The 144,179-nt window shown below is 47.6% G+C and overlaps 1 protein-coding gene across 2 annotated transcripts; it reads left to right on the top strand.

Annotated features, from left to right (window-relative positions):
• Positions 1-57,831: 57,831 nt before the first annotated feature.
• Positions 57,832-124,240, top strand: PLPP5 (phospholipid phosphatase 5). 2 transcript variants are annotated; one of them, XM_075346385.1, is made up of 7 exons: positions 57,832-57,917; positions 68,789-68,897; positions 101,639-101,729; positions 106,933-106,996; positions 114,103-114,227; positions 114,656-114,826; positions 122,637-124,240. In XM_075346385.1, exons 1-7 carry the CDS (start codon positions 57,847-57,849, stop codon positions 122,804-122,806), a joined length of 801 nt encoding a protein of 266 aa, XP_075202500.1. In that variant the 5' UTR covers positions 57,832-57,846; the 3' UTR covers positions 122,807-124,240. The 2 variants fall into 2 exon arrangements, with proteins under 2 accessions (XP_075202500.1, XP_075202501.1); XM_075346386.1 differs by lacking the exon at positions 57,832-57,917 and adding an exon at positions 68,225-68,280.
• Positions 124,241-144,179: the final 19,939 nt, after the last annotated feature.

The following is a 144,179-nucleotide window of genomic DNA, read 5'->3' as shown; positions in this document are numbered from 1 at the left end:
CCCTATATTTGGAATTACCCAGGGCCCTGGAGATCACTACCTGTGGAAGGCTGCAGTCTGAGAGAGTAGTAGTCAGGCAGGGTCAAACCAGGAATTGCGGAACAGGGACAGAATCGGCAGGCAAGGACGTAATCAGAAACAAGCAAAGGTCAAAACCGGATCGGGCAGCGAGGTACAAAAACAGCAGGCAGGAGGGTAGTCAGGAAACCAGCGGTAATCAGCACACAAAATCACAGAACAGAACGAAACAGGAGCCAGAATTTTCAGAACTATCTCTGGCAGAGGTCAGGAGACAGGAGGGGCATTAAAAAGGATGTTGTGTCTTCCCATAGGCTGTAGCTGAATGCTGGTACTTCGGCTGGGAGACACTCGCCACCTACAGTCAGCCAGTGGCACTGCAGATCCCCAGGAAACCCAGACCAGTGGATGAGCGGAGCCTGCGCCCACCGGCGCCGCTGGCATCGACTCCTCTCCCATCACCAGCACTATCCACGGCAGGAACACAGGCGATTGGAGTAGAAGTCGATGGAGCAGACTCCGGTGGTGACGTAACACCACTAACAAAATTTCTTCATTTACATGAGCTATATGACATATGGAGATTGCAAAATCCAACAACAAGGGACTATACGTTCTTTTCTCATCCCCACAACATATTCACAAGAATTGACTACTTGGTAGATAAGGCAATGATCACAAAAGTGTTGAATACAAAAATAGCAAACATAACATGGAGTGATCATGCTCCTGTCACACTAGATATAGAAGAAAGCTTTACAACCGCCTCATCCCCGATTGGCACCTAAACACTTATATATTAAACCATCCTTCATATACGACTCAATCACAACAAGCCATTCAAGATTACTTTGAAATAAATGATAATGGAGAAGTTTCAGACACGACATTGTGGTGTGCCCATAAGGCCTTATAAAGCAGGCCTCACATTTAAAAAAGTTTCTCAAAAAATGATTACTGACATACAAAGTAAGCTGGCAAACCTACACAGGCTAAATAAACAGACATATTTTCCCAAAAGGGCGTTGGAGATCTCAGCCCTGCATAACCAGCTACACGAATTGAACTTACACAAATATGAACAAGCCCTTAAAAAGCTCAAACTGTCGTAATATTGTCAAGGTAATAAGCCGGGGGCCTTATTGGCCAGACAGATTAAAGTACAAGCAGCAAAATTTCGCATACCTTAATTGAAAGCACCAAATGCAGGAAAAATAATGGATCCTCAGCAAATTGCTAATGAATTCGCTAAATATTATGCCACTCTGTGTAATTTAAAAGAGGACACCCAAACCCATCAACCAAACAGAAATGAGATTTTGGCTTTTTTAAAAACAGTGAACCTTCCAAAACTATCTGTTATACAAAAGGAATTCCTTTCCCAAAAATTCACAGTGATGGAAATAAACAATCTCCGGGCCCAGACGGCATTCCCAACGATTACTATAAGAAATATAAGAAGTTGATCTCCCCATATCTTGAAAAAATGTTTAATGAGGCATCAAGGGAAAGCGCATTTCCTGCTGAGTTGCTCAGGGCTTACATTATCACGTTACCCAAACCGGGAAAAATCCCAGATACGCCGGCCAATTTTAGGCCAATTTCTTTACTAAACACAGATATTAAACTGTACGCCAAAGTAATATCCTTGAGGCGTTTTAATATCCTGCCTGAACTCATTCAGGTCGGATTTGTAAAAAAACAGACTGGTGATGGAACCCGGCGCCTTATTGATGTTATTGCTGAGATGGAGTTGAGTCGAACGCCTTCTCTGCTCCTATCTCTGGACGCGGAGAAGGTGTTTGGTAGGATTCAGTGGGGCTATATGAAGGAGGTACTTGAGCACTTTGGATTTGTGGGACCAATTTTGTCATCTATTTTGGCTCTATACTCTCTTCCCTCAGCCCAGGTATACTCATCTAGACATCTGTCTTCAGGATTTGGTATAACCAATGGAACGAGACAAGGATGCCCTATTTCCCCCCTGATATTTGTTCTACTGATGGAGCCATTTTCCCAGGCAATAAGAGAAAAGAGAGGAATTTCGAGGATGATGTCATTTTATGTGTCACAAACCCCAAGGTATTGTTACAACACATCTTTAGGTCCATTGCCCAGTTCGGTCAAGTCAGTTACTATAAAGTTAACATGAGCAAATCTTTGATACTTAATATGGGAATTTCGGAAGACATTAAAAAGAACTTGGAGGCTGAGGCTGAATTCCCACTGACCTGGGTAACAGATAAAATCCCCTACCTGGGTATTCACCTGACTTTCCCGATCAAAAATTTAGTAAACGTTAATTACTCAAACCTAATGCAAAATATAACAAAAGAGATGCAAGCATACTCTAAAACATTAGTCTCCTGGATAGGCCGTGTCTCCATAGTTAAAATGATGATCTTGCCCCAGGTTTTATACTACTTTCGTAACTTACCTATTAAAATTTCATCATGCACTCTAAACAGGATCCAGTCGGCCCTAACCAGCTTTATATGGAACCATCAAAAAGCGAGAATCTCTGCAAAACTTCTCTTTATGCCAATAGCAGCGGGAGGTTTGGGGTGCCATTGTGTTAGAGCATATTACCAGGCTGCACTGGTAGACCAGCTTAGATATTGGTGGAGGGGAGACTTAACTAAAGCCTGGGTACAACTGGAAACACAACTAGTGAAGTATCCCTCTATGCCTTCTTTATGTGGCATCTCCGCCTCACGAAAAAGGTGAGAATTCCAGACTATCCAACAGTACGGGCGGGTACAAATATGTGGCTCTCTCGAACAGTTGGGCACAGGCTGATTCCCACGAGGATCAATAAGATTCCGATGTCAGCTATCAGTAGAGTAATTACTTTTGCCAATCTAGACGAGTGGATATCAAAAGGCATATCTACGACGGGTTGTATTATGACAGTGGGGGTCCTAATAAATTTCTCAGATATTGACAAATATGAAGTACAAAGTAGGGATTTTTATAATATCTCCAAATCAGGCACCTAATAGCTGGCATATCATAATCATAAGGATACCCTTATAGCCAAATATGAACATTTCTTTACAGTTAATAAAGATTCGGCTAAAGGGATCTCAGTAGCATACGAGGCCCTGAACTCGGTGCAGCCCCCACACTCTCTACCATATGTGAAAAAATGGGAAAAAACATTTAGACACTTGTTACTTGAGGAGCAATGGCTGCATGCGTTCCAATTGCATAAAAAGATGTTGCATTGCATTAATCATCTAGAGACCTCCAGAAAGCTTCTTTATAGTGTTAAAGACGGGACCCAAACGGTCCCTCTTGATCTGACTGCTGTTTTAAATTATATTGTCGTGTGTGCACAACGAGAAAGAATAACAATTAGTTGAATCAATTATGACTCTCTCTCTCACGACAGACGCTGGGCAAACTGAACTTTATTCTTAGACAAAGCCCCTATAGGACCAAGAAGTAAAGGGTGTGAACGAAAGTACAATCCAATCAAGTATCGTAGGTCAGGGCTTCAAAACGTATAGAAATTAGCATAATCTCTTCTTGATTGGTCAGTCCAGGCTTAGGAATTTCTTTGTTCATCATCCCGGGTGTAGACAGGATATGGCAGCCATCTTCAAGTTACATATACTGATATATACTGTGTTAAGGAAAATACACTGAATATGCAATATACATATATACGTATTAGTAAAAAGAACAAAGACATGCATAAATATATGCGTTAGTTTATATCTACTAAACTATATACCTGAGTCTATGAAATAGCTGAATTAAGTATTTTTGGATACTCAATTCTTATCCTCAACAATAGGTGGTATTATACACCAGTAAGATTAAACAAAATCTTCCCGCATTCCTCAGATACATGCTGGAGGTGTGAGAACTCGCCAGGCTCGTTAATTCATGTGTGGTGGGAATGTGGAATAATCCAACAAATTGGAGAGAGGTACAACAATTACTGAGTAAAGTTTTGGGCTATGCCTTTGATTTGGGTCCGGGAACAGCTCTGCTGTTTTTAGGATTAGAAACTATGACCTATGATGATGCAGTTATTACCGCCCATCTCTTGACAGTAGCTAGAGCTAGCATTGGAAATAAATGGGAACAACAGTCTGTACCGTCCATTGAAGAAATTATAACGAAAATGCAGCACAACTGTATTATGGAACATATGATGGCCAGCAAGAAGAATAAAGGTTTCCAGTTTGAAGTGTCCTGGGGGAAATGGTTAGACTTTTCTAGACTATTGTGCCATTAACAGCTGTTAAGATGAGTAATTTCTAAACTAGATTAATGTTTAGTGTGATGCATATTAAAATGGAAGAGTGGCTCCAGAAGAATTGGGGACCAGGTATAAGAGAATGGGACATCAAGTGTAGATGAGGGGGAGTTATTCACATATAATGCGTTTTCGAATGTGAATAAACCATGTTCATGGTGTTTGTGGGGTCCGGGTGCACACGTTCATTCATCCAGTTAGGTGCAATTCAATGTATTGGTTATACTTGTTTATACCTGTTAAATCTTACCATATATATTGGTTTCTTTAATCATTATAAATATTCAAAACAAGCGTGTAAAAAGAAATATTACAGCATGTACTTACTAATGTTTGAAAAATACCAATAGGGACTTCCTGTTCCGGTCCTGGCTGAGGAGGCAGCATAGAGGAGAAGCTCCCGACACCCCTCTGAGAAACCGACGATAAACAGCATACCCGGGCAAGTGAGCGAGCAGAGAGCAGCACGTCTGGTAGCAGGAAGCACACAGCTATGGAGCGGTACTTACTGAGGAGTGCTGGTGGTGGTGAGGGGACCTGCAGGAGTGGAGATCCTGACTGCCGGCGGGGAAAAGAGGAGACTGACATGGCACCTACAAGCCTGATGGAGGAGGAGCCAGAGTCCCCAGTGCAAGATGTGGTAATGGAAGCCAGGAGAGGGAGAAGTGAAGGAGATGAGAGCAGGGGGTCGGGGGAGGATGGAGCAGGAGAGAAATCGCTGCAGGGGATTGCAGAGGGAGAAACACAATGGATAGAGGAAGGGGACATGGAGGAACAAGAAAGAGAGGAGGAGGAGGAGTGCAGCAAGCAAAGAGTGGCCAGAGACGCAGGAGACCGGACTGATCACTTAGACATGCAATATAAGGTGTCTAATCATGATAAATGCCAGCAGAAGCTGCATGTCAGAAACAGTAACATTCCTTCTAAAGCAAACAAGAAACTGCCGGCCACACCATTATCTAAATACTGTAAACAAATGGGGGAGGGTGGAAAATCCCCAGCTCAGAATAAGAGAACTAAGAAACCAGCACCACCTGCAGGCCAAGACAAGCATGCACAAGAGCTCAATGTTGATTATAAAAAATTGGCTGCCGAAGTGACATCACAGCTGTCAAAAGAGATTAAAGTGGCCATTGAAACAGCCATACAAACATCCCTAGCAGCTATGCAAAAGCAGATTAGTGGACATGCATCTAGACTGGCAGAAACAGAGCAGAGAATATCTGACTCAGAGGAGAAAATAATGGCTATGCAAGAGCAAATAGCAGCTCTAGTGAAATCTAACGATTATTTGAGAGATAAAGCGGAAGACTTAGAGAACCGATCGAGGCGAAATAATCTGCGCATTGTGGGGCTGCCAGAATCGGTATCTTTGGGACAGCTGGATAACATATGTGAACAGGAGTTACCTCAGGCCCTGGGCATTAAGGCTAAATTCAGAGTGGAAAGAGCGCACAGAGTGGGACCACTGAGACAACAAGAAGCGAATAGGGGAGAGGATCCAAACCCAAACAAGAAAGCCCCGCTGAGGGCAAGACAAGTGATAGTCAAATATCTTGATTATAAACATAAAGAGGAAATACTGAAGGCCTTTAGAGACAGACAGCGACCATTGCATTACCAAGGCAACAGACTGCTAATGTTCGGCGATTATTCAGCAGAAGTCTCCAGAAAGAGAAAAGAATTCAGCAAAGTATGTTCATTCCTGTATAACAAAAAAGTCAAGTGCCAACTGCTATACCCTGCCACACTGAAAGTCAGAAATCTTAATGGCTCGTTTGCATATTACAAAGACTTTAAAGAAGCAGAGCGTACTCTCATGGCAGAACAAGATAAGAATCGGGCTGATGGACAAAAAAGAGGAAACAATGGAGAAGGGACCAGCAGAGGAGGATCTCCAAGAGGCCCAGGGAAAGACTCGAGAAGCTTTGAGGAGCAATCGCAGGTGGAGAGTAGAGAGGAAAGGAGATTGAGCCCAAAACAACAAAATAATCCTCGCTCGGAACACAGAGACTAACTGTTGGAAATGGTTCATGATAACTGAACTGAACTAGATATTGCTGGTCCTGTTCTCGCACTCTCTCACTCTCTTGATTTCACTCTCTCATGTTCAGTTTTGCTTTCACGCTTGCTATCAGTTTCACTTTCAGTCTTACTCCTAACGTTCAGTCTCACACTCTCACACTCACTCTCAGTCTCACACTTTTTTTTTTTTTTTTTTTTTTTTCTCCCTCCCTCACATATTCAGTCTCATTTTCAGTTTCACGCTTACTTTCAGTTTCACACTCACTCTCATACTCAGTTTCATTTTCAGTCTCACGCTCACTTTCAGTACCTCACGCGCTCTGTCTCACTCTTTTTCTCTCGCATATTCAGTCTCACGCTTACTTTCAGTTCCACTTCCAGATTCACTTTCATTCTTACTTTCACCCGCCTTTGTCCAGGAACGACTTCCAGGCGTAAATGAAGTGGATCTGTCTGCTCTGAGTGCGGGGATGACCACCAGAAAATAGAGCTAAGTTGGACTTGAAGTCCTTATAGAGTTTTTGTCATACTGTACTATTTTTGCCATTATTTAAGGCTTGTTCATGTGACTCATGTGAATCCGGGGCTAGAACGTATACTCTAAGGGGGGTGACTAGGGAGCTCAACAGTTTGGCTAGGAAAAGGGGAAGTCATCAGCATGGCGAAAAGAGCCAAAAATTTCCCAGAAGGGAAAACGTGTTCTACAGTTACTTGTTTATTGTTATATTTGTTATACATACAAGGTGGGGAAAAGATATATCAAGCCTGGGGGGCAAATTCTATACCTGGTAATAATTGTCTCGTCTCTTGTGAGTTCAGGGCCCACAGGGGAGGAAGTAGTAAGAGCAAAATACAAAGGCAAATATGGTACAAATAACTACATGGAATGTGAAAGGCTTGAGATCTCCTAACAAACGAGCAATGATACTAAGACATCTCAAAAGACTAAAAACAGATATTGCATTATTACAGGAAACGCATTTGAGGAAGGAGGACTTTTTCCGCATGAAGAAATACTGGGTGGGTACTGTATATGGGGCAGAGGCACAAGGTAGGAAAGCGGGGACAATGATTCTAATACATAAACAGCTCAGCCATGAAGTAGTGACACACGAGGCAGACGACCAGGGACGGTGGCAGCATTTAACAATCATTAGTCCAGCGGGTAAATTAAGTATCTATAATGTTTACGGTCCAAACTCCCAACAGAGCATATTTCATGATGGCATAAAGGCCAGCATACTAGCAGATGGGGAGACCAACATCATAGTAGGAGGTGATTTTAACACAGTTCCAGACTCAGCTGAAGACAGGAGGAGGGGGAAGGAGAGGACAGGGGATGTGGACAAAAGGCCGGACCATAGGGATGTGACATTAGAAGACGTGGGTTTGAAGGACATCTGGAGATTAGCTCACCCGCATGATAGAGAATATACACACTTCTCGCATCCTCATGATAGCTGGTCGCGTATTGATCAATTTTGGATTTCTCAAGGCCTAGTTAATCGGGCACAAGAATGTGTGATAGAAAACATGGTGATATCTGATCATAGTCCGTTGAGATTGGGTATCAGAGAGCAGTTCAAGAGAGGTACAGATATCATATGGAGATTTCCATCATTTCTTCTCAGACAAGATAATTTCCACAGGGTATTACGAGAGTGGTGGGGAGAATTCACAGAGGAAAACAAGGAACACAAAGGGAACCCAGTGCTATACTGGGAAACGGCAAAAGCGGTCTTGAGGGGTCGCCTGATTGGATATGCGGCCATGATCAAAAGGAAGACCAATGAGAATTATAATGCCCAGAGTGAAGCAGTGCGGGTAGCATACACAAAGTATTTGGCTAATAGATCTCCCACGACGAAAGACAGATGGTTGGAGGCAAAAAGGGGGTTCGACGAATGGGCAAAAAAAAAGGAACAATTATTTTGGTCGCACAGGGAAGCAGAGCTACATAGATTTGGCAACAAGGCGGGGAGGATGCTGGCAAATTTGGCAAGGGGTAGCAGGAAAATGACAGTGATTTCCAAACTAAAGAGAAAGGGGGGGGAGGTGACCACAGATCCTAAGGAAATTAATAAATTGCTGGGACATTTTTATAGAAAACTATATGGGCCAGGAAACAATGACATGACTGACGAGGCAGAGTGGTTAAGACAAGCGCACTTGCCTAGCGTAACAGAGGAAGATCTGAGTGACCTAAATGCAGATATCACAGTTGAGGAGGTGACTAGAACAATCGGGGAGCTTAACACCAACAAGGCACCAGGCCCCGACGGTTTTAACAGCGAGTTTTATAAGGCTATGAGGGATCTGATCTCGCCAGATTTAACTGCGGTATTTAATGCATTTTTGGAAGGAGAGGAAATTCCTAAAAATTCAAACGTAGCATATATCAAATTACTCCCTAAGGGAACTAAAGACCTGGATGATCCCTCTAGTTATAGACCCATATCACTTATAAACCAGGATTTAAAAATAATATCTAAGATTATGGCTAATAGATTGGCCATGATTCTTCCAAGGATCATTACAGAGCATCAGGTAGGGTTTATTAAAGGGAGAAATGCTGTCACTAATATCCGGAAGACAATACTAGTGGTGGATGCGGTGAGATTGGATCAGATAGAGAGGGGGGCAAGACCCGCTCTAGTTACACTCGACGCAGAAAAAGCGTTTGACAATGTAAATTGGAGCTGGCTGGACAAAGTACTAGAGGCCACAGGGATTGTAGGCAAAATGAGGCTATACATTAGGAATCTTTACGCTAACTCGGGAGCTAGGGTACACACTCCAGGTTTTTTATCAGACGTGTTCCCTTTGATGAAGGGAACAAGACAAGGCTGCCCGCTATCTCCCCTCCTATTCGACTTGGCCATTGAACCATTGTCAAGAATATTGCAGGGCCCGAATAGTTTTAAAGGGATTAAGGTAAGGGGAACTGAAATAAAGACAGCACTTTTTGCCGATGATGTCATACTATATATGGGGGACCCTAGCGTGGATTTGCCACAGACTCTAGCCCTAATTGAAAAATTTGGATTAGTCTCAGGATTCAAATTGAATAAAAAAAAAGTGTGAGATCCTGTTCCTAAAAGGGGGGAATGTAAGGGATGGTTGTATATGTGGCATTCCTATAGCACAGACATCACTTAAATATCTGGGAATTCATATAGGAAGAACGGTGGAATCAATTTACGAGATGAATTATGGCCCACTAATTAGGAAAATTATAGCACAACTAAAGGGTTGGAAGGGTCTGCCTCTACCACTACTGGCAAGGTGCCACCTGATAAAAATGATGAGCTTTCCTAGACTGTTGTACCCATTCCAGACGATCCCGATATTGCTAAAACTGAGGGACGTAAATAGGCTCAACTCAGCGTATGCGGATTTTATATGGCGGGGAAGGAAACCTAGAATAAAGTTACGAACATTGATGAAGTCAACGGAGGAAGGAGGTCTTAGTTTCCCGGATGTTCGGGGTTATAACCTGGTGTGTATAATGAGACATGTGTTTGATTGGTTGAGAGGAACAAGCAGGCACTCAGACTATGGCATGGAAGCCAAGTATGCATCACCGTGGGATTTGGCGTCCATTTTACACTCCCCATTGTCCAGGGCGGATGGGCATATAAGGAACTCAATCTTATTCCGAGACACTATGCTAACATGGAAACTGGTAAGAAAGAAATTGGGACTGTCATGGAAAGTATCTAAGTACTTAAATCCCTGGGCATCTCCGAACTTTCCCATGGGACGGGAAAATAAGCTATTTACTAGATGGAAAGAGAAGGGCGTCGAGAGAATGAAGGATGTCATGAATGTGGAGGAGAGAAGGTGGCTGACAGGACGGGAAGTGCTTGACAAGTATGAACTTAATAGCTCACATATCATCCAGTATGAACAACTGAAGCATGGAGTATTTGTAGATTTGGGGGAGCTTGGAAAGGAATTGAATAAGAGTTTGATTGATGAGCTTATGGAAAGTGATGTAGCAAGTGTAAATGTTTCCAAAATTTTCCGAACATTTCGGGGAATGCTTATATCTGGGGAGGATAGCCGTACTCTAACAGCGTGGGGGAAACAATTGAAAGGGCAGGAAGTTGTAGGGGATATATTGAAGGGATGGGTACAGATGCGGAAACATGTTACCAATGAGAGATGGAGAGACACCCAATTTAGAATTTTACACAGGGCTATTATGGGCTTCAACATTCCGGGAAGAGATATGCGGTGTCCTAAATGTCAAAGAGAAAAAACAGATATGCTACATGGACTATGGGAGTGTAAGGAAATTCACAGGTTCTGGAATCAAGTTAGATTATTTGTCCAGGCAACATGGGGAATTTCTGGAAATCTAGAGCTAATGGTGTGGATTTTCCATTCCTTTGAGGGAGGAGTAAGAGGGGGATCGGACATGCCGGGAAAGAAGAAATATACAATAGTACATGACATAGCCATGATAGCCAAACGGTCCATATTAAAGCATTGGATACAAAGGGAGGGACCATCCATAAAAGAGGTCATCGGGGAATTACATAATTTATTGAGGCTGGAGAAAGTGGAAGCGGAAACGGACAAAGACAGGTTGACACCCAAGTTCTTTGGGAAATGGAGAAATTTCATTGAAAGTCAATTTACTCAGGGAGAAATAAATAATCTGATGACACCTTTTATACAATCGGAATGGTACCTTCTGAATGATATCCAGGACAAACTGGGTAAATTGAAAATCACGGAGGTGTGGGTTCCGGAGGAAAGGGAGACGAGACGCTAAGGTAGCCACAAGACGTGCCAGAAAATTTGGAAGCATTCGGGGTTGGCTTAGGGGCTTAATGACTCTAATTGACTTGTATCGTGTCTGTTATTTCTTAGTACTTTTGCCTTGGTTTAATAGAGACCATATCAATCAGATAATCAGTTTAAAATATCAAGTTGGGGCATTGCACCCTATTATGTCACATATTGTCAGACAAATGTTTTTCCTTGCGTAACCTTGAATATCTTGTTATGTTTATAAAAAATTGGAAAATTAATAAAAAGTTTTGGAAAAAAAAAAAAAATACCAATAAAAAATTTGTTACAAAAAAATGTTATTTCCCTTAAATAATTCTGATCCTTGCAGTCCTGAGGAAGATCGGAGAAAACAGGGAAAAAAAATCATGCTGAAAGCACCATTCTAGCCAAAAAGACCGTGGTTTTCCTGGTTGAGGAGGAGGTCGGTCACCGAACCATGAATGCGGCTGGGGGTCCCAGACCTACTTTCCCAAGAACCGATTCACCATCCTCAAGCAGCCAGCTTGCCTTTGACAGCATGGAATTTGAGAGTTCATTACTAAAAATTAGAGGGTTTTCTCCCAATTTAATTTCTACACTTCTTTGGTGTAGGAAACCAGTTACCACTAAGATATATGGTAAAACTTGGAGAAAGTTTTTGTCCTCTTTCTGGACAAATTTGGAAAGTGGAGTGCCGATCAATTTCATTCTGCCGTTCCTTCAAAAGGGGCTAGAACAAAGTATTTCGTTTAGTACTCTCAAAGTTCAGGTTTCAGCTCTTGGGGCCCTATATAATTATGATTTGGCAGGTGATTATTGGATTTCTCGGGTCATCAAGGCCTGCCCTAGACTGATGCCTATTCATAATATAGGTTTGGCTCCTTGGGACCTCAATCTGGTTCTGACAGCCCTAACAGATCCTCCATTCCAACCTTTAAGTTTAATATCAGTTATAGAGTGGGTCCGGAAAGTATTCAGAGCCCTTTAAATTTTTCACTCTTTGTTTCATTGCAGCCATTTGGTAAATTCAAAAAAGTTCTTTTTTTTCTCATTAATGTACACTCTGCACCCCATCTTGACAGAAAAAAAACAGAAAGACATTTTTGCAAATTTTTTAAACAAGAAAAACTGAAATATCACATGGTCATAAGTACATGCTGTCCATTTCCTTGTGATTCTTGAGATTGTTCTACTCCTTCATTGGAGTCCAGCTGTGTTTAATTAAACTGGTATGACTTGATTTGGAAAGGCACACACCTGTCTATATAAGACTTCACAGCTCACAGTGCATGTCACACCAAATGAGAATCATGAGGTCAAAGGAACTACCCAAGGAGCTCAGAGAAAGAATCGTGGCAAATCACAGATCTGGCCAAGGTTACAAAAGAATTTCAGCAGTACTCAAGGTTCCTAAGAGCACAGTGGCCTCCATAATCCTTAAATGGAAGAAGTTTGGGGCCACTAGAATTCTTCCTAGACCTGGTCGCCCAGCCAAACTGAGCAATCGTGGGAGAAGAGCCTTGGTGAGAGAGGTAAAGAAGAACCCCAAAATCACTGTAGCTGAGCTCCAGACATGCAGTGAGGAGATGAGAGAAAGTTCCACAAAGTCAACTATCACTGCAGCCCTCCACCAGTCAGGCCTTTATGACAGAGTGTCCCAACAGAAACCTCTCCTCAGTGCAAGACATATGAAAGCACACATAGAGTTTGCAAAATAACACATGAAAGACTCTCAGACTATCAGAAATAAGATTCTCTGCTCTGATGAGACGAAGATATAACTTTTTGGTGTTAATTCTAAGCGGTATGTGTGGAGAAAACCAGACACTGCTCATCATCTGCCCAATACAATCCCAACAGGGAAACATGGTGGTGGCAACATCATGCGATGGGGATGTTTTTTAGCTGCAGGGACATGACGACTGGTTGCAATTGAAAGAAGGATGAATGTGGCCAAGTACAAAAATAACCTGGAAGAAAACCTCTTCCAGAGTGCTCTGGACCTCAGACTTGGCCAAAGGTTCACCTTCCAACAAGACAATGACCCTAAGCACACATCTAAAATAACAAAGGAGTGACTTCAGCACAACTCTGTGACCATTCTTGACTGGCCCAGACAGAGCTCTGACCTAAACCCAATTAAGCATCTCTGGAGAGACGTGAAAATGGCTCTCTTGCAATACTCTTTTGCAAGGAAGAATAGCAGAGGATCCCCAAATCCAGGTGTGAAAAACTTGTTGCATCATTCCCAAGAAGACTCATGGCTGTACTAGTCAAAAAGGGTGCTACTACTCAATACTGAGCAAAGGGTCTGAATACTTATGACCATGTGATATTTCAGTTTTTCGTGCAGAGTGTACATAAATGAGAAAAAAAGAAGGGAATTTTGTTTACTTACCGTAAATTCCTTTTCTTCTAGCTCCAATTGGGAGACCCAGACAATTGGGTGTATAGCTATGCCTCCGGAGGCCACACAAAGTATTACACTAAAAGTGTAAAGCCCCTCCCCTTCAGCCTATACACCCCCCGTACTGCTACGGGCTCATCAGTTTTGGTGCAAAAGCCAGAAGGAGGAAAAAATTATAAACTGGTTTAAAGTAAATTCAATCCGAAGGAATATCGGAGAACTGAAACCATTTAACATGAACAACATGTGTATACAAAAAACAGGGGCGGGTGCTGGGTCTCCCAATTGGAGCTAGAAGAAAAGGAATTTACGGTAAGTAAACAAAATTCCCTTCTTCTTTGTCGCTCCTCATTGGGAGACCCAGACAATTGGGACGTCCAAAAGCAGTCCCTGGGTGGGTAAATAATACCTAACGGCTCCGTCCTACAGGTGGGCAACTGCCGCCTGAAGGACTCGCCTACCTAGGCTGGCATCTGCCGAAGCATAGGTATGCATCTGATAGTGTTTCGTGAAAGTGTGCAGGCTCGACCAGGTAGCTGCCTGACACATCTGCTGAGCCGTAGCCTGGTGTCGCAAGGCCCAGGACGCCCCCACGGCCCTGGTAGAATGGGCCTTCAGTCCTGAGGGAACCGGAAGCCCCGAGGAACGGTAAGCTTCGAGAATTGGTTCCTTGATCCACCGAGCCAGGGTTGATTTGGAAGCTTGTGTCCCTTTACGCTGGCCAGCGACAAGGACAAAGAGAGCATCGGAGCGGCGCAGGGGCGCTGTACGAGAAATGTAGAGTCTGAGTGCTCTCACCAGATCTAACAAGTGCAAATCCTTTTCACATTGGTGAACTGGATGAGGACAAAACGAGGGTAAGGAGATGTCCTGATTGAGATGAAAAGTGGGCAAGGCAAATGGCCAGGGAGAAAACGCCTGAGCAGAGCACCACGACAGGAATATTTTCCACGTCCTGTGGTAGATCTTGGCGGACGTTGGTTTCCTAGCCTGTCTCATAGTGGCAATGACCTCTTGAGATAATCCTGAAGACGCTAGGATCCAGGACTCAATGGCCACACAGTCAGGTTGAGGGCCGCAGAATTCAGATGGAAAAACGGCCCTTGAGACAGCAAATCTGGTCGGTCTGGCAGTGCCCACGGTTGGCCGACCGTGAGATGCCACAGATCCGGGTACCACGACCTCCTCGGCCAGTCTGGAGCGACGAGGATGGCGCGGCGGCAGTCGGCCCTTATCTTGCGTAACACTCTGGGCAACAGAGCCAGAGGAAGAAACACATAAGGAAGCTGAAACTGCGACCAATCCTGAACTAAGGCGTCTGCCGCCAGAGCTCTGTGATCTTGAGATCGAGCCATGAATGTTGGGACTTTGTTGTTGTGCCGTGACGCCATTAGGTCGACGTCCGGCATCCCCCAGCGGCAACAGATCTCCTGAAACACGTCCGGGTGAAGGGACCATTCCCCTGCGTCCATGCCCTGGCGACTGAGAAAGTCTGCTTCCCAGTTTTCTACGCCCGGGATGTGACCTGCGGATATGGTGGATGCTGTGGCTTCCACCCACAGCAGAATCCTCCGGACTTCCTGGAAGGCTTGCCGACTGCGTGTCCCACCTTGGTGGTTGATGTAAGCCACCGCTGTGGAGTTGTCCGACTGAATTCGGATCTGCTTGCCTTCCAGCCACTGCTGGAACGCTTTTAGGGCAAGATACACTGCCCTGATCTCCAGAACTTTGATCTGAAGTGAGGACTCTTGCTGAGTCCACGTACCCTGAGCCCTGTGGTGGAGAAAAACTGCTCCCCACCCTGACAGGCTCGCGTCCGTCGTGACCACCGCCCAGGATGGGGGTAGGAAGGATTTCCCTTTCGATAATGAGGTGGGAAGAAGCCACCACCGAAGGGAAGCTTTGGTTGCTTGAGAGAGGGAGACGTTCCTGTCTAGGGACGTCGGCCTCCTGTCCCACTTGCGTAGGATGTCCCATTGAAGAGGACGCAGGTGAAACTGCGCGAAAGGGACTGCTTCCATTGCTGCCACCATCTTCCCCAGGAAGTGCATGAGGTGCCTCAAGGGGTGTGACCGACCTTGAAGGAGAGATTGTACCCCTGTGTGTAGTGAACGCTGTTTGTCCAGCGGAAGCTTCACTATCGCTGGAAGAGTATGAAACTCCATGCCAAGATATGTCAGTGATTGGACCGGTGTCAGATTTGACTTTGGAAAATTGATGATCCACCCGAAACTCTGGAGAATCTCCAGAGTAACGTTGATGCTGTGTTGGCATGCCTCTTGAGAGGGTGCCTTGACCAGCAGATCGTCTAAGTAAGGTATCACTGAGTGACCCTGAGAGTGGAGGACCGCAACTACTGTAGCCATGACCTTGGTGAAAACCCTTGGGGCTGTCGCCAGGCCGAACGGCAGTGCCGCGAACTGAAGGTGTTCGTCTCCTATGGCGAAGCGCAAGAAGCGCTGATGCTCTGGAGCAATTGGTACGTGGAGATAAGCATCCTTGATATCGATCGATGCTAGGAAATCTCCTTGGGACATTGAGGCGATGACGGAGCGGAGGGATTCCATCCGGAACCGCCTGGTCCTTACGTGTTTGTTGAGCAGTTTTAGGTCCAAAACAGGACGGAAGGACCCGTCCTTCTTTGGAACCACAAACAGGTTGGAGTAGAAACCGTGACCCTGTTGCTGAAGAGGAACCGGGACCACCACTCCTTCTGCCTTCAGAATGCCCACCGCCTGCAGAAGAGCCTCGGCTCGCTCGGGAGGCGGAGATGTTCTGAAGAATCGAGTCGGAGGACGAGAGCTGAACTCTATCCTGTAACCGTGAGACAAAATGTCTCTCACCCAACGGTCTTTTACTTGTGGCAGCCAGGTGTCGCAAAAGCGGGAGAGCCTGCCACCGACCGAGGATGCGGTGTGAGGAGGCCGTAAGTCATGAGGAAGCCGCCTTGGTAGCGGCACCTCCGGCGGTCTTTTTAGGGCGTGATTTAGACCGCCATGCGTCGGCGTTCCTCTGATCCTTCTGAGGCCTTTTGGACGAGGAGAATTGTGACCTGCCCGCACCCCGAAAGGACCGAAACCTCGACTGTCCCCTCCTCTGTTGGGGTGTTTTTGGTTTGGCTTGGGGTAAGGATGTTTCCTTTCCCTTGGATTGTTTGATGATTTCATCCAATCTCTCACCAAACAAACGGTCGCCAGAAAATGGCAATCCAGTTAAGCACTTTTTGGAAGCCGAATCTGCCTTCCATTCCCGCAGCCACAAGGCCCTGCGTATTACCACCGAATTGGCGGCTGCAACCGCCGTACGGCTCGCAGAGTCCAGGACAGCATTAATAGCGTAGGACGCAAATGCCGACGTTTGAGAGGTTATGGACGCCACCTGCGGCGCAGACGTACGTGAGTGCGTCAATTTGCGCCTGACCAGCTGAGATAGCTTGGAGTGCCCATACGGCTGCGAATGCTGGAGCAAAAGACGCGTCGATAGCTTCATAGATGGATTTCAACCAGAGCTCCATCTGTCTGTCAGTGGCATCCTTGAGTGAAGCTCCATCTTCCACTGCAACTATGGATCTAGCCGCCAGTCTGGAGATTGGAGGATCCACCTTGGGACACTGAGTCCAGCCCTTGACCACGTCAGGGGGAAAAGGGTAACGTGTATCCTTAAGGCGCTTGGAAAAATGCTTATCTGGATAAGCTCGGTGTTTCTGGACTGCCTCTCTGAAGTCAGAGTGGTCCAGAAACATACTCTTTGTACGCTTGGGAAACCTGAAACGGAATTTCTCCTGCTGAGAAGCTGACTCCTCCACTGGAGGAGCTGAGGGAGAAATATTCAACATTTCATTGATGGACGCAATAAGATCATTCACTATGGCGTCCCCATCAGGAGTATCAAGGTTGAGAGCGGCTTCAGGATCAGAATCCTGATCAGCTACCTCCGCTTCATCATACAGAGAGTCCTCTCGCTGAGACCCTGAACATTGTGATGATGTCGAGGGAATTTCATAGCGAGCTCGCTTAGTCGGTCTGGGGCTGCGGTCCGTGTCAGAGACCTCACCCTGGGATCCATGAGACACCCCGGGAAGACATTGCTGTTCCAACTGAGGGGAACCAGGGGACAATGATACCACAGTGCCCCTGGCTTGAGATGCCGGCCTGGACTGCAAGGCTTCTAATATCTTAGCCATAGTCTCAGAAAGTCTTTCAGTAAAAACTGCAAATTCCGTCCCTGTCACCTGGACAGTGTTAACATGTGGTTCTCCCTGGGCCACCCCTAGCAGAGGCTCCGGCTGAGAAAGTGCCACAGGGGCCGAGCATTGCACACAATGAGGGTCAGTGGAACCTGCCGGCAGTATAGCCGTACATGCTGCACAGGCAGCATAGTAAGTCTATGTCATGGCACCCTTGCTATTTGTGGACGACATGCTGTTGTCTCCTCTGAGCAATACAGGAGGGTAAATAGCCACAAATCAACAGTGCACCCTACAGTGTAAAGTATAGACTATAATCATATAAACTATAAATACACTTCTGCACTAGTGGGGCCAGCACCACAGGTGCTGCTTACCGCCTGCGCAAAGCGTTTGTGTGGGCACCAGAATTCCTGCCTGGGTCTCTTTGAGCTTGTCTCTCCTCTCCAGCGTTAGCAGAGCTGAGAGGAATGGCTGCCAGCGTCCTGGGGAGAGGAGGGAGCCGTGGGCGTGACCCAGAAAAGTGCGGGAACTGGTGCCCCACTGTGCAGAGTGAGGGGGGTGGAGTATGCAAAGCATGCTCCACCCCTCAGTGCTGCTGACCTGTACAGCGTCCCGCCCTTCCCCTGACTGGCAGGGCTGGGGGCGGGAAAAGAATGAGACTAGGCCGCAGAAGCCGGGGACTATAGTTATAAGCGAGGCCGCCGTATAAGCGCGGTCGGCGCGAAAGTCCCCGGCGCACTAACAGTCCCAGCCGCGCCGCAGGGATAACCATGGCATCGGCGGTCAGCGCGGCAGTCCCCCTACACAAATACACTCAGCGACGCTGAAGTGTATAGTGGCACAAATGCAGCCAGCGCTGCTGTCCCCGGTGCACTAGCACACCCAGCAATGCTGGAGTGTTGCTGTGCGCGGTCCCCACGGGGACACAGAGTACCTCCAAGTAGCAGGGCCATGTCCCTGAACGATACTCGGCTCCTATCCAGCAGGGTCCTCAGGAGCTGTGGATGGAGCACGGTCTCCTGTGCCTGGAGACCGATGGGATCCCACTTCACCCAGAGCCCTAATTGAGGGATGGGGAAGGAAAGCAGCATGTGGGCTCCAGCCTCCGTACCCGCAATGGATACCTCAACCTTAACAACACCGCCGACAAGAGTGGGGTGAGAAGGGAGCATGCTGGGGGCCCTGTTATGGGCCCTCTTTTCTTCCATCCGACATAGTCAGCAGCTGCTGCTGACTAAGCTGTGGAGCTATGCGTGGATGTCTGACCTCCTTCGCACAAAGCATAAAAACTGATGAGCCCGTAGCAGTACGGGGGGTGTATAGGCTGAAGGGGAGGGGCTTTACACTTTTAGTGTAATACTTTGTGTGGCCTCCGGAGGCATAGCTATACACCCAATTGTCTGGGTCTCCCAATTAGGAGCGACAAAGAAAGAACTTTTTTGAATTTACCAAATGGCTGCAATGAAACAAAGAGTGAAGAATTTAAAGGGGTCTGAATACTTTCCGTACCCACTGTATGCTTATCGCTAAAAACGGTAATTTTGGTAGCCTTAACATCAGCCTGTAGAGTTAGTGATATTCGGGCCCTGTGAATAAACCTTGTTTTTACACAATTCTTGCAGAATAGAGTTATCTTAGGACTAGATATAAGCAAACTCGAGGTTCAATTTTCGAAAAAAAACAGGGATCATGTTTGGAATTTGAATGCTTTACTTGCAAACTTACCTTACATGAGCAACACTCTGCGCAGATATGCTTGGTGCTCAGCCCTGTGTGACCCGTTTGCAATGTTTGAACGGCTCGCTCTGGGGGTAACAACAGCGTGATTGGATGCAGTGTGTAACAAATAAAAAATTGAAAAAGCCACCCCACCCTCCCTCGGAAGTGATCTGCTTATGGCTGGCTGTATGTGGGTGGAGACTCAAACTGCCAATCAGTGATTCCGTACCTCCTTGGGCCAAGTTCGGACCAGTGGAGGTTTGGATCGTTTGCTGCCGGCGAACCGAACCTCCAAAGGTTCACTCATCTTTACTTGAGACCAGATCCAGCGTATCTCCCTAAAGTTGTTTCAAAGTTCCATAGAACTCTGGAGATTATCCTTCCATCATTTTGTGATAATCCTAAGAATCATAAAGAACAGAAGCTACAGTTGAAACCAGAAGTTTACATACACTATCTAAAAAGACATATGCATCTTTTTGTCACTATTTGACATGAAATCAGAATAAGCCTTTCCCAGTTTAGGTCAATTAGGAACCAAAATTATTTATATTTGCCAAATACCAGAACTAATGAGAGAGAGAGAAGATATTTTAAGGCATTTTTATTACTTTCCTCAAAGTCAAAAGTTTACATACAATAAGAGTACTATGCTTTTAAACAATATGTGACAGCCCATATGATGATGTCATGTCTTCGGAGGCTTCTGAGGTTTATTGGCAAGATCTAAGTTAATTAGAGACATACCTGTGGATGCACAGTATTTTAATGCACACTTGAAACACACGGCTTCTTTGTGTAGCATCATAGGAAAGTCAAAAGAAATCAGCCAAGATCTCAGGAAGAGAATTCTGGACTTGCACAAGTCTGGTTCATTAATGGGTGCATTTTCCAGATACCTGACTGTGCCTCATTCATCTGTACAAACAATTATACGCAAGTACAAACAAGATGGGAATGTGCAGCCATCATACCGCTCAGGAAGGAGACGGGTTCTGTGTACCAGAGATGAACGTGGCCAGACATGTGCATATCAACCCAAGAACAAAAGATTATGTGGCAATACTAAAGCAACATCTCATGACATAATCCAGGAACTTATAGCATAGGCGGAAATGGGTCTTCCAAATGGACCATGACCTGAAGCATACTTTCAAACTGGTTACAAATAGAGATGAGCGAACCTAAGGTTCGGTTTTCGAACAGAACACCGACTAAAAAACACAGGACTCGGGTTCGGAGTTTGAATGCTTTACGTGCAAGCTTAACTTGCACGAGCAACGCTGTGCTCAGGTACTCTTGGTGCTCAGCTCTGTGCGACCCTCTTGCAGTGTTTGAACGGCTGGCACTGGGGGTGACAACAACGTGCTCAGATGTAGTGTGCCACAATAAAAAAAAGTTTGAAAAAGCCCTCCCCTGGAAGTGATCTATCATGGCTGGCTGTATGTGGGCAGAGACTCAAACTGCCAATCAGTGTTTCTGAACCTCATTGTGCAAGGTTCAGTCACAAAGAGGTTCGGCCACAAAGAGATTCGTTCGTTTGCGGCCAGCGAACCAAACCTCCATAGGTTCACTCATCTTTAGTTACAAGTGGCTTAAGGATGGCAAAGTCAATGTTTTGAAGTGGCCCTGATCTCAATCCTATTGGACAATTTATGGGCAAAACTGAAAAGGCAGGTGCGAGCAACGGGACCTACAAAACTACAAACATGACCTACAAAAATGGCTAAGTTACACCACTTCTGTCAGGACCAAATTCCTACTAACTATTGTGAGAAGCTTGTGGAAGGAGATCCAAAACGTTTGACCCAAGTCATACAGTTTAAGGGCAATGGCACCAAATACTAATGAAATGCATGTAAACTTTTGATTTGGCAGAAAGTTATATAAATGCCTTAAATATCCTCTCTCTCATTATTCTGGCATTTGGCAAATATAAATAATTTTGGTTCCTAATTGACCTAAATGGGAAAGGTTTATTCTGATTTCACTTCAGTTACGAAGAAAAACATGCAGATGTGTCTTCTTAGATAGTGTATGTAAACTTCTGGTTTGAACTGTACATTCTTTAGATGTTAGAATATGCATAAAAGAATAAACATCTGTTACAAACCCTTGGATGAAAGATAAAGTGTTATTTGTGTCCTTTCAGGGTCATAGGAAGTGGCTTAGGGCATCTAGATACACTCTAGGTAGATGGATTAGGGAGGCCATCAGCTTAGCCTGTTCTGTAAGTGGCAGACAGGTGCCAGAACATCTAAACACTCACTCCACGAGAGCGGTGTCATCTTCCTGGGTAAAGAGATAAGAGGTTTCCGTCGAACAACTTTGTAAGGTAGCAACAAGGTCCTCACCATCTACTTTCTATAGACACTATAGATTGGACCTTTCAGCCTCCAACCTCACCTTTGGAAAAGGGTTCTGCAGGCTGTGATCCCTCTGTCATGGTAGTGATAAAGGGAAGAGAAGGATGTGGGTTTATTGTTCCCAGAAGCAGGCTTACCTTGAGATGGGTGTGACTAAGTGCCTACCCAGTCTTCACCAGACCCTCTGATTTTCACGGGTGTGTCATGATTGACAGACAGTCTTGTGGTGTCCGGCTGAACATCTCAGCATTTGGCTACACAAACTGCTGGCTGACATTCTAGTCTTCCTGCTGTGGTGTAAATGGTATCCTACGTATCTTCTCTGCTTAGGGTTAATCCCTTTCCTTTTAGGACCCTGCGGAAATCCAGACCTTTCAGCTGCTAATCATCATCACTTCCTCTTGTGTCCTTAAATGCTCACATTTTCCCTGGGTGTTTGCTAGTGATACTTATATTCCTTTATAGGCCTTGAATGCAAGCAGTTGGCTTGCAATCATCTGTAGAAACATTGTCGTTTCTTGCTGTTTCTCTCTCTGAGTCTTCTTGGAGATAAGGTATTTGTTTTGTTCACTTCCCCCTGTTTGTGCTCCCTGTGTATTCTTTAGAGCAGGGGTGGGGAACCTCCGGCCCGCGGGCTCTATGTGGCCCTCGATTACTTTTTATGTGACCCCTGGGCACATTCCCGGGGAGCTCAGTACTCGGGCGGCAGCCGCGGTTGTCGGCCCTTTAAATCCTAATGCGTGGCCTGTGTCAGCGTGCTGGTACGTACTTGTGGGCGGGTTAAGTATGAGATGTGCTGCATTCCCGTCCCACAGAAGAGGAGCGGCAGGTTTACTGGCCTCCCAGCTGTACAAGCTGTGTAACTCCTGCCTCCCTGCTGTGAGCCTCCTGCCTGTTGTGAGCTACCTGCCTCCCTACTGCAAGTCTCCTGCCTCCCTGCTGTGCAAGACCTCCTGTTGTGCAAGCCCCCCTGCTGTGCAAGCCTCCCTGCTGTGCAAGCCTCCCTGCTGTGCAAGCCTCCCTGCTGTACCTTTTCTCCCGCTGCCGTGAGCCTTCTGCCTCCCTGCTGTGAGCCTCCTTGCTGTGCATGCATCCCTGCTATACCTGCTGCCTCCTGCTGTGCAAGCCTCCCTGCTGTGAGCCTCTTGCCTCCCAGCTGTGCACCTCCTGCCTCCCACTGCTGTGAGCCTCCTGTCTCTCTGCTGTGCATGACTCCCTGTTGTGCATGCCTCCTGCCTCCCACTGCTGTGCATGCCTCCCACTGTGAGCCTCCTGCCTCCCACTGCTGTGAGCCTCCTGCCTCTCTGCTGTGCATTCATCTCTGCTGTGTGCCTGCCTCCCAGTGCTGTGTGCCACCCTCCCTCCAGTGCTGTGTGCCACGCCCCCCAGTGTTGTCTGTGCTCCCTCAGTCCTGTTCATGTCCTCCAGTCCTCTTTGTGCCCCTCTAGTGTTGTCCGTGCCACTGCCAGTGCTGTCCGAGTCCCAGCCCCTCCTGTGATGTGTATATGCCCCCGGTCCCTCCTGCTGTGATGTGTTCATATATCCCCAGCCCCTCTTGTGATGTGTTTATATGTCCCCATCTCCTCCTGTGATGTATATATATGTCTCCAACACACTGTGTGTGTGTGTGTATATATATATATATATATATATGTTATTATTATTTATAGAGCACCATTGATTCTATGGTGCTGTACATGAGAGGGGGTTACATACAGAGTACATCTACAAGTTATAATAGACAGACTAGTACAGAGGGAAGAGGGCCCTGCCCTTGCTGGCTTACATTCTAAAGGGTTTTGGGGAGGAGACAGTAGGTGGGGTGTAGGTAGGCTGGCGGCTCCACACGGTGGTGGGGCGGCAGCTCCGCACGGTGGTGGGGCGGCAGCTCCGCAGGGTGGTGGGGTCATTGAAGATTATAGGCAGTTCTGAACAGATGAGTTTTCAAGTCCCGTTTGAAGTTTGAAAGTGTGTGTATATATATATATATATATATATATATATATATATAATCTCTGCCCCCAGCCCTGCCTGATGTATGTGCCTTCAGTGTCTCCTACATGATGTATATGATTTACCAATCTGTTGACTGTGCTCCAGACCGAGACAAATCTAGAAAAGCAGTTGTGAGAAGCCACATGATCTATATCACCGAACATCACAGCTGCACTAAAGAGAAGCAGCTCCAGCCACCACAGTAAGGGTTAATTAATTAATTGACCAAATATATTAGAGTAATTTTCAAGCTAATAATTTTTTGCGGCCCCCGAAGGTTGGTAGAAATTTGAAAATGGCCCCCAGCAGAATAAAGGTTCCCCACCCCTGCTTTAGAGCTTAAGGGGGCTTTACACGCTGCGCCCTCGTCGGTTGTGCGTCATGGGCAAATCGCTGCCCGTGGCGCACAACATCGCTAGGACCCGTCACACTATACTTACCTTCCTAGTGACGTTGCTGTGGCCGGCGAACCGCCTCCTTTCTAAGGCGGCGGTTCGTGCGGCGTCACAGCGATGTCACACGGCAGCCGTCCAATAGAAGCGGATGGGCGGAGAGCAGCCGAAAGAAAGTGACGCCCTCCTTGTTGCCGGAGGACGCAGGTACGGTATTGTTCGTCGTTCCTGGGGTGTCACACGTAGCGATGTGTGCTGCCTCAGGAACGACGAACAACCTGCGTCCTGCAACAGCAACGATATTTGGGATTAGAACGACGTGTCAACGATCAACGATTAGGTGAGTATTTTTGATTGTTATCGGTTGTTCGTACGTTTCACGCGCAACGACGTCGCTAACAAGGCCGGATGTGCATCACGAATTCCGTGACCCCAACGATATCTCGTTAGCGATGTCGTTGCATGTAAAGCCCCCTTTATTGGGGCTGACTAAGTGCTCATCCCATCCACTTCCTACCTAGGGGCCCAGGTATCCGACTCAGTGCATCGGTGCGGGACCTATCTAGGGTGGTCAGGGGAGCCAGGGGCAAGCAGCAGGTTTGGTCAGGGGTAACCATCTCCCCCTTCCCTAAATACAGGGTTTCCCTTCTCTTCTCTGTACGAATGGTACTTCCCCATACTTAGCGTGATATTGATGCTGATAATGCAGTTGTCTAACGATAGGCGCAAGGCGAGATGGGGTAAGGGATACACTGAACTAGGGAAGGATATGGAGGGGCAACTCCTGACATTCTCAGCAGCCGAGCTTTCCGACATCCCTAGAGGGATTAGGGTTATTTCGCCCCGTGCGGAAATCACATGCCTATCCCTGTCTTTCCCTAAACACAGCCCTGTCTAGTGCGTAGGGCAAAGGAACACTAATCCCACTCTAGGTTAAAGACACAGAGAGGATAAAGCAGACAGGGGTAAAGCAAATAGCAATCGCACCAAACTCGCCAAACTACATGAAGGAGGAAAGGGGAATTGACCAGTGAGGCAAAGTGAAAAGGGATTAATAGGAAGGGCAAACACACACTACTTCCACATAGCAAACTACAACTGCGGCTCCCAAAATTACTTCCCGATGCACAGGTTCCCTCTAGAGGATAGCATTGATAGAGCTATCACTGGCAACTCCCTGAGCTGAGAGAGGAGTCTGTATAGCAGAGATAATTGGTAACACAGAACAGCTGATTCCAGCCTTTTATCCACAGTTTAGGAGACCAGACGAACAACTTAACCCTTGCAGCACTGGATCAAGTAGAATCTGCACAGCCATCAATTTTAACCTGTGCAAGTGTGCGTGTAGTCCTGTGCTGTGGTCTCCTGACACCAGAAATAGGAGGGAGCACTCGCCATCGTGGTACCCTCGTGACATCCTCCCTTTTGTAGTGCGGTCATGGGTGATTGGAAAATTTATAATTATTTACCATCAATATGTTTTTTTCTGAACTAATGACAGCGCCTTTATATTCCCTCCTATCACTTGTGGGGTGTTGCACCATTCTGCTTTTACTCACATTTAGATATAGTGTATACAGTTGTGTATAAGGTTAATAATGTTTCTTGGAGATCCTTTCATGCTCTGTAATCCAACTGAAGCAAGGATAGGTACCGTCTTTTTATCCCTAGGTTTCTTGTCCTTGAGCGACGGAGCCCTCTATCTCATGGAGCTGTCATGGGTTCCAAACAAAAACATTACCAGTAAGTAATTATGTATTGTTTTATTGTTAGGGGGCTTACTGTGCTATATGTTTGCAACTATAATAATGGAGAGCGCAAGGGTCTTATATGGTTAAAAAGTGAGGTACATTCTGAAAAGACACTCACCTGTCAGGATTGTGAATGGCACAACCCCTCTGTAAGACCGAAGAGATAATGGTGGCTGCTGCAGTACCCACGTGGAAATTCTTAATACAGTAGAACCTTGGTTAACGAGAACAATCCGTTCTGGGACTGTGCTTGTTAACCAAGTTACTCATCTAGCAAAGCAAAATTTCCCATAGGAAATCATTGCAATGCAGACAATTTGTTCCACAACTTGTTAAATGTCCCATCCTGGTCCCCTATTCTATCATTCCACACACGTAGAAACACACACAAACACACACAAACATGCACAAACACGCACGCACTCACACATATTATACTCACCTTACCTTCCGTTCCATCGCCGGCCTCCTGGTTCTTGTAGGTTGTGTATCGGGTAACAAGATGTGTATCGGGTAACCATTGCGACCGATGCCGGAATAACCGCTGCCAGAGTGCTGACGTCAAAGACAGGAGCCGCTTGCCTCTGACTGGTCAGCGCGCTGCCTTAGAGTAGCGGTTGACAGCGGACGTTCCTCTCTCGTCACGATGGTTACCGATACACATCCTGTTCCGGCGAACTAGAAGAACTGGGAGGCCGGCGATGGAACGGAAGGTAAGGTGAGCATAATATGTGTGTGTGCGTGAGTTTTTGTGTGTGTTTGTGTGTGTTTGTGTGGACTGCAAGAGCGGGTTAGAGCGCGGTGGATGTACGGAACCAGAAGTGTGTGCGGTGAGTATTTTGCTCGTACTGTGCTTGCTCGTAAAGTGAGTTACAAATTTACAGCAAGTTTTGCTCGTTAAGCAAAATACTCGCAAACTGGGTTACTCGTTAACCGTGGTTCCACTGTATGGATAAAGTGAACGGGTATAATACCGCGCTGCCACCAGAATTGATAAATTAATGTTGAGTTTATTTCTTACAGGTCGACGTGTTTCTGAGAGCTACAGCCCCTTCATCAGGACCAAACAAATACAACATATCATATCATTGATATGTTGTATTTCTTTGGTCCTGATGAAGGGGACGTAGCTCTCAGAAACGCGTCGACCTGTAAGAAATAAACTCAACATTAATGTATCAATTCTGGTGGCAGCGCGGTATTACATATACCCGTTCACTTTATATGTTTGCAACAGGTGTGTTTGGACATTTAAAAAAATATGGTCATTAGGCCTTAAAACAGGGTAACTACAAGCTCAGATGCACAATACATGACAAATTACAATGTGTTATCATTTATTTACCAAAAACTAGGCCTAATTGCAGACGCAGAGGTAAGTAGCAGGCAGGGGCTAAGCTCTGATCAGCACAAGAGATCAGACTGTGCAGTGATAAAGTCCACTAGGAGGAGGAGTAAAATCAGTAAAAAAAAAAAAGATACAAAAACCCCCAAAAGTTCAAAGCACCCCCTTTTGTCCCCATTGAATATAAAACAATAATAATAAAAAAATATATACACATTTGGTATCTCCACATTCATAAACGCCCGATCTATCAAAATATAAAATCAATTAATCTGATCAGTACACGGTGTAGCGAGAAAAAAATTCCATGCGCTTTAATTGTTTTTTTTTTTTTTTTAAATGCAATAACAGGCGATCAAAACATCGCATCTACCCAGTAATGGTATAATTAAAAACGCCGGCTCAAGACGCAAAAAATAAGTCTTCGCTGAGCCCCAGATCCCGAAAAATGAGAACGTTACGTGTCTCAGCAAATAGCGAAAAAAAAAACGCAGGGTTTTTTTTCTTTTTACAAACTTCTAAAAAACAGTTTCACCACTTGGATAAAAGTAAAATTATACATGTCTGGTATCTACAAACTCGTACCGACCTCGGGAATCATAACGCCAGGTCAGGCCTGGAAAACAGTAAACACTGTAAATTTGAAAAAAAAAACAAAAACAACAACAATCATGCCAATGCACTTTTTCTGCAATTTCACCGCTCTTGGAATTTTTTTTCCCATTTTCCAGTACAATAAGGGGCAAAATAAATGGTATTGTTCAAAAGTATAACTCGTCCTGCAAAAAAACAAGCCCTCAAATGGGTAAATTGATGTAAAAAGAAAAAAGATAAAATACCTCATGGTACCAGCGGGGGGTCATTGGAGGGCACAACCCATTATAAAGATCTAGGTTTGGAGAGAGGACACGCAGAGGTGGAGTGGGGGGAGGTCGGGAGGGGGGTTGGGATTCGAGGAGATACATTATCTGTAATTTTGTAGTTTAACATAATCATAATGTATTGTATTATATATGATGATTATCTGTTTTTGTTATTAAAAACTAATAAAAAGAAGGTAAAAAAAAAAAAAAAAAAAAAAAAAGATTACGGCTCCTGGAAGAAGGGGAGGAAAAGACGACAAACGGAAAAATGCTGGCGGTGGGGGTGAAGGGGTTGACACGTGACTATAACAATGTGGAGTGATCACAAAGAGCTGCACCTGAGATTAGGGCTGCAAAGGATAGCCAGATAGAAAAGAGTCCTTAACCCCTAAAGCGCCAAAAGAAAGAAAATACATTTAAACACAAGCTGCTGACCTGCACACAATAAGGGTATTGCCCACAATCAGGACCCGCTGCGTCCTGGACGCAGAGGGTCCTGACCTGCGGGACTGCGCGTCTCCTCCGCAGGAGAATGCAGGAGACCGCAGCTGCTCGTACCCACGATCAGCATTCAGTGAGCAGCGGTCTCTCGCTTGTGTATGCGAATTTGCAGAAAACAATTGACATGCTGCTGCTTGGAAATTCACACCACAGGTCAGTGTTTTCTGCAGAAAAAACAAGCACAGTGGGCACGGGATTTGTAGAAATCCATCCACTGTGCTTGTACTGTACAACGCAGTGTTTTGGACACAGCTGAAGCATGCAGCATCCAAAGTGCAGCAAACACTGATCGTGGGCATTTACCCTTAGGCGTTGTGACCTCCTGGTCCCTGATTCAGCAGAGATCTCCCCAGAGCAGGGTCACCCATGACACCATGGTACTGTAATAGAAGCCAACACTATAATTCATTTAATTCCATCCATAAAAAAATTGTTTCCGTAATTATCTGTAAATTGTATTATCAAAAATTCAAAGAGTAAAAAGGAACTAATAGCTTCCTAATTGTCAAATGTTACAGTTAGGGTGTGATGTGCTGGGTGATGCATTGAAGGGGTTAAATATAATTTCACTTTCTGGCTTTACACAATCTGCAGCTGTGTTTTTGAAGCATTTCCTTAAGGCAGAATGTCCTAAGATAAAGGGTCTAGGCTAGGAGGTGGGAGTCTGGGTCACACAGTGTGAAGGCCAAGTTTAGGAGAGCTAATTGTCTTCCCTCCGAGCCATATCAAAATCTTCAAAACTAGAATGATGGACAAACATATCTTAAGATAATTTACTGTATGAATGGAAGATCATTATTTATTACATGTATTAAAATTCTATGATTGGAGATACTTATATAAATGACTTAAAGGGAACCAACCATCAGGATTTTCATATATAAAGTAAAGCCGGTGCTATACTGGTGCTGGGATGCTGAATGTAAGCAGAGCTTTTGTTCTGAGATTGGATGTTTTATTTCAGAAATATGCAAAAGTAAAGTTTCAGCAATACACTTATATATGTATGATTGACAGGTGCAACAGGGGTGGGAATATGTGGGTCGGGTCTTGCTATCTATTCCCACCCTCTCTTGCCTTCTTCCCCCTCTCACTGTCTTAGGCCTCCTTCACACGTACTTGTCTCCAGTACATGTTTGGTCCGTTTCCTCACGTACCGGAGACACGGGCACACGTCGTAGACCCATTAAAATCAATGGGTCTGCGCTCACGTGCGTGTTCTGCCATGGAGCGTGTGTACGTGTGAAGCATACGTGTGCCCGTGTGCTCCACACGTAGATATGTCCGTTTTCTCTCCGGCATCACGGGTGTCACAAGGAACGCAAACGGGTCACACAGAACGCAAACGTTCGTGTGACACGCACCAGAGAAAACATGTGTCTGTGAGAAAAAAAAAAAAAAATTTACTCACCTTCTCCAGCCCTCCTGTCTCTGCCACTGCTGTCACTTGCTTCCGACTGCCCGCTCATTATGCTCATTGCATATTCACTTCACTGCGGCCAGAAGCAGCAGCAGCGTGGAGTCGGCAGGACCGGAGACCGAAGACCAGCACCACGGACAGCGAAGCCAGGGACAGGCGAGTAGAAAATTCCCGTTCTCCGTGTGTTATCACGGATAACACACGGAGAACACACGTAGTGCCATAAACACGGCTCACGGAGGTCAATACGCACCTTTGACAAGTCCGTGAAAAACGTGCGTGATTTTCACGGACGTGTGAAAGAGGCCATAGACATTAATTCCGGCACAGGCAGCAGACAGGGGTGGGAATAGATAGCTAGACCCGACCCACATATCCCTTTCCTGTTGCACCTGTCAATCAAATATCAGTGCATTGCTGGAACTTTACTTTCACTTATTTCTGAAATAAAACATCCGATCTCACAACAAAAGCTATGCGAGCCAGTATAGCACCGGCTTTACTTTATATATGAAAATCCTGCTGGTTGGTTCCCTTTAAGATTCTTTGTAGGTATATAATAAATGAATGTTACAGGAGGATCCTAGAATCTGCTGAAATCACATTCCGGGTGAATCCTACTTCAACATTTCTTAGGAATGCAATCTACTGTAAGTTCCCAAGTAAACTTTCAGGACAACCGAAAGGGCGATTTCAGAGAAGGAGAAACACAAAACAATGTGGTGAGCCAGCCATTGTCTTAAGGCCCCGCTACACGCAACGACATCATTAACGAGATGTCGTCGGGGTCACGGAATTCGTGATGCACATCCATGCATTGTTAGCGATGTCGTTGCGTGTGACACGTACGAGCGACTGCTGACGATCAGAAATACTCACCTAATCGCTGATCATTGACACGTCGTTCATTTTCAAAATGTCGTTGCTGTTTCAGGACGCAGGTTGTTCGTCGTTCCTGAGGCAGCACACATCGCTACGTGTGACACCCCAGGAACGACGAACAACACCGTACCTGCGTCCTCCGGCAACGAGGTGGGTGTGTCTTTCATGCGGCTGCTCTCCGCCCCTCTGCTTCTATTGGATGGCTGCTGTGTGACGTCGCTGTGACGCCGCCCGAACCGCCCCCTTAGAAAGGAGGCGGTTTGCCGGCCACAGCGACGTCGCTAGGCAGGTAAGTCCATGTGACTGGGCCTATATTGTGCGCCACGGGCAGCGATTTGCCCGTGACGCACAAACGATGGAGGCGGGTGCTTTCACGAGCGACATTGCTGCGTGTAAAGCCCCCTTTATTTTTCCAGAGAACTTTCCCCAATAGGTCTTGAGAGTATAGTATGGTTATTCTAAAGAACTTTCTGGAATTCTTATTAGTTATAATTGCGTGTTTATTCTATATGTGCAAATAATTAATTATATCTAGAAAAAACAACACTTTGGTTATAATATGCAATAGATCTCTCATATGGCTATAACCATTTATTTATGTATTTCATATAGTCATTCCTCTAATTCAATATACTTGTAATTATGTATATTTTTCTTCTTGTATATATTTATGCATTCAGTGACCATTCGGGAGTTTGTGGTTTTATAGTTCTCCCTTTTGTTTTTATTTAATCCCTACAAATTTAGTGATATACACCCTATACTAATTAAGTAATAGAATTAATTATGCTAAACGCAGTGGGGCTCGTTAGTATGCCGTCTTGGAGAGCAATGCTATTCAGACAGGACGAAGGCTTGTGTGCCGAAACTAGTCTCTGACTAATCTCCCGAATTGTCACTGCTATTTCGGCTGGATTTTTAATATTTTTCCAATAAAGACTATATGATTTTACTTACATCTTCTGGTCATTGAGGAACACCGCTGGATTTGCCTCTGCCTTTTTCTATTTCAAGCTTTATGGATTGCTTCCTCCCTAAATCATGAGCGGGTCCCGCCAGTTGAAAATTTAATCCAGCAGCTGACACAAGGGTAAGGCCTAAGCCACACGGCGAGAAAATCGGTGCGAGTGGAGTGCGATAAAATGCGATATAAAATATCGCATTCCACTCAGACCAATATTAGCCTGTGTGTCAGCGCACATGAGCGATTATTTTCTCAGGCCTAATCGCACTGAGAAAACAATCGCAGCATGCTGAGATTGTAATGCGATCCTGTTTTCTCTCGCACCCATTCAAGTCTATGGGGTGAGAGAAAAATCGCACTGCACTCACGGTACACAGTGTACCGCGAGTGCAGTGCGAAAATGGCCATAGCCGGCTACGGAGGAGAGAGGGAGATAAATCCCTCCCTCCACTCCGCAGCGCCGGCCCGCCCCCCGCAGCTGAGGTCCGCTCGCACGGTCGGACCTCAGTCGCAGGGACACACACATGACACTCGGCTCTGTTGTGCTGCCAGCGTGAGCCGAGTGTCATGCGAGGGGATTGCAGTAGATCCCCGTGTGGCCCCGGCCTAAGACGGCTCCTCCATATTGTTTATTTGGCTATCCATAGTTGTGTGTAAAATTTTTGGCACCCCTGGTCAAAATTACTGTTATTGTGAACAGTTAAGCAATTTGAAAATGAAAACGATCTCTAAAAGGCACAAAGCTAAAGATGACATTTCCTTTCTATTTTTGGGGAAAAAAAACATTATTTTAATCTTTTACATTTGAAAAATGACAGCTTTTTTTGGCTGCATCTTTGTGGTGACCATAAAGATGCAGCATGTCCATTCTTTTGGTGTTTTTCAAAGCTTTTTTCACTAGTGATGGGACTGAATGGCGGGGGATTGATCGCTGGTATCTGGCCGGATGCCAGTCACCATATATGTTTATCGGGACCAGAATTCGGCACAAAGGGGTAGGAGCAAGCGCTTCATACTTACCGAGTCACCGGCGCGGATGTACACTTCCCATGGCCGCTTATAACCTTCATTGCATATGCACTTCTTCCCCCGCGCACCGGCGTCTGTGATTGGTTGAAGTAAGACGCACCCCCATGCTGACCGACAGCGTGTCTGACACTTCCAATCACAGACGCCGGTGGCGGGTCTATATAGTACAGTAAAATAAATAAATTGGCGTAGGGTTCCCCATATTGTGATACCAAGCACAGATAAAGCCTATGGCTACAGGCTGCAGCCCTGAGCCATGCGTTTATTGTGGCTGTGTATCCAAATAAGGCCTCTTTCACAAGTCCATGAAAAATCACACACATTTTGCACGGACGTGTAAAAGGTGCGTATGGCCCTCCGTGTGCCGTGATTTTGGCACATGAGTGTTCTCTGTGTGCTATCCATTATAATACATGGAGAACAGGATTTTTTTGTTTTCTCCGGTACGTGTCACACTGATGTCACAAGGATCACATCCGTGCGGTCCGTGTGACGCCCGTGCTGTCAGAAAAAAATGGACATGTCTATGTGTGGAGCACACGGACACAGACCATGTGAAAACAAGCACGTGTGCTCAGACCTATTGATTTTAATGGGTCTACATGTGTCAGTGTCTTCGGTACATGTGAAAATGGACGTCACACATACCGGAAACACAGATGTGTGAAGGGGGCCCAAGAAGAACCACATGTGGCTTTTTTAAAAAAAAATACTTTAATAATTTTTAAAAATGTGGATGGCGTGTGGTTTCCCCCAATTTTGATACCCAGCCATGATAAAGCCCGACAGCTTGGGGCTGGTATTCTCAGACTGAGGAGACCCATGCTTATTGTGCCCCTTCAGCCTAAAAATAGCAGCCTGCAGCTGCCCAAGATTGTAAAATCCATTAAATGCGACAATACCAGCACTTTACCTGGCTCTTGCCGATTGCCCTGGTGCGGTGGCAATCAAGGTAATAAGGGGTTAAGAACAGCTGCCACTAAGCCCTAGATTAGTAATGGGAGGTGTCTAGGAGACACTCCCCATCACTAATCTGTAAGTAAGAGTAAATAACCACAAACACCAAAAAAAATTTCTTTGAAATAAAATACAAAAAAGCATCCTCTGTCACCACCTTATTACCACCCAAAAAAACCCTGCAGATCCAACATAATCCAAACGAGGTCTCACAACAATTTCAGCTCTGCTACATGTAAAGTCATAGCGCACAATCATGGAACATGACTCCTCACTGTGGACTTCATGGCATGGCGGCACTATTGTCATAGGAGGCGGCTCACAGAGCACAAGGCTGGCAGTCACAGACGACTGACATGGCTTCTGGATCGAGGATCTGCAAATTGATCTCCTCATATCTAAACACTACTATATACTACATACATATATATATACATATATATATATATATATATATATATATATATATATATAATGCTGCCAAACGCCATACACATAAAAGTACTGCCATATATCACATATAGTGATGCCATCACACACATATAGTACTGCCATATATCACACACATAATGTGCTGCCATACATACTGGAGCACACCATCACACACATAGTGCTGCTATATACCACACACATATAGTGCTGCAATACACACAATGTTGCCATACACTACAAACATATAGCGCTGCCTTATACCACACATATAGTGCTGCCATACCACACACACATATACTGCTGTCCTATACCACACACATATAGTGTTGCCATACACACAGGAGCACACCACCAGACACTTATACTGCTGCCATACACCAGACACATAGTGCTGCCACACACACATATAGTGCTGCCATATCTCACACATAATGTGCTGCCATACATACTGGAGCACACCATCACACACTTATACTGCTGCCATGCACCAGACACATAGTGCTGCCACACACACATATAGTGCTGCCATATATCGCACACAGCCTTATACCAGACACATAATACTGTCGTACACCACACATACAATGCTGCCATCACACACATATAGTGCTGCCATCACACACATATAGTGCTGCGGACCTTTTCCCCATTGTCCCTTCGAACCAGGCTGTAAAATCTGCTCCACTGTCCACCCTAAGCAGTCCTCCATCAGTGCCTAATGTGCAGCCCTCCCCTCACTCTCATCTCCCCCATTCTGCAGCTGATAAGGTGCGCTTCCTCCGGCGGCTAGCAGGTGGCAGCACTCTCCAGGCTGAGTCTCCCGGACTTGTCTATCTGCCGCCTCCTCTCGCTGGTTCTGAATTATCTATATAAATAGCGGACTGCGAGCGCAGAGACTAGATACAGAGCAGCGCCACGTGTGCACGGTAGGTGGGCGGGGCGGTGACGTCAGGGCGCCTCTGGCATCAGCTGTGTACAGTGGCGGATGCTCGGGGGCTGCAGACTAATAATGAGGGATAATTAACCCTCTCATTACTGACAACCAGTCCTAATGAGGGGGAGATGTCTGTGCGGCCAGCAGAGGGCGGTACAGGGGAGGATGGAGGAAAGCACAAGTGATGGACCCCCCGTGTACTGTGGCTTCAGAGCAGCCCCGGCCTGGACAATGCTGAGATAGCAATTACCTTAATGTAACCGTGTGTGTGTGTGTGTGTGTGTGTGTGTGTGTGTGTGTGTCTGTGTGTGTGTGTGTGTGTGTGTGTGTGTGTGTGGTGTGTGTGTGTGTGTGTGTGTGTGTGTCTGTGTGTGTGTGTGTGTGTGTGTGTGTGTGTGTGTGTGTGTGTGTGTGTGTGTGTGTGTGTGTGTGTCTGTGTGTGTGTGTGTGTGTGACAAAGCCACGAGTGCTGTGTATCTCCCCCCTCAAAAAAAACAACCCACCCCAAAACATGTCAGTGTCTTAATAACTTGTCATGTGGTCTTGACCATCAATTACAGCTTGATAACTGACTCCGGCTGGTCACAAGTGGCATTGGGCTATGTTCACATGTTGCTTTTTTCTTTGTATCATGGTTTGCGCTGCGTTTCTTGTGTGCACGACTTGTAAGTAGTTTCATTACAAATGCCGTAAAACCGCAGCTTCTTCTTTGCACTCTCTCATTGCTTTCAATGGTGCAAAAACAGCTGATAGAATCGACTCGCTGCTTCTTACAAATAAAGCAATAGCCTTCCATTGGTCAGGTAAAAGGTATAGTGTGCATGAAATGACAGTTTTTGCTGGTACTGTAAAAAGCCACTTTTAATTTGCATAAAACTCATGAAAAAGCGTCCAAGAAAAATGCAACATGAACATAGCCTTATTGTCTGCGGAGGTATGGCATCCCACTCTTCTTGAAGGTCAATGACGTTCTGGGATACGGAGTTACGGCCTCTACACAGCAACTCAGTTGATCCATAGGTTTTCTATGGGATTCAGGTTCTAGAGAAAGTGCAGCCGCTCTATTTGAGGTTCCCTAATATTGTGAACTCTAATGCCCGCGTCACATGGTACGATATATCGGGCAATATGTCGTCGAGGTCACGTTGGTAGTGATGCACATCCGGCATCGCTAGAGATATCGTAGTGTGTGACAGCTACGAGCGACTGTTAACGAGCAAAAATACTCACCTTATTGTTGCTCGTTGACACGTCACTCATTTTTCAAAAACTCGTCCCTCTTTCTGCGCGCCGGTTGTTCGTCGTTCCCGAGGCAGCACACGTCGCTCCGTGTGACACCTCGGGAATGACGAACTGCTGCTTACCTGCGTCCCGCAGCTCCCGCCGGTAATGCGGAAGGAAGGAGGTGGGCGGGATGTTACGTCCCGCTCATCTCCGCCCCTCCGCTTCTATTGGCCGGCCGCTGTGTGACGTCGCTGTGACGCCGAACGTCCCTCCCCCTTCAGGAAGTGGATGTTCGCCGTCCACAGCGAGGCCGTCCGGGAGATAAGTACGTGTGATGCACAAACGACGGGGGTGGGTACGATCGCACGATAGATCGTCTAGTGTCAAGCCCGCATAGGAGCTGGAGCATTGTTACCCATGAAGATGACATTAGGCCGGTGTGGTTTCTGCAGAGGCACAATAACTGGATTAGTGATATTCCTGTAGTAGGGGCTGTCACTGTACCGTTCACACTGTAACACTACCACCACCAAAGGTTCATCTGGTGACAGCAGTGGCTGATGCATAGCGCTTTCCTTGATGTCTCCAACATTGTTGGCGGCCATTTCTGCTCAGTGTGAATCGACCTTTCATCAGTGAACAGCACTGAGGCCACTGGTCTCCAGTACAGCATTGATCACACTTGTGCCTGGTGATGTGCTCAGGTACCTTGCAGGTTGTTGTCTAGCATGTAGACTACGCTGATGGAAACTGCTTTGAATTGTGTGACGTGATACTTTGTGCCTCTCACCTCCCTTAAATGTGCCTGGAGTTGTGACATTCATCATCCAGGTCTGAAGAGCATTGTTCACAATGAAACGGTCATCAGTGTGAGATGTGGCCAAAGGATGTCCACTTCTCTGCCTTTCTGTGACTCTTGCGGTCTCTCTGTATCTCTGTACAACCTGCTGGTGACACTCTAAGCTCAGTGACCACTTCTGTCTGAGATCATCTCTCTTGAAGCCTCGCAATGGCGTGGTACTGCTGATCAATTGTTAGGTGTTGTCTTGGTCTCATGATGTCCAAATGTGATCAGCATGATGAGGACTGGCAAAAAGTCCTGAAACATTGAACACTTGGACATGTGCATCCAATAGGTTAAAGAAGGTCACATTAATTTCACCTTAAAGGGATATTTGGCTTTTGGGTGAAATTGCACGGTGGTCCTAAAACGCCTTTATCCTTCGCTTTCTGTGAGTAATGTCAGTCAGTAAGAACGTTTTCACGGGATAATCTACTTAAATGTAACTTTTAACAAATAGACTAATTAGACTTTAGTATGACCTATGTAGGAACTATTTTTACATAGTTAGATTTGAATTAAGCACCTTCCTGGTGTTCCAAAATCCCTATGACAATGCTTCCTGTCTTGCGTAATGGGGTCACTAGTGGAAATGTTGCGCTTAATGCCTTGTAAGTTCTGCCTGCCTGGTAAGTGTCTACAAATTTATGACTAAGGCTTGTACCTAACCCTAATTACTCTTATGGATATTATAATTTGTTTAGTTAGAACATCTGAAGAACGAAGCCGGCAGGAAGCTCTCCTGCTGCTATTATACGGTGATTACAAGGTTTTTTAACCCCATCACCCCCAGGCGATAACCCCCCTTCACCCCTTCAGTCATAACTATATACAGCTCTGACAAAAAAGTAGGAGACCGCTGCACAGTTTTATAAACCTCAACTTCTCTATATTTCTGACATTCCAGTGTCAGTTGAATTCCAACCAGAGTACAGACCGGCAGAGGGCGAAAGCGACCCTCCACTGACCGGGATGACCGTCCCCTTATTCAAATGTCATTCTGCAGTTGCTGAGTGACATCAAGTGACCTACAAAAGGAATGGCAAATGGCAGCTGGGGTGAAGTGCACGGCAAGGACAGTTTGTAACAAGCTCATAGAGGCAGAGCCCAAGTCATGTAAAGCTAGAAAAAAGCCTTTTAATCAATGAGATGCAAAGGAGAGCCAGGCTGAGGGTTTCCAAAGACCATAAGGATTGGACAATAGAGGACAGGAGTAAGGTAATCTTCTCTGAGTCTAACTTGCAGCTTTGCCCAACACCCGGTCATCTAATGGTTAGACTGAGGCCTGGAGAGGCGGACAAGCCACAGTGTCTTGCACCCACTGTGAAATTTGGTGGAGGATCAATGATGATCTGAGGATGCTTCAGCAAGACTGGAATTGGGCAGGTTAATCTTTGCGAAGGACGTATGAATCCTGCTACATACAAGGTTATCCTGGAAAAACAGTTGCTTCCTTCTACTCAGACAATGTTCCCCAACTCTGAGGACTGGTTTTTCCAGCAGGACAATGTGCTATGCCACACAGCTAGGTCAATCAATGTGTGGATGAAGGACCACCACATCAAAACCCTGTCATGGCCAGTCCAATCTCCAGACCTGAACCCCATTGAAAACCTCTGGAATGTAATCAAGAGGAAGATGGATAGTCACATAGTCACAGCCATCAAACAAAGAAGAACTGCTTACATTTTTGCACCAGGAGTGGCATAAGGTCACCCAAAAGCAGTGTGACAGGCTGGTGGAAAGCAGCCAAGAGGCATGAAAGCTGGGATTACAAATCATTGTTATTCCACAAAATATTGATTTCTGACTCTTCCTGAGGTAAAACATTATTAGTATTGATTTGATATGATTTCTTTGCATTATTTGAGGTCTAAAAGCAATGCATTGTTTTGTTATTTTGACAATTTCTCATTTTCAGAAAATAAATACAAAATGTATTGCTTGGAAATTCAGAGACGTTGTCAGTAGTTTATAGAATAAAAGAACAATCTACATTTTACTCAAAAATAATATACCTACAAAGAGAAAAATCAGAAAATATGTAAAATTAAAAAAACAAAGCATAATTTTTACTTTTGTCACAATTTTCTGAGACCCGTAACATTTTCATAATGTGGGGCTCTGAGTCTGAGGGCTTAGTTTTTGCATCCTGACCTGATGTTTTTACTGCTGCCATTTTGAGGCAGATACAAAGTTTTTTTTGTTTTTTTTTAATGCTATCAGTGTAGCTCTTGCTGTAGACCCTGTGGGGGTCACTGGGCAAGTTCAAAGTCTGTTCCCCTCCCAGACGCCATTCCTCCATGTGGCACTACAATGTACGTTTCTGATACACTGCACAGTAAGCTGTATATGGACACTTAAAGCGTACCAATCAGGATTTTTATATATAACCTAAAGCTATACTGGCACTATCAGGCTGATTCTATACATACCTTTAGTTGTAAGCTCAGATGTATAGGTTTTGAAACAAAAAAAAAGTAAAGTTTGTAAAATGAGCAGCTTTTTGATTGGCAGCAGCTGCCGATCAGCTAATAGCTGGGGTGGGTAGTCATAGTTATCCCCTCCCCCTGTTTATGTGAATTCTATTATGGTTGAGTCTAGAATGTACAGGCTCCTGACAGGTTGGTTGGCGTGGCCGGCTTGGTTGGTGGGTGTGACTGTGTCTTCCTGTCCACGATAATCAGGCAAGGGGGTGTTGGGACTTTGCCCCCCCTGCACCACCCCATCTGGGGTCTTACCCTCAGACCCCCGCTTCTATTATAATCAACTCTATGCCCACGTGGACTTGGAAAAATTATGTTTATTCCATCTGCAAAATTGGGCTGGAAACATCTGGCTGCATTTGAACACTCCCCATCACATGCCAGGTTATATCATACCTGTCAGGAGCCCGTACATTCTAGCATCTATCACTCTATTTTAGAATCGTTTTACTTTGTGACTAGAAGGACCTGTGCTGATGTCATACCCATGTGACCAGAAGAGGTGTGGCCTCAGACAACAGAAAAATGTTGCTTTGCTTCTGGTCACATGGGTATAAAATCAGCACAGGTCCTTCTAGTCACAAAGTAACATGATTCCATAATAGAATTAGCATAAATAACGGAGGGGATAACTGTGAATACCCACCCAACTATCAGCTGATCGGCAGCTGCTGTCATTCAAAAAGCTGCTCATTTTACAGACTTTACTTGCTTGTGTTGCAAAACCTAAACATCTGAGCTGACAACTAAGGCCTAAGCCACACGGCGAGAAAATCTGTGCGAGTGGAGTGCGATAAAACATCGCACTCCACTCGGACCAATTCTAGCCTGTGTGTCAGCACACATGAGCGATTATTTTCTCAGCCCTAATCGCACCGAGAAAACAATCGCAGCGTGCTGCGGGTGTAATGCGAGACTCTTTTCTCACACCTATTCAAGTCTATGGGGCGAGAGATAAATGGCACTGCACTCGCAGTACACCGGTGTACCACGAGTGCAGGGCAAGAATCGTAATAGCAGCCTACGGAGGAGAGAGGGAGATAAATCCCGCCTGCCCCTCCCCCGCAGCTGTGGTCCGCTCGCACAGTCGGACCTCAGTCGCAGGGACACTTGCATGACTCTCGGCTCCTGCTGTGCTGCCAGCGTGAGACGAGTGTCATGCGAGGATCGCACTAGTGCCCTGTGTGGCCCCGGCCTAAAGTGTGTGTGTGTGTGTGTGTGTGTGTGTGTGTGTGTGTAATCAGCCTGATAGTGCCAGTATAGCACTGGCTTTAGGTTATACACAAAAAGCTTGGTGATTGGTGCGCTTTAAATACATTGGACTTTGCTCACACACAATCTCATCAATGTGTTTTAGTCTATATGGCTTTAATGCTGTACATGCACATATACAATGCGCATATCACACCTCACACTGTGAGTGTATTTGTATGGTGTAGCAGTCACAGCCATCTGCTCCTGTGCATTTAATGGTCAGGAGGTGCTGATTTATTTATTTCTGTAGGCGATCTCTAGGGGGAAGTTATTGTCTTCATATTAGCTGTCTCTGCTAACATCAGTCTAAGGCTATGTTCACACTAGAAAAATGATTTTTCTTAAGAAATTTCTTAAGAGTGCACCTGTGTTAAAAAACGCACCAAAAACGCACCTGCGTTTTTGGTGCGTTTTTGGTGCGTTTTTACCGCTGGTTGCTCCCTGCGTTATTGTGCCAATTATCTATGGCAAAAAACGCAGTTAGCTGCAGAAAAGAAGTGACATGCTCATTCTTTTTCTTAAGAAAATCTACTGAAAGAATTTTCTTAAGAAAAAAACGCAGTGTGTGCACAGCTAATTTTTTTTGCCATAGGTTTTGCTGGGGAATGTCTGCAGAAAGGTTACAAGAATTTCTCAAGAAATTTCTGCAGCAAAAACGGACCAAAAACGGACCAAAAACGGACCAAAAACGGACCAAAAACGCAGGTGAAAAACGCAGTGTGTGAATATAGCCAAAAACTGTTTTTAACCACATCCTGTCACATTGCCTTTTTGTGTTGGCACATGAAAAGCCATTTAAAGGGAACCTGTCAGGTGAAATATGTACCCAGAGCCACAGGCAATTCTGGGTGCATATTAGGCTAGTTTCACACTTGCGTTGAACGGCATCCATTGCATTGCGTTTTGTGTGACGGATGCAACGGATGTGTTGCATATGGTGGCACAACGGATGCAACGGATGCTGCAAAACAACGCAATTCGTTTTTTTTGGGTTTTTTTTACAAGTTTTACCGTCGGCAGACTATTGTGAACGATCAGCTGATCGCTAACAGTAGTCCGCCGCCGGGTGATCAGCCACTCACTCCCAGTAGCTGGCCGCCGGGTGATCAGCCGCTCACTCCCAGTAGCCGGCCGCCGGGTGATCAGCCGCTCACTCCCAGTAGCCGGCCGCCGGGTGATCAGCCGCTCACTCCCAGTAGCCGGCCGCCGGGTGATCAGCCGCTCACTCCCAGTAGCCGGCCGCCGGGTGATCAGCCGCTCACTCCCAGTAGCCGGCCGCCGGGTGATCAGCCGCTCACTCCCAGTAGCCGGCCGCCGGGTGATCAGCCGCTCACTCCCAGTAGCCGGCCGCCGGGTGATCAGCCGCTCACTCCCAGTAGCCGGCCGCCGGGTGATCAGCCGCTCACTCCCAGTAGCCGGCCGCCGGGTGATCAGCCGCTCACTCCCAGTAGCCGGCCGCCGGGTGATCAGCCGCTCACTCCCAGTAGCCGGCCGCCGGGTGATCAGCCGCTCACTCCCAGTAGCCGGCCGCCGGGTGATCAGCCGCTCACTCCCAGTAGCCGGCCGCCGGGTGATCAGCCGCTCACTCCCAGTAGCTGGCCGCCGGGTGATCAGATGATCGTTCGGTCGCCGACAATGTGTGCGGGGGGCGGGAGCGGAGTGCGAAGTGGGTGGAGCCGAGCAGGGCCATGGCTGAGGACGTCAGTGCCGCGGGGACTGCATCGCTGGGGGACGTGTGTGTGTGTGAGAGTGTGTGTGTGTGTGTGTGTGTGTGTGTGTGTGTGTGTGTGTACATACAGAATGCGGGGAGGGGGCGGAGCAGAGCAGGGAAGTGTCGGGCTCCCGGCACACGTTGCCAGGGTTCCTTGGTTACCCGATGTGTACCCTGGTTACGGGTGGAGGGAGCCAGAGAGAGCATGCAATGTGAAATCCAAAGGATTCCGCTGCTCAAAAAAAGTTACATGCAGCGTTCCTTCCGCCCGATGCAGCGTCAAAATAATGACACTGCGTCGTCCGGCGGATGCAACGCTGACACTTGCGTTACAGTGCGTCATCCATACAAGTCTATGGAGAATAGCGCAGTGCGTTAACGGATTGCGCTATTCTCCATAGTGACGACTCCGCTGAACGCAAGTGTGAAACTAGCCTTACTAATCCCTCCCTAACTGTCCCTGTATCTGGTAGCATAGATAAGACAAAAGTATTTCTAAAAATCGTATATTATATGCTAATGATCGCAGGGACTAGTCCTGAGGGCGTTTGTTCCCTTAGCTAGTCGGCCCACATAGCATGCTAGCACGCCAGTATGGGCGTACTAAAATGCTAATGAATGGGCAGCAACTCTGCACATGCCTCTTTGTTGATGGTGGTCGGCGGAGGACGGATGCGCACTGGGCATGATCCGGAGTCCTCAGCACTTCTGGTCATGCGCACTACACACAGCATCAGTTTAGTGCTCCTGATCGGTAGCCTTGGGTACTCCGGATCATGCCCAGTGCGCATCCATCCTCCGCCGGCCGCCAGGCACGGTGAGGTATGTGCTGCATCGCTGCGTATTCATTAGCATGCTAGTACTTTTTCTAAAAGATCTTATCTATGCTAGTGTATACAGAGAGGCAGGGATTAGTAATATGCACCCAGAACTGCTCGTGGTCCTGGGAGCATATTGCACCTGACGGGTTCCCTTTAAAATGAAAATAGTCAAAATGTCTTGTATCCCGAAATTGTGTGTGGTGTGTGGTGTGTGGTGTGTGGGTGTGTGTAGTACCCTAAAGCGCTTGCACAGCTGTTAATTTTTTCTTTTTTTTGTACTGTTTAGAGATTGCAAAAGAAAAAAAAAATAAGTTCTTGCAAAACATTAAGTTCTATATATTTAGAGTCACCCAGTGCCCAAAAAATGAACACCAATTACTAATTAAAGAAGCAAAGGAACATCAGGAAGCAAAACATTTGTATAATTTATTTGGACTTTTTTTTTTTTTTCTGTAATTCCAGCTCCTTCTATTCCTTGTCTCTGTCTGAGATCTCCAGTGGACCCTTCAGATTCTAATTATTGGATTGGTTACTAAATCAATAAAAATCAGACTTGACCCCTTCTACCAAGCAAGTCTTCTTAGGCTATGTTCACACACTGTATCTTTTCTAACCACAAGCATGCAGCATTTTTGGCCACAAAAAAAGGCAACCGTGGCAACAACTCATGCATTTTTGACTAATTTATACCGCGTTTTGCCCAATTTTTTTTTTTTTTTTTTTAAAAAAGTCAAATCTATTGACTGGGAGGGATTAAAAATGCTGGAAAAACCTAAACAGAATGAGCATGCTGCATCTTCAAAAAACGCAGCCAAAAAAAAAATGCACTGTGTATACAGCAAAAGAGAAATCTCATAGACTTTGCTGGGAGAAGGAAATACGTGCAATTACGTGCATCTTTGTGACTTCAAAAAAATTGTGTGAACATAGCATTAGGGATTCTCCTAAATTCTCAAGACTGGACCTCTGCTCTTCTGGTAGCCAAACAAATACTGCTAAGGCCAGAATCACACTTGCTAGTGCCTCGCGTGTAACTCGCGCGAGTCTCTCATGGTAGAACCCGGCATGGCCGTACACTCCTCTGACATGAGTGGGTCGGTTGCATGTATCTCTATGCAGCTCAGACGCTCCTGTATGCATAGTGTGTGGCCAAGCCGGGTTCTACCATGAGAGACTCGCGCGAGTTACATGTGAGGCACTAGCAAGTGTGATTCTGGCCTAAGAGCCAAAATATATGTTCTAAGGAACCAGAAGACTGTTTCTAAGATTTGCAATGTCAATTCTGGGGTCAATGACATCATGCATCCAGGCAGTTCCTTTGACCCGTCCCATAGTCCTCCAAAACGTCATCCTTTCACACTGGGACAGTTTGATCAGCAGACGGATCCACTGACCTTATGTAAAAAGCATCACTTGTCTGATAGCTCAGCCCAGAAAATTTGGCTAAAGGAACAACTTGGATTCAATATCCCCGATCGGTAACAGATGCCAGCAAGAGGGGTTGTAGAGCAGTTCTCTAAGGTCACCTTCCAAGGTTTCTGGTTGAAAGACATGGAGGCAATCTTCAAACTTCAGAGCATTAAGGCGGGCTGTGCACACTACGACATCGCAGGTGCGATGTCGGTGGGGTCAAATTGAAAATGACGCACTTCCGGCATCGCATGCGACATCGTAGTGTGTAAAGGCTCGATGATACGATTAACGAGCGCAAAAGCGTCGTAATCGTATCATCGGTGCAGCGTCGGCGTAATCCATAAATACGCTGACACGACAGTCCGATGTTGTTCCTCGCTCCTGTGGCAGCACACATCGCTGTGTGTGTGAAGCCGCAGGAGCGAGGAACATCTCCTACCGGCGTCACTGCGGCTTCCGTAGGATATGCGGAAGGAAGGAGGTGGGCGGGATGTTTACATCCTGCTCATCTTCGCCCCTCCGCTGCTATTGGCCACCTGTCGTGTGACGTCGCAGTGACGCTGCACGACCCGCCCCCTTAACAAGAAGGCGGGTCGCCGGCCAGAGCGACGGTCGCAGGGCAGGTGAGTCCATGTGAAGCTGCCGTAGCGATAATGTTCGCTACGGCAGCTATCACAAGGATATCGCTGCTGCGACGGGGGCGGGGACTATCGCGCTCAGCATCGTAGCATCGGCCTGCGATATCGCAGCGTGCAAAGTACCCCTAAGAGTGGTAGAATAAACCCTCAAATCGGCAACCTTTACTGCAAGGAACCAATGTCCAGATCAATTCAGACAATAACCACAGTGGCTCACCTAAAACATCAAGATAGGGAAGTCCGAGCTAGTATCTTTTGTTGGGTGGAACGTTACCTCTTGTCCTTGTTAGGTCTTCACCTAAAAGGCTCCAACAATATTCATGCAGACTTCCTAAGCAGAACAGTTTGTTATTCAGGCTCCATTCTCCTGAATGAATAAGTCTTCCAGATGCTAAAGAAAAGTCGGGTTATCCAGAAATGACTTTTTTTGCTAGTGCTCAAAACGCGAAAGTAGATCTAGATTTCTATATTAATCCAGTTGATTCCTTGGCAAATGTAGATTTGCCCACCTTTAGATGCGCAGGCTAGCCTAGGCTTTTTTTTTTCCAATTAACTTACTACAAAGGACATTACTAAAGTAAAGTCAAAACCATTCTGATTCCAGCCCCTTTTTGGCCACAGAGGTGCTAAGGAGCTTTGAATGTGGGGGATCCTCTTATCCTTCCTCCAGAATACTACCGGATACATCAAGGTCTTTTATAAAATCTCCCATGTACAGGTAATTACAGAAAGACCCCTTTTACTTTTTTCACTGCAGCCATTTGGTAAATTCAAAAAAGTTCATTCCCTCCCCCCCATTAATGTACACTCTGCACCCCATCTTGTCAGAAGAAAAAAACAAGAAATTAATAAATTTGCAAAAATTTCTAGAACAAGAAAAACTGAAATCTCACATGGTCATAAATATTCAGACCCTTTGCTCGGCATTGAGTAGAAGCACCCTTTTGAGCTAGTACAGCCATGAGTCTTCTTGGGATCCTGGATTTGGGGATCTTCTGCCACTCTTCCTTGCAGATCCTCTCTAGTTCCGTCAGGTTGGATGGTGAACGTTCGTGGACGGCATTTTCAGGTCTCTCCAGAGACTCTCAATTGGGTTTAGGTCAGGGCCAGTCAAGAATGGTCAGTTGTTCTGAAGCCACTTCTTTTGTTATTTTAGCTGTGTGCTTAGGGTCATTGTCTTGTTGGAAGGTGAACTTTTGGCCAAGTCTGAGGTCCAGAGCACTCTGGAAGAGGTTTTCTTCCAGGATATCTCTGTACTTGGCTACATTCATCTTTACTTCAATTGCAACCAGTTGTCCTGTCCTTGCAGCTGAAAAACATCCCCTTAGCATGATGCTGCCACCACCATGTTTCACTGTTGGGATTGTATTGGGCAGGTGATGAGCAGTGCCTGGTTTTCTCCACACATATCACTTAGAATTATCACCAAAAAGTTCTATCTTCATCTCATCAGACCAGAGAATCTTATTTCTCATAGTCTGGGAGTTCATCATGTGTGTTTTTGCAAACTCTATGTGGGCTTTCATATGTCTTGCACTGAGGAGAGGCTTCCATCGGGCTACTCTGCCATAAAGTCCCGACTGGTGGAGGGCTGCAGTGATAGTTGACTTTGTGGAACTTTCACATCTCCCTACTGAATCTCTGGAGCTCATTCACAGTGATCTTGGTGTTCTTCTTTACTTCTCTCACAAAGGCTCTTCTCCCACAATCGCTCAGTTTGGCTGGACGGCCAGGTCTAGGAAGAGTTCTGGTGGTTACAAACTTCTTCCCTTTAAGGATTATGGAGGCCACTGTGCTCTTAGGAACCTTCAGTACTGCAGAAATTCTTCTGTAACCTTGGCCAGATCTGTGCCTTGCCACAATTCTGTCTGAGCTACTTGGGCAGTTCCTTTGACCTCATGATTCTCATTTGGTCTGACATGCACTGTGAGCTGTGAGGTCTTATTTGCAAAAATTTCTTTTTTTTTCTGGCAAGATGGGGTGCAGAGTGTACATTAATGGGAAAAAATGAACTTTTTTGAATTTACCAAATTGCAGCAATGAAATAGTGAAAAACTTAAAGGGGTCTGAATAATTTCCGTACCCACTGTATTTGTGGGGTTACAATCTCATGCCATGTATGTAAATTGTCTGGTCTGATGGGTGTCATACTCTGCGCCTCCTGTCTTTCCTTTTCACCGTCCTCCTGTGCTGAATTGACATGGATGACGCCTCGGGCGCCACCCACATAGGCGGGCAAACTCTCGCGCCTGCACAGACACATTCTAGGCTCATGCAGGTGCACTTCACCTTGCCCTATTGCGTGCAGAGCTGAAAACGTAGGTGTGCCTGCGTAAGCCGACGAGTTCTCTGCGCAGGCGCAACATTTTGCCCGGAGATGTGGATGACGTCGCCTGCGTCTTCCACATCGCCAGATAAAATCTTGTGCCTGCTCAGAGAACTTGCTGGTTCGCGCTGGCACACCTATGTTTTCGTCGCTGTCCGCAATAGAGCAAAGTGAAGTGTGCCTGCACGAACTGGGAATTCGTCTGCAGAGGCGCAAGATTTTGCCCGCCTATGTGGATGGCGCTCAAGGCATCATGCACATCACTCAGCATAGGAGGACGGTGAAAGGAGGGACAGGAGGTGCAGATTATAACACCCATCAGACCGGACCAGACAATTTACATACATTGTGGGAGATTTTATAAAAAAGGATTTGTGGGGTCTACAATCTCCCACCATGTATGTAGGTTGTCCTGTCCTACTTTGCGCCTCCTTTCGACGTCCTCGTGTGCTGAATATATAGTATAATTCTCCTGATTTAGCTATGTTGCTTACTTAATGTGCAGGGCATGGCAGTAGCTTAGGTATCTCTGGTTATGACCATGAACAACTGAGTGAATACATGAGTGATTATAACCATAGATACCTAAGCTGCAATGCCCTGCACATGAGGTAAGAGATATAACTAATCAGGAGAACTATATTACATTTCTAATTGGAGGTTGTTGTTTCCCTTTAAGGAGAGGTGTGCAACTTTGACATACTTTGTATGATTCATAATATTCACACTAAACAAGCTGTATACCCGCGATCAAGAAAAACAAAATTAAAAGGAAACCTTCCTATATGACTACAAGCAGAGAAGGGTCCTTGACTATTGGCCCAGCAGTAAACCCGGAGGGCAGGAGGTTCCAAGCCGCGTGGGCCAACACTCCCAAAGCACAGTAGCATAATAGAGCTCAGAGCCGCAGGAGTACCGGCGGGCCCTGCATCTGGCTCGTGTGGCCTGCATCCGGCTCGTGTGGCCTGCATCCGGCTCGTGTGGCCTGCATCCGGCTCGTGTGGCCTGCCAAAAGGGATAAGGCAAATTGCACCTAGGAAGAGGGACGCTGTGCTGCTTCAGGCCACAGCGACCCACAGTCAGAGCGCACTAAGGAAGGGAGAAGGGACTGGTCACTGCTCCTCGGCTGACCGGACCACTGTAACCTGGGACTATAACAACTGACCAGTGAAAGGTAAAGGAAACTACCAGCCTGTGTCATCAAGTTACTGTTGGCGTCCTCAACCCCGCTCCCCAGTGTACAACACCATACACTACCACCCCATCACCCTCCCCGGGGCCCGCTCCACCTGTGGGGAGCAGTACCGCCTTTGCTGCTGCTACTACCATCCGCCCCGGAGGACAGCGACAGCTAATTCCCTGGCCGCACACCACAGGTGGCATCACAAGGCAAATCCCCCACCCCCCTCCTTCTTTATTGTACACGTCGAGGCCATGAAACTGGGCAATGGCCACCCATGACATCCCCAGACCTGACATTAGGCCCGGCAACGAGTGAAGTTAACCCCTTGCCCTGTGGGTGCTACATATGCAGTGGCCATTTTGGACATTAAGCCAAAGGGGCACTAATCACTACGGCAGGAACGACCGCAAAGGCCCCGAGGTATCGAGCCAATACTCTGTTTATGTAACTATACATTTCTTATCGGGGTGTAATGTAAGGAAGTGGCCTTCATCAGTTTTCCCTGATTTGAAACTAAAAATAATTTCAAAACCATGGTAAAGAACAATGCTGAATATGTATTCGATAATTAAGTTGGTCATAAAAATCTTATCTTTTTTTATTAGTCTTTACAATTCCGAGGTTTCTGTAGACAATATCCAGATGCGTTTATTACTCTAAGCTGCAATCCAAACAAAGGTGCTGGTCCGCAGCCAAAGTCCATGTGTGCACAGATAAGAGCGGGGTATTTATTGGGTAAAGGGATGAGGTTCTGAGGATAAAAGCAAAAGGACTCTTTATAAAATGCGATAAGCCTGCCTAACGTGTATTTGGTGCACGCTTAACATGTCAACACTGGGAGTGCATGTGACTGTCTGGGGAGTGCATTCTAGAGAACTGGTGCAGCATGAGAAAAGGCCTGGCCAAAGGGAGATGATGGAGGAGCTTTGTGGGTGAGAGGATACGTTTATATTGTGATCTGTGGATGGGCAATCAATGTAATAACTAGCAATTTTATGTTTTTAATTATTAATTTTTTAATATTTAACAAATACAGGGCTGTCAATCAATCCAGGTGGTTAATAAACCAGAATATTTAAGAAAGTGAGACTTAGGTTTTATCTATCTTACATAATTCTGCACACAGATATTCTTAGTAAACTGTCCCATATCAATTGTTTTAATCAAGGAGGTCCATTATACAAAATACATTTCTGGAGCTTACATTTGTTACCAATCTAGCCCCCCTTCTCAATACCAGCCATACTTTTGCATAGTCTGTCAGTTTCTTTCTGTTCACAATCAACTTTTTTGGGCAGCGCCAACCATAGCCCCCAGACACTGATCAGAGAGGCGACTGTTGTACTTCAACAAAAATCTCCTATTTAAGAAGGGCCCACAAGTTCTCAATAGGGTTTTGGTCCAGAGAGGAAGGGACCGGGTCATTATTCTTTCATCTTTAAGGCCTTTACTGTCAGCCGAGCAGTGGAGAGTCCGATGCTGTGATGGAGCATAGTGCTGCACAAAAATCATAGTTTTATTGAAAGATGCAGAGGTTTTCCTATACCCCTGCTTGAAGAAAATGTCTTCTAAAACCTGTCAGTAGGGTTTGGGAATTGCATTTGAGTCAATCTGAAAAGATCCAACTAGCTCATTTTTAATAATCCCAGCCTATAGCAGTACCCATCTAAACCCTGGAGGTGTGAGCTGAAATTGAGGTCTTTGCTCGTCACTGATCCCACCGCAGCCCATCAGTCTGGTCTGTCAAGAGCCACTCCTCTCATCAGTCCATATAACCTGGGAATAATTCTTGGCCCAGTCTTAATGTTTCGCCTTCTGTGCCTTGCTCAATGGTGGTTGGGTTCGGCCTTCCTTACCTCAGTAGTCACTGAGCTAGTACCTTGTACCGATGTCTTGCTCAGTGGTGGCCGATTTCAGGTTACTTACCTCAGACATCACTGAGCACCTTGTTTACCACGGTCTTGCTCAGTGGTGGTCTGTTTCAGCCTTCCTTACCTCAGCCGTGTCTCTGAGCACTGAACACCTTGTACTTTTGGGGCCTCCATAGAGGCTGCAGTTCTGAAATATGACAGCATCGGAGGATAATGGCTTCCTGGTCACTTCACATTTTGATTCTTCTCAAATCTTTGGTAGTTGATGTGGTGTGACCCCCCCCCCCCCCCCCCAAAATTTTCTACATTTTGTTTTGACAAGATGGGGGATGGGGTGCAGTTTACATTAAGAAAAAAAGGAACTTTTGAATTTACCAAATGGCTGCAATAAAACAGTGAATATATTGTGTGTGTGTGTGTGTGTATATATGTGTAATATATATATCAGTGTGTATGTATATAGTTAGTATGTGTATGTATGTGTATATACAGTTAGGTCCAGAAATATTTGGACAGTGACACAATTTTCGCGAGTTGGGCTCTGCATGCCACCACATTGGATTTGAAATGAAACCTCTACAACAGGATTCAAGTGCAGATTGTAACGTTTAATTTGAAGGTTTGAACAAAAATATCTGATAGAAATTGTAGGAATTGTACACATTTCTTTACAAACACTCCACATTTTAGGAGGTCAAAAGTAATTGGACAAATAAACCAAACAAAATATTTTTGTTTTCAATATTTTGTTGCGAATCCTTTGGAGGCAATCACTGCCTTAAGTCTGGAACCCATGGACATCACGAAACGCTGGGTTTCCTCCTTCTTAATGCTTTGCCAGGCCTTTACAGCCGCAGCCTTCAGGTCTTGCTTGTTTGTGGGTCTTTCCGTCTTAAGTCTGGATTTGAGCAAGTGAAATGCATGCTCAATTGGGTTAAGATCTGGTGATTGACTTGGCCATTGCAGAATGTTCCACTTTTTTGCACTCATGAACTCCTGGGTAGCTTTGGCTGTATGCTTGGGGTCATTGTCCATCTGTACTATGAAGCGCCGTCCGATCAACTTTGCGGCATTTGACTGAATCTGGGCTGAAAGTATATCCCGGTACACTTCAGAATTCATCCGGCTACTCTTGTCTGCTGTTATGTCATCAATAAACACAAGTGACCCAGTGCCATTGAAAGCCATGCATGCCCATGCCATCACGTTGCCTCCACCATGTTTTACAGAGGATGTGGTGTGCCTTGGATCATGTGCCGTTCCCTTTCTTCTCCAAACTTTTTTTCTTCCCATCATTCTGGTACAGGTTGATCTTTGTCTCATCTGTCCATAGAATACTTTTCCAGAACTGAGCTGGCTTCATGAGGTGTTTTTCAGCAAATTTAACTCTGGCCTGTCTATTTTTGGAATTGTTGAATGGTTTGCATCTAGATGTGAACCCTTTGTATTTACTTTCATGGAGTCTTCTCTTTACTGTTGACTTAGAGACAGATACACCTACTTCACTGAGAGTGTTCTGGACTTCAGTTGATGTTGTGAATGGGTTCTTCTTCACCAAAGAAAGTATGCGGCGATCATCCACCACTGTTGTCATCCGTGGACGCCCAGGCCTTTTTGAGTTCCCAAGCTCACCAATCAATTCCTTTTTTTCTCAGAATGTACCCGACTGATTTTGCTACTCCAAGCATGTCTGCTATCTCTCTGATGGATTTTTTCTTTTTTTTTTTCAGCCTCAGGATGTTCTGCTTCACCTCAATTGAGAGTTCCTTAGACCGCATGTTGTCTGGTCACAGCAACAACTTCCAAATGCAAAACCACACACCTGTAATCAACCCCAGACCTTTTAACTACTTCATTGATTACAGGTTAACGAGGGAGACGACTTCAGAGTTAATTGCAGCCCTTAGAGTCCCTTGTCCAATTACTTTTGGTCCCTTGAAAAAGAGGAGGCTATGCATTACAGAGCTATGATTCCTAAACCCTTTCTCCGATTTGGATGTGAAAACTCTCATATTGCAGCTGGGAGTGTGCACTTTCAGCCCATATTATATATATAATTGTATTTCTGAACATGTTTTTGTAAACAGCTAAAATAACAAAACTTGTGTCACTGTCCAAATATTTCTGGACCTGACATATATCTCTATATATATATCTCTATATCTCTATATCTCTATATCTCTATATCTCTATATCTCTATATCTCTATATCTCTATATCTCTATATCTCTATATCTCTATATCTCTATATCTCTATATAGATATAGATCTCTAGATCTCTAGATCTCTCTCTCTCTCTCTATATATATATATATATATATATATATATATATATATATATATATATATATATATATATATATATATATATATATATATATATATATATATATATATCTCTCTCTATATCTCTCTATATCTCTCTCTCTATATCTCTCTCTATATCTCTCTATATATATATATCTCTATATCTCTCTATATATATATATCTCTATATCTCTCTATATATATCTCTATATCTCTCTATATATATATATATATATATATCTCTATATCTCTCTATATATATATATATATATATCTCTATATCTCTCTATATATATATCTCTATATCTCTCTATATATATATCTCTATATCTCTCTATATATATATCTCTATATCTCTCTCTATATATATCTCTATATCTCTCTCTATATATATCGCTATATCTCTCTCTATATATATCGCTATATCTCTCTCTCTTATATATATATATATATCTCTCTCTTATATATATATATATATATATATATATATATATATATATATATATATATATATATATATATAAGAGAGAGATATATATATATATATAAGAGAGAGAGATATAGAGATATATATATAGAGAGATATAGAGATATATATATAGAGAGATATAGATATATATATATATATATATATATATATATATATATATATATATATCTATATCTCTCTCTCTTATATATATATATATATATATATATATCTATATCTCTCTCTCTTATATATATATATATATCTCTATATCTCTCTCTCTTATATATATATATATATATCTCTATATCTCTCTCTCTTATATATATATATCAGTGTGTATGTATATAGTTAGTGTGTGTGTATGTATGTGTATATATATATGTTAGTGTGTGTGTGTGTGTGTATGTATAATATATGTGTATATCATTACAGTGCGTATGTATATAGTGTGTTTTTATATAATATATATATAATATATATACTAGAAGGTGGCCCGATTCTACGCATCGGGTATTCTAGAATTTACGTATTGTGTAGTTCATGTATGATTTTTGTTTTAGATAGATAGATAGATAGATAGATGTTGTTGTGTGTAGTTACCAAGTGTTTGTGTAGGGCGCTGTACATGTTCTGGGTGTGGCAGGGGGTGAGAGCGGTGTTGTATGTGTGTTGCGTTGTTTGTGGAGCGCTGTGTGTCTGTCGCGTTGTGTGTGTGTGTGTTGCGCGGTTTGTGTGGGTGTGGTGTGTTTTTGGGGGAGGCATGTTTTGTGCAATGTGTGTGTTGTGCGGTATGTGCGTATATTTATGTATGCCGCGGTGTTTGTGTGTTGGGTGTTGTGTGTGTGCGGCGTTGTCTGTGTGGGTGTCTGTGTAGGGCGGTGTTTGAGGTTCCCAGTGTGTGTGTGTGTTGGGGGGAGGTGTGCACCTCCCATCGTGTTCCATCCCCCATGCTGCGCACCCCCCATCGTGCTCCATGCCCCATGCTGCGCACCCCCCATCGTGCTCCATCCCCTATGCTATAATAGTTCTCCTATTATACTCAGAGAGCAGTATAATAGGAGGACTATAATAGGAGGAGTAGTCCTGGGGGGAGAAGAGTATAATGCCGGCTCCCTGCACATGTGTACCGGGAGCCGGTGTACGCTGGTAACTATGATACACATCGGGTAACCAAGGGACCTTAGTTACCCAATGTGTATAATGGCTACCAGCGTACACCGGCTCCGTCATGATCCCAGCAGCGCAAGGTTATGTCTGGCGATGCGTGCGGAGGGCCGAGGCGAGCGGGCAATCCATGCGGAGGGCGGGGCCAGGCCGAGGCGAGCGACCAATCCGTGGGGGGCGGAGCCGAGGCGAGGCAAGCGGCCAATCCGTGCGGGGGGGCGGGGCCATGGCGAGCCCAGCGGCCAATCAGCTTTGTGTCACCGTAAGGACACAATTTTGGAGCATGACAGACAGACAGACAGAATAAGGCAAAATTATATATATATATATATAATTTTGCCTTATTCTGTCTGTCTGTCTGTCATGCTCCAAAATTGTGTCCTTACGGTGACACAAAGCTGATTGGCCGCTGGGCTCGCCATGGCCCCGCCCCCCCACACAGATTGGCCGCTCGCCCAGGCTGCGCCCCCACACGGATTGGCCAGCCGCTCGCCCAGGCTCCGCCCCCCCCCACAGATTGGCCTCTCGCCCCGGCACCCTGCAGGCATTGGCAATTCGGCCCCGCCACGCCCCGCCCCCCTCATGCAATGCACGCTAGCTCTGGCCCCGCCCCCTCACTCCCCCCGCGCATTCCCCGAACTGACACGGCTGTCACCGAGGTGAGTACTGTACTTCCCCACCCCCTCCCCCCCCCCCCCCCCCGCGCATTCCCCGAACTGACACGGCTGTCACGGAGGTGAGTACTGTACTTCCCCACCCCCCTCCCCCCCCCCGCGCATTCCCCGAACTGACACGGCTGTCACGGAGGTGAGTACTGTACATGTGCTCGCATGGTTACAAGCGCATCAAGGTCCTGCTGCGGCGGAAGATCCACACGCACACACATAACAGCACACACACAAACATACACACACATCAGATCACACTCACTCTCACACACACACACACACACACCTCACACACACCTCACATCGCATCCACACACAGCATCCGGCGATATCGCTTGCTTCTCGGCCTCGATACTGTGCTGTTGTGACCTTCCAGGACCTGACGGAGGATCACATGGCCAGAGGCATGTGGTATCTCCGGGTGTTGTGAGTATCAGCGCGTATGTGCGATATCGTCAGTGTCTGTGTGTGTGAGTGTATGCGATCGGGTGTGTGTGAGTGTATGCGATCGGGTGTGTGTGAGTGGATGCGATCGGGTGTGTGAGTGTCGGCAGAGGAGCACGGCGTGCTGGAGGAGGCTGGGAGCAGAGAGGCTGATCATGGGGAAGGCTGGGAGGGGGAGGCTGATGCTGGGGGAGACTAGGAGGGGAAGGCTGATGCTGAAGGAGGCTGGGAGGGGGAGGCTGGGAGGAAGGAGGCTGGGAGGAGAGAGGCTGATCCTGGGGAAGGCTGGGAAGGGGAGGCTGATGCTGGGGGAGGCTGGAAGGAGAGAGGCTGATGCTGGGGGAGGCTGGGAGGAGAGAGGCTGATGCTGGGGAAGGCTGATGCTGAGGGAGGCTGGGAGGGGAAAGCTGATGCTGGGGAAGGCTGGGAGGACGGAGGCTGGGAGGAGAGAGGCTGATCCTGGGGAAGGCTGGAAGGAGAGAGGCTGATGCTGGGGGAGGCTGGAAGGAGAGAGGCTGATGCTGGGGGAGGCTGGAAGAAGAGAGGCTGATGCTGGGGGAGGCTGATGCTGGGGGAGGCTGGGAGGAAAGAGGCTGATGCTGGGGAAGGCTGGGAGGAGAGAGGCTGATGCTGGGAGGAGAGAGGCTGATGCTGGGAGGAGAGAGGCTGATGCTGGGATGAGAGAGGCTGATGCTGGGGGAGGCTGATGCTGGGGGAGGCTGATGCTGGGGGAGGCTGATGCTGGTGGAGGCTGATGCTTGGGGAGGCTGGAAGGAGAGAGGCTAATGCTGGTGGAGGCTGATGCTTGGGGAGGCTGATGCTGGGGGAGACTGGGAGGGGAAGGCTGATGCTGAGGGAGGCTGGGAGGAAAGAGGCTGGGAGGAGAGAGGCTGATCCTGGGGAAGGCTGGGAACGGGATGCTGATGCTGGTGGAGGCTGATGCTTGGGGAGGCTGATGCTGGGGGAGACTGGGAGCGGAAGGCTGATGCTGAGGGAGGCTGGGAGGGGGAGGCTGGGAGGAAGGAGGCTGGGAGGAGAGAGGCTGATCCTGGGGAAGGCTGGGAAGGGGAGGCTGATGCTGAGGGAGGCTGGAAGGAGAGAGGCTGATGCTGGGGGAGGCTGGAAGGAGAGAGGCTGAGGCTGGGAGGAGAGAGGCTGATGCTGGGGAAGGCTGGGAGGACGGAGGCTGGGAGGAGAGAGGCTGATGCTGGGGAAGGCTGGGAGGACGGAGGCTGGGAGGAGAGAGGCTGATCCTGGGGGAGGCTGGAAGGAGAGAGGCTGATGCTGGTGGAGGCTAATGCTTGGGGAGGCTGGGAGAGGGAGGCTGATGCTGAGGGAGGCTGGGAGGAGGGAGGCTGGGAGAGGTAGGCTGAGAGAAGAGAGGCTGACACACACACACACACACACACACACACACGCGCACTGCACAACACACCACACACACTGCACAACACACCACACACACTGCACAACACACCACACACACACACACACACACACTGGGAACCACAAACAACTGCCCTACACAGACACCCACACACACAGACAACGCTGCACACACACAACACCCAACACACAAACACCGCGGCACACACAAATATACGCACATACCGCACAACACACACATTGCACAAAACATACCTCCCCCCAAAACACACCACACACACACAAACCGCGCAACACACAAACGCTACAGACACATATATATATATAGCATTTTGTGGACTGTAGACAGATGACATTACTCTTTCTTATTTTCTAGGGATTGTCCATTGCAGTAGGATGGAGAAGAGGATCCTGGAAGGCTTTGTAGCGGAGTTCTTCATCCGGGCGCTGCTCCTGGGGATATTTCTGTAAGTCCTTGGATGTTGTGTTTCGGGCCGTGTAGCTCTTGGGCGCAGTCTTCCCACGCAGGTTTTCTGCCCAGAGTAATTGCTGATCAATGATCTCTCGATTGTCACTCCTTTTCCAATCAGTACTGATTGTGCAATTGTCCGTTCTCATGCAGTTTTATTAGTCGGCAGCACATCCCTGTTCACCCTGGGTGATGTGCAATCAAACTGATGGGTACAAGATATGATTAACAAGTATTTGATTGCTGGACCTTTTTATATAATTTTTTTTTGGGAAAGGTTTGTCCTCCTAAAGAGCCTTGACCCACAGGATATTCCAAAAAAGTATGTATGCATTTTTCCTAAGAATGGGGCACGGGGAATATTGGCACTCGCAGCCCTCTATTATCTTGTATGAAGGGTCAGATGATTCCTGCCCACGCTCTGTGCCTGTAGTCACCGCCATCGGAGCTTATAAACTACAGCACATACAGTACATACAGTACATTGCAGAAGCACAACATCAACCCTGTTTGTTTTTGTTCTCTCCCTCCTCCTATTTGACATGATCATGCATTAACAAGGAGGTTATTCATGTCTATAGCTGACACAACCACCATTAAAGTGTGGTGCCCAAATATTGCACAATACCCATCCAATCATAATAAACATAGTACAATGGCGGCAATTCATAGTGTGAGCTGTGCGTCGGAGATGGAGACTCGGCAGGTACCACCATGTTGGACACCGGTAATGCTCAGACAAGGCTATAGCTGCTTCTCCTCAATGTATTAGACTATTTAGCTCTGTTTCAATCTAATTGGCATTATACCCACAGAACGCCACACGTTACACAGGGAGAGTCTGAAAACCTTTCCCTGAAGTGTAAAGGATATGACCACACTACAAAAAATAATGAATAAACAGCCTATCTAAATTATGAATTGTTTACTATGACAAAAAAAATTAAAGGGAAACAGGTTTTTTAATCATTTGCCGCCATTGTATTTATTGTGCATTGAGAAATCTTTATTTTGGCCTGTCTGCATCCTCCCTGCTTCTCAGAGGTTGTCCACTACTTTAAGGGGTACTTTGCACACTGCGACATCGCTAGCCGATGCTTGCGATGCCGAGCACGATAGTCCCCGCCCCCGTCGCAGCTGCGATATTTTGTGATAGCTGCCGTAACTAACATTATCGCTACGGCAGCTTCACACGCACTTACCTGCCCTACGACGTTGCTCTGGCCGGCAAACCGCCTCCTTTCTAAGGGGGTGTGTCGTGCGGCATCACAGCGACGTCACACGGCCAATAGAAGCAGAGGGGTGTAGATGAGTGTGAGGTAAACATCCCGCCCACCTTCCTTCCGCATAGCCGGTGGAGGCAGGTAAGGAGATGCTCCTCGCTCCTGCGGTGTCACACACAGCGATGTGTGGTGCCGCAGGAACGAGGAACAACATCGTATCTCCTATTGGTGCGACATTATGAAAATGTCTGACGCTACACAGATCATCGATTTACAATGCTTTTGCGATCGTTTATCGGCGCATCTAGGCTTTACACAATGTGACGTCGTTACCGGCGCCGGATGTGCATCACTTTCGATTTGACCCCGACGATATCGCAGTAGCGATGTCGCAACGTGCAAAGTACCTCTAGCATAGATGGTCTGGCCTTCAGGATAGGTGCTTAATGTCTGATGGGCGGGGTGCGGGGTGTCAGACCCCTGCCGATCATCTGCGCTATGTGCTAGTGGTGGTAGCAGAGGGTCAGAAGTGCTCAGTTCTGGAGCTGCTCCGTCTTCTGATCGTGGCTGCAGCCGAGTATTGCACATCCGCCTCCTATTGACTTGCATGGGAGGTGGCTGCAACCACTATCCGAGTCACTCGCAAGCATAATGCACACGAGTAGCTGCAGTCCTTTTTTGCTTTTTCCAGTATAGTTGAAATGGCCTTGCATGGTTAAGGCTACTTTCACACATCAGTTTTTTGGCATCAGGCACTATCCGGCGTAGAATATGCAAAAAAAACGGATGCGCCGGATACTTTTTTTTCTTTTTTTTTTTTTTTTTTACGGATCCAGTATACTGGATCCGTTAAACGAATCTGGCGGCTCCATCTTTGCATCTGGTTGTTTTGGTTTTTTTTTTTACAATAAATTGGAGCATCCTCAGTTTAAATAACGGCTCAGGCGGCCGCATCAGGTTTTTTCCGCATTACGCCAGATCCGACATCCTTAGGCTTCCCTTGTAAATCACACCAGATTCGGTGGGATGCGTTTTTTTTTTTTTGTCAGACAACGTTACAAGAGACGTTCCGGCTGCCGCATTAGCCTATTACGCCGGATCCGGCAAAAGCCGTATGCAACGCAATGCCATCCAGCACAATCTGGCGCTAATACAAATCAATGGGGATAAAACAAATCTGACGCTGGATCCATTTTATCAGGTTTTTTTTTTTCGGATTGTACCTGATGGGAAAAAAAAAAACGGATGTGTGAAAGTAGCCTAAGCTACAGTGTTTCCGTAATTGCTTACAGCAAATAGAGAGCAGCAGATATAACCTGCCCAGGCCAAGGAACTAATGCACTAGCAGTAAGCAGCAAGACCCCCAATAAGGTGGAGGCATCACAGGTGCAAGAGGAGCAAATCACTACCATTTCTAATTGGAGGGGGCAATTGCTGGATGACAAATTGCACACAAGTGGCTTGTATAGGGTACCGGTCACACATGTAGGTCCATAGTAACTGGTTACCAGCCTATTAGTCATGCCCATACTATTCGACCAGTCGGGCTGTGCCAGTACTATCAAAGTGCACCATACGGGGACTCCAATATACAAGGCCTAACATTAAGGGGCCTGGCTGCATCCTGTATAAAATGTTATGTGCAAGAAAACATGTATAAAATATGAGGTATTGGTTAGTATTATGGCCAGAATACGGTTGCCCACAACCCACGTCACGGGTCCTCATACTTGTGGGACCCTACACTGATATATAAATATAAAAAAGCAACAAAAAGTGGGATACAAAGCTCCAAAAATTCATTCATTACTTACAGCAAATAGAGGGCAGCAGATATAACCTGCCCAGGCCAAGGAATAATGCACAAGCAGGATACAGCTAAACCCCCAATGTTTCCATAATTGCCATTCACGTCTATGGGATGATGGGACCACTGTAGTGCATCGTGTGGCCACTGCCCTCTTTTTAACGGGGTGGGGTGCAGAATCATTGTCCATTTGGCCCATTGGCAGGGGATGGCCCTCATCAGTGCACCAGAACAGAAGTTAGTTCCAGTTTTAGGGGACTAAAACTGCCCTTATGGACCACCATCAATGGCCGCCTTGTTCCTACTGCAGGGAAATGTCTAGCTGGCCACAGCGGCCCGTGACTTTGATCTGGTATTATTATTATTATTATTATTATTATTTATTATTATAGCGCCATTTATTCCATGGCGCTTTACAAGTGAAAGAGGGTATACGTACAACAATCATTAACAGTACAAGACAGACTGGTATAGGAGGAGAGAGGACCCTGCCCGCGAGGGCTCACAGTCTACAGGGAATGGGTGATGGTACAATAGGTGAGGACAGAGCTGGTTGCGCAGTGGTCTACTGGGCTGAGGGCTATTGTAGGTTGTAGGCTTGTTGGAAGAGGTGGGTCTTGAGGTTCCTCTTGAAGCTTTCCACGGTAGTGGAGAGTCTGATGTGCTGAGGTAGAGCGTTCCAGAGTATGGGGGATGCACGGGAGAAATCTTGTACACGATTGTGGGAAGAGGAAATAAGAGAGGAGCAGAGAAGGAGATCTTGTGAGGATCTAAGGTTGCGTGCAGGTATCCCTCGCTCCTCGGTTCCCGCATTTTTTAAAAGGTTTTTTCCAGCACCCATGACAGCACCACGAGAGAGGGGATCCGCCCTTCAAGGACAGGAAACCTCCAGGATAAAAAGGGGCGGTACCTCTCCCCGCATCAGTTGGTTTCCTGTCCTTGAACAGGGAGCCTCCAGAGATCCAGGATGGTCCTGATGGGCCGAAGATTCAAATCCGGCGCCCGGCCGGCCGGCTCTGGCAGCGGCATGGGTCCTGCTGCGGTCGGCCGAGGTGCCGTGGAGCTGCCGCAGCGGACCCACGGGGGTCAGACCTGCGTGCGGCACACCAGCCTCCGGTGACGCCAGGACGGATTCCAGGCGCGAGGACGTGGTGTGGAGCCTGCGAGGACCAGGTAAGGGCTTGTCGGCCGCAAGTGCTCTCCCGCCGCAACAAACCAACGGGGGGTTCCGTCTGCGCATGGGCTCCCTCCCTAACTCCCTCCCCCCCTCTCCTTACCACCGGCGCCAGGGGCTGGGATGGAGGTGGCTGCTGCTGCGCTTCCCTGCGGTGGCGTCCTCGTGGCGGCTGCTGCTGCGCTTCCCTGCGGTGGCGTCCTCGTGGCTGCTGCGCTTCTCTGCGGTGGCGTCCTCGTGGCTGCAGGCCCACGGGGGATGTACCTGTTTCTTTGGCCTCACCTGGGAGTGGCGGCGCCTACCAGCAGCAAGTCTGAGGACGCACCACAGCAGCCCACGGGGGCTATGCCTGTGAATAACAGTGTCTCCCACGCTCCAATGCTACAGGAGCAGTGACACTGTCTTACCTGCCCAGAGGTAAGTAGTGGTGTTTCCACAGTGTGCTTCAGGGCCTCACAAGTATCTGCCTGGCCACTCCGGGCGATTGGGCAGGAGCAACAACGGGGGGCGCCATCTTGAGGATGGCCGCTGCCGCATGGTGTGTGTGTGTGTGTGTGTGTGTGTGTGTGTGCGCAGGCGCGGGATCTTCTCTGGGTTCTCGCATGACGCTCAGCTGACGTCACCTCCCGGAAGAGACACTGGCTGTGTGCTGAGACTCGGCTGAAGTGAGACGAACTGATGGCTTCACCCCCTCCGGTGGAATACGGCAGTCCCCGTGCTGCTGGAAACACCTTCCAGGGTTGCATGTGGCCTGCGGGCCTGGTGTTGGAGACCCTTGGTGTGGGTCGGCCTCCACGTTTAGCGACATGGCTCCTATAACGTTATGGGTTTGAGTCCGTACTTGCAGACTGCTATGTACACGGTAACAGCTCTGTGTTGACAGCTGGGGGACAGAGGGAGCTGGTTGCTGGCAGTTGCTGCACTCATATGGCTCTTGTCGGTCGCGCTAACATGACTGATAACCCTTTAGATGTGAGCATTCATGTCATTCAAAACAAAAAAAAAAAGGGGCTCACTGAGGCAACCTCCAGTTCTGCTCCTACCACACAGCGCAGGCTGGCACGCAGTTGGGGCAGTGTGATTGCAAGCCTCAACGCGGACGGGTATACTAGCTCATGTGATACTCTGGGAGGATCTGCACCTGGTCCAATAAGTGGAGTCTAAAATCCAGCAGGACCGACGCCCAGAGCCTGCAGGGGAGATTGATCAGATGCCATCATTCCTCCTTCTAACCCTGTTCCGCCTCTGCATCAGAGTGGTAAGTGACCATGAAAGTTCACTTTGTTCAGAGCCACTCTTGCCTGTTTTTGGGGCAGACTCAATGGATACACTTCAATAACTGGACCACGCTCCCTTTACTCGGGAGATGTCTGTTACCTGGTCTCAGAAGTGGTGCCAGAAGGGTATTAAGCATAACCTCTCAGGTGAGGTCTTGGATTAGGGCTGTCAAGCCCGATGTTGGCTTGAGAGTTTTGCGGCGTCAGGGCCTTCGGAAATTCAGGCCTGCCTTCCCTGCTTATGGGGACTCTGACAGGTCCGAGGGTGAGTGGAATTCTTCAGCTTCCACATCAATGTCCGACAGTATCTCGGGTTGTTCAGACTTCTCGATGGAGAACAATGTGACGCTAGTGACTGTTGTCGGGCCCGCTATGGGCATCCCTGAAGTGGCACCCAAGAGATGTCTCGATTTCGTATGTTTGTGGCCTAGAAGAGGGAACCCGTGATGCCTCCCGGTTGTTGATAATGTATAGTCCCTCATTGCTATATAAGGGACACAGGCGCATAGGCAAAGTTCAACCCAGACTGCCCTTTGAGGAAGCAGCTTGTTCCTTCTGTCGCAGGGCCCCTTAAGCTGACTGTCGCTGCTATCAGGATTTCAAATAGTCATCGGCCACTCTAGGCTGCTTGTGCCTGCCCTTGTTGGCTCACAGCGGCTCTACAGTTTGAGACTGGACAAGTAACGGCTGAAGGGATTGGGGGGTAATTCCCGATTCTGTGAAAAAGAGGGAGGTAAGGACTTACAGCGCTCTAGGATGGAAATAACGCCACTTCCTCAAATACCTGGGAATTTTCAGCTGGGGCTTGCAACAGCTAATGTAGCTGCTTACACAACGGAGTCCCTGGCAGTATGAGTTGACCACATCAAGGATCGGCTGTGCCAGAGAGCCTCTAGACGGATCATGTTCCCACTCCTCCTCTCACAAGGAGCGGCGGCGTTCCTTTTAGACTCATCTGCGGCCTCACCCAGACTGGCAACCAGTTCTCTCGTCGTAAACCTGTTTCGGAATAGTGTCCGGGAGGTCCAGTGTGAAACATTTATTCCAGGCGGTCACATACCAGTAGTGAATCTGACGGATGCATATGTGACGCCCTGGGCAAGCCAGGGGTCACAGGTCAAAACACCACCACACCCTACACCCCAGTTAGGTACACCAAAGCTACACAAAAATCCTTGTTGCCTTCCTCCAGGGGCTGATGTCCACACCAGGGGGTGGGCCAGGCGGTTGGCTCCGCCCACCGAGGAGTTCACAGCCCTGGAGGCGGGAAACCAGGCAGTTCAAGCCAGGGGAGTGAAGGAGAAGGAAGTGGTAGAGGAGGACAGTGAGAGTAGTGACAGAAAAAGTAACAGTTAAGAGCCTGAAGTTGGTCCGGGTGTGTGCCCCGGACTGAGACAGCAAGGTCAGCAGACGGCGGCGACTGTCTGCAGGAGAGGCTGCTTGGAGGTTGCCGAAAGGACCGTGGACGGGTGGTGGCCCGGCGGTACTGGAGCGGTATACGAAGAGCAGTCAGCACCATTGGCAGGGACCTCTCGGATCCCGGCAAGGCTAGGAGTCGCCGTGAATTTGCCAAATCCGTCAGTGAAGGGGACCTCTGGGTCTCCCAACAACCAAGTCCCGATTGAAGGCAACAGTCCGACCGTTAGAGAGAGACACCGCCACCGCCAGGGCACCAGTTTCTCAGGGCCAGCGCCTGCGGGCAAAGTAGGGCTCCTCCGGCCCATAACCAAGTCGGGGAGCGGGTTACCGGTGGGAACCCATTGCTACCATCATCTCAGGTGCAGGAAAAGGGACCGTCACCGTCAACTACTGGGGAAAAGCAACTGCAGCCGTCCGTGGGAACAGTCTTTCCAGCCGTGTGTTTTACCGAGAACTGTGTCACCGTCTCAGGCTGAGTGAGTACCACAGTGCCGTGAGGCACAGCGCTGCCCCCGCGTCCCTGCACCCCACCAAGCCCTGCACCGGCCCTGCCATCCAGCATCCCCCACCTAATCACTGGGCCCCGGGACAACCACCCCCTACCCACGGAGGGGAGAACTAACAACTTTGCTGCTCCCTGTCACCGCTCCCGGGATCCCCATACAGAGCAGCGGTGGTGTCCATACAATCACCACAACCGTGGGTGGCGTCACGGACAATAAACTATCCCAAAAACCAAACCCCTTTCACTCACGGGCGAGGAGCGCCGCTCGAGTCCCCGGGATCCGGCCCATCGCTCGAGCAGCAGCAGGCCGCGGCAGCCGGACCCGAGCAGTGGGAGAGCGCGGCGTCCCCTCCTCCGCCCGCGACACATACTATCATGTCCAGTTCGACGTAGTTCAGAGTTCCTCAGAGTAGCCTGTTTATGGAAGGAAACGTTCGACGTTTCCGGTATGCAACCCTTCCAAGGGATGACGATGGGCTGGGAGTCTTCGCAAGATTTTCAGAAGTTACAGTGCAGAGAAGTGCTTATCATCCCTTACCTCGGCAACTTCTTCTTTGATGGCAGGCCTGCCTGTCATCGTGCCGCCTTTCTGCGGGAGGATGTTCTTCCTGCTCACACGGGAAAGGCTCCTACACTAGGAGAATCAGGATTATGTCCGAGGACAGTCCTAATTTTTTTTTAGGGCTCACTTCGATTCAGAAGTTCAGGTATTTCGTCTTCCGGAATTCAGGCTGGAGAATCTTCCGGTCCTAATAGATACGGCACCAGAGGCACCAAGGTTGTCCCTCAAAGGTGCTATGTCCCTACAGGGTTCCCTTACATCCGCCATTGCTACAGTTCGGTGGGACCGGGCGCACACTGTAGTAACCTTCAGTGGGACATATTGGAGACTCAAGCAATTGTTGGGGATCATTGACCAAGTGCTTGCACTCCAGCACATTCGAATCCCTACATTGCTGGTTGAACCAGTGAAGTAAGGAAACATGCTTCATATGACCTGAGATCCTAAGGTGCTTGCTTTTACCGCACGTCTTCAAAGAGGAGCCCGCCTTCAGGGTCACCTGATCTGCGGTGTGTGGTCTGGAAGCGAATCCCATGGTTTTTCTTTTATTTTCTTAAAAATTGCCAGGATATGGCTGGTTGTAGACTGAGCGGTGGGCTGATACCTACCCTCCCTGTCTGGTCGTCAGTTCCTATATGGAGAAGAGTAATCGGTTTGGACTGTTTCGGCAGCAGCCGGTTGAGACTGGGGATGGGTCCTCCGCCAGTCCATCGTCACTTCGATATATACGTTGCCTGTGTTCCGATAATAGACCTCTTTGTGCCCTGAAATAAGGTTCACTGGTTCTGTTCTCTAAATCCTTGGGATCAGCCTCATGTGGTGGACGCCCCGCTGTTCGAATGTAGATGTGACCTTGTTGTACCCCTCTACTCATAGCCTGTTTCCAGCCGTGTTGAAGAAAATCCTGGAGAACAGGGCAGTGATGATCCTGATAGCGCCATTTTTTGCCAGATTTACCATGATTCTATTCCCTGGTAACTTGTCGTTCTCCAGGCCGGGGGTCCTACTGGTCCTCCTCACTCAGGTTCCAAATCTTCACCGCCTGTCAGGCATATTGCATCTTATCGTGTGGTCTTTTTTGAAAGGTCACCTTACGAATCAGGGTTTTCTCTTGTTTTTGTGCCTACTCTTCTTCGGAGTAGTAAGCCGGTTAAAAAAAAAAAAGGGGGGCCTGGACAATATTCTTGTCTTCCAAGGGTGAGCCCTGATGGACCGACGACTGTTGCGGTAATCTTAGAGTTTTTCCGGAAGGGGTTGACACTGAGTCTGTCATTACGTTCACTAAGAGTTCTGATATGGGCCCTTGCAACCTGGTACCATTGTGTCCGGTCTGGAGTACGCTGGACTCCCGGTTCGTTCGGGTATGGTCTAGCCCTCTGCGCAATGTATCTTGCCCCCTTGGGGCCTTATTCTCGTCCTATCTGCCCTGACAAAGCCCCATTGATTCCTTGGAGTCCATGTCCTTAACTACTGTCTCTGAAACAGACTTCCTGACACCTTCACATTAGCTAGTTAGTGGGTTAGTGACTTCCAGGCTCTATCTTAGTTCCACCATTACTCAGCTTTCAAGGATAAGGTGTCCTGAAACCTGCCCGTCCTTGCCTCCTGATAGTACGTCATGTTTTTTTTAATTCAAAAGGGAATTGTTCTTCCATCCTTTTGGGATAGTCTTCAAGATCAGGAAGGGGAAGGGGGGGCATTGCCTGGACATTAGCGGTTCCTAATGGAATATCTGTCTGCAGCAGAGGCAGGTCCGGTTTGTTTTCTTTCAGGGTGATAGCTAGACGCTCAAGGCTTCTAAATCCACTTGGTGGGTGGATCTGCGAAGCCACTTCTTCGCCTGCTCAGCTTGTGGTAGGTATGTGCCTGTAGGTCTGAAAGTTCACTGCACAAGGGCGATGACATCTCCTGGGCTGCAAGATCGTATGTCACCATTGAGCAGCTTGTCAGGGGCCATGTGATCTTCCCCTTTCACTCGCTATAGGCACTATAAGTTGGCCTTATCCTTACTGGCTTCACCTGGGGAGCTCGGTTCTGTGATTTCCCCCCCCCCTTGGCTTATTCTTCTATGTATGTAATTCTCTCGTGGTGCTGTCATGGGTGCTGGAAAAATACGTAATTACTTACCGGTAATGTGTTTTTTCTGAACCCATGACAGCACCCTTACATTCCCTCCCTGCATGTGGATAATTGGCTCTTTTTTGGCTGCACGTGGTTCATGTTGGTGCTGGTTATGTTATAATGTTGTTTTCCTCCGGAGGTCCTTTCATGCTCTGTAAACCAACTGATGCGGGGAGAGGTACCGCTCCTTTTTATCCTGGAGGTTTCCTGTCCTTGAAGGGCGGATCCCCTCTCTCGTGGTGCTGTCATGCGTTCAGAAAAATCACATTACCGGTAAGTAATTAAGTATTTTGCATCTGATGTAATGACCATATTACCTGAGGGGGCCCTATACATTCCGGTAGGTGACGTTCTCCTGGATCTGTTGGACTCTAATTTGTAAGACAGACTGAACTTTGTCCTTCCTTTGGGTTCTGAATTAACAAAATGTCACTGAAATGTTAATTTTGGCTGAGCTGCCTGGTACAATATGTTGCTCAACCAAAAACATTCTTACAAAAAATGTGACAAAAAAAAAAAAAAAAAGTGTGCAACATGCTATTGCACCTGACTGTTTTAGATCTCTTGTATTACTGTAAATAAAACAGACAAGTCAGTGGCCTGTGACCGGCATCGACGTCTATGGCAATGAGTCTTCTGACTTGCGACTAAATCAGCACATTTGGCAACATTCAACCTGGTAAAAGTCGCAACCCCAAAACAACCCTTATATCCAATGTTAAAATGTCTGTGCCACATGTCGCCGTGTAGCCTTGATCTGATATTTTGTCTTTGTCTCTAGGATAACAGAGATGATGCATCCGTTCCAGCGAGTTATACAGCCAGAAGAGATGTGGCTATATAGAAACCCTCACGTAACGTCCGACCGGGTGCCCACCAACAGCATGTTTGTACGTGTTTTGTATTATAGGCTAATAGGCTACTAGACAATCCTTGAGACTGCGGGGCAGACCTCATAATTTCTTCAATTCAGACTGTATAAAACAAGACAAGATGGTAGAGAGGATTCTCAGGACCCTGGTCCAGTGCCTACATCAATAGTCCATGGCTGGCCATTAGGTCTGTGAACCTCCTTCCTGCCGGTGCGTCTTCTGATTCGTAACCCTGGCACAACACACCTCATGTTGCTGGAAATGCTAATACTAAGGGGTACTTTGCACGTTGCGACATCGCTAGCCGATGCTAGCGATGCCGAGCGCGATGGTACCCACCCCCGTTGCACATGCAATATCTTGTGATAGCTGCTGTAACTTCACACGCACTCACCTGCCCTGCGACATCGCTCTGGCCGGCAACCTGCCTCCTTCCTCAGGGGGCGGGTCGTGCGAAGTCACACGGCAGGCGGCCAATAGAAGCGGAGGGGCGGAGATGAGCGGGATGTAAACATGCCGCCCACCTCCTTCCTTCCGCAAAGTCGGTGGACGCAGGTAAGGAGATGTTCCTCGCTTCTGTGGCTTCATACACAGCGATGTGTGCTGCCGCAGGAACGAGGCACAACATCGTACCTGTCGATGCAGCGAAATTATGAAAGTGACCGTCACTACACAGATCACCAATTTACGATGCTTTTGTGATCGTTTATCAGCGCATCTAGGCTTGACACGTTGCGACGTCGTTACTGGCACCGGATGTGCGTCACTTTCGATTTGACTTGACGCCCTTGCAGTAGCGATGTCGCAATGTGCAAAGTACCCCTAAGGCTGCTTTCACAATTGCGATGGACGGCTTCCGTTGCTATCCGCCGCCTTGAGGAATTACGGTAACCGTTGCAGGAAACCGTTTTCTTCCTCATAGACTTCTATTAGCTACGGATAGCAATGGATGGCCTTGCATTGCATTCGTCAGCCGACGCTGTGTTGCATCCGCCTGACAGATGGAACGCTGCATGTAGCATTTTTCTGCAGTTGGCGAAGTCAAAAAAACGCAATCTGCAGGATTCCGTCGGCGTCCGTTTTTATAATGGACACCTATGGTGACTGATTCCGTTAGAATCCGTCAAACGAAGGATTCCGTTAACGCATCGGTCTTTACACAACTGCACATGCCCAGATGTGTAAAGTCAAGGAAAAAAACCAAACTAACGGATTGCATTATTTTGTACAATCCGTTACATCTGTTGTGCCACTATATGCAACGCATCCGTTGCATCTGTCGCACAACGCAATGCAATGGATGCCGTTCAACGCAAGTGTGAAAGCGCCCTAAGATGTGGACATGTGGCGGGGATGCCGGCAGGAGGCGACTTGCAGGCTTTTATGGTCAGTCCTGTAAATCTTTGATCCTCTCTACAAAACTGGAAATGGTGACAGTGCCAAATATATTATCGTGGTATACCCCGCATGACCATTTTGCTACATCTTGCTAGACTTTTTTTTTTTTTTTTTTTCCTCACTCTCCCCTCCCATGATCTAGTTCTTTTATATCAAACCTTCTGTGTGATTAGAATTGGTTTCTGGACACTATTTGCCCGACACAGTGACGCAGGCAGCCTTGTGTGGGCGGGGAGGCCCAGCGACGGTTGATTGTGTGCTAGTGATTGCTGGGCAGGCACAGTTACCGGGCAAACACTATTTGTTTTTATTTTTAAATCTAATATTTTTTTTTTTCATTGGAACTTTTCAATCAAATCAAATTTTACAACATCCCCGGAGAGCGCAGTCCCCTAATCCCGACACCCCCCCCCCCCCCAAATCAAAACCAACCGTCATCATAAAAAAATAATGTTCAGTGTATTCATCACCGCTCTGTATAAAAGAGTTCCTGATTAGATATTAATGGGAAGACCACTTTAATCCAACATGCCCATTCTTAAGAGATCCAACCAAAATCTCTGCAGTTCTCTAGAGGCCTGAGCCACCTATCAAAGACATCCAGACTTTGTCAAACTTCAAAATACAGTCCCTTTTCAGATATATCGCCTTTTTTCCATATTTATCAGCCACTTCAGTTTGCTAATGTACCCTGGAATAGAGGGAGCCTGGTCATCTTACCAATATCGTGCTGTAAGCTTCATAGCCATATATAACATCCTAGCTACCGCTGTTTTGCCATATTCATCCGTCACCAGGTCTTCAATGTACTCTAAAGGCTACTTTACACACTGTGATATCGGTACCGATATCGCTAGCAAGCGTATCCGCCCCCGTCAGTTGTGCGTCACTGGCAAATCGCTGCCCGTGGCGCACAACATCGCTTACACCCGTCACACGGCCTTTCCTTCCCTGCGACGTCGCTCTGGCCGGCGATCCGCCTCCTTTCTAAGGGGGCGGTTCGTGCGGCGTTACACGGCAGCCGTCCAATAGCAGAGGAGGGGCGGAGATGAGCGGGACGTAACGTGCCGCCCACCTCCTTCCTTCCTCATTGCCGGTGGACGCAGGTAAGGAGATGTTCGTCGCTCTTGCGGTGTCACACATAGCGATGTGTGCTGCCGCAGGAACGAGAAACAACCTCGCTACGTACGAGACAACGATTTTTGGTAAATAAACGACCTCTCATATACCAACGATTTTTGTCTCTTGTGATTAAGGTCACTCCAGCCTGTCACACGCTGCGATGTCGCTAACGGCGTCTGATGTGTGTCACAAACACCGTGACCCCGACGATATATCGGTCGCGATGTCGCAGCGTTTAAATGGCCCTTTAGACACACACCAGAGAGGACCGAACCACCCCCACCGGGTAAACTCTATTCATTTTGAATACTTCTTCTTTCCAGAAAAGGTTGAGCTTGAGGCATGCCATCATGTGGATGAGATCCAGAGTTTTGCGCCTGTTACACAAAGGATTACCTCTAAGCCCGATATCACATGAAAAGTTTTGAATTCTATATTTTTGGTGTAATAAATTTTATTTCAGATAAACTGTGTGATTCACTAAAGCCCGCTTTACACGCTTCAATATATCTCACAATCCGTCGTTGGGGTCAAGTTGTAAGTGACGCACATCCGGCATAGTTTGTGAGGTATCTGCGTGTGACATCTACGTGCGATCAGGATTGAACGCAAAACCGTTGATCGCAAACACATCGTATCTTTGTCTAGAATTGAGCGTTTTGTTGCACGAACCTAGTCAATTGAAACGTGTGACATCCCTCATACGATTTTGATGTGAGGCTATGTGCGCTCTGCACCGCAGCTTAAAAAAGGTCCGCTTCAGAGCGCAGCTGAAAAGCTGCGTTCTGAAGCGCCTCACAATGTCTGTCATTCACTAATCTGTCAGTCGGTCACTATCTCTGTCCCTCTCTCTCTGTCCATGTCAGTCTATCCCTCTTACCCCCTCTCTCATACTCACCGATCCCCGATGACCGGCGCGACGCTGCACGGCATTCACACTGCTCCGGCGGCTTTTACTATTTTGAAAAAGCCGGCCGCTCATTAAACAATCTCGTATTCCCTGCTTTCCCCGCCCACCGGCGCCTATGATTGGTTGCAGTGAGACACACCCCCACGCTGAGTGACAGGTGTCTCACTGCAACCAATCACAGCAGCCGGTGGGCATGTCTATACTGTGCATTGAAATAAATAATTAAATAATTTAAACAAACGGCGTGCGGTCCCCCCCAATTTTTTTTTTTTTATAACTGAATGTTTTATTAACATTTTTAAAACAGATACAAAAAAAAATACATGGATGCACGGATATGTCTCACAAACTTGTTAATAACTGTAAACCAGAAATCAGTATCCATATTATCCACTAATACACTGAAAACAGGGAATATGACAAGACATACAATACTAGACAGGGAAACATAAGGGAGGGGGGATGGATTGAGGAGGGTGAGCATATCAGGCTTCCATCAAGGCCGTACTTCACTGTTATTCTTTGTTGGCCCAATAAGTATCCCAAAGTGACCAAACACTCTCAAAAAGATCTACTGTGTTATTTGACAGGGCAGATAAATACTCCATCCTTCTCACATCTTGGATCCGAGATTGGAGATCTGTAAGTGAGGGTGGATGGGCCAACCTCCAGTTACGGGCAATCAGACATCTAGCTGCTGTGGTCATGTGTAATAGTAACCGCTTCACTCTTTTCCCCAGCTGAGCAAGTGGTATATTTAATAAATAGAATTTAGGGTCCAGGGGAATCCGAAGATTAGTTACTTTATAAATAAGAGATTGCACCAACCTCCAGAAACACTGGATATTGGGGCATACCCAGAATATGTGCGGTATGTCTCCTCCTGTGGCTCCACACCTCCAGCAATTGTCAGGTATAGCTGGGTTTAGTTTATGTAGTAGTGATGGGGTGTGATACCAATACATAAGTAATTTATACTGATTTTCCTTATAGACATAGCAGGAAGATGTCTTAGAGGCCGTATCCCAGATCCGCCTCCACATACACAAGGGAATGGACTCACCAAGGAAATCTTCCCATTTCCTCATATATGTATGATTTGGCTTGTCTTCCGGGCACGGAGCCATTAAAATACGATATATATCGGAGATGAGGCCTTTAGTAGAGGCCCCAGCTCTGCACAATCTCTCAAAAAGTGTAGGGATAGAGACTTCTAATGAGGCAAAAAGGGAGTGCATCAGGTGTCTAACTTGTAAATACCGATATTGGGAATTGCCTGGGAGATTAAATTTAGCAGCTATGGTGGCGTATGGGAGAAGGACTCTGGAGTGTGCGTCTACTATGTCAGCAAAGCAAAAGAGTTTCCTGTCAAACCATGTTTTTGTCGTTATACCATGCATACCGTCTGGCATTCTGGGATTAAAAAGAAAAGAAGTCAATGGAGAGTGTTCAGATTTAAGTGGAAACTTCTTGACACAACAGTCCCATATCCTCTTCGTAAAGGCTATAGGGCCCAGGGTATGTGGGTAAAGGCCCTGTCACACACAGAGATAAATCTGTGGCAGATCTGTGGTTGCAGTGAAATTGTGGACAATCAGTGCCAGGTTTGTGGCTGTGTACAAATGGAACAATATGTCCATGATTTCACTGCAACCACAGATCTGCCAAAGCTTTATCTCTGTGTGTGACGGGGCCTTCAGGCTTATTAGATGAGGTGCCCCAAAGGTAGGAGTTAGGGTGTATTGGGGCTAGCCATAACTTCTCTATTTCCATCCATCTAGAGAAGGCACTACGATTAGACCATGCAGGGATGTGACGTAAGTGTGCTGCCCAGTAGTACTTAGTAATATCAGGGACCCCCAGGCCTCCTCTCAGTTTACTGTCAAATAATGTTGTTTTCTTGATTCTATGTCTCTTAGGCTAAGTTCACATTTCCGCTAAAATCTATCAGTCACAATCCGCTGCTCTTGTAAACAGCGGAATCCGTTTAGCGGATTCCGCTGCTCCCATAGACTTGTATGAGCAGCGGATTGTGACTGATGATGCTGCGTTGCACCCTCCGCCCGACTGATCAGTCGTGGAACGACTGACCGCCGGGCGGGAGGAACGCAGCATGTAACGTTTTTTGAGCAGCGAGATCCGTCGGATTTCGCTGCGCATGCTCTCTGGCTCCCTGCACACGTCACCAGCTTTGGTTGGTTACCCGATATTTACCCTGGTTACGGTGCAAGGAGCCAGCGCTAAGCGGTGTAGGCCCGTAACCAAGGTAAATATCGGGTAACCAAGGTAAACATCGGGTGCTTTGCTGTTACCCGATATTTAGGCTGGTTACATCTGCAGGGAGGCCGACACTTCCCCGCTCGGCCCCGCCCCCTCCCGCACTCCGCACATGTATGTACACACACACACACCTGTCCCCAGCCATGCAGACAAGCACTGCCACTGACACCCTCGTCTGGCCCCGCCCCCTGCTCGGCTCCGCCCCCTCCCGCACTTTGCATGTACACACACACACATACATACATACATACATACATACATACATACATGCATGCACATACACACACTCACACATACACTCACCTGTCCCCAGCCATGCAGACCGCAGCACTTCTACTGACATCCTCAGCGCCTGGCCCCGCCCCCCCGCTCGGCCCCGCCCCCTCCCGCACTCCGCACATGTATGTACACACACAAACACACACACACACACACCTGTCCCCAGCCATGCAGACAAGCACTGCCACTGACACCCTCGTCTGGCCCCGCCCCCTGCTCGGCTCCGCCCCCTCCCGCACTTTGCATGTACACATACATACATACATACATACATACATACATGCACATACACACACTCACACATACTCACCTGTCCCCAGCCATGCAGACCGCAGCACTTCCACTGACATCCTCAGCGCCTGACTCCGCCCCCCGCACACAACGGAATCCGACAAAGAATTCTGTTCTTTGTCATCTGTTGTACAGCGTTGAACAGCGCATCAGTCACATGCGTCAAGCGACGCATGTGACTGATACAAATCAACGGAAATGTGAACTTAGCCTTATGGGCCCAAACAAATTGAAGTATACTAGACTGAATGTTGCGCAATTCTTTGTATGGTACACACACCGGAAGGGTCTCAAATAGGTAAAGTAGCTTTGGCAGAACAGACATTTTGACTGCAGAGATTCTTCCAAACAGAGACAATGGGAGCTTGTTCCAATTGAGCAGGAGCCTTTTTATCTCAGTAAATAAACTAGGATAGTTCTGCTGATACAAGAGCTTATACTGAGATGTTAATTGTATCCCAAGGTATGTCAAGGATATATTTTTCCATTTATAGTTGTAGTTTTCCTGTAAGGAGGAGACCCGCACCTGTGGAATATTAAGAGGCAGAGCTTCCGTTTTGTTCTGATTGACCTTATACCCTGACAACCTTCCAAATTGTAGTAACAAGGAATGCAAATTCGGGAGGGTGATATGTGGTTGGGACAAGATCAATAGGACATCATCCGCATATAGAGATAGCTTAAACTCCTTATCTCGTACCATTACTCCATGTATATAAAGCTGGGTTCACACTAAACGACAGCGACAACGACGTCGCTGTTACGTCACCATTTTCGGTGACGTAACAGCGACCTTGTAAGTCGCTGTTATGATCGCTGCTTAGCTGTCAAACACAGCAGAAGCAGCGATCATAAGGTCGCTGTGCTACATGTTCAGAGAGCAGGGAGCCGCACTTAGCGCTGGCTCCTTGCTCTCCTGCAGCACACATTGGGTTAATTACCCGATGCGTACTGCAGCCACATGTCACAGTGCAGGAGCCGGCACTGGCAGCAAGAGCGGAGGCTGGTAACCAGCGTAAACACCGGGTAACCAGGGAAAGGTCTTCCCTTGGTTACCCGATGTTTACGCTGGTTACAGCTTACCGCAGCTGCCAGTGCCGGCTCCTGATCGCTTCATTTCGTCGCTCTCTCGCTGTCACACACAGCGATGTGTGTGTCACAGCGGGAGAGTGACGACCAAAAAATGAAGCTGGACATTCAGCAACGACCGGCGACCTCACAGCAGGGGCCAGGTCGTTGCTGGATGTCACACACAGCGACAGCGACGGGACGTCGCTGCAACGTCACAGAAAATGGTGACGTAGCAGCGACGTCGTTGTCGTCGTCGTTATGTGTGACACCAGCTTTAGGGTCATTGCGAATAGCAGCAGCCAATGGTTCAATACACATGACAAAGGGGGGGCGTGGCCTGCAAGGCGACAGCTGCTTGAAGGAGAGCTCTGTGCTGACAGCAGGATAAACCGGCTCTTATCAGCTCACAGATAACAGGATTACCAGCTACAGGAGGTGTGAGTAACCCCAGCCCCCAGCTATGCCTAAAGCTGGTGTCACACATAACGACGACGACAACGACGTCGCTGCTACGTCACCATTTTCTGTGACGTTGCAGCGACGTCCCGTCGCTGTCGCTGTGTGTGACATCCAGCAACGACCTGGCCCCTGCTGTGAGGTCGCCGGTCGTTGCTGAATGTCCAGCTTCATTTTTTGGTCGTCACTCTCCCGCTGTGACACACACATCGCTGTGTGTGACAGCGAGAGAGCGACGAAATGAAGCGATCAGGAGCCGGCACTGGCAGCTGCGGTAAGCTGTAACCAGCGTAAACATCGGGTAACCAAGGGAAGACCTTTCCCTAGTTACCCGATGTTTACGCTGGTTACCAGCCTCCGCTCTCGCTGCCAGTGCCGGCTCCTGCACTGTGACATGTGGCTGCAGTATGCATCGGGTAATTAACCCGATGTATACTGTAGCAAGGAGAGCAAGGAGCCAGCGCTAAGCAGTGCGCGCGGCTCCTTGCTCTCTGCACTGTGACATGTGGCTGCAGCACACATCGGGTTAATTAACCCGATGTGTACTGTACCTAGGAGAGCAAGGAGCCAGCGCTAAGCGCGGCTCCCTGCTCTCTGCACATGTAGCGACGTTATGATCGCTGCTGCGTCGCTGTGTTTGACAGCTAAGCAGCGATCATAACAGCGACTTACAAGGTCGCTGTTACGTCACCGAAAATGGTGACGTAACAGCGACGTCGTTGTCGCTGTCGCTTAGTGTGACACCAGCTTAAGGGTACCTTCACACTTAGCGATGCAGCAGCGATCCGACCAGCGATCTGACCTGGTCAGGATCGCTGCTGCATCGCTACATGGTCGCTGGTGAGCTGTCAAACAGGCAGATCTCACCAGCGACCAGTGAACAGCCCCCAGCCAGCAGCGACGTGCAAGCGACGCTGCGCTTGCACGGAGCCGCCGTCTGGAAGCTGCGGAGACTGGTAACTAAGGTAAACATCGGGTATGGTTACCCGATGTTTACATTAGTTACCAGTGTGAGCAGGGAGCAGGGAGCCCCGCACACTGAGCGCTGGCTCCTTGCTCTCCTAGCTACAGTACACATCGGGTTAATTAACCCGATGTGTAATGCAGCTACATGTGCAGAGAGCAGGGAGCCACGCACACTGCTTAGCGCTGGCTCCTTGCTCTCCTAGCTGCTGTACACATCGGGTTAATTAACCCGATGTGTACAGCAGCTACATGTGCAGAGAGCCGGAGCCGGCACTGGCAGCGTGAGAGCTGCAGAGGCTGGTAACTAAGGTAAATATTGGGTAACCACCTTGGTTACCCGATGTTTATCTTGGATACAGCTTACCTCAGCTGTCAGACGCCGGCTCCTGCTCCCTGCTCGCTTCATTTGTCGCTCTCTTGCTGTCACACACAGCGATCTGTGTGTCACAGCAGGAGAGCGGCTTTGAAGAAAACGAACCAGGGCTGTGTGTAACGAGCAGCGATCTCGCAGCAGGGGCCAGATCGCTGCTCATTGTCACACACAGCGAGATCGCTAATGAGGTCACTGCTGCGTCACAAAAAGCGTGACTCAGCAGCGATCTCGGCAGCGAGCTCGCTGTGTGTGAAGCACCCCTAAGGGGAGACCTAAAAAGACTGGCACTCCAGCCAAACTGACAGACTTCTACCCCTGGATAGGGATCTCTGCTCACCAAGCAAGATGGCTTCACACTCAGCTTCCTCCCACTCCTCACAGGGAGTAACAGGCTGTTTAAGAGGCTGCACAGCCATTCCTTTGACAGAGGAAACAATGCAAGCTCTGCTGAAAACGCTGAGGGCTTCCTTGCAGGCTGATCTCAGAGAAATAGTAAGAGAGCTGAAGGAAGAGATCAGGTCTCTGGGTGATCGCACAGAGCATGTAGAAACTAAGATGGCTGAATTTGCAACATCACATAACAATCTGATAGATGCTAACACAGCTTTGGAAAAGGAGGTGGAGGCACTAAAGCTTAAAATCAGTGATATAGAGGACAGATCCCGAAGAAATAACCTAAAAATCAGAGGGATTCCCTCATCAGTAGCAGATAAAGACCTCCAGGAATACTTCCACCAGTTTCTGCAGCTTATACTCCCTGGATGGGACACCAGAGACCTGATAGTGGACAGGATTCATAGAGTCCCTAAAGCCAAAGGCATAGATCCAGCTCTGCCTAAAGATGTCCTGGCTAGACTTCATTTCTATAAAACAAAAGAAGCTGTGCTGCACACACTGAGGGGAAATCCAGCCCTGCCAGACACTTTCATGGGACTAAAAATCTTCCCAGATCTTTCTGCTGCAACTCTTAATAAAAGAAGAGAATTTGCCCACCTTTCTAAACTCCTTAGAGATCAAGACATCAAGTACAAGTGGGATTTTCCGGTGAAGATGATAATTTTCAAAGATGGAGGCACTCACATATGTCATACTCCTTCTCAGCTGGGCAAATTGCTGGATGACTGGGGAATAGCCCACCCACCAAACCCTGGTGGGCAGGAGAATCATAGAGGCCCTCCAGACAGGATTAACCCTGAATGGTCAGTAGCTTAGCTGGGACTCCTTCCTGCTTATGGCACCTGCTGTCCCTGCTCCTGTGACACGGGATGTCACGTAGCCCCCCTGATGTTCTCGCCTATGGCGAGCGGTTATACACCGGGCACCCTATTCGGGGCAAACCGATGTTGTTGGAATTTTTTTGTTTTTGTTCCTCTTCTCACAAATGTTCCTTAATTTTTTCTGGAAATTTCTCTCAATTCCTTGCTGGTCTAGCCCCTCTCATCCCTGATGGCGTTCCTAGGAATTCAACCCCTCCTGCGGCTCCAATATGAGAATTAAGATATTGTCTATTAATGTGAACGGGCTCAACTCCCCAGCAAAAAGGTCAATGATGTGGAGAGAGGTCAAGGCATCTAACTGTGATATAGCGTGCATTCAGGAGACCCACCTTCTTTCCACAGATAATAAACGGCTACTTCATCCAAGCTTCCAACACACCTTTTTTGCTAATGACTCAAAAAAAAGAGGAGGAGTGGCCATTTTAATAAAGAACTCAGTGGCCTTTAAATTGATAAATGTCAGTTATGGAGCGGATGGAAGATATATTATTTTGTCTTGTTATATCAACAGCGTCCCTTATACCTTGGCAACGGTCTACTCCCCAAATTCATCACAATTGAACTTTGCTAGGAAATTTTTCCAAGCATTCAAAGATACTGCCACAGGGGCGGAAATCATCTGTGGAGACTTTAATATACCTGTAATACGCTCCATGGATTGCTCCAACACCAGCATCCCACATGCTAAGGAACTTGAGCATCTCATCAATGAATTCCATTTTCATGACATCTGGAGATATTTGCACGCATCAGAAAGAGACTATACGTTCTTCTCTTCCAGGCACCGCTCATACAGTAGAATTGATTTTTTTTTTGGTCGACAGCAAATCTATAAGTAATTGTGTGGCAGCTGATATTGGTTTAATTACTTGGACAGATCATGCGCCGATCTCTTTGTCTGTTCAGGGTAGCTTTAATGTTCAAAATTCCCCTAGGTGGAGACTGAATACCAGCTTGCTTGGTAGGCAGAAGGTACATGATGAAGTAGAGTCAGTGTTAACAGAATATTTTAAACTTAATAATAATGGGGAAATTTCTGACGAGACCCTGTGGGCTGCTCATAAAGCCGTAGTCAGAGGGCAGCTCATAAAAATAGCCTCCATCCAAAAACGGAAAAAAGACGCAGATATTAAATATATATTAACCCGTATTCATCACCTTGAATCCCTGAATAAAGCCAAAGCATCCCCTAACTTGACTAAAGAAATTGTAACCCATAGATTCCAACTAAGATCCCTACTCCTGCAAAAATACGAACATAATCTTAAAAAAAAATAGATCGACATTTTATGCTATGGGGATAGAGCGGGGTCCTTATTGGCAAGAAGGACGAAAAAACGTGAGATCCAATCTAAAATAGAATTCCTGAGGGACCCGAACGGAACAATCACTAGACATCCCATTGAAATAGCAGAAGCATTTGCGAAATACTATGAGGCCCTGTATAATCTAAAATATGATTCCAATACGTCACAGCCGACTCAAGTGGATATACAGGGTTTCCTAGACACCCTGGATCTTCCCCGGGTCTCAGATGAGCAATTAGAGGAACTTAATCTTCCCTTTACTACACATGAAATCCTAGGTGCCATCAAAATGACTAAGTCTAACTCTGCCCCGGGCCCCGATGGGCTGCCATACGAATATTACAAACAATTTACATACACTCTGTCCCCCTTTATGTCAAAAACCTTCAATTTTTGGCAAAATAAAGGGTCAATTTCTCCAGACAACTTAGAAGCGATAATTATCACGCTACCAAAGCCAGGGAAACCTGCAGACACCCCGGGTAATTTTAGGCCCATCTCACTCCTAAATTGTGATGTTAAAATTTATGCCAAACTAGTGGCAGATAGACTTCACAAAGTGATCCCGACCTTAGTGGCTCCAGATCAAGTTGGGTTTGTGACAGGGAGGCAATCTAAGGATGGCACCAGACGGATGCTTGACTTGATTGGACTGGTGGAGATATCGGGTGAACCCAGTGCATTCCTGTCTCTTGATGCTGAAAAAGCCTTTGACAGGGTGCACTGGGGATACCTGGAGAGAGTTCTAACAAAATTCGGGTTCTTGGGGAACATCAAGTCATCCATTCTAGCCCTCTACTCTTACCCAAATGCGTCAGTGTTGGCATCGGGGTTTCTGTCATCTAAATTTCAAATAAGTAATGGCACCCGCCAGGGGTGTCCATTGTCTCCCGCTATTTTTGCTTTAGTGGTAGAACCTCTGGCGGAAGCTATACGACAAAACATAGCCATTTCTGGTATAAGAGTTGGGGAATTTGAACATAAACTTGGTTTATACGCAGACGATGTGATAATTTCCTGTTCTAACCTTGCAGTGTCGATTCCAGCAGTGGTGAACACATTATCAAACTTTTCTAAAGTGTCGTATTATAAGCTTAATGCGGCAAAGTCTTTGATACTGCCGTTTAATGTACCGGCGGAGGCCAGGAGTGCGCTGGAGGGGGCCTTTCAATTCAAATGGTGCGACAGGGGGATACCTTATTTGGGTATTAAGCTGACACCATCGCAGATGTTAATTAAAGAAAATTTGGAACCTCTGATCCAAAATTTAGAAAAGGAATTGGGAAGATATGAAAAAATATCATTGTCCTGGATGGCCAGGATACAGTCCTTTTAAAATGGTTTTCTTACCCAAAATATTGTATGTGCTCAGATGCCTTCCCATCAAAATTTCTCACAAAACCCTGATGAAACTTCAATCGTTGACTAACAAATTTATCTGGGGTAATAAAAGGGCTAGGGTCGCAGGTAAAGTGTTATACCCCCCATATGACTTAGGGGGATTGGGCACCCCAAACATAACGGCATATTATAAAGCCTTACTAATTGAATCACTAAAGGAATGGTGGCGTCCAGGTAATTCACATAGATGGGCTCAGATTGAAAATTTCCTGTCCCGCCAGGGCTCGGTCAGAAGAATGATGGAAGCAGAATATTTGAGCCTTTCACGGTTCTCCCCGTGTGTTCCCACCATGTCAGCCTCCCTGGAGGTCTGGCGAAATGACTTGATTCATAAGATTCAGATTCCTCTTTCAGAGATTTCCCTCAAGTCGTTGGAATCTCAAATCCCCTTTTTGAATCTGGCCAGGTGGGAGGGATCGGGCATTACAGTGCTGGCGGATCTATACTCTGATTTGGGTGTTAACCCCTTTAATGAAATAGTACGGGAACACCCCTCTTTAAAGGGCTGTTTCTATCAACACATCCAAATTAGTCATTTTCTGGCCTCTAAATTTCCTCCAAAGTCAAAGCCTCTGTTACCTACAACAAAAGCTTTGGTATTTAAAAAGATAATTAAATCCAAAGGTATCTCCTCAACATACAAATGGCTCAATAACCCCCCCGAAGAGCAAAAATCTCCTTATATGAATAAATGGGACGTGGAGTTGAGTGTCTCTACCTCACCTTCAAACTGGCACTCGGCATCAGCAAATATCCAAAAATATTCCAAGTGTATAAATCATCTGGAGCAACTGAAAAAAGTACACCTGCGATGGTATCGGTCCCCAGCCAACTTAGCACAGTTCCTCCCAAATTATTCGCCACATTGTTGGAAGGGCTGCCTCCAAAGGGGTACTCTTGGTCACTGCTGGTGGGCGTGTCCCAAGGTTTTCTCGTTCTGGTTGGAGGTGTTTGGCCTGATGGGTGAGCTGACAGGCAATCGTATTAATCCGAATCCGGCTCTGGCAGTGCTAAACGTGGGTATAGAGGAGTTCTCTTGGGAATCCAGGGGTTTATTAGTTCACATTCTAGTAGCTGCCAGATATTGCATAAGTTTGCACTGGAAATCCCCAAAGACGCCTACATTAGTTGAACTATATAACCGAATTAATCTCCAATGCCAATACGAGTTCTGTCTGGCTCACTCCATCCGCGCCAAAAACAAAATACTTCAGATTTGGGACACGTGGTTAAACTCTGTATATGCATCCCCTGTCAGGCATCTGTCTCCAGGGCAAACTGTTGATAATTAAAAACGGGTCAAATAGGCTCAAAGTGTGTGTTACGCAGGGAGTTCACCCATACCACATGTCAATAGTCAAGGTGTTTAAATCTCTGTTGTTGTTACTGCTCGGGCTACCCCGAAACGCCATCCAATTCCCTCCCTCACTCCCCCCTCCCCCTCCCTGGTTGCCTCCTTGCAACCATCCATGGTTCTCCCCCTCTCCCCCACCTCTCTCTCCCCTCCCTTTTCTTATCTTCCTTTCTTACTCTCTGGTTCTGGTTGTTTGGATCCCTCATTTTGAGGATTAAAGAGTAAATTGGTAGGTTGATTCTATACGTATTGGGTATTGATTAACCTAAAAAAGTTGCAACTTGCATCAGACATGATTGGTGGTGGTGTGACAGGAAATGTGAATCGTAATCAAAGGTGACACTACTGTCAAGGTCAGAATGACGATGATGATGAGACTCAAAGGATCTCTTGATATCCGGCTGCTGCTTCTAATTAAAATGTCATGGGTGCACACGAGAATGAGAAATAACTGCACAGCAAGTCAGTTACATCTATCTCCATGACGGGCTCTTAACCAAGTGTGTTCTTTATTGTTTGAAAGAGACTCTAGACCAAACAGTAAGGGGGTGTGAACAAAAGTTTTAGTCCAATCAAGTATCGTAAGTCAGGGCTTCATGACGTAGAGAGATCTACATATTCTCCGTTGATTGGTCAGTCTAGGATCCAGGAATTTCTCTTTGTCCATCTGTCTTGGGTGTAAACCAGGAAATGGTGGCCATATTCAAGCTATACATATATATCCTAGTATATACTGAGTTTAAGGAAAATACACTGAATATGCAATATACATATATACATGTTAATAAGAAACAAAAGCATTCACAAATATGTGTGTTAGTTCACATCTACTGAACTATATAACTGAGTCCATGAAATGGCTGAATTAAGTATTTTTGGATACTCAATTCTTTATCCTCAACAGTCCCCCCTAAAGACTTACTTCTGCCATTTCTGAATTCTAAGGGTACTGTGTTCCCTTAGGAAGAGAGGTAGAAAGATCTGTTGAAAAACCTGCCTAACTGAACGTTGAAACATGGGCGGAAAGGGGAAAGGGGTTTTCTTCACCGGTTTGAGACCAAGGACTCCTAGGCGAGTCCTCACCCTTTGTAGTTGGACTTTCCCATGTCTCAAGGTTCTCTAAGTCCTCTCTTCTAACTGTTCTGGCAAGACTGGTCTAAAACTGTACAGGGTTTTCTGAAAAGGATAAGTATGAGCAGAACGCTCAGTGCAGCTCTGGTTGATTAACCCTTCTGCAATGCGAGGTGTGGATCCATAGATTTTCTGTGGTTGGATCAGCTCCTCTAGTGTTGACTCATAGCTCTTTCTCGCTTGTCCTTTAGGATCAATCAGTCTCCTGACTGGAGATCATATGCTAATAGCTCTGATTTAAGATCTGGAATTGGAGAATACACCTGTTTAGCACACTATTCAGTCAATTATATAAAAATATACATGTCTATGCTAAACCAAAAAACATCTTACATAAAGACCTGCTTATTGCAAAAAGAAAACAGAACATATACATTTTATACACCATTTACTAGTTTCCACTTTTCTATAAAATATACACTTTTTGTAAACACATTTTTCTTTACATACCACCTTCATGTGCTTCTCAACAATAATGTCGTTTTCTGCACAGGAATGCCTCTGACCAAACCTGGAGAGAAATTTACACAACACGCACAGACTTGCATACAACGTGCTCATGATATACATCTATAATCAGTTTGCAGTCTCTAAGAATGGGTAGAGCAGGTGCAGGGTGTTTCTACGGACTCTTTACAGTTTTTTCTCACTTCATTCTAAGCACTTGTCTCACAAGACTGGGTGAATCTGCCCACCTGGGTACTGAACCCGGTGTCACCAAAGCACACGCTGACAATTGTCTTTCACAGATGTTACCTGGGCCATCATTAAGAAGAGCTCTCATGGCAGAGAAAGCTTACCACCCTTTGTCCACAGACCTTCCTCAGTCAGCTGGCTCCCTGCATGTCACACTCCATTCCTTGTTGTATCGCTTGTTCCTGTAGGGATTTAAGAACACAAGGAGTAACAGAAGTCACTGACGTGACCAATGTCACCAAGGCATGGTCGGTATTGGTGAAAGACTCTCAACTCTAGGCCCGTTCACTGCTTCTTGGTCAGCTGCACCTGTGCAAGGATCTCCATCCGAATCCATCAGCTCAGATCTAGACTTTCTTTTCGGCATACCTAATTCATTTGACAACAGGAAAAAATCTACAACCTACATACACCTCTAAAGACTCTTACCCACTCCTGTTCTACCCATCAAGAGAGGCATTAATGCATCACTGTCTCCTGTATCAATAGGATCGGAGGGAGTGATCGAATTTAGATCTACCTCATGTGGTGTAAACAGCAACATATCCAGTGCAGAATCGACCACCATCTGGTTTCATCTATAAAAACAAAAACTTAAAAATATACATTAGATCATTCTTATAACTTCATCTCTGATCATAATACAGTTAGTGGTCATCTATACCTCACATGACTGAAAATACTAAATAAATAAACAAACAAATAAATAAACAAATAAACATATAAGACAAGACTTTCCTATTTCAGTTAACAGATATACCCCATAGTAATCTAATAAACATAACCTATGGGAAACAGGTCAGCTTCAAAACCAAGGTCAACTTCAAAACCTATCTAATATGCCTGCTGCGCCCTCCAAGAAACTGGAGAATATAATTAATACCTTATTCCCCCCTTGTTTAATTGTTTATTTACCAATATGGCAAAATTCAGCATTTGTATACTGGTATTCCCTAAAAGAAAAGATAAAATAGCAGGTAATAAATTAGCCACATACTAAAAGGAACAAACACTGAAAATAACGTACATCTCACAACAATATACATTACTGGGGAATTTTAAAACTTTACAATAAACAACACTGTATCCATAAAGAAAAGAAAAACCTTTCATACTAGAAACGACTGAGACATGATGAAATGACAGCTGTGACTAGGCGACTAACTGGCAAAAAATATATGAATGGTTTAGAAATAATCGTAAAAACAGAAAAGGTGATAGAGTCACAAAATAAAAATATATTGTTCAAATAAATCGCCATTAAACACAAAACAACACAAATTATATCGCACATCCCATAAAATTTAATATTCCCTATTCAGGTATAAGCAGCAAACTAAAAATGGGAAATCCTGAACTCTAAGGGTTAAACCAAACTCACGTCACTATTGGAGAGAGACACATTCCATTCTTCTTAAAAGTGAGACAGGAAGAAGGAAAAAAAACTCAACCTTTGTTATAACAAAGACGTAGCAGTGAACACATCCATTAGCAAAATCTACATTGGATACATTATACATTTTTCCTAATTCCTTTTTACAAATGGATTTGATACATTTTGACATCAGTAGGGGTAAGTCGTTTACGATTTTTGTTTTAAATTAACTAACATAATACAAAGATATATATATATTTACCTTCCTCTATTTTATTTTATGATATAATGCTGCAGGACTTTTAAAATACCAATTAATTTTATGTGAACAGATCTATTTCCACATCATTTCTGTAAAAATTTCACTTACTTATCTTTGACTTGCATTTATGGGATAACTGAGTAAACAAATATACAATTTATACTTATTCAAATATGTTAGTCATTTATACCACAGAACACCTCCCACCGGGGATGGGTGGAGAGCTTTGAACAAAGAGCCATTTCGAGGGGTGTGGCTTATGAGGTGTACTGCCATCAGTGGGTGTAGCAAGACGGCTGCCACAGGAAGTTCCAGGCACCTGACTTCCGGGTGCAGCATCCATGTTGTGACTCCCTGGGTGTACTGGGAGTGGCTGGAACTACGTAGTAAACCAGGGATACTTTTGGTGCCTGTAAATGTGCATTTCAGCATACAAAGGAGAGATATGATTAGCACCAGATATAATGACTTCTAGAGAAGAACAATAAGGCACCGCTAGAGAAAAATATTTAGTGATTCTACAAACAGCAACAGACAGTGAATGAGGTCTTTGTTCTTCATTATAAACTCACTACAGATTAATCTGAACTTCAATACATGGGTTGCAGCCTGCCATCTAGTGGTAGTCCAACGATATTACACAACTTTTTGCAATCTTTTATATTTTTTCCGTTTTTTGTAACTAGGGCGACAGCGTTCTCAGCTCCTACTAAAAAACAATCTCTTCTTGAACAGAGTATACAGTGCTCTAGCTGGATTGGCCACATCCAACTGAACCCTCTTCCCGCTTCCCTACTATGCAATAAGGACATACTGCGACGTCCAACGTACGAATACAATACCGTTCCTCGTACGTTCCTATTTTTCCGGCGTCTCACATAGCAGTGCATGAGTTAATACTCAGGGGAATACGCTGGTTCAAAACACTTTTCTCCACCACCGGAATCCCTCCCCCTCTTTCCCGTGTAAGCGGACGCACTTTTTCAGCGTCCAACACGTGGATACTAATACCGTTCTCCACGTGTTCCTATTTCCGGCTATTAACACAAGAATCGATGTATTTTATATATATATATATATAAATAAAACACTGGGGGACACGCCAATTCCCTTATCTCTCTGTTCCAAAAACAAACCAACAATTACAAAATGCTGAAAAACGCATAAACTAGTTAATTTCTCTCAAATCCAAACTAAAATAACACTTGTCTTTCTTTCAAATCATGACAACTTGCTGTAATACAAAGGCTGCAGCAACCTCCACTGACCCCTCCTCTCTCCAAAGAGCTGCGCTGTTGTAACACCCAGCGTCTGCCTCTTCACCCTCCACCCCCCTTGCTTCTTAACTAAAAGACAGCAGAGACTGAGCTGTGTAACTTGATCTCCGCTCTGCCTCAAGCAGCTGGTGGACATATAGCCCCCACCTTTTTGCTTCCTCTGAGTGTAAGAATGTAAAGATGTAGCTGCTTCAGTGGGCTTCTGCTCCCCCCTCTCGCATTCTTTGTTCTCAATAGAAAGACTGTCATGGATATCCCTGGGCTTAACCAGACCCCCCTTCTCCCTTTGTTCACAGCGAAGAAGAAAAAACTACAGGCAATTAACTCTCCGAGAACCAAACAGAGAAATCACAAGCTTGATTAACCATACACTTATATACAAATAAACAGCTACTCAAGAAAACACCCCATTTCTAATTACAGACAGCCGGATACTTTACAACCTACCCCTAGCCCCTATGGGAGCTGGGTCCTTCTAGCCCACCGGCGAGTGACAGTCACACCGTTAGGTCTCCGGTGCACTACCATTCTCCGGACTAGTGACCACCCACTTTCGCCAGGTGTCTCGATCCACAGGTAAAACAGCACACACAATGTATATGATGTTCTTACCGTGAAACGGAGGGTGATCAAGTCCTCGATATCGAGCAACACCTGGATACTTGTGGAGTAGCCCCAGACGTCCGGAAAGTGGAAGCTCTGACTCACTCTTCTCGGTTGCCCCACACTTGGTGCGCCAACTGTCAAGGTCAGAATGACGATGATGATGAGACTCAAAGGATCTCTTGATATCCGGCTGCTGCTTCTAATTAAAATGTCATGGGTGCACACGAGAATGAGAAATAACTGCACAGCAAGTCAGTTACATCTATCTCCATGACGGGCTCTTAACCAAGTGTGTTCTTTATTGTTTGAAAGAGACTCTAGACCAAACAGTAAGGGGGTGTGAACAAAAGTTTTAGTCCAATCAAGTATCGTAAGTCAGGGCTTCATGACGTAGAGAGATCTACATATTCTCCGTTGATTGGTCAGTCTAGGATCCAGGAATTTCTCTTTGTCCATCTGTCTTGGGTGTAAACCAGGAAATGGTGGCCATATTCAAGCTATACATATATATCCTAGTATATACTGAGTTTAAGGAAAATACACTGAATATGCAATATACATATATACATGTTAATAAGAAACAAAAGCATTCACAAATATGTGTGTTAGTTCACATCTACTGAACTATATAACTGAGTCCATGAAATGGCTGAATTAAGTATTTTTGGATACTCAATTCTTTATCCTCAACACTACCACGTGTTACAGCGTTGTTTTCTTTGTGTATTATTGCCAATGATACCTGAATTTCTCCTTTTTTTGTAATGTAACTTCCTACAATAAATATTGATTGGATTAAAAAAAAAAAAATACACATGACAAAGAGAAGGGGGGACAAAGGGCATCCCTGACGAGTGCCATTGTGTATTTGAAAGGGTTGGGATGTGGCATAAGGAAGCTTGACCGAAGCTGAGGGGCATGAATATAGACTTTTCAGGGCAGTAATAAATGGACCTGAAATTCCAAATTGATGCAATGTTTCGAACATGAATGGCCACCCCAGACAGTCAAACGCCTTCTCCGCATCCAAACTAAGGAGTGCTTCACTCTCTGTCTTATTAACAACCTCTACTAAGTCAATGATCTTCCTAGTATTGTCCCCTCCCTGTCTACAAGGGACAAAACCCACCTGGTCTTTATGTATTAGGTGAGGAAGTAGAACTGAAAGGCGTAGAGCTAGTAGTTTAGTGAAGATTTTCAAATCAGCATTAAGGAGTGCTATGGGCCTATAGTTGGCACATTCCATAGCATCCTTCCCAGGTTTGGGTATAAGCGTAATATATGAATGTAACATACTTGTGGGTATAGGGGAGCCCGTGAGGAAGCTGTTAAATAATTTAACTAAATAGGGGGTAAGTCGATCCGCAAATGCCTTGTAGTAGAAGTATGTCAGGCCGTCTGGACCCGGTGATTTTCCATTAGGAAGTAATTTAAGCACCTCCCCTACCTCTTCACACGTGATTTCTTTATTTAGTGTGTTTATGGCAGTCTTAAGGCCCCGTCACACTAAGCAACATCGCTAGCAACATCGCTGCTAACGAACAACTTTTGTGACGTTGCTAGCGATGTTGCTGTGTGTGACATCCAGCAACAACCTGGCCCCTGCTGTGAGGTCGTTGGTTGTTGCTGAATGTCCTGGGCCATTTTTTTAGTTGTTGCTGTCCCGCTGTGAAGCACAGATCGCTGTGTGTGACAGCGAGACAGCAACAACTAAATGTGCAGGCAGCAGGAGCCGGCTTCTGCAGAGGCTGGTAACCAATGTAAACATCGGGTAACCAAGAAGCCCTGTCCTTGGTTACCCGATATTTACCTTCGATACCAGCCTCCGCCGCTCTCACTGCCTGTGCTGCCGGCTCCTGCTCTGTGCACATGTAGCTGCAGGACACATCGGGTTAATTAACCTGATGTGTGCTGTAAGTAGGAGAGCAGGGAGCCAGCGCTCAGTGTGCACTGCTCCCTGCTCTGTGCACATTTAGCTGCAGCACACATAGGGTAATTAACCCCATGTGTGCTGTAAGTAGGAGAGCAGGGAGCCAGCGCTCAGTGTGCGCTGCTCCCTGCTCTGTGCACATTTAGCTGCAGCATACATCGGGTAATTAACCCGATGTGTGCTGTAACTAGGAGAGCAGGGAGCCAGTGCTCAGTGTGCGCTGCTCCCTGCTCTCTGCACGTGTAGCTCCGTGCAGTGGTAACCAAGGTAAATATCGGGTTGGTTACCGATATTTACCTTAGTTACCAAGCGCAGCATCTTCCACGCGGCGCTGGGAGCTGGTCACTGGTTGCTGGTGAGCTCACCAGCAACTCGTGTAGCCACGCTCCAGCGATCCCTGCCAGGTCAGGTTGCTGGTGGGATCGCTGGAGCGTCGCAGTGTGACAGCTCACCAGCAACCTCCTAGCAACTTACCAGCGATCCCTATCGTTGTTGGGATCGCTGGTAAGTTGCTTAGTGTGACGGTACCTTTAGTAAGGGTAGGCAGCTTACACTGCTCAAGAAAGGAGTGGATTAGCTCCCTCTGTTTTCCTGGGTCTGTAGGAAGGGTGCTGGGCAAAGAATACAATCTTGACAAATAATCCTGAAAAATCTTTGCAACTTTAGTGGGGTCATATAATGTATTCCCTCCCGAATCTCTCAAGGCATAAACGGATGAGTTCCCCCTCTCCTCCCTAAGTTGGCGGGCTAAAAGGGAGTGAGATTTATTTCCTTTGTCATAGTATTTATGCCTGCTATAGAGTAGTAATTTTTCTGTTATATTGACCTCTAGGTCCTTCAGTTGGGCACGAGTCTTTACTATACCTCTAAGGGTACGTATTGATGGGTTAAGGGTCATCCTATTTTCTAAGGGGTGCTTCACACACAGCGAGCTCACTGCCGAGATCGCTGCTGAGTCACGCTTTTTGTGACGCAGCAGTGACCTCATTAGCGATCTCGCTGTGTGTGACAATGAGCAGCGATCTGGCCCCTGCTGCGAGATCGCTGCTCGTTACACACAGCCCTGGTTCGTTTTCTTCAAAGGCGCTCTCCCGCTGTGACACACAGATCGCTGTGTGTGACAGCGAGAGAGCGTCAAATGAAGCGAGCAGGGAGCAGGAGCCGGCATCTGACAGCTGAGGTAAGCTTGTAACCAAGATAAACATCGGGTAACCAAGGTGGTTACCCGATATTTACCTTAGTTACCAGCCTCTGCAGCTCTCACGCTGCCTGTGCTGCCGGCTCCGGCTCTCTGCACATGTAGCTGCTGTACACATCGGGTTAATTAACCCGATGTGTACAGCAGCTAGGAGAGCAAGGAGCCAGCGCTAAGCAGTGTGCGCGGCTCCCTGGTCTCTGCACATGTAGCTGCATTACACATCGGGTTAATTAACCCGATGTGTACTGTAGCTAGGAGAGCAAGGAGCCAGCGCTCAGTGTGCGCGGCTCCCTGCTCCCTGCACACACAGCTAAGCGGTGTGCGCTGGTAACTAATGTAAACATCGGGTAACCATACCCGATGTTTACCTTAGTTACCAGTGTCCGCAGCTTCCAGACGGCGGCTCCGTGCAAGCGCAGCGTCGCTTGCACGTCGCTGCTGGCTGGGGGCTGTTCACTGGTCGCTGGTGAGATCTGCCTGTTTGACAGCTCACCAGCGACCATGTAGCGATGCAGCAGCGATCCTGACCAGGTCAGATCGCTGGTCGGATCGCTGCTGCATCGCTAAGTGTGAAGGTACCCTTAGTCTCTGAGACTTTTAATGAGCTGATCTCTCTGATATAGTCTATCTTTTTTGATACGGGAGCTTAGTGCTATGCATTGCCCTCTAAAGACGGCCTTATGGGCTTCCCAGATAGTAGAAAAATTGGGCACTGACCCCTCATTGTTCTCAAAGTATTCCATCAATCCTGCTTCCAGTTTGTCTCTGTAGGAAGTTCTCTTGAGGAGGGACTCATTGAGCCTCCAGTGGCAGACTCTTGTACTTTGGGTTGTCTGATCTAGGGTGAGAGTCATTGGCGCGTGGTCTGACCACGTTATTGCGCCAATATCCACTTTGCTCGTCCATCTAAGGGCCTGAATGTTGCCAAAGAAGAAATCGATCCTGGTGTGTGTACCATGAGGGGGAGAGTAGAAGGTAAAGGTTTTTTCTGAGGGATGTTTAACTCGCCACAAATCAAATAAGGCAAACCTGCGGATCAGTCTTCGAAAGGCAGCTGTCAATTTACGTTGAGACGGGCTCGACAATTGATTGTTAATGGTCAACCTGTCTAAAGAGTCAGAGAAAATAGTGTTAAAATCTCCACCCACTATCCACACTGAGGGGGGAAGGCGTGTTAATTTGAGGAATACCCGGTTCAAAAAAAGGATCTGGGAGGTGTTAGGGGCATAAATGTTACACAAAAGGATTGGAACTTCCTTATATGTCCCTTGTAGGATAAGGTATCTACCCTGTGGGTCTGCCAGGGACGTAGTAACTTGAATGGGACAGGTCCTTGATATCAAGATCGCCACACCGGCTTTTTTCCTTTCCTGAGAGGCTAAAAAAATCGTAGGGTAAAGGTGTTTGGCGAAGTTGCAGTTCCCGTTGAGATTCAAGTGCATTTCCTGCAAGAAAACCACATCAGCTCGCTGGGTCCGCATCTCACCAAGTGCCATACGCCTCTTAATGTTTGAGTTTAAACCCTTAACATTTAGTGTTAAAATTTTAACCATATTTTAAGTTATAGTAGTATAAAGCAAAATTAGCATTACATACAAAGGCTAACCGGGTATTGCCCATCTCAAACTTGCCTGACGGCCCATGATGGATGGCTCTCAATGGGGTACTAAAGATTCCCTCACCACAATCAGGGTAAACACATAAGGAATGGTAAAAGACAGTGACAAAACACATAACATATAAAGCATAACATTTACATATCATAAATGTTACCGGTGAGGAGTGAAGCCGCAGGCAAAAGCCTTCACCTCCGCCTCCGTCCTCCCCGGTCAGGGTCAAAGAAGAAAAAATTGGCATAATTTAAAACTTTACCAATATCTAAACCCTAACCTCCTATACCCACTCTTCCGTAGGAGGAACCAGGGTAATTCTAACCCTTAAAGGGAGTTTGTGGCTATGGACACACTGCTATCACAGTCAGTGTCTAAAGCTAGATTCTAAACATCTAAGAGAGGGGAGCACTCGGATCTCACCACCCTAGTAGCAAACCAATGCAAATGATATGAGGAATCGTAACCAGATATATCAATATCAGAAAAGAAAAAAGAAAGTGAACAACTAGTTATGAAAGAAAAGACCAACCAAAGTCCTTATAATAAATCGGGGAAGGCATGAAGCCACCCCCCCAAGGGGGGGACTACAGCCTGAAACCAGAGACTCAAACTCAGGGCTCCTGTTCCTAGAAGAAAGAAAAAATAAAATTGTCGTCTCAGGTCGGAGCCGGTCGTGCCTTAGGCCGTGATGAGGGAGAACCCCCCTTAGAGTCCACTTGTTGCCAGATCGGACGGGGTGGATTGGATGGCATCTCCAATTCCCAGTCCACCAGGGAAGGCGAAGGGATTCCCAGATCAGTGCAGAAGGCTGGGAGGTCCTGAGTAGAGCGTAGCACAGCCGTGCGACCATCTTTTGAGGCTATGAGGGCAAACGGGAACCCCCAGCGGTATCGGATGCCCTTATCTTTTAGGGATGCAAGTAGTGGCTGCAGATGTCTCCTTTTCTGTAAGGTGATCCAAGATAGATCAGGGAATAATTGGATCCGAGTCCCTTTATATTCAATTCCCTCCGAAGTGCGGGCTTTGGCCATGATAGACTCTTTTAGTTGGAAGTCATGGACACAGCAAATAATGTCACGAGAGTAATTTTGAGGCCCCCTGGGGCGTAATGCTCTATGAGCTCTGTCCAATTTTATCCTTTGAGTTGTAGGGCGCTCCAGTACAGTGTTGAATATGGTTTCAAGTATGGCGTGGACGTCTTCACTACCTGTAGCCTCAGGGACGCCTCTCACTCGGATATTATTACGGCGCCCCCTATTGTCTAGGTCCTCCAGATGTTTGTTAGTTTCACTCAGAGCCCGAGCATAAGAGGTCACGTTCTTTTGTAATTTGATGATGTACTGTCTAGTGGTATCGTGATCCTTTTCCACTGAGTCCACTCTATCTGCTAGTAGCCCAACATCTTGGCGGATTGAGTTAATCTCTGACTTACAGGTTTCTTTTACTTCCGAGATCAGGGATCTGAAGTCTTCCTTGGTAGGAAGGAGATCCAGATACTTTTTTAATTTTCTGTGGTCAAAATGGTGTTCCATATCTCCCGGCTCAGATTCTGATGGGGAGTCGCGTGACCCTCCTCCGTCTTCCTGTTGAGACATCAAAGCAGACAGCGAAGGCGTAGCGTCTAGGTCCATATTCACAGAACCCGACTGCGTAGTTTTATTTTTCGCTTGATTGCTTTTATGGGTTGATTGTTGTCGTGACTTTGGTGGCATGGGGTCACTCACTGCACGGTCTCTTTTAGTAAGAAACTTGTCTAGAGGGGTCACAAACGACTGCCCCCCTTTCAGTCTATATGACCAGCTTGGACCTCTTCTCCTCCTCACCCCAGCCAGATCGTCACCTGGTCTGCACAATATATTATGTCGCCTTTCAATATTGTTTATAGATGTAAGACCGTTCTAGTTGTTCACTTATGTCCTCTATCTGGGCGGTAAGACAAGCCCCCCTCTACTCAGACATTATACAGGGGTGCACATCTCTTTCATGGCTCCGTTCTGTGAAAATCTCTTTGCAGCAAGTTATTATTCCAATGTCCACAAGATGGCAGCAGAGTACAGTGCAGAAAGTGAGGGATTTTTCTATATAGAGAAAAGGCAGGCTCTGAAAAGACAGTTCTACAGCACTACCCCGAATTTTCTTCCTTCTCCCTTCTTAACTTATATCATGGAAGAGGAAACCGTAGCACCCCTCTCCCTGTACTGCCACAGAATCAGACTTGAGTCAAGGGTTAACTCTTCAGATGTTATAAGGGCACCGGATGTTATCAGATCTCAGGGCTTACTTTCTTCTCTGGAGGTCTTAGCTTTCCCTCTTCTGCCCCCCTCCAGGGAAACCAGCCTCAGCCTCCTCCACACCCGTATGCAGCCCCTGTGTTTCTTATCAGAGCAATGCGACTCGTGCTGCGGGGGTGAGGGTTAATTTACAGCCCTAGTGAATAATGGTGCTCTAGTGCGTGGCACTGGCTTTAGAGCCAGGGGGTGTATGCGTCCTAGGACCAGCCAGTTACCCGGCTGGTTGTCGCCCCTATGCACGGGGGATTTCCACTCACCAGCCTCCTCTCTCTTGCCGGTCGCCTGTCACTTCACTGCCTGCTTCCAGCCGGCTCTCTCTCAGGCCCGACAGTCACCAGGCGGCTCCCCCTCACTGTGTCTGGCTCGTGCTCCACTCTGCTTCAGTGTCTCTCCCTCCTCCAGGCCGGGTAAGTGTCTGCTTCTCCTCCGCTTTGGGACTTCTGGGTATCCCTTCCTCCCTTGTGTTCTTCCCGGATTTTCAAGCCTCTGCTCCCTCTTCACCCGTCGGCTCTCCTTCCTCTGGGCGGTTTTCACCGTGCTCCTGGTCTCAGCGTCTGCAGCGTGGTCCCAGGCCTCCCTGGAGAATGATGTCTGCTGGGATTCAGGTAGGGTCCTGTCCCACAATACTCGTCTCCTGGGGTCCGCTGGCTCTCAGGGACGGTATATGGAGGCTTCCGGTCCCCCCCAATTTTAAAACCAGCCAGATAAAGCCATACGGCTGAAGGCTGGTATTCTCAGGATGGGGAGCTCCACTTTATGGGAAGCCCCCCAGCCTAACAATGTCAGCCAACAGCCGCCCAGAATTGCCACATACATTAGATGCGACAGTTCTGGGACTGTACCCGGCTCTTCCCGATTTGCCCTGGTGCGTTGGCAAATCGGGGTAATAAGGAGTTATTGGCAGCCCATAGCTGCCACTAAATCCTAGATTAATCATGTCAGGCGTCTCCCCGAGATACCTTCCATGATTAATCTCTAAATTACAGTAAATAAACACACACACACGAAAAAATCCTTTATTAGAAATAAAAAACACAAACATATACCCTGATTCACCACTTTACTAAGCTCGAAAAAGCCCTCCATGTCCGGCGTAATCCAGGATGCTCCAGCGTCGCTTCCAGCTCTGCTGCATGGAGGTGGGCGGAGCTGCTGAAGACACCGCCGCTCCTGTCACCTCCACGCAGCAACTGAAGACAGCCGCGCTATCAGCTGAGCTGTCACTGAGGTTACCCGCGGCCACCGCTGGCTCCAGTGACAGCGGGTAACCTCAGTGACAGCTCAGCTGATAGCGCGGCTGTCTTCAGTTGCTGCGTGGAGGTGACAGGAGCGGTGGTGTCTGCTGTAGCTCCGGTCACCTCCATGCAGCAGAGCTGGAAGTGACGCTGGAGGTTTGTGGATTACGCCGGACATGGAGGGCTTTTTCGGGCTTAGTAAAGTGGTGAACCAGGGTATATGTTTGTGTTTTTTATTTCTAATAAAGGATTTTTTCGGGTGTGTGTGTTTATTTACTGTCACTTACAGATTAATCATGGAAGGTATCTCTGGGAGACGCCTGACATGATTAATCTAGGATTTAGTGGCAGCTATGGGCTGCCAATAACTCCTTATTACCCCGATTTGCCAACGCACCAGGGCAAATCTGGAAGAGCCGGGTACAGTCCCAGAACTGTCACATCTAATGTATGCGGCAATTCTGGGCGGCTGTTGGCTGATATTGTTAGGCTGGGGGGCTCCCCATAACGTTGAGCTCCCCATCCTGAGAATACCAGCCTTCAGCCGCATGGCTTTATCTGGCTGGTTTTAAAATTGGGGGGGACCGCACGCCGTTTTTTTTAATTTAATTATTTCAATGCACAGTATAGACCCGCCCACCGGCTGCTGTGATTGGGTGCAGTGATACACCTGTCACTCAGCGTGGGGGCGTGTCTGACTGCAACCAATCATAGGCGCCGGTGGGCGGGGAAAGCAGGGAATACAAGATTGTTTAATAGGCGGCCGACTTTTTCAAAATAGTAAAAGCCGCCGGAGCAGTGTGAATGCCGTGCAGAGTCGGGGATTGGGAATCTGTGAGTATATGAGAGAGGGCTGCTCAATTCAGTTACTCAGGAGTTTAGCGGTCACCGGTGAGTCCTTCACAGGTGACCGCTAATCAGGACGCGACACAGACACAGCCGCAGCATGACAATGAAGTCGGGTGAAGTTAATCCGAGTTCATTCTGACAGTGCGGCTCTTCCTGTGTCTGCTGTCATCTGCCATTCACCGCTGCTACATGGCTGTCTGTGTCTGCTGTTAGCGGCCATGTAGCTGAGCTGAATGGCAGATGACATAGTAAAAACGCATCCCTACACAGTACACACGCTTGGCAAGTCAATAAATAAAAAAAAAAAGGTGCCCAATGCATACGTCACAGAACACATGATCTAAAGGAGCGCACACAAAATTGATCAATTTAACATAGACTACTAACGCACGTGTGACAGCAAATGAACAACATACGTGCGATCTCATAAGATCCCGTATGCAACCTGGGCGTGTCACATCGCAAATGCGATTGTACAACTAATTGCAACGTGTAAAGTAGCATACGATATCGTATGTGATTTGCAACGCCCCCATCGTATGTGCGGCATGTTCAATTTGTTGAATGTGCCGCACAAACGATTAACCCCCGTCACACGTACTTGCCTTCCATACGACCTCGATGTGGGCGGCGAACGTCCACTTCCTGGAGTGGGAGGGACGTTCGGCGTCACATCGACGTCAGGCGGCAAATAGATGCGGAGGGGCGGAGCTGAGCAGGACGTAAACATCCCGCCCACCCCTTCCTTCCGCATTGCCGGCGGGAGCCGCAGGACGTAGGTAAGATCTGTTCATCATTCCCGGGGTGTCACACACTGCGATGTGTGCTACCTCGGGAACATTGAACAACCTGACATTCACTCCATGAGGAATGAACGATGTGCGTGCGATGAACGTTTTACTGTTCAATCGCAATCGCACGTACCTGTCACACACTACAATGTACCTTACAATGCCGGATGTGTGTCACTTACGACGTGACCCCGCCGACACATCGTAAGATATATTGCAGCGTGTAAAGCGGGCTTTAGGGACAAGTCTGGTTCCCTCTCTAGAATCTCCACCCATTGACCATCTTTGATGAGGCCTATAACTTCCTTCCATTTCTTTTTCAACTTAGACTGGTGTTTTAAGAGTATTAAATCCAGTACTTCACATATATTGCTGAAACTAGACCCCCCAGAGGTTTTAACATCAGCAATTCTGTTTTATAATCTTATTCTGAGGGACCCCCTCATCCAACTGCATTCCCTCTGCGCGCCACGCGTGTCGCAACTGTAAATACTTCTAAAACCCATGGCTAGGTGGTCCAAACTCCCCCCTAGAGCTGTGCAAATTCCTTCAACACACAATGTTTCCCATTATATGGGAAACAAAATGTAATGGGCAATGCTGTAGGGAAAGTTGCAAAGCTTCTTTTTTTTTTTTTTTTTTTTTTTTTTTTTTTTTAAAATCTATCCATCTTGCACTTGATTCCTTTTTGGAGTAAAGCGGGCTTCACACGGTGCGATCTATCGTGCGATTGCACGAGCGATCGTACCCGCTCCCGTCGTGTGCGTCACGGGCAATTAGTTGCCCATGGCGCACAAAGTCGTTAAACCGCCGTCACATGTACTTACCTGCTGAGCGAGCTCGCTGTGGGCGGCGAACATCCACTTCCTGAAGGGGCAGGGACGTTCGGCGTCACACAGCGGCCGGCCAATAGAAGCGGAGGGGCAGAGATGAGCGGGACGTAACATCCCACCCACCTCCTTCCTTCAGCATAGCCGGCGGGAGCCGCAGGACACAGGTAAGATCTGTTCATCGTTCCCGGGGTGTCACACGGAGTGATGTGTGCTGCCCGGGGTACGATGAACAACCGGCGCAAAGTAGAATAAACTAATTTTTTAAAAATGAGCGAACTGTACACTATTCACGATTCGTAACCGATTTGCGATCGTTTACAGGCGCTCATAGGTGTCACACGGAACAACATCGCAAGCGATGCCGGATGTGCGTCACGAAAACCGTGACCCCAACGAAATATCGCACGATAGATCGTCTTGTGAGACGCCCGTATTAGATGTGCCAGGGGTTAAGAAGCCTGCCTATTATAAAGAGATTAACATATCGCTTTAGCCCGACAAGGCGACAGAAAATGAGAATGGCAGCAATGAGTTGTAGATTTGAGCTATAATTTGCTCCAGTTTCCAACATTTGTTTTTTCTTTTGTTTTTTGTTTTTTTTCTTTTAAAAAAAGCCAACCTATGATGCATTGCCCCACTTCTCAAACATGATAGAAGTTAGTAGCCAAATGTTGTTCATGTAGAATTTGTATCTTAATTTGCCCCCCCCAAGTGTTGCTACGGGTAACAGCTATGCTTTTTTTTTGGTGGTGGTTGGTCGGTGGTGGTTAGTTGGTGGTTGTTTGGTTGGTGGTTGGTTGTTGTTGGGTGGTGGTGGTTGGTTGTTGTTGGGTGGTGGTGGGTGGTTGGTTGTTGTTAGGGGGGGTGGTGGGTGGTTGGTTGGTTGTTGGGGAGTGGTGGGTGGGTGGTTGGTTGGTGATGGCTGGTTGTTGGAGGGGGGGTTGTTGTTGGGTGGTGGTGGTGGTGGTTGGTTGTTGTTGGGGGGTGGTGGGTGGTGGTGGTTGGTTGTTGGGAGGGGGGGGTTAGTTGGATGTTGGGGGCGGGGGAGTTAGTTGGTTGTTGGGTGGTTGGGTGGTGGTGGGTGGTTGGTTGGTGGTGGTTGTTTGTTGTTGGGGGGTGGTGGGTGGTTGTATGTTTTGGTTTGTTTGTGTATCAAAAAAAAAAATGAAAATGCATGTAGTCATAAGGCAGGAGCACACGGCACTATATAAATTCATATATAAAACGAGTCTTGAATTAAAGGGGGAGTTTCCATGAAAAAATTAACTATATATATTATATTATATTATATTACCCCTATCTGCTTGCACTGGAAAAAAGAATACTTGGTGTACGTCAACAGCAGCAGCAGTGGAGATGTGGTGCTTGGAGCTGGGGAAAATGCGAAACACTGAGGGGTGTTAATGCAGGAACAAAGAGGGATGAAAGGAAAAAAAATAGATATTCATGGAAAACCCTATTTTGTGTCTACGGCTGTTTTGCTATTTATCTCTATGTAAAGGGTGCTTTACACGCTGCGACATCGCTACCGATATATCGTTGGGGTCACATCGTTACTGACTCACATCCGGTGCTGGTAGTGACATCGCAGGAGCGACGATCAACGATCACAAAATCGTTCAAAAACGGTGATCGGTGACACGTCGCTCCTTTTCTTAATATCACTCCTGCCACAGGTATGATGTTGTTCGTCGTTCCTGCGCCAGCACACATCGCTATGTGTGACACCGCAGGAACGACGAACATCTCCTTACCTGCGTCCTCCGGCAATGAGGAAGGAAGGAGGTGGGCGGGATGTTTACGCCCCGCTCATCTCCGCATCTATTGGCCGGCCGCTTACGCCGAACGCACCTCCCCCTTGAGGGAGGGATTGTTCGGCGGTCACAGCGACGTCGCTGACCAGGTATGTGCGTGTGATGCTGCCGTAGCGATATTGTTCGCTACGGCAGCGAGCACCAAATGTCGCACGAACAGGGGCGGGTGCTATCGCTAGCGATGTCGCAGCGTGTAAAGCACCCTTAAGACTGTTGTCTGATCCTTTAGTCCTACTCCTTTTCAGTTTTATCATTTTTTTCCTAACTGTATTTGAGCACTCCTTTACACCTTTTGTCTTTTCTGTGTATATAACTTTTTTTCAGCAGTAATTGTACCAAAATCTTTATATATTTTGTCTACATTCTAATCTAGCTGATTTCTATAATGGCTCCCATCTGTGTCGTGTTCCTAGCACGTCTTTGCCGGAGAGCAGATCTTACGGATTCAAGGGAAGCCATCTTTGGTAAGCTAAGCATTTGGCTGGTAAATAATGGCCTCAAAAGGACTGTCGACTACTAGGACAGCCTCTTCTGATTCCACTTGCTCCCCTTGGTTAAAATAACAGACCCTATACTCTCCTCCCATTCATGCGCTATTCCAGCGGTGTCAGAAACCATGTTTTGGGGCTCGTGGGGTTGTGACATAGTGGGTACGGAAAGTATTCAGACCCTTTTTTTTATTTTTTTTTTTTCACTTTTATAAGTGTTCAGACCCTTTGCTCAGTATTGAGTAGAAGCACCCTCCTTTTTGAGCTAGTACAGCCATGAGTCATCTTGGGAATGATGCAACAAGTTTTTCACCCCTGGATTTGGGGATCCTCAGCCATTGTTCCTTGCAGATCCTCTCCAGTTCCGTCAGGTTGGATGGTGAACGTTGGTGGACGCCATTTTCAGGTTTCTCCAGAGATGCTCAATTGGGTTTAGGTCAGGGCTCTGGCTGGGCTGGTCAAAAATAGTCACAGTTGTTCTGAAACCACTCCTTTGTTTTAGCTGTGTGCTTAGAGTCATTGTCTTGTTGGAAGGTGAACCTTCAGCCAAGTCTGAGGTCCAGAGCACTCTGGAAGAGGTTTTCTTCCAGGGTATCTCTGTACCTGGCTGCATTCCTCTTGCCTTCAATTGCAACCAGTCGTCCTGTCCCTGCAGCTGAAAACACCCCGATAGCATAATGCTGCCACCACCATGTTTCACTGTTTGGATTGTATTAGGCAGGTGATGAGCAGTGCCTGGTTTTCTCCACACATACCGCTTACAATTTACCACCAAAAAGTTCTATTTTTGACTTATCAGAGCAGAGAATCTTATTTCTCATAGTCTGGGAGTCCTTCATGTGTGTGTTTTTTTTTTTTTTTTTGCAAATTCTATGCAGGCTTTCATATGGCTTGCACTGAGGAGAGGCTTCCACCATCGGCCACGCTGCCATAAAGGCCTGACTGGTGGAGGGCTGCAGTGATGGTTGACTTTGTGGAACTTTCTCCCTACTGCATCTCTGGAGCTCAGCCACAGTGATCTTGGGGTTCTTCTTTACCTGTCTCACCAAGGCTCTTCTCCCATGATTGCTCAGTTTGGCTGGACGGCCAGGTCTAGGAAGAGCTCTGGTGGTCCCAAACTTCTTCCATTTAAAGATTATGGAGGCCGCTGTGCTCTTCGGAACCTTGAGTACTGCAGAAATTCTTTTGTAACTATGGCCAGATCTGTGCCTTGCCACAACTGTCTGAGCTCCTTCGGCAGTTCCTTTGACCTCATGATTCTCATATGGTGTGACATGCACTGTGAGCTGTGAGGTCTTATATAGACAGGTGTGTGACTACCCAAATAATGGCCTATCAGTTTAATGAAACACAGATGGACTCCAATGAAGGAGTAGAACTCTCAAGGAGGACCTCAAGGAAATGGACAGCATGTGACTTAAATATGAGTGTCAGTGCAAAGGGTCTGAATACTTATGACCTTGTGATATTTCAGTTTTTCTTAAAAAGATTTAAAAAAAATTTATACATTTCTGGTTTTTTTATGTGAAGATTGGGTGCAGAGTGTACTTTAGTGAGTAAAAAATAAACTTTTTTGAATTTTACCAAATGGCTGCAATGAAACAGTGAAAAATGTAAAGGGGTGTGAATACTTTCCGTACTTGTAATATGAGCGCTGCATCCAATCACTTCCCAACTTCTGTCTCCCCGCCTTTGGACCAAATGAGTTAATAAACCGGAAGTGACGCTGCGGCTTCCAATCACTTCCTGTTGATTGCTCATTTGGTCCTAAGGTGTCGAGAGAGCAAGCCAGTGGTGATTGGCTGCGGGGCTCCTATGACATCACAATGTCACGAGCCCCAAACCGTGATCATAAACAGTGCTGGAATGGCACCAGAACGGGAGAACAGTACAGGGTCTTTTATTTTAACTGGGGGAAACAAGTGAAATTAGAAGGGATTGTCCTAGTAGTTAACACCTTTTTTAAATAGCAATTGTTTATTTCATAAATGTTTAATGTTTATTTTAATTTTTCATGAAAATGAGCAACTTTGTGAATATATTATAAAATATTTTTAATATAATATAAAAATAAAATATTAAGAATATAAAATAATCTAATAAAATATAATAATTTCAGAGAAATCTGCTTCTTTCACCTCCTAGACCACATTTTTACATTATTGGAAGAGAATCTTATCGGTAACAACGGTCATCTCCAATCTAAAGGGGAGAGGAGGAGCAAGAGGCTGCGCTTCTCTCCCTTTATAAAATCTTAGTCACCTGCTATCTCGGTAATGTCACAATCGGTCTTCTCTAAATTCAAATTTTTAAATATACATATGTACCGCCCCGGGGCTCGGCCGCAGCCGAGCCGCTAGGATCCGGGCTCATCGGTGGGTGGCTCGAGCGCCTCCGGACCCGGGGGTCACGTCGCTCTGAAGGGAGGCTGGCGCTACGTGAGGGGTTTCGGTGGGGAGGTTCACGGCCAGAGCCGCGGTTTTTGGTTTAAGTTTGTGACTCCACCCACGGGTCGTGGAGAGTGTGGACACCACCACTGCCGTTGACTAGGCTCCCGGGGACTGTGTTGCGCAGCCAGGTGTTGACCCCTCCGTGGGTAGGGGGTTGATGGTCCCGGGGCCCGGTTGTTGGGGTTAGGATGTGGGGGTGCGGGCGTGTTGGCACGATGCGGGGCTGTGCGCCGCCCGAGTGCACTGTTGTACTCACTATGACAGATACACCGTAGTCTCTGGTAAACCAAAAAGATGGTGGTCGGTGCCCGCAGCCGGCTGCGTCTGGTCCCCCACCCGGTTTGGTGGTCCCCGCCTTTCTCCTGCACCTCATTTGTAGATTTTGACTGCCTGCGCTTCTGCGACGGGAGTCTGCTCCCCGGCTTTGTGTGTGTGTGTGTGTGTGTGTGTGTGTCGGGAGAGCCCGTTTGCCCGCAGACGCTGGCCCGTGGGATCTCTCTGCCTGAGCGGTGGCTTTCTATCCCCCTCGTTGGGCTGTTGTCTTCAGTCGGGACTTGGGTGGGAAAGAACCTAAGGTTCAGACCCCAATCAGGGAATTTAACTCGGTCCAGTGGCTTCTGGGTCTGAGTACCCCTCCTGGTGCTCCGGTTTCCAGTTGGTTCCGCGGTTCTGTACCGGCGGGCCACTACGCTGTCCCGGTCCCTTACGGTTCCACCAGCCGTCTTCCTGGCTTCTGCAGGCGGCAACCACCATCTGCCTCCTGGCCACAGGGTATCCGGGCTACGACCCAGATCCCCGACAGACATTTTCTCCTACCAGACTACTCTCCTCCCTAACTTCATCTCTCATCTGCCTGCTTTTCCCGCCTCAGGCTATCTGAACTCCTCGGTGGGTGTGGCCAACCCCCTGGCTCCGCCCCTGGGTGTGAACGTCAAAGCCTGAGAGGGGCGACTCTGGGTTTTTAGGTTGGCTGCTGTTACCTTTTTATGGGACTGGTGTTTGTGCAAGGGCCTACCTGTGACTACCTGGCTAGTCCAGGGCGTCGCACATACAGTACATAAATGTTCCAGTAGCTGGAATATAACTCTCTTCAGTGTATACTTTGTCCCATTTCTACCTGTGTACAAATTCTAGGGTTTGCACTGGTTCTGTAGAAGAATCCTTAGTGTGGCCTCTGCATTGTCTACATCAGTGTTTCCCAAACTCCAGTCCTCAGGGCCCCCAACTGGTGGTTTAAAAAAAAATGTAAAAAAAAAAATGTAATTCGTATTGCACAGGTGAGGGCAAATGTGGCAATTTCTGACGTCTTATAATGCTATATGCTATAATGTAATGCTAAGGAAACCTGAAATGTGATCTGTGGGGACCTCTGAGGACTGGAGATTGGAGAAACGCTGCTCTAAATCTACCGCATTGTACTCGCTCTATCATTAGGCAGAGGTATGTTTGGGATATGGTGTATATTATGAAACTGCAATCGATACACTTTGGCTATTACTAAATATAATCCAGAAATTGAACTAAAGGGTACTTTACACGCTGCGACATCGCTAGCGATCTCATTAGCGATGTGAAATTCTAGAGCGTAAGTGCGATCTTTCGAGAGCGCACATAGGTCATTTTACGCATGTGCGATCTAGAATTTCATATCGCTAATGAGATCGCTAGCGATGTCGCAGCGTGTTAAGTACCCTTAAGGCTATGTGCAAATGGTGTCACATAGGCATCGCCGCACTGGCTGGGTTGTTTTCTAGGCAAAGCCATGTTGTATCATGCAAAATACCCTACTTCTTGTAAAAAGAACAAGCACATGGTATTTTGCAAAATCAAAATCTTTTAGGCAATGTAGAAAAGTAATATACTATATAATAATATAATATATAATAAAATATAAAATAAAAATCTAATATATAAAGCTCAGTCTGTGTATGTCCGCCAAAGGAATCCGCACTGTCGCATTTGCAACTCTGAAATTTTGCACACTCCATGTGACTCGGGGAACGTCATAGACTATGTTTGGGCGGGAAAATTTAACACCGCGCTTTCCAGTTACTCTACAAAATCCTACAGCCGTTAAACTGAATGGAGCTGGGAGCTATAGGCTATTAATAGCAACTGTCAGTGGTTGCTATAGGAACAAAATAAACTGTTAGTATAAGATAGGATAGAGGGATAGAGAGAGACAGAGAGAGGCAGACTGGGCAGAGAGGCAGCCCTGGAAAGGAGGCAGCGAGACAGACTGATGCTAATACAGAGAGATTGAAACAGACAGACAGCGACACACAGACAGAAACTGGGAGAGAGACAGAGAGACAGTTACTATCCCGGGCAATGCCGGGTACTACAGCTAATAAAATATATAAAATATAAAATAAATAATATAATAATTTTTTTTTTTTTAACCAACATTTAGAGGAAGGTAATCTTGTGGTGTTGTTTTTTTTTTTTTTTTTTTTTTTTTTTTTGTTTTATCCATTGCTACAATAAGAAATTTACTTGCTAAAATTTTCACATGATAGAAGTGACTGACATGGGAGTAACTGCAAAACCAACAAAGAATTCCTGATTTTTTTTTTGATTTTTTTTTTTTTTTTTTCCTTCAGTTGCCACCAACACTTCGTAAAAAATGAATCATTATATTACATGGGTGGTCTTTGTAATACAGAAATGAGGCCTTTTTAGTGACTCATTACTTTTGGGGGTGCCTAACCTTTTTCTTTCTTTTGCAGCTGCCAGTCTCTCGCTTGGTTTGAACGGCATCTTCACCAATACAATAAAGCTTATAGTTGGAAGGTGAGCGTTGTCTGGCTGAGGTGCTGCTCCTTCACAGGAGGCTGATAGATATGTGAGCAGGCATGGTTTAAGGCCAGAATCACACTTGCAAAAATCTCGCATCACATCACCCGGCACTGCCATACACTTTCCTGACTGGAGTGGGTCGGCTGCATGTATTTCTGTGCAGCTGAGACTATCTCTTGTCCGGAAATTGTGCGGCCGTGACGGGTGATGCGAGACTCTTGCAAGTGTGTCTCTGGCCTAAGCCAAAATAACACTGGGTGCAACTTTTTTAAAGGGGTTGTCTGTGATTAGAAAAAACATGGCTGATTTTAATTCAGACCTCTCCACCCATGATCATGGGTTGATTGGTATTGCAGTTCAGCTCCATCTACTTCAGTAGGGCCTAGTTGCAATGTTGGACCCAACTTGTGGTCATAAGGGAGTGTTTTTCTGAAAGAAACACCCAGTGTTTCTGTGTTGTTTTTTTTTGTTTTTTTTTGTTTTTCTTTATCGTTCCTTATGGGAGACCCAAACCATGGGTGTATAGCTTCTGCCTCCGGAGGACACACAAAGTACTACACTCAAACGTGTAGCTCCTCCCTCCGGGCTATATACACCCCCTGGATGACAATCTACCCAGTTCAATGCTTTGTGTTTCAGGAGGATCACACACTTGCATTCTCTGATATTTTTTTATTTTATTTTTAAAGATTTGGAAGAAAAGCGGGTCCAGTCTGGACTCCCGGCATGTCCCTTCACACCCCACTCTGTCGGGTGCTGTTAAGGTTGACTTTATAAGGCTGGAGCCTTCACATGCCGCGCTCCTTCACATCCTCTGTCGAGGCTCTGTTTGAAGTGGGAGCCTCCACGGTCCTCTCTGCTTGCAGACGGCCGGTCTCCATCCGCAGCCCTGTCTGGTCCCTGCTGGAAGGAGCGTTAACCCCCACTCAGGGACATGGCCCTGCGTCTCAAAAGCTAAGTATTGAGACGTTTTTTCAGGGGTCCCGGGTACTTTTATTGGGGGGACAGTATGTGTTTTAGCGTTACTGTAAATTCCGGCCGGTTCTGGGGGTTTCCCCTGAGAACCGCGCCGAAGGTGCCTGCTCGTCGGCCGTATTTTAAAATCTAGGCCCCGGCTTCAGTTTGGGCCTAGTTTCGGTTTCGGCTTCTCTGCATGTTTTGCATACAGCGCCGCCCACCGCCCGACCAGCAGAGGGGAGGGCACTCCTCTCTGGGGAGATGTTCCCTCCCCTGTATATCTCCCTGTATCTCTCTGCCCTCCGTTTTTCCCGCTCTTGGGCTTATACACGCCCCCTCTCCTTCTCCCAGCGCCATTTTCTCAGCGTTCTTACACTGGAAGGCGCTGGATGCTGCATACTGTTAGGAAGGCTGACGCTTCACAGGGTCTTTGAGCGGTGGAATCCGGAGGGCACACAGAGCGGGCTGGTAAGCCACAACTTTCGGTTGTGGACTTTTATTACACTCTCAGGGCATTCTACAGGAGTGTATTCTTGCTGCAGAGCTTCCACCTCAGCAGCATGTCTGTCACCCGAAGCAAGGCTGCTAACATGTACGCTATATGCACTGCATGTAAGCTCATTCTGCCAGAGCCAAGCACATACCCACATTGTGATGCCTGTGCTAACATGTTTGTGTCTCAGCCTGGAGCTTCCTCAGGGGTCCCTCCGGCTGCTCCGGCCCCGGTGGCTGAACCCCCGGCTTGGGTAGCTTCCTTTTTACAAGCTATTTCCCAGTCTTTTGCCGACTCCATGGGGCAGCTGTCCCGGACACTGCTGTCCATGCATCAGCCCCCTTCTCAGGGTGCCTCTGCGGCTCCGAGCTCTGCAGAGCCCTCAGAGCATGTCCTAGGACCCCGTCCCCCTAAACGGAGACGCAGGGAGCCTTCTCCTTCCTCGTCCCACGGCTCTGATTCACAAGCCGAGGTGCAGGGCGAGGAGAATTCGTTTAATGTGGGCTCAGACGCTACCTCTATGTACCCCATTGACTTGTCTGAGGGTGATGCGGATGTTAGTGACTTGATTGCGTCCATTAACTCCGTACTGAACCTCAATCCACCAGAGTCAGAGGAACAAGCCTCTCTGGTAGAGGTACACCAGTTTACCTCTCCTAAGAAACCTAGGAGTATGTTTTTTAACCACTCCAGCTTTCACACCACTGTCAACAAGCCCAGGGCCTGTCCTGACAAACGTTTTCCGAAGCGTAGTTCAGATGACCGTTTTCCTTTTCCACCAGAGGTGGTTAAGGACTGGGCCCAGTCCCCAAAGGTAGACCCTCCGGTGTCCAGAATCTCAGCCCGCACAGTCGTAGCTGTGGCTGATGGCACTTCTCTTAAGGATCCCACTGACCGCCAGGTTGACCTTCTGGCCAAGTCTGTATATGAGGCGGCAGGAGCCTCGTTCTCCCCGTCTTTTGCGGCAGTGTGGGCTCTTAAGGCAGTCTCTGCCTCTCTGGCGGAGATTCATTCCCTCTCCAGGGACTCTATTCCTGAGACGGATGCCTTAACTTCTCAAGCTTTGGCTTTTGCATCCTACGCCATGTCTGCCATCCTGGAGGCTTCTCACCGCACGGCGGTGGCCTCCGCTAACTCCCTCGCGATCCGCAGGATCTTGTGGCTTCGAGAGTGGAAAGCAGACGCTTCCTCTAAGAAGTACCTTGCGAGTCTCCCTTTTGCTGGGTCCCGGCTGTTCGGGGAACAGCTGGATGACCTAATTAAGGAAGCTACTGGCGGGAAGAGTACTTCCTTGCCACAAACTAAAGCCAAGAAACCTGTCCAGGGCAGGAACCAATCGAGGTTTCGTTCCTTTCGTTCCTCTAAGCCCTCGGCCTCGTCCACTACCGCAGCCAAGGATCGTAAATCCAACTGGCGCGCAAAGCCGCATCCTCAAAAGACCGGAGGAGCCGCTGCCACTAAGGCAGCCTCCTCGTGACTATCTGGCCGCGCCAGCAACGTCCTTGGTCGGTGGCAGGCTCTCCCACTTTGGCGACGTGTGGTTGCAACACATCTCCGATCAGTGGGTGCGGGATATCATCTCCCATGGCTACAGGATAGAATTTTCTTCCAGCCCGCCAAACAGATTTTTTCTGTCCACCCCCCCCTGCTCCAAAGCCGCCGCCTTCTCTCAGGCCGTAGCATCCCTGCAGGCCAACGGTGTAATTATTCCGGTTCCCGCCCGGGAACGGTTCAGAGGTTTCTACTCAAACCTCTTTCTAGTCCCCAAGAAGGACGGTTCCTTCCGTCCCATCCTGGATCTCAAGCTTCTCAACAAGCATGTTCAGGTGCGGCACTTTCGCATGGAATCTCTGAGATTGGTCATTGCCTCAATGACCCAAGGAGATTTTCTGGCATCCATCGACATCAGAGATGCCTATCTGCATGTACCTATTGCGGTTTCACACCAGCGTTGGCTACGCTTTGCGATCGGAGAGGAACATTTCCAATTCGTGGCTCTCCCCTTCGGCTTAGCCACGGCCCCTCGAGTATTCACCAAGGTCATGGCAGCAGTGGTTGCGGTCCTGCACCTCCAGGGGTTGGCAGTGATTCCTTACCTGGACGACCTTCTTGTCAAGGCCTCATCCAGTGCAGACTGCCAGCGGAGTGTCTCTCTCACTCTCGCCACGCTAGTTCAGTTCGGGTGGCTTGTCAACCTGCCCAAGTCCACTCTGACCCCAACCCAGGTGCTTTTGTACCTAGGGATGCAATTCGAGACTCTGCCGGCACTTGTCAAGTTGCCCTTAGTCAAACAGCAGTCCCTTCGTCTGGCGGTGCGCTCTCTGCTGAGGCACTGCCGTCATTCCATCAGACACCTCATGCAGGTGCTGGGTCAGATGGTGGCGTCCATGGAAGCGGTCCCCTTTGCTCAGTTCCATCTGCGTCCCCTGCAGCTGGACATTCTCCGCTGTTGGGACAAGCGGATCTCTTCCTTGCACAGGCAGGTGGTTCTGTCGTCACAGACCAGGAGCTCCCTTCAGTGGTGGCTTCGGCCCCTCTCTCTGTCTCAGGGACGCTCCTTCCTGACTCCGTCCTGGGTGATCCTCACCACGGATGCCAGCCTCTCCGGTTGGGGAGCAGTATTTCTCCATCACCAAGCACAGGGCACTTGGACTCCGTCCGAATCAGCCCTCTCGATCAATGTGCTGGAGATCAGAGCTGTGTTTCTAGCTCTCCTAGCCTTTCACCACCTGTTGGCGGGCAGGCACATTCGAGTTCAGTCGGACAACGCGACAGCGGTTGCCTACATCAATCACCAGGGCGGGACTCACAGCCGTCTGGCGATGTTGGAGGTTCAACGAATCCTCCAGTGGACGGAGGACTCAAAGTCCACCATATCTGCAGTCCACATCTCAGGCGTGGAAAACTGGGAGGCCGATTACCTCAGCCGTCAAACCGTGGACAGAGGCGAGTGGGCCCTGCATCCGTCAGTGTTCAGATCAATCTGCCGCAAGTGGGGCACTCCGGAAGTGGATCTAATGGCATCCCGGCACAACAACAAGGTTCCGGTTTACGTGGCTCGCTCCCACGATCCTCAAGCCTTCGCAGCAGACGCACTGGTTCAAGATTGGTCTCAGTTCCGTCTGGCCTATGTGTTTCCCCCTCTAGCGCTCTTGCCCAGGGTTCTGCGCAAGATCAGAATGGAGGGCCATCGAGTCATACTCATTGCTCCGGACTGGCCCAGGCGAGCTTGGTACCCAGACCTGCTCCGTCTGTCCGTAGAGGTGCCGTGGCATCTCCCGGACCGCCCAGACCTTCTCTCTCAAGGTCCGTTCTTCCGCCAGAATTCTGCGGCTCTCAGATTGACGGCGTGGCTCTTGAGTCCTGGATCCTGACGGCTTCAGGCATTCCCTCTGAGGTCATCTCCACCATGACTCAGGCTCGGAAGTCTTCCTCGGCCAAGATTTACCACAGGACTTGGAGGATTTTCCTGTCCTGGTGTCGCTCTTCTGACCATGCTCCTTGGCCGTTCTCCTTGCTGACCATCCTGTCTTTTCTACAGTCCGGTCTACAGCTGGGACTGTCCCTCAATTCCCTCAAGGGACAGGTGTCGGCTCTGTCGGTATTGTTCCAGCGGCGTATCGCCAGACTGGCTCAGGTGCGCACCTTCATGCAGGGCGCATCTCACATCATTCCTCCTTACCGGCGGCCCTTGGATCCCTGGGACCTTAATCTGGTCCTCACGGCCTTACAGAAACCCCCCTTTGAGCCTCTCAGGGAGGTTCCCTTGTTTAGACTTTCACAGAAAGTTTTTTTTCTAGTAGCCATAACTTCTCTCAGGAGAGTTTCTGATTTGGCTGCGCTATCTTCGGAATCCCCCTTTTTGGTGTTTCACAAAGACAAGGTGGTTCTTCGTCCGTCTCCGGACTTTCTCCCTAAGGTGGTGTCTCCTTTCCACCTTAACCAGGACATTTCATTGCCTTCTCTTTGTCCGGCCCCTGTGCATCGCTTTGAAAAGGCGTTGCATACCTTGGATTTGGTGCGGGCGCTCCGAATCTATGTGTCACGCACCGCCGTTTTTAGGCGGTGCACCTCACTTTTTGTGCTAACCACTGGTCAGCGCAAGGGTCTCGCTGCTTCTAAACCGACCCTAGCTCGTTGGATCAGGTCGGCTATCACCGATGCCTACCAGTGTTCTCAGGTGCCTCCCCCGCCAGGGATTAAGGCGCACTCGACCAGAGCTGTCGGTGCCTCCTGGGCTTTCAGGCACCAGGCTACGGCTCAGCAGGTTTGTCAGGCTGCCACGTGGTCCAGTCTGCACACTTTTTCGAAGCACTACCAAGTGCATGCTCATGCTTCGGCAGATGCGAGCTTGGGCAGACGCATTCTTCAGGCGGCTGTCGCCCATTTGTGAAGTTAGGTTTTGCCTACTTCTCAGTTTGGTTTATTCCCACCCATGGACTGCTTTGGAACGTCCCATGGTTTGGGTCTCCCATAAGGAACGATAAAGAAAAAGAGAATTTTGTTTACTTACCGTAAATTCTTTTTCTTATAGTTCCGACATGGGAGACCCAGCACCCTCCCTGTTGCCTGTTGGCAGTTTTTTTGTTCCGTGTGTTTCACCGGCTGTTGTTAGTAGTCAGAGTTCCGGTTATTCCGAGTTTTACTCTATCTCTACTTATGGGTGGATGTCCTCCTTCAGCTTTTGCACTGAACTGGGTAGATTGTCATCCAGGGGGTGTATATAGCCCGGAGGGAGGAGCTACACGTTTGAGTGTAGTACTTTGTGTGTCCTCCGGAGGCAGAAGCTATACACCCATGGTTTGGGTCTCCCATGTCGGAACTATAAGAAAAAGAATTTACGGTAAGTAAACAAAATTCTCTTTTTTTTTTTTTTTTGTTTTTTTTAATAAACAACAAAAAACTGGGCTCTCTATCCCTTTTGACTAAGTCAGAAGTCAATTCTTGACCTCCATGCCATTCATGGTCTATGGGACTACTGGAGAAAGACCAGTACTCTGCTTTCTCCAGCAGTCCCTTAGACCATGAGATAAGGCTAGAACTCTGTTCTTGGTATCGCTGCCCTATGGATAGGGGAGAACTTATTGTTTTGGAAATACTACTTTTAAGGTTGTAGTCACACACTTGTGATCCTTGCATGAATCACACCCATCGGCCGCTGGCTTTCCTGACAGTAGCAAGTCAGCTTCATGTATTTCTATATGGCTGGAGTCACACTTGCGAGTGACTTGGCGAGTCTCACTTCGATATCATGCATGGCTGCACACTATTTACAGGAGCATTTCAGCTGCATAGAAATACATGCAGCCAACCTGCTCCTGTCAAGGGAGAAGCCAGCCGCGCCGGGTGATGCGATCCGATAATCATGCGAGTCATACGTTCGTGTGAGTGCGCCCTAGAGCTGACCCACTCCTCTTAGGAGAGCCGGCAGCCCGTTCGGGTGATACAATCCTCGCGTGAGTCACACACAAGTGTAACTCCAGCTTTAAGGGAAGCCTTCAATTTAAAAAACAAAAAAAAGCTGCTTTCTGAAAACTAAGCAAATATTTTCCCAATTTTATACACCCCACCTTCCCCTTACCCACTTCCTACGTATCTGGTTTGGCTATAGCAGCTTTCATTCATGTTTTTTGTTTTGTTTATTATTTAGGCCGCGTCCAGACTTCTTGTTCCGCTGTTTTCCGGATGGTCGAGAGTCACCAGGGCTCGATTGTACAGGAGACCCAGAAGTGGTGATAGAAGGGAGAAAAAGCTTTCCCAGTGGCCATTCCTCATGTGAGCAGAATCTCCTTCTACTCTATATAAAATGTCAACTTCAAGTACTTCTTTTTTTGCAGCCGTCCCCTCCCCATGGCCGTCAGATTCTAATACACAGTACAGGATGGATATTTACTGTCTGATAGCCCCAGAAGTCCCTGGCAGCCACTAGCCATCCCCTTTATATTTTAGGTATTGTTCATATAATGCAGCAGGCATATTTGGATGTATTTTCTATTTTCCAATGTTGGCATACAGTGGCACTCGTCCTGTTTTGTTTTTGTTTTTTTTTGCCCCGCTTTTATTTCTTCCGGCGTGTTTTTTTTTTTTTTTTTTTTTATTCTTACCAGTTTCCCTTTTTTTCCCATTGTTTCATTTTGTCCCCTTTGTCACCTGTCTGATGTTAATACTTTTCTCTTTAGCTTTTATCCCTTTTTATTCTCCAGTTGCCTTTGCAGGCCTTGGCTTTACCGCCCTATATATAGCCGGGAAGCTCGGCAGCTTTTCTCCCGGTGGCCGTGGTCATTCCTGGAGATTGTGCAGCTTCCTCTTCCCTCTTCTATGTGCCGCCTCCATTGCTCTGTCCCGGACCTGTGACTACAAACACCACTGGCAGGGTAAGGACAACTGCATGGTTAGAATTACTCAGATTACACTGCGCTGTTGAATAATATGCAGTTACATGGACAAAAGTATTCACACCTTGGTGAATTCAGATTATTCATTCAGGTGGAGTCTGGGTTTGGTGAATGCCAGGAGAGCATTACCCACCTGACTGCATTGGAGCAGATGTACAGTTTGGTGGCAGAGGGATATATGGGGTTTATTTTTAGGGGTCAGTCCAAGGCCCTTTACTTCTAGTTGAAAGGAAATCTTATTCCTTTGGCATATAAAGACATTATGGTCTACTTTCGCTTCCAACAAGGCCATTTTTCTGTTCCTTGTGACTGTGTCCAGTGGACAAGATCCATAAAAACATGGTCTGGGAGAGTTTGGTGTGGAAGAACATGACCGACCCAACAAAGCCCTGGCCCCCGACCCCATCCAAGACTTTTGGGAGATTGGGAGCCCCACCTCTCCTCCAACATTATCTGCTCTCACATATCTTCTTTTGGATGAATAGGCAAAAATTACGAAATCTTGTCGAAATCCTTCCCAGAAGAGCGGGAGCTGTTAGAGGGACAGACTCCATATTAATGGCCATGTATGTAGAATGCAGAAAAGCACCTGTAGGTGTCACAATACTTTCACCATTCGGTTCTGACTAGTCTTGTGTCACATCTTCTTGGTACCAGGTCTAGGTCTCCAGTGGTTTTCACTGTAGACACCTGCAGTAGCAGACAATAGTATGAGCACCGTTCTCTAAAATGAGCAGTTTCATCACTGCACACACTACACATAGTGCCTTGCAGGTTGTCTATGAGGTAGAGTCGTCACAGTGCCCATGCCTTAAAGCTTTCCAAAGTTGTCCATTACATGTAATGGCACGCCGTACATTTTCTTGGAAGAGTTAAGAATGTGGAGCTTCTTGGCAGAAGAATCATGGTGGCAGCCCCTAAAGCTGTCCGTTTAGCTTTTGATGTGCCTAAAGGTGGGATATGTCCTCATAAGCTTGTTCAAATTTCTGTACATGCTCCGTAAAGTTGGTTGCCCCGGCCAGTGGCCTGTGTTACATGTGCAGTACACCTATGAGGCCTGGGCAAGTACACCCACCTTAACTGAGCATGTGCTGATCCTAGAAGAAGGGGGTGGGGGGCTTGAGGTGACAACTTCTCCTGTCTTCAGACATGTCAGTTAAACCAGACTTAGTGGGGCTACAACATTACTACCATGACTTTTCTGACACGTTTGTGGTTCCTATCATCACATGTAAGGCCACACTTCAAAAATTGGAAAAGTTTAGGTAAAAGCTTGTGTTGGCAGATTAGCAATGAAGAATTTATTGCCGGTTTCTTTTAAAGGGAATCTGTCATCAAGCTTTTGCCACCTAATCTGAGAGCTGCATAGGGGCAGAGATCCTGATTCCAGCAATGTGTCGCTTAGTGTAGTTTTGATCTACTACTAATTTACAGTGATTACAGGACTACGTGGTGTGCTGCAGGTAGTCCAGCATATTTATGAGCTCTGTATAACTGCTAGATCTGCAGCAAAGAAAACATTGATTTTTATCTAAATGATAGCTAACAGCTCAGTAAGTGACACATCACTGGAATCAGGGTCTCTGCCCCTACATTATGCTGCTCAGATGGGGGAGAAAAAACCTAGTGACAGATTCCTTTTATAGGTATATGGATGTTCTGTGCTACAGACCCTACCTCTGAGCTGCTACAAAGGCTCTCCTGTTTAGGATCCATTACATCCATGCATCACTTGCCGCACAAGGCATCACTCAATGTCCAACATTTATGGTTCTGGTAAGGACCGCAATGTCTGGACCAGCGTGGACCTCCTGACCAAAAGGTGTATACGAGGCTGTTGTGCTCAGGACAGGAGACTCGTGGTGGTGTAGACCTCTCAATCCATACTCAAATCAGAAGTCTGATGTGCTTAACCCACTCACATGCAATGCTAGCTCATTCCCCCAGTAATGGTGGTTTGTCTGGGGTACCACGGAGGTAAGTGGGGTGGTGCAAAGTAAATTCTTCATATGTTCTGTCCTGACCTTTTTGAGTCTATGATTTATTGTGATTTCAAAAAGAGAAAAACCCGGCGCTCCCCAATCTTCCTTCGAATTTTATCAACCAGCGGTGTAACCACAAAAACGCCATGCTGGGCCCGAAAACGTCTTTTTTTTTTCCCTCTCACCCTATGACGGCACCACGAGAGAGAAGATCCGCCCATCAAGGACAGGAAACCTTCAGGGCAAAAAGGGGCGGTCCTCTCCCCGCCTCAGTTTGTTTCCTGTCCTTGACAGATACCTCAGGATGCGGCCATGGAGGGCCATGGATCTACAAGCAAGTCTTACCCGGTCCCGGTGGGTGGTTCTGGCGGCGGCACGGGTCTTGCCTCGCTCCGCTCGGGTTCCTGGAGACGCCATGGCGGACCTCCAGGGGTTGCGTCCATGAGCAGGTGCAGGGCATCAGGTGGCAGGTAAGTGCAGCAGCCTGCCGGTCCTTCCAGGCCGGTGGAGCTGCTCGCGGTCGCGTGTGCTGCACGCCGCAGCCATCTTAGGGGCGAGCGGGGGTTTCGCATGCTCGGCGGCGACGTCAGACCCAGGAAGTGGGTCCGGAGGCGCGGGGGGGAGAGCCGCACTCAGTTAAAAACCTGAGCTCTGAGCTGTGGCAGGTGCTCCACTCCTCCCTACCTGACGCAGGTGATTGACAGCCTTCAGTTCAGCGGTATGGTCAAGGATGGGCACCGTGAGGCGGACCGGCACTCAGTGCATGAGTCCTCATCCCCTCCTGCCAGCAAGAAAGTGGTGAAACCACCGGAACGTCGCAGGATTGACTCTGGTTCAGATGCCAGCTTGTCTAGCAAGCGAGGCACTCTGGCCACTAAGCAGATCCGAGAAGCATCTGACGGCAAGGGCGTCTCCAGAGGGAAGACTTTGATGAAAGCTCCTTCCCCAGAACCGGTACCGACCCTTCATCTCCTGGTGGGTGAGTGATCTTTGGGCATGTGTACCTGTTCGTTATTTTCCTGGTGTTGTGTCTCCCCTCCGTCCCTGTCATGCATAGGTTAAAAAGCCATGGAAGTGTACTACCAAATCGCATAACAGGGAATGCGCCCTCTGTAACCATGGACTGGCTCCGTCCTGGTCCAAACGGCTCTGTAAAGACTGTATCCAGCAAACCATTTCGGATGAGACACCTGGGTTTGCTAGTGATCTTCGTGCCATTTCCGGTCCGAAGTACAAAGTTCTCTGCAGTCCCTGAAAGAGCCTCCTCGTAAACGACAGACAGGCCTCCTCGGCCTCGCCCTCCCGTCGATCCGAGGGAGAGTGTGGGTCTTCTGGTTCTGCATCCTCTTCCTCTGACAGTGAGGCTGACGTCCACCAATGCTTCCCTGTAGAAGGCGTGAGCAAATTGATTCTAGCTGTCAGGGACACTATGGGCATTACTGAGGAGAAATTGCAGCCTTCAGTCCAAGATGTCATGTTTAAGGGTCTGGAGCATAGAAAGCGCAGGACCTTCCCGGTAGTGGACAAGATACAGGCGTTGATCTCCAGGGAATGGAAGAAGCCGGATAAGCGGGGTTCTCTTCCGGGCAGCTTCAAGCACAAGTATCCCTTTGAGGACGCAACCTGTTCCCACTGGGATAGGGCACCCAAATTGGATGTAGCAGTGGCTAAAGCATCAAAAAAGTTTTCCATTCCCTTCAAGGACATGGGATCATTAAAGGAACCTATAGATCGGAAGGCGGTTGTCTTCCTTAAGACCGCATGGGAGTCCTCAGCGGGTGCTCTCTGTCCTGCCATTGCAGCTACTTGTATTGCACGGTCTCTGGCAATGTGGTTGTCCGAATTGGAGGAGAAGTTTGGGAACAAGGTTCCTCGGGACGAGATTTTTTTCTTCTCTGCCCAGGCTGCAGGGAGCGGCGGCTTTCATCTCTGATACATCGGCACATTCCACTCGACTAGCGGCTAAGACAGCGGCCCTTTCTAATGCGGAATGTCGGGCCTTATGGTTAAAATGTTGCCCGGGGGATCTACAGGTTAAGTCTAAGCTGTGTTCCATTCCCTGTCAGGGCGAGTTTCTTTTCGGGTCAGTTCTGGACGATGTTCTTGAGAAGGCTGGGGACAGAAAAAGGAACTTTCCGGCCCCGTCCTTTCCCTCCTTCAAGCGATTCTTTCGTAAGAAGCAGTTCACCCGTAAGTTCGCCCCCAGGAATAGAAGTGCCTGGTCGGATCGAACGAAGGAAGATAAGGGTTTCTTGTTCAAGGGCTCTTCCCAATCCAAGAAGTCTTCCCAATGACTCCCTTCCCCAGGTGGGGGGGGGAGATTGACCTACTTTCTTCCGGCCTGGGAACGTATTTCTTGGAGCCCGTGGATTCTCAATATCGTCCGCACAGGTCTGACATTTCAATTCCGCAGTGTTCCTCCCATGCGCTTTCTCCTGACATCCCCGAGCGAACAACATGCCTTGGAGGGGGAAGTGACGTCCCTATTGCGCCGGGCGGTCCTGACGGACGTCCCATTGGCGGAAAGGGGAGAGGGGTTTTACTCCCCTCTCTTTTTGGTCGGGAAACCGGACGGCTCCTTTCGGGTCATCATAAACCTCAAAGGCCTGAACAGCCACCTGCAGATCTTGTCCTTCAAGATGGAATCAATGAAGTCCACAATCAAGTCTCTCTACCTGAATTGTCATATGGCTGTCCTGGATCTGAAGGACCCTTATCACGTCCCCATTGCTCCTCCCTTCCAGAAATATCTCAGGGTGGCGGTGATTGTCGACGGGTCGGTGTGTCATCTGCAGTTCAGAGCCTTACCGTTCGGCCTGGCAATTGCGCCCCGAATCTTCACGAAGCTCGTCCTGGAAATCACTGCCCACCTGCGCGAAGACAGAATTCTCATTATTCCGTATCTCGACGACTTCCTCGTAGTGAGGGATTCGGCGACCCATTGTACTGCCGTCCTTCAGACTGTCTGCTCAAAGCTGAAAGGTCTAGGCTGGATTTTGAACAGGGAGAAATCGAGGTTGCTTCCAGCCATGGTGCAAGTCTTTTTGGGACTTACTTTGGACTCTCTACAACAGGAATGTCCTCTCCCGCCTTCCAAAGTGGAGAAGATTCACACTCTGATACAGCAGGCGGTGTCAGTTCCGCATATGTCCCTGCGACGGGCTATGTCTCTCCTGGGCTCACTGACCTCCACTCTCACCGCGGTTCTATGGGCTCAAGGGCATACCAGAGCCCTCCAGTGGGACATTTTGGAACATCAGACGTTTCTGGGGGACAGGTTGTTCAATCGGATTACTCTGAGCTCAATCACCTCCCTTCACTGGTGGCTGGTTCCTGCGAACCTCACAAGGGGAGTCCCATGGTCTGTCCCGGTGTCCCGAATTGTGACCACGGATGCCAGTGTGTCCGGATGGGGGGGCTCACCTGCTGGACCGTCCAATTCAAGGTCTCTGGTCGCCCAGGGAGGCAGCTTCCTCCAATATCAGAGAGCTGCTGGCCGTGGAACAGGCACTGACTGGGCTTCTCCCTTCACTGACCAGTTACAATACCCGGGTGTTGTCGGACAATCAGGTGACTGTAGCTCATCTGAACCATCAGGGGGGCACAAGATCCAGGTCCCTTATGATGATGGCCGACAGGATTCTGTTACTAGCAGAAACTCACCTTCTGTCCCTCACTGCCGTTCACATCAGGGGGAAAGACAACCTCACGGCGGATTTTCTGAGCCGCACTTGCCTCCACCAGGGGGAGTGGGCACTCAACCCGTCAGTCTTCAACCTCATCACGGCCAGGTGGGGGATTCCGGTCATCAACCTATTTTCCACAAGCAGAACAGGAAGGTTCCTCAGTTCTGTTCTCTCAATCCCAAGCAACTTCTGTATGCAGTGAACGCCCTGTCAATCCCGTGGGACTTTCCCTAGTATATGCGTCAGGGATGACAGGGCCAGAGTCATTCTGATTGCTCCCTTCTGGCCAAAGCGACCATGGTTTTTTTGGCTGGTTCAGATGTCCCTCACCGACCTGTGGGTCCTCCCGGAGCTTCCGGATCTCCTGTCCCAGGGACCAGTGTACCATCCTCCGACAGTGAAATTGCACCTGACGGCATGGAATTTGAGAGGCTGTTACTGATCAGTAAGGGGGTTTTCCCACACTTTTAGTTTCCACGCTGTTAGGTTGTAGAAAACCGGTGACAACCAAGATCTACTGTAGGACCTGGAGAAAGTTCTTATCTTCCTCAGGGGCTAGTGTGACAGGGGAGGTTCCCATCGGTCCCATCCTGGAATTTCTGCAGTGTGCGTTGGACAAGGGGTTGGCTGTTAGCACACTCAAGGTCCAGATCTCCGCGTTAGCAGCACTCTACAACTATGATGTCGCTGGGAACCCTTGGGAGGCTCTGTTTATCAGGGCTAGTTCACGCCAGCGTCTTAAACGTGTCGTTCTCCCCCCCCCCCCCCAGCCCCCCCCTTTGGGACCTTAACTTGGTCTTGGTGGCCCTGACGGATCCTCCGTTCTAGCCCATTGACGCCATCTCTGTTAAATGTCTTTCCCTTAGGACTGTCCTCCTGGTAGCTCTGACCTCGGCCCGTAGGTTTAGCGACATTCAGGCCCTTTCTATTGACCCTCCTTACACTCAAATACTGGACGATAGGGTAGAGTTGCGCCCTGACCCTGCATGCCTCCCCAAGGTTTCTCGGTTTCATACGTCCCAGGAGATTGTGTTGCCATCCTTTTGCACTAACCCGACGCGTGCCGAGGAAAGAAGTTGGCATTGTCTGGATGTACATCGTTGTCTCATCCAGTATCTTCTTGTCACCAGTTCCTGGAGGAAGGAGAAGTCTCTGTCTCTTTCCAGGGGCCTCAAAAGAGGGTTAAGAGTTCCAAGTCCAAGCTGGCCAGGTGGATTAGGGACGCCATTGCATTAGCTTACACGGCTAGGGGTGCTGACGTCCCTGTGGGTCTGAAGGCACATTCCACATGGGCTGTAGCATCTTCTTGGGCAGAACGGGCGGATGTTTCAATTGCTCAAATCTGTAAAGCTGCCACATGGTCATCACCTTCGACCTTTTATAAACCTTATAGGTTGGATCTTTCTTTCTCCGACCTCACCTTTTGGGAGGCGTGTTCTACAGGCTGTGGTCCCTCCCTAATTTTTTCCTTTCACTGTAATTCTCTCGTGGTGCTGTCATAGGGTGAGGGAAAAATACGTAATTACTTACCGGTAATGTGTTTTTTCCGAACCCATGACGGCACCCTTATATTCACACCCTGCACTGGGGGTTGTTGGTTGGTTCACCTTCCTTCTTTTTTTTTTTTTCCTTCTTTCGCAATTTTTCTGGTGGTGGCTTTATACTAACCTGTTGTTTTTTTTCGGAGGTCCTCTCATGCTCTGTAATCAACTGAGGTGGGGAGAGGACCGCCCCTTTTTTGTCCTGAAGGTTTCCTGTCCTTGATGGGCGGATCCTCTTTCTCGTGGTGCTGTCATGGGATCCGAAAAACACATTACCGGTAAGTAATTACGTATTTCCACTTGTGGCAGTGCTTCGTCTGGCCTTCCAGCACCTCCTGCCCTGTGTGGTCTTTTTGCTGTTACATCGCTGTTTCAGAAAATCCCACGAGCCGTGCGTTTTTTTTCTTTTTAGTAGTCCGATTTCCGCTACGGTTTCATGCAGGGCCCCCGTAATCTGTTAACTGTAGACCCCTGGGGCAGTTGTGATAGGATTCATAAGGTGCCGTGATTTCAGACTTTCTTAGTTTTTATGTTTTAAGACCTGTCTCACTAATGAATCATTGTTCTCCTTCTCTTCCAGATGTGGTGGTTGGTGCAATTATTGGATTTTTCTTTGCTTACCTCTGCTACAGACAGTATTACCCTCCATTATCAGACAGAGATTGCCATCAGCCATACAGGAATAAGGGACGGGTCTCTGCTGTGCAGGAGAGGAAACTGAGCACTCCGGGGTACACACTGGATGTATAGGGTCCCTGCGGTCCAGGACCGGAAACTCAGCACTCCGGGGTACACGCTGGATGTATAGGGTCCCTGCGGTCCAGGACCGGAAACTCCGCACTCCGGGGTACACGCTGGATGTATAGGTGCACAATCGGACTATAGTGGAGACCTTACATTCCTTATTTATTGACTGTCATCTGCTTCTGGTATACAAAGGCGTGACTTCAGCTTTTACCGGAAGAAAATCTAATTTTATTTTTTAATAGTGGATTTGCACTCAATCTAGTTCTTTGGTGCAATAGAAACAATTGTCCTGGATCAGGCTATAGATACAATAGCGAGACAAGGCCATTATCTACGTCCAGGTCGGTGCTGTCTGCGGTGCTGAAATCTAGCAGTGCTTGGTTATGTAACCGTGTAGGGATCGCACAGGATTGGGTAATGTACTGCAGCTGTGTATTAGGACCACACATTGCTGGATTTAAAGGGATCATCCACTCTAGACAACATTGTATGGTTGCCTCATGGAGGGCATCTTCAAGGGACCTTGTAACATCTTCTAGTTTATTTTATATCATTTTTTAATACAAAACTATGAAATGAGGGTTTGTACTAAATTCCCAGGAGAAAGCAATCTGTTCTGAGTGTATTGTTGTCTTCAGGGCACAGAGAAGCAAATCCTGAGCACAACTTCTAAATGTTGGGACCATTCATGTTGGTGTAGGAAGGAATTTTTTTTTTTTTCCCCTCTCCACTTATCTATGGTGTAATGCTCTATATGTAGATTAAAAGTACCCCTTCAAGGTGAAAGAGGGGTGTTTCTGACTCTTAAAGGGAACCTGTCACCAGGTTTTGGCCTTCTGAACTAAAACTAGTGCCTGCTGCATTCTATAATGGTGCATGTTACCGCCTTAACCCCCACCCCCATCCCGTAGACCCCCACAAATACATTAAAATCGCCCACCATGTATGTATATTGTCCAGTCCGATGGGAATCCTACTCTGTGCCTCTTGTGCTGATTGATGTGGATGATGCCTCGGATGCGATCCATGTAGGTGAGCAAAATCTCGCACCTGTGCAGACATATTCCCAGCTCACGCAGGCGCACTTCTCTCTTCCCTATTGTGGGCAGAGCCGAAAACACAGGGGCACCTGCGCACACTGGCGAGTTCTTTGCACAGGCGCGAGATTTTGCCAGGTGATGTGGATGACGTCACCCGCTTCATCTGCCGGGAACTCGCCGGTTTACGCAGGCACATGTTTTCGGGTCTGCCTGCAATAGAGAAGAGAAAAGTGCGCCTGCGGGAGTTGGGAGTTTGGAAATTTTCCCGCCTACATGGATGGCATCCGAGGTGTTATCCATGTAAATTGGCACAAGAGGAGCACGAAAAGAGGGACAGAAGGTGAGTATTAGGACGCCCATCGGACCGGACAATTTACATACAGGCCGGGAGGTTTTATCAAGGTATTTGTGGGGTGTATGGGGGTGGGGGTGGGGGGGTCAGGGCTAACGTACACCTTTTATAGAATGCAGCACAGGTTCTGCTTAAGGTGCTAGTTTTAATTTACAAGGCAAAAATCTGGTGACAGGTTCCCTTTAACAATTTCTCAAGAGCTTATGCCTGTGTCTTCAAAGCATCTAAAGGGAAGACTGGTGTGTATTGTCTAAACTATGAATTGCACTTTGAAGATTTTTCATTCCATTTTGGGGTTGTTTTGCATTTTTTTCTCATTTAAATGGTTCTCATGTCTTCAGATATCACGTTGTGTATATACGGACCACAGTGCTCAGACTGACCGTGGGTCTCCTGATCAGAATTTGCAGTCTCATGGGCATCCTCAGGCTCCCCGCTAGATTCCATTGCTTTCTCTTCCAGCTGGACAGATGTGACTATTAGGCTATGTGCCCACGGGAGTGTTTACATGCGAATATATCCGCAGGTACGTTATTTTTTTTCCGTACAGCGAAATATCTGCGGTAAACCTGCGGGTATTCGTGCGGCTTACCTGCGGAAGTCCCGGCCTCTATCTCTATAGTGGAGGGCTGTGATTTCCGCAGATATTTCCGCAGAAATAATTGGCATGCAGTTACGTGCGGCTGCGGGACATCCGCAGCATGTTCCGTATCCACAGCATGGACACAGCACTTCCCATGTCCCATAGGATATCATGGGGAGTGACTGTACATGCTGAAACCTGCGGATTTATCTGGAAAATCCAGAAAATCCGCGGATTTTCCGCAGATAAATCCACAGGTTTACTCTCCCTTGGGCATATAGCCTTACAATTAATCATTTCCCAATACAGACGTTGGATATAGGGCAAATGTCTCCTATAATGAGTCGTCTGACCAGGCAAAGATGATTCCTAGTATTTGCATCCTACACATTTCTGGCTATACAGGTAGCCAGACAACCCAACTATTCCAGTTAGGCTGGTGTCACACTTGCGATTGCCTCGCGTGAGTTTCGCGGTGCATCATCCGTCACAGACTCGCACTCTCCTCACAGGACCAGGTCAGTTGCATGGATCTCTGTGAGGAGAGCGTGAGTCCGTGATGGGTGATGCACCGCGAAACTTGCGCGAGATACACTTGCGATTGCCTTGTGTGTAACACCGGCCTTAGGGTAGACATCTGGTACAGATGGATTGTGTGATGCTATAGTCCTCTGGAGATGGTTGGCGTCGGTGCCTGGCAGTGGCCAATCCAATATATTGAAATTGTCGCATATGAGCTGATGTGCAGACCGGACTATGAAGTCTGTTTGCCTCCATCACTCCATCAACCTATGGTAGAGCCAAAGACATGGAAATGTAATAGGTTATTTACAATTTTTAATTTATTTTGTTTCTTGTTCCAGAGCTATTCTGGAATTGCAACCAAATCTTTTTATTGTAAGAGTTGTCCGCTCCTTACATATTGGTGGCCAATTTTTAGGACAAGCGTTCTGCATCTCCTTCTAAGACATTTCCAGCTTTAGCTGAGCAAAAAGAAAAAAAATATTTTTGGTGCTCTGTCCTGTCCATCTGGTCCGTAATGGAGAGGAGTAGATTGGGCAGAGCTCAAATTTGCCAATTCCCATGGATTTTCCCATGAAAGAAGTTACAGTCTGTGAATGTAACGTCTCTTATGATCTCTGCAGGCCCCAGAGTGATAAATGTGGAGACAAAAAACCCAAAACCTTTATATGGTACTCCGCACCTCTCCGGATCCTTCGCTCCTCTACGGTCATCCGTCCAGTCATCACATATTCTTTAATGCTGTAAATGCTGAAATCCATGGCCCTCTTAAGCTTGGCCAAGAATTTTGGCTCTGTTGAAGCCTGGAAAGGTTCTGTGCATGCACTTAGTCACAGCGTGTTCCATGACGTTGCACATGCACAGATGTCTCGAAAGCTTGCTTTATAACATCATATTTTATTTTAGTTAGCCATTAAAAGGTATCACGACTACAAAATTTTAATTTTGTTTCTCTCACTGAGAGCAATCAATCGTTGCACATGCATGCACAGAACCTTTCCTGGCTTCATGCAAGTCAGAAGTACCAACCAAGGAGAAGATGGAGAGATCAAAAAAAACACAAGATGCAACAGGGAGCAGGAAACATATGATTTATTTTGAACCTACCTTTCATGGTTCAGCAAAATGGAGGCCACCCATTTGCTCAACTGGGGCTGAATGCAAATTACAAAAATTAAAATCCGTATTTTGGCCACTACTGAATTTTTAATTGTGCTCAAATATATTTGCTAATCTCCGGTCCCCAGGAGCAGCCAGACCAGGGCAGTCTTCACTGTTGCATGGCTGGGCACCTCTCGCACTTACATGGTGCTGTGATTTTTGTGATGGGGTTACTCACTCAGCTTGCTCCTTGAGATAATGACAGGAACACTTAAAGTCCAGCAGGTTGATTCAGCAACACCTAAACCGCTCTCCATGAACCTAACATAAGCCATAAACACTGTTTTACAGTCTTTCACTTGCGGGTATACTTACACAGGTTCAGATCCAACTTGTCTCCAGAAGTATCTCAGTGGAGGTGTAGCAGCCTCTACAGAAACTTTCCCTGGTAAAGACAAGCAAATCCTCTCTTGGAGTTTCCTTCTAGAGGTAGAACAACCTCCACACACTGACAATGTGTCAAACAGACCCCATTATAACATGAGACACACCCATGGGTAGAGATGTGAACAAGCAGACACACCCCAATAAATATCGTTGTACTACAGGTACCAGAGCCACCATCTTATTTACTGCCCCCTCCACCTTTCCTCCTGCCTTGGCACCTTCCACTACCAGAGGAGTCTCTCCTCTGGGTGAGTTTGAGAATTAGATCCTGAGACATGGTCTGACTTTTTAGTACACCATGCAATCTTTGATTCAATCATCAGATCTAAGGGGTGCTTCACACATAGCGAGATTGCTACCGAAATCGCTGCTACGGCACGGTTTTGGTGACGCAGCAGTGACCTCATTAGCGATCTCGCTGTGTGTGACACTGAGCAGCGATCTGGCCCCTGCTGCGAGATCGCTGCTCGTTACACACAGCCCTGGTTCGTTTTCTTCAAAGGCGCTCTCCCGCTGTGACACACAGATCGCTGTGTGTGACAGCGAGAGAGCGACAAATGAAGCGAGCAGGGAGCAGGAGCCGGCGTCTGGCAGCTGCGGTAAGCTGTAACCAGGGTAAACATCGGGTAACCAAGGTGGTTACCCGATATTTACCTCAGTTACCAGCCTCCACAGCTCTCACGCTGCCTGTGCTGCCGGCTCCGGCTCTCTGCACATGTAGCTGCAGTACACATCGGGTTAATTAACCCGATGTGTACTGTAGCTAGGAGAGCAGGGAGCCAGCGCTAAGCAGTGTGCGCGGCTCCCTGCTCTCGCGGTTATGATCGCTGCTTCGGCTGCTGTGTTTGACAGCTAAGCAGCGATCATAACAGCGGCTTACAAGGTCGCTGTTACGTCACAGAAAATGGTGACCTAACAGCGACCTCGTTGTCGCTGTCGCTTAGTGTGAACCAGCCCTAAAGGTTAAGCGCCTTTCTCAGACAAATTAGTGCGGTAGTGAGATTAACAAACACCGGAGTCTGTCTGGTCTGACTCTGGGTTATCAAATAAGCAATAGGGGCTACTGTGTGCGTCCTTCAGCATTGAATTGACAGAAGATTTGTCAATTCTAGATCCTCCACATCCTCGTTTTTGAACATTTACACGGACCTTCTTCTATGGCATCTTTGGCTGTCTCTGTCGGTGAATCATACGATCACCATCCCCAGTAAGAGCCCAGTCACTCAATTCATCCTTTCTTTAAGATTCCTGCCAGGGGGCTTGGACTATAGCCCATAGTGTAATTATCCAATAGGTCCAATATCACCTCTGCTGGTTCCCCAGACAACTTATATAATTTACCAGGTGGATCAAATTTCTCTGGGCCCCGGCCTGAAGGAGGTCGCCAACTCTCATACCTGCTTGACGAAGTTGTTCTTCAATCTTCAGTCTTCTCTACTTCTTCCAGGTATGTAATATGATTTTCTAAGGCTACTTTCACACATCCGGTTTGAGCAGTGCGGCTCAATCCGGCTGTGAAACCTATGCAACGGATGCGGCAAAACACCGCATCCTTTGCATAAGTTTTTACATGTTTTTTTCCGGTTGCGGCACGCTACTGAGCATGCGCAGTGGAAGAAACCGCATGCGGCGGCCGGATGCGTTTTTTTTCCGCATCGCGCTGCATCCGGCGTCCATAGGCATGCATTGAAAAATGTGCTGCAGCGGCCGGATGTGGCACGATGCGTTTTTTTTGCCGGACAAAAAAAAACGTTGCAAGATACGTTGCCTCCGGCCGCCGCTTTAATTAATTTTGCCGCATCCGGAAAAAAACGGATGCAACGCAAATCAATCAGGCACAATCCGGTAACAATGCAAATCTATGGGGATAAAAAGGATGCGGTACCGGATCCGTTTTACCCGTTTTTTTCCGGATTGTCCCTGATGGAAAAAACCTGATGTGTGAAAGTAGCCTAAAAACTCGTACGTTTCCAATACCTTCCATCATTCTTGCCATGACAAATGAAACCATGCCAACTCCACGGGGTATTTTGGCTTCATTACAGCTCTCCGTTCTCACACGAACAACTCTGGCTTTATCAGTAAGCTTTCGGATGACTTTTCCAATCTTCCTAATAATTTTCCTGACCATATTTGTGAGCAACTGGATGAAATCTTCCACAAGTTCCAATAAACTTCAAGCTTTCTTCGCTGGTTCAGCGCGCTCTCCTTACATTTAAGATGTTCCCGTATCTTCTTTGAATTCAATAGCTGTGCTACCCAGAAAGTTTCTGGCTTGCTGACTGGTATTTCAGTGTGTGTCTATTGTGAGCCCTATTAAATATTTTCTAACTTCTACGTCTTCCTGACATGCTGTGGGCAGCTGCTTTGTACGCTCTAAATATCTGGTGGCTTTATCATTTGTAGACCATATACTAAAAAAAAACAAAACAAAAACAAACCCTAAAAAATTAGCCTTAAGGCAAAATACATTTTACATGCTCCTATGGCTTCCTTAAATTTTTCACGCACTGTTACACTGGCACAGGCCTTTCTCAAGTCTTTGGGAACATCTTTGACAAGTCTCTCTCAGAAAACTCCATCGGAGCCACACACCTTCACTAGCTGGTCTGCCATATTGGGACCACAGTGAACAACAGGACAGTCTCCTTTTTCCTTGACTTCCACCGGATAGTTCATTGGGTCTTCTGAACCCATCCTTTACCAGCTCTCGCATTCTGCTCTTTCTGCAGACCTTCCTTTTTTTTTTTATTTTTTAGATTTGGCATATTTTTTTGCAGTTTCCTCAGGTTTAGCTGCAGCTTCAGAGTCTTTAAGATTATAGTCAGCCTTGACCTCTGGTTTCTAAGGGGAGGTACTTTGCACGTTGCGACATCGCTAGCATCGGCTAGCAATGCCGAGCGCGATAGTCTCCGCCCCCGTCGCAGCTGTGATGTCTTGTGATAGCTGCCGTAGCGAACATTATCGCTACGGCAGCTTCACACGCACATACCTGCCCTGCGATGTCGCTCTGGCCGGCGACCCGCCTCTTTCCTAAGGGGGCGGGTCGTGCGGCGTCACAGCAACGTCACGCGGCAGGCGGCGATGAGCGGGACGTAACATCCCGCCCACCTCCTTCCTTCCGCATAGCCGGTGGAGGCAGGTAAGGAGATGTTCCTTGCTCCTGTGGTGTCACACACAGCGATGTGTGCTGCCGCAGGAACGCGGAACAACATCGTATCTCCTATTGGTGCGACATTATGAAAATGACCGACACTGCACAGATCACCAATTTTCGACGCTTTTGTGATCGTTTATCGGCGCATCTAGGCTTTACACATTGTGATGTCGTTACTGGCGCCGGATGTACGCCACTTTCGATTTGACCCCGATGATATCGCAGTAGCGATGTCACAACGTGCAAAGTTACCCCTAAGAGTTTTCTCTGATCTTTCATCGGTATATTCAGATGAGCCCTCTGCTTTTGGTGAGACCTCTAGTTTACTCTTTACTGTATGGGATCTTGCACTGCTTCAGCCTTATCTTGGGTCTCCGCTGCGTGAGCTTCTTCTTGGGTCTCTGCAGTGTCCTTTTTCTTTCTGGGTTCTCCATAACGTCAGTGGTTTTCTTGCAGTATAAACCCTCAGCCCCTGATTCTCTGGAGTCTTCAGTGTTCTCAGATTTTTATTTTATTTTTTTTTCCCCTTACTGTCATGGTGTGCAGTTCGTTTTCCTTCCAGAGTTCTTGTGCAGTTTCCATGGTCAGCCACCCAACAGCTGGGTAGATCACTGTTATTATTCAAATATTAGAAGGAAATGATATAATTATTAATTTTATATAGCACTGATAATTCCACAGCGCTTGACATACAATGGCAACACTGTCCCCATTGGGGCTCACATCTACATTACCTATCAGTATGTTTTTGAAGTTTGGGAGGAAACCAGAGAACCCAGAGGAAACCCACGCAAACACTGGGAGAACATACAACTCCTTGTAGATGTTGTCCTTGGTGGCAATTGAACCCAGGACCTCAGAGCTGCAAGACTGCAGTGCTAACCACTGAGCCACCACAAGACTGCAGTGCTAACCACTGAGCCACCGTGCCGCCCTTATATCAAAAGTATTAAAATCTTACAACTACCAAAGTAGACCCCTTCAATTTGTCCAAAAACACAATATCCTGGTACTAATTTCCCCCCCCCCCCAAAAATAGTAATCACCAATATTATCACAATAAGAATCTTTTATTGATGGCAACAATATTAAACACAAATACCACAAAAGACAATAATAAAATCATAAAAAACATAAGGCATGGAGAGCAGGTCCTACTCAATTTCATGTGAGGTCATAAATGAAACAATTAGGGGAATATATAAATAAAAAATCTATTCATAGAAATTTTAAAAATTGTATGTTTTATAATATTTATATACCTAGTGATTACATTTTATAATTATGTGTATCATAAAATGTACAACTGGTGATGAATATCTATATCAAATATACTGGTATAATACTCATATATCACACATGATACATGTGCAAGGCATCACCTGTAGAGAAAGCCCCAGTGAAAATTTCAAACAATCCTTATAAACCGAGCTGATGCCATAATTGACCCTAGTCTAATCCTGCTCCCCTGCCACGCAATCCAACGCACGTTTCACAGCTGCTTCCTCAGGGAGTTGTCTTGCAGGCTCTTGGTCTAGTTTGAGATTGCATGACTTTTAAAGACATTTAGGAATTTCTGAAGTAACCAGAAACTAAAGCTAATACGTTATGGTCACCCGGGTATACACTTTGCATAAATGGTATGAGGAATCCATTCTGAGAAAAAAAAATAAAATTAGAAGATCTCCTGTCACATCAGTCTGTATTGCCTGAAATGAGAGCCATGCTATAACACTTTTAAACAGGTTTCAGACGTCCGTGTTTCAGGTACGCGTGACATCACTTTTTAACACTGATGCCACACGTACCCATGTTGTTCTCTTGAGTTACACACACGTCCATGTTTTCACACGGACCATGTGACCCGGTGTGGCCCCGCATGTACACACAGGTCAATATTTTTTTTTTTTTCCCTCCGGTATCACGGGTGTCACACGGATCGCACACTGATGTGGTCTGTGTGACATGTACCGGAGAGAAAACACTGGTCTTTTAAATATAATATTTTCTATATTCACCTGTATCCAGTGATGCTGTCTTTGGCTCTGCTGTCACTTGCTTCTGTCCCCTGCTAATTATGCTCATTCAATATTCACTGCACCAAGGACCTGGAAGCAGGAGCAGTGCCCGGGGACAGCAGCGCTGGTGACAGGTGAGTATCCAGCAAAGTGTGTGTGTGTGTGTGTGTGTGTGTGTGTGTGTGTGTGTGTGGGTGGTCTCCATCGTGACGCCCGCTGTAGCGTGGGTCAGGGGTGGGATTCACATTTTTAACAGGTTCTCTGTAAACCCCGGCCATTTGAAAACCACGCCCATTCTATAACCACACCCGTTTTGTTAGCCACACCCATTTTTATGCACTTTCCTCAACCACAAAATACAAGTAATTAATAATAAAAACGTTCCCTTTCTTCTTACTCTTCCTATACCTTCACCTTCCTATCCATTACCAGTTGTTTCAGTCCGTGTCAATCACTTATTTACTTTGGCATATTGTATGAAAGAGTTTTTTTTGTTTTTGTTTGTTTTGTTGTTTTTTTTTTTTTAACAATGTTTGAAAATTATTACTAAAGGAACCCTGCTCAAATTGGAACAGACGACCTTTCCTATACAGATCCCACCCCATGCAGCCTCCACTCCCCTGCAGAGGCCACGTGGCCTCCTCTCCCCTGCAGAGTTGCATCTTTGGTTCACAGTGCGCTTACCTGCTCCAAGTGCCGACGGCTTCTCCTCCGTCCTCCTCCTCGGCACTCAGCATACTGATGCTGACAGGCAGCAGCATGGTGGGGTAATCTCGCCATGCTGCCGTGACCTCTGGAGCGTCAACATGCCGACGGACGCCGGGTCAGCGAGCAAACTGGATCCACTGAACCCGGAAGTGCGGCATGCACGGAAGTACGGGGATTAATTTGTATTGGCGTCTTAAAGACGCCGATAAAAATGAATACAGGGAATCTGGTCGCAACGCTGATTCTTGACGATTCGCTGAATCGGCTGTAATTTTAACAACTGGTTTGCCCGAACTGGACAGAACCAGCTGAATCCCACCCTGGCGTGGGTGTCACCAGAGTTCATTGGGAACTCCGATGATGTCACTGCACACAAACTGCTTGCTGGATACTAACCTGTCCCCGGCGATGCTTCTGCTTCCAGGTCCAAGGTGCAGTGAATATTCAATGAGCATAATTAGCGGGGGTCAGAAGCAGGAGACAGGTGAATATAGAAAATCTTTTTATTTCAAAGACACGTGTTTTTTCTCCGGCACATGTCACATATATGCAAAGACAGATGACACACGTGTGGCTTGTACCTGAATAAACACGGACATCTGAAACCGGCCTTAGTCACATTGCTACTGTGTATTTTTTAATTTTTTTTCTTAGTAGATTTGCAGGCAGGAAATCTGAAGAATTGTGAAATACATCACATGTGAAAATAGCCGGAGTTTAGGAATTTAATTTGCCTGGAGAAATAAAATATTGAGGAGAATTGACACTTTTTGTTTTTTATTTTTTATTTATTACGGACCTATAGAAAGCTAATTACTTATAAAAAGTATTTTGATAGTCCTAGAAGCAATGCTGCATAAATGGGGTGGGCGGAAGAAGAGACCCCAATCTCTGAATGTATTATGCCAATGTCCATTAACATTTCAGGATTCTTGTGATTCTTTTTGTAAACCTAATTTTATACGTCCTCCCTGTATCCATCCATTGTGCTGCATATCCATTTATAGAAAATAAAAGAACAGACTGTGGTTGTGCTTTTGTTTGTAATGCATTACAAAAGGAAAGAAAAACACATATATGAACACATCAGTGGCTTGTCACCCTACAGATCAGAGGTCTCAAACATGCAGGTCGCATGCGGCCCCTTCAGGCTGCTTCGTGCGGTCCCCAGGCCTAACCCTGTTCACTATTGCGGCCGGTGCAGGGGCCGCAGCCACTGTCTGCTCTTTGTCAGATGATTGTTTTGCTGGCGCAGCGCCCCCGAGTCCAGCGCCCCCGAGTCCAGCGCAGACTGCCTGACCTCCACTGCTCACCTCTGATTGGCGAACAGCTATGGCTGCGTTTGAAACGTTGAGCATAGAGAGCTTGACTCTGTGCGCGCAGCGCCGGCAACACAATCTTCTGACATAAAGCGATGCCAGTGGAAACTGCCCCTGCCTCGATAGTCACCGGGGGCACAGGCCTGCAGACGGTAGAAGCAGAGATGAGGGAGCGCGGGACAGGTGAGAAGAATGGTGCGTTTTGGGGTTTTTTGTTTTTATTTTTGTGTATGTGAAGGACTGCACATTAACCCCTTAGCGACCTATGACATACTGGGTATGTTATGGCTCCCTGGTACTTAAGCACCCATGACGTACCCAGTACGTCATGGTGAAATCGTGGCCCCGGTGGCTGCGATCGCTTTGCAAATACCTTATATTCAGAGAGGAGGGGACCTCTGTCTGACCTCAGGAGGGGTGGTGTCTCCTCCCCGGACCTACGGAGGCTGTGATTGGCTGACAAACGCTGCTCAGCCAATCACAGCCACTGTAATGTTTCAGCCACTGAAAATGGTTGAAACATTGAAATCCAGCCATGATCAGTTCAGCTATAGCACTGATCATTAGCTGGAGCTGGGTGACCTGTTTCACCCGCCCCCAGCTCTGAATGGAGAGATCGGTCACAAGGCCGGTCTCCTCAATCACTGTGGATCTGGGGCTGGAGACCGCTCCCCTCAGCTTCACTCCAGCATCTGTGGAAGCTGAGGAGAGCGATCGGTAAGTTATAGCGCCACAGCCCCCTTTAAGCTGCCGCCACTGCCCCTGCCCCCCCCCCTTTCCCCCACCATTACTACAGAATGGGGACAAGGTGGGCACATTACTATGGGATGGGGAAAAGGCTGGGGACATTACAAGGATGGGCACAATACTATTGGATGGGGACATTACTATAGAATGGGGACAAGGCTGGAGACATTACTATAGGACAGGGACAAGGATAGGCCCATTACTATAGGATGGGGGACTAGGATGGTCATAGTACTACAGGATTGGGACATTACTACCAGGGCTGTGGAGTCGGAGTCGGAGTCGTGGAGTCGGAGTCTGAGTCGGAGCTCATTTTGGTGGAGTCGGAGTCGGTATAAAATGCACCGACTCCGACTCCTAAAATATATAATAAATTGGGGACAGGAGTGCAATGCAGAATGTGCTGAATATTTTACTAAATAACAACATTTAGTATAATGCTTATATTTAAGTGAAAAATTTATTGTAGTACAATGTGAACATCAGACATTTAATTGTTTTTATGATACAATAATCAAGATATTTGGATAGAACATAAAATATTTATTGGAATACAACTTTAGAACACAAAAAAACTAATAAATTGTAAATATGTAATATATATAATATATATATATATATATATACAGTGTATATACACACACACAAGATATATATGTAATCTACTGTATATTACATAGTGTATTACATATTTACAATTTATTACAGTTTTTTGTGTTCTAAAGTTGTATTCCAATAAATATATTTTATGTTCTATCCAAATATCTTGATTATTGTATCATAAAAATTATTAAATGTCTGATGTTCACTGTGAGGCAAATCCCGGGATATGAAGGTGAATTATGACTCCAGTCATAATCCCTCATCACTCCCTGGCAGTGCCCCCTCCCTTCTTGTTCTCAGTGTTCCACTTACACCTCCATGGCCATGTCCTGTGATATGGAAATGAGGTGGTGTGGGAACAATGGACACAGGATGACTCCCTGCCGTCACCCTGTAACAAGAGTTGTATCTCATTAGCAAGGCTATGGAACTAGCTAGACAGAACGACTCCAGTAAAAAATGGTTCATATCTCGCAAGCCATATTTCCGATAAATATGGCAACCATAAAAATGGTGTCTCCGCATGTGGACGATGCCGGCACCCCCTTTTTATGGGAGCAGGACATTGGGAAATGCCCCAGGCGTGATATCAGCCAATGGGGAACTGGCAGACAGGTCATGAGTCCCCTCGTTCTGTAGCTAAATTCATAACTGTCACAATGAGAGCATTGGCGTCCGCCTACGACGCTCCCAGGCAAAGTTATGGCCCATATTCCATGTTGGGATATTGTCCATAACTCAAGCCAGGGGTGGAGCAGTGCTCCCTGTGAGGTCACTAAGGTAGGAGGGGACCTGGATCTGCCCAGGTTGATAACCCTACTTCGGCCATTTTCCAGGGTCTTTTCGCTGGGGGCACGTGTAGGAAACATCTGTGGGAAGGATCCTAGAAACCTGGGTACAGCGCCCCCCTGTGGCCAGACGCAACAAGGTAACTGCTGGAACTGTGTATGCCTGTTTGTAACCCATGCTTTGATTGTAACTGTACTCTGACATATGTATATTCTGTAGATTCCCTATTGTATATATTGTAGTTTCTAGTGTGCTTTAGGCTGATTAAATTATATAATTAATCTTGGGCTGTTCTGTTATCTCGATCTTGAATCCCACGTCTGTGTGTTCGGCTAATAGTTACCGTAAATCGGTTGGTGGCAGCGAATTGTGCCAAGGATTATTGTGGGGAGGCCAGTGAGATTCGGGGAGATTTTATATATTCCGCCCGCGGAGGTCGGGGGAATATATACCTTACTCTCACCGGGGACCCTTCAATAATCGGCATAAGTAGTATAGCGGCCTCCTTGCTTATTGTCGGGCAATTCCATAATTGGCCTGACTATAAGAGGGGCGCTAGAGAGCGCGTCACGTGCTCTGTCTGTCGGTCGGGAGGTATAAAGGAGGGGTGACCCCCACTTGTTACCCCCCGATTGTGACGTACTGGTAGCCAGCGCGGGGGATTTCTGAGTGACCCCCCCGGTGGTTTGTGACATATTGGTGGCATAGCGGTGGGATCGAGATAATAGTGTGTGTGAGTGTGAGACCCATACTCCCAGACACTAAAGACTGCCTGCAGCAGCTGTGGCTGCTGGGGTCTTCAGACTAGCTCAACACTAGAGTGTCAGAGTGCAGATACTGTAAGGTGTGTGGAGGCATCAGGTGTCAGTTCTGTGTCAGTGACCAAAAGTCTGCAAGAATGGCTGATGGCACCAGGAGCAGAGCTATGCAACTGGCCAATGCTAAGGCAGGAGCCGAAGAGAGGGAGGACGGTGCTGTGGACAGTAATGAGGAGGTTGCCCACGAGTCCTCCAGGAGCTCGACGCCAGAAAACAGCTCTGCAGAGGACATTGCACAACCTAGCAATTATGGACAAGATGAGGAGCAGCTCACCCAAGGGTCCTCAACGAGCCAGATGCCAGCCCTCCGCTCTGCAATGGACAGTGAAGCACCAGGCTCCGCAGCGGGCCGCAGATCACCACGTGCCATTCCACCGAGCCTGGGAGGCTCGGATAGCCTTCTTCAAATGGCTATGGCCCTTCTCCAGGCTGGAGACCAGAAGGGCTACAAGGAACTCCTGGCAGAGCGCAGGGCAGAGCGGCAGGCAGCGCGTGATGCTGAGGCTGCGGAGCGGCAAGCAGCGCGTGAAGAGCGCCAGGCGGAGCGTGAGGCTGCGGAGCGACAGGCAGACCGTGACTACCAGCTGCATCTAGCCAAGCTCCAGCCCTCATCAGCCACACGTGACCTTCAAGACACCAAACTTCCAAAGGTCCGTGTTGAGGACTTCCCAGTGCTGGAGAAGGATGGAGACTTGGACTCTTTCTTGACTGCTTTTGAACGGACTTGCTTGCAGCACCATCTGGACAAGGACCAGTGGGCCAAATACCTGACCCCCCGTTTAAGGGGTAAGGCCCTGGAAATCCTTGGGGACTTGCCTGCTGAGGCAGATCAGGGCTACGACACCATCAAGCGGGCCCTGATCCAACAGTACAACCTCACTCCGGAGTCCTACCGCAAGAAGTTCCGGACCCTGCAGAAGGGACCAAAGGACTCCTGGGCTGACCACCGGCGGGCACTTGCCCGAGCTGCCGACCACTGGACCCAAGGCCTGCAGCTTTCCACCGGACCAGAGATCCTGGACTTGGTCATCACGGAGCAACTCTTGTGGAACTGCCCTGAGGATCTCCGCCAGTTCATCCGAGACCAGAAGCCAAAGGGGTCCACGGCTACAGCTGCCCTTGCCGATGACTACACCAACAACCGGGCCCCTGAGGCCAGGAGAGCGGCCACCAGCAGCACCTGGAGAGGGGGTAAGATGAATTCTGCGACTGCCCCACCTGCCCCTAGACTGCAGGGGGTGTCCCCCTCAACTCCCCTCTCCAGGCCCGTGGCAGAACCAAGACGGTGCCACCAGTGCAACCTACCTGGACACTTCAAGGCCATGTGCCCTCAGCGTCCCAAGGCCCCGGCTCCGTCCCCGTCCCCAGGGCCGCCCAAGGTGTATTGTGTGGGTGGGGGTGGTGGTAGGTCCCTGGACAGCTTCCAACCTGTCACCGTCGGCCGGTCTGTGACCATAGGACTGCGAGACAGCGCCTCGGAGGTGACTCTGGTGCGGCCTGAGATGGTGTCCCCCCAAGACTTGATCCCTGGAAAAACCCTCGCTGTCTCCGGGATTGGAGGCACTGACCCGGCGCTGCCTGTTGCTGACATTTATGTGGACTGGGGCGCAGGGCGAGGGGTGAGGGAGGTGGGGGTAACTGATCGGATCCCTGCAAACGTGCTACTGGGGACAGATTTGGGGCAGATAACCTCCCAGTTTGGGCCCCCCCCAAGGGCTGAACCTTCAGCCCGTACTGACATGACTCCTAACAATGTTAATGTGTTATCTATGAATGATGTAAGGGAGGAGGGAGTGAACTCTGATACTTCTGCTTGCATAGACACCATAGACACACACGCAGCTGCAGCTGTGACAGGAGGGGAGGGGGTCAGAGAAAGGTGTGACAATGCCTCTACAAGTAACCAGCCTGTGAGCTGGGATCTGTTGCCCTCTGCAGGGATAAGCAGAGAGCAGGGTGCTGCAGGGGGAGGACCAGTGTGTGGGGTGGGGGCTACCACAGCAAATGTGGGGTCCCCAGAGATTTCACAGCGGGGTTCTGTTGCTGCAGGAGGGGAACAGGCAGGTGAGATTGGGGCCGGTCCAGGAGCGGAAGTGCTCCCAGGTAAGATCTCGGTGCATGGTTCCCCCACAACCGGGGTGTCAGGAAGCCAGGTAGGTCTGCCTGAACCGGCGACTTGGTCAGGAACGGAGGAGGAGCAGGCACGACCCACGGTCGCAGCGGCTGTGGCCGCTGTCACCCGCAGTGGGAGTGCTGGAAGCCAAGGGGCCTCCCGGAGGTCCGATAGCTCTTCCCCTTCTGACCAAGTGGCAGCCGAGTCAGGTGGAGGCCAGGACACAGGTCCCGGGGTACTGACCGAAGATGTGACAGTCTCGTCGATTCTGGCCACATCTAGTCAGGGGTTTCAGGCAGCATTAGAAGCTGACGACAGCCTGAAAGCTCTTAAGGAGCAGGCGGCCCAGCCTCCCTCGGACTCGGACCCGGAGCGAGTGGTCTGGGACCAAGGACGGCTGTACCGGGCCACGGTCCAGCAGGGTTCACCGGAGGCGTGGCCCAGGGACCGACAGTTGGTGGTACCCTATCCGTTCCGGACGGAGTTGTTGCGGATCGCACATGAGATTCCGATGGCCGGACACCTAGGGATCGCTAAGACCAAGGCCAGGTTAAACCAGCATTTCTACTGGCCAAAAATGGGGGCCGATGTGGCTGCCTACTGCCGTTCGTGTGAAACCTGTCAGAGAGTGGGGAAGGCGGGGCCACGCCCCAAAGCCCCACTGGTATCTCTGCCAATCATCGATGAGCCTTTCAGGAGGGTGGCTGTGGATCTGGTCGGCCCGCTGGCCATCCCCAGCAGCTCCGGGAAACGCTTCATACTGACGGTAGTGGACTATGCCACCCGGTACCCAGAAGCAGTGGCCTTGTCGTCCATTCGGGCTGACAAGGTGGCCACCGCATTGCTGGAGATTTTCTCCCGAGTGGGTTTTCCCCAGGAAATGCTCACTGACCGGGGGACCCAATTCATGTCCCAGCTGATGGAGGCCCTCTGTAAGCAAGTCCAGGTGCGACATCTGGTGGCCAGCCCGTACCATCCACAGACTAATGGCCTGTGCGAGCGGTTCAATGGCACCTTAAAGCAGATGCTTAAGATGTTGGTCGACTCCCATGGGCGTGACTGGGAGCGGTATCTCCCACACCTGTTATTTGCTTACCGGGAGGTTCCACAGGCCTCAACAGGATTCTCACCGTTTGAGCTTCTGTACGGGCGACGTGTGCGGGGCCCCCTGGCTCTGGTGAAAGAGGCTTGGGAAGGGGATTTGGCCACCCCTGGAGTGTCGGTTATCGAGTATGTCATGCGCTTCCGGGACAAAATGCAGGCCTTGACGCAACTGGTACACGACAATATGGCTCAAGCTCAGGCCGATCAGAAGCGTTGGTACGACCAGAACGCTTGTGAGAGGACCTACCAAGTGGGTCAAAAGGTGTGGGTACTGGTCCCCGTACCACAGGACAAGCTTCAGGCAGCCTGGGAAGGCCCATACCTCGTGTACCAGCAGCTCAACCCTGTGACGTACCTGGTCACCCTGGACCCTGCCCGTGGAAGGCGGAAGCCCTTCCATGTGAACATGATGAAGGCACATCATGAGCGGGAGGCATGTGCGCTCCCCGTGTGCAACCTGCCCGAGGAGGGAGAAGCGGAAACCCTCTTGGATATGCTAGCCCAGGTTAGGGCAGGCGGATCCATTGAGGATGTGGAGGTTGGCCACCAGCTCTTGGAGGACCAACGGTCCCAGCTGTGGGCCACCCTCCTCCCCTTCCGGGGGTTGTTTACCAACCAGCCCGGAAGGACTGACTTGGCTGTCCATCACGTGGACACTGGGGATCATCCCCCGATCCGGCGTTCAGCATATCGGGTCTCCCTGGAGGTGCAGCAACACATGCGCCAGGAGATTGACGAGATGCTGAAGCTGGGGGTGATCCAGGCATCCAACAGCGCTTGGGCCTCGCCTGTAGTCCTCGTCCCTAAGAAGGACCGAACCACTCGGTTCTGCGTGGACTACAGGGGGCTCAATGCGGTCACGGTCGCCGATGCGTACCCAATGCCACGCATCGATGACCTGCTCGATCAGTTGGCCGGGGCTCAGTACCTGACCATCATGGATCTGAGCCGGGGATATTGGCAGATCCCCCTGACTCGCAAGGCCAGGGAACGCTCTGCCTTTATTACCCCATTTGGATTGTACGAGTCCACGGTGATGCCATTCGGGATGAGGAATGCCCCTGCCACTTTCCAGCGGATGGTCAACACCCTGCTCAAGGGACTTGAAGGGTACGCGGCCGCGTACCTGGATGACATTGCCGTCTTCAGTCCCACCTGGGAGGACCACCTAGAGCATCTAGCACAGGTGCTCAGGCGGATCCACCGGGCAGGTTTGACCATCAAGCCGGGAAAGTGTCAGCTGGCCATGAGCGAGGTCCAGTACCTCGGTCACCGGGTAGGTGGGAGAACACTGAAGCCCGAGCCTGAGAAAGTGGAGGCCATCGCATCCTGGCCCACCCCCAGGACCAAGAAGCAGGTGATGTCCTTCTTGGGGACCGCTGGGTACTATAGGAGGTTTGTTCCATGCTATAGTAGCCTGGCAAAGCCCTTGACGGACCTCACCAAGAAGAAGCTGCCCTCTGCAGTCGATTGGACAATGGACTGCGAGACAGCCTTCCGGGCCCTAAAGGACGCCCTGTCCAGCCCGCCCGTGCTACAGGCAGCCGACTTCACGCGGCCGTTTGTAGTACAGACCGACGCCAGTGACTTCGGCCTCGGTGCGGTGCTCAGCCAGGTGGACTCTGCGAGCCAAGAGCACCCAGTCTTGTACCTGAGCAGGAAGCTGTTACCAAGGGAAGTTGCCTATTCCACGATGGAGAAGGAGTGCCTGGCCATAGTGTGGGCCCTGCAGCGTCTGCAACCCTATCTATACGGGCGCCACTTCATCGTGGAGACGGACCACAATCCCCTCAGCTGGTTGCACACCGTCTCTGGGACGAATGGGCGATTGTTGCGATGGAGCCTTGCGCTCCAGCAATACAACTTCACCATTCGCCACAAAAGGGGCCGTGACCACGGTAACGCAGACGGGCTGTCCCGACAAGGAGAGGTCGCGGACGGGCGCACGGGGGAACACCGGAGTGTGCTGCCCCCTAGCGCCCTCAAAAGGGGGGAGGTGTGAGGCAAATCCCGGGATATGAAGGTGAATTATGACTCCAGTCATAATCCCTCATCACTCCCTGGCAGTGCCCCCTCCCTTCTTGTTCTCAGTGTTCCACTTACACCTCCATGGCCATGTCCTGTGATATGGAAATGAGGTGGTGTGGGAACAATGGACACAGGATGACTCCCTGCCGTCACCCTGTAACAAGAGTTGTATCTCATTAGCAAGGCTATGGAACTAGCTAGACAGAACGACTCCAGTAAAAAATGGTTCATATCTCGCAAGCCATATTTCCGATAAATATGGCAACCATAAAAATGGTGTCTCCGCATGTGGACGATGCCGGCACCCCCTTTTTATGGGAGCAGGACATTGGGAAATGCCCCAGGCGTGATATCAGCCAATGGGGAACTGGCAGACAGGTCATGAGTCCCCTCGTTCTGTAGCTAAATTCATAACTGTCACAATGAGAGCATTGGCGTCCGCCTACGACGCTCCCAGGCAAAGTTATGGCCCATATTCCATGTTGGGATATTGTCCATAACTCAAGCCAGGGGTGGAGCAGTGCTCCCTGTGAGGTCACTAAGGTAGGAGGGGACCTGGATCTGCCCAGGTTGATAACCCTACTTCGGCCATTTTCCAGGGTCTTTTCGCTGGGGGCACGTGTAGGAAACATCTGTGGGAAGGATCCTAGAAACCTGGGTACAGCGCCCCCCTGTGGCCAGACGCAACAAGGTAACTGCTGGAACTGTGTATGCCTGTTTGTAACCCATGCTTTGATTGTAACTGTACTCTGACATATGTATATTCTGTAGATTCCCTATTGTATATATTGTAGTTTCTAGTGTGCTTTAGGCTGATTAAATTATATAATTAATCTTGGGCTGTTCTGTTATCTCGATCTTGAATCCCACGTCTGTGTGTTCGGCTAATAGTTACCGTAAATCGGTTGGTGGCAGCGAATTGTGCCAAGGATTATTGTGGGGAGGCCAGTGAGATTCGGGGAGATTTTATATATTCCGCCCGCGGAGGTCGGGGGAATATATACCTTACTCTCACCGGGGACCCTTCAATAATCGGCATAAGTAGTATAGCGGCCTCCTTGCTTATTGTCGGGCAATTCCATAATTGGCCTGACTATAAGAGGGGCGCTAGAGAGCGCGTCACGTGCTCTGTCTGTCGGTCGGGAGGTATAAAGGAGGGGTGACCCCCACTTGTTACCCCCCGATTGTGACGTACTGGTAGCCAGCGCGGGGGATTTCTGAGTGACCCCCCCGGTGGTTTGTGACATTCACATACACATATTCATGTACTACAATAAATTTTTCACCTAACTATAAGCAATATATGTAGGAGTCGGAGCCGGAGTCGGAGCCGGAGTCGGAGTCGGTGCAAGAGAATTTGAGGAGTCGGAGTCGGAGTCGAAGGTTTGGCTTACCGACTCCACAGCCCTGATTACTACAAGGGGACAAGCATGGGAAACATTACTACAGGATGAGAACAAGGCTGGGGATATTACTATAGGGACAAGGTTTGCACATTTCTATAGGATGGGCACATTACTATAGGATAGGGCACAATACTACAAGGGGTCAAGGATGGGCATATTACAACAAGATGGTGAACATTACTAAAAGATGTTGGTCAAAATTTCTATATAGTGTTAATAGTATTACAATTAGTTACAAGAAAGGAATAAAATATAAAAAAACAAACCTCAAAATAAGGCATGACTTTTTGTTTAAATTTAAAAAAAAAAAAGTGTGCATACTTGTTATAATAAAGTGAAACATGTTAAAAATCAGTGATCCAAAGGTGGGGGGGGGGGGGGGCTGCTAAACTTCCAACTGTATGCAGTTGGCCATACTCTGTTTTGCTAAATGCCTGCTTGTTGGGGTGACTTATATCACTGTACCAGTTTTCCAACCTTTGGCCGATTTGGATTTATCCCCAGTATCAACACTGGAAATT

The sequence above is a fragment of the Anomaloglossus baeobatrachus genome, chromosome 4, assembly GCF_048569485.1.
Source record: "Anomaloglossus baeobatrachus isolate aAnoBae1 chromosome 4, aAnoBae1.hap1, whole genome shotgun sequence".
In the NCBI taxonomy this organism is placed as follows: Eukaryota; Metazoa; Chordata; class Amphibia; order Anura; family Aromobatidae; genus Anomaloglossus; species Anomaloglossus baeobatrachus.
Note: the sequence above shows the minus strand (reverse complement) of the source record. Positions and strands in the feature narration are given on the sequence as shown.

Bases quoted from the DNA above. Each gene is read 5' to 3' on its own strand.
- PLPP5 (XM_075346385.1), top strand. From the start codon at position 57,847: ATGGAGAAGAGGATCCTGGAAGGCTTTGTAGCGGAGTTCTTCATCCGG. The intron at 106,997-114,102 runs GTGAGCGTTGTC...TTTATTATTTAG, and splicing joins ATAAAGCTTATAGTTGGAAG to GCCGCGTCCAGACTTCTTGT. The intron at 114,228-114,655 runs GTGAGCAGAATC...TTTATTCTCCAG, and splicing joins TCCCAGTGGCCATTCCTCAT to TTGCCTTTGCAGGCCTTGGC.